At 37.8% G+C, this 128,627-nt stretch overlaps 1 protein-coding gene across 1 annotated transcript; it reads left to right on the top strand.

The window, feature by feature from the left end:
- The first annotated feature begins 17,793 nt into the window (after positions 1-17,793).
- On the top strand, positions 17,794-121,442 carry KCTD8 (potassium channel tetramerization domain containing 8). Its single transcript, XM_074866078.1, has 2 exons — positions 17,794-18,666; positions 120,120-121,442. Exons 1-2 carry the CDS (start codon positions 17,823-17,825, stop codon positions 120,578-120,580), a joined length of 1,305 nt encoding a protein of 434 aa, XP_074722179.1. The 5' UTR covers positions 17,794-17,822; the 3' UTR covers positions 120,581-121,442.
- Positions 121,443-128,627: the final 7,185 nt, after the last annotated feature.

Here is a 128,627-nt window from a genome sequence, read left to right as displayed (position 1 = left end):
AAAAATTAAAAGGATGACAAGCTTTTCTTATCTTGTCTTTCTGGCAACTGTGTGCCAACATAACACTATTTTAGGATTTAAAAAAAAAAAAATCCCCATTTTTTTCACCAATAACTTCCATTTTAAGAATTTTTTCAATTTAGATTTTTGCTATTTTCCCTGCTCATTTTCTGTGTGTCTTATTTATTTTCCTGTGCTGTTGTCATATTTCTTTCCTTATTTTCTATTTCATTATTTCCTCCTTTGTGTCTCTTCTCAGTCTCTTTCTCTCACTCCAATCTTTTTTTTTTTTTTCTGGCTGGCCTCCACAGAAAATACTGCAGTATTTTTTTTCCATACTATTCTTGCCAGTAAAACACTATCCTTGACAAAGGAAAAAAATAAGCTGCTGCTCTGGAGGTGGCTAGAAAACTGGCATAATACCAGTGAACATAATCCAAGCCTGGCATGGGACAGACTAGACAACCTAAAAACTTTTTCTTATATCAAACTTGAAGGCTTTTGTGGATGTAGTAAGGGAAAGGGACAGATTCCAAAATACTAAAATCTGTCATGATGTTTTAATTGTGCAGGGCTTAAGGGACTCTGGAGATACTCTGTCCTAAAACACACATTTCACTGTCAGTTATTTTGCATTTCATCTTGTTTTGAATAAAATTACAATGAGATTCCTACTTTAACTACTTCAGCTCAACCTTTTACTTTTGCTAAGCAGATGAGAACAGTTTTTGTGCCAGGGGCAGAGGCAGCCAGTCCTAAGCAAGCTTTTCTCTGGAAAACAGTGGTTTAAGTCCTGGATCAGCACTGTAGTGCAGTGCACATGGGTAAGCCTTCTGGCAGTACATGTAAGGTGGAAGAAGGGCAGAGTCAAAGATTAAGGCAGAGCCCAGAGAAGTTAATACCTTGGGGACTGTAGCACGTCCATATATTTCCTTTCTTTCCTTGTTTGCCTGTCAGCAAGCTTACCTGCATATGCCAAGACTGAAGACCTGTGTAGAGGGATCTGAGGGGTTTCTTCTTGCCTTTGTTTTGTGGATCCATGATTTGTCTGGCCTTCAAGAAGTACCTATGTATGTTTGGGTACGTGTATTTAATTATTTCAATTCCTGTTTCAATATTTTGAAACATACACTTCTGAAAGACTGCAGATATATGCCATATTTAATAGAAAACAAAATATCCTCTCTCATCCAAGGTCATAATGTGTCAATCCCTTGGGAGACATCAAGCTCATTTATTAGTGCAGGAGCCAGATAAATACATGATAGAAGCCATCACTGACACTGGCACATTAAACAGTCTTATGAACGGTCAACAAACCTTCAGACACAGTAATTTGACATCTTATTTTTCTTCCTCCTTGGTCGACTATCCATCTCTATGTAACTGAAGTATAAAACAACCCTTTGATTAAGAACTCTTATTAATAGAAATTCAAGACTAGAAGCTGTGCAAAAATAAAACTAACAGCACTTGAAAAAGTGAAGGATTCATCCCAGATTTGGAGCTAGTTTGCATTGCCATTTCTAACACATAGGACTGAGCCTTTTATTTTCATATCTTGCTGTAAGTCTTTGCCAGCCTGCTTATATTCCCCAAATAGCTTCTGCTTCACTACATTTCCATCTGTACAGAAAGGGCATGGACATAAACACTGATAAACAGTGAATGAAATCTTCCCTACCTCCCAGCTAAGGCAGGATACTGGCAGGCCATATTTTTCTTTTCAGAAAGTATTATGCTAGGGATTGAGTCTTTTATTGTGATTTAAGAGGGATTTTTACCAGGAAGCTGGCAGCATCAAGCGCTTTTTGCTAGATGTTGCACTGCTCTATGATATATAGGTGTGTGTTGTTTGGCTGCTGTAACAACCTTCCTCAAAACTAACAAAGTACCATTAACTATATCTTCGCCATTTAATCTCTGCAGTAGATTAAAGTAGATTTAGTCTTACATTTTTTTGTCTTCTATTTTTCCTCTGATTAAGAACAAGATAGAAAATTGTTGTATATGTGTCTCAATAAAGGAGAGAATGTAAGAACTATACTCTCTGTGGACCAGTTGCACCAGGAAGATATCGTCTGGCTGTGAGTACAAAACAGATTTCATGGGGATGTTATTTCCCATGTTAATTTATCAAGAAACACTTGGAAGGTTAGGGTTTGGTGGAATCCTGACTTCTTTTTGCCTATACCATTACTATACTGGTAACAACTGGCACAAATTTATCTGAGCCTGTTGAACAACTAACACAGTTATCCCCCCATCCATTTATGACAAAAATCAAGCTCCTAAATTAGCAAAATTTTAGGGTATAAAGGTGTGGTTAGGGATTATAACTTCAGGTAATAGCAATTTGATACAGAGTTTTAAATATCAGTAGACATAGATGAGTCACAGAAAAAACCACTTTGCATCTGTAGTTCTGTTTCCTATGAAAGGAAATTTTCAATACGAGATAGTTCCAGTGAGGTATCAGTGTATCACATCTTCAGAATCAAGCTGTTTCAAGCAATAAGACTAATAAGGAAATAAGGTCCATATTATCTGTTGAAATAAATATATTGTATTTAGCAAGTGTTAGTGTAAACCACAGGGACATTTATTCATGAAAAAGGGTATGTCTGTGTCCTAGAAAATTATGGTTAGATTAGAAAAGAAAAATGTTTTTCTATAACTAAATTAATATCACCATAACTAAGCTCACATAATTCTCATTAATATCAATAGGAAGCTGATACCTAGAAAGAAGATAACAGAACCCTTACGCACTTTTAAGAAGCAGATTTGCAGCTGATTAATTAATAAAAAAGATTAAACTTGCTTTTATCCCCTGATCCTACACAACACATTTGCAAACACATATACATTCTGTGCCCTGCATTTTCATAAGTCAGCAGCTATTCCTGAGTCCTGAACCCTCTTGTAACATAGTCTAATAGTAGAAAACTAGGAAGAAAGGCAAATAATGTTCTCCTCCATTTAACTGCTTCACTTCTAGGCTGTTCATCAGAGCTGCTCGAGTCTGCAGCTGCTTTCCCACACTTTCTTCAGAGTTGTGTTCAGAGAAGCCCTCAAAGAGTCCCCATGATGTGCAGTGGAGGCAGCTGCAGAACGTGCTGGGGGAGTCTGCAAGAGCAGGAAGACTGGGCAAAAGTGCAGTTAATACAGTCCTTGAGAAAATTATTTTCTTAGGAATGCTAATGAAAGAAAAAGATGCTATGGAGCAGACTGCAAGAAAGAATTGTATCCTTTAATGAATAGATGCATGAATTCAAATAATATCTGGACTTCAACTCTTATTTTGAATGAAAATGAAATTGCAAATGATTGGAGAGGGTATGAGTGATAGTTATGGTGAAGGGTTTAAATTGTCTGAAAGATAGACACCTGTAGTGTTGCTGTTGTTTGCCATGACCTTATGATGGAATAGGAAGGAAAAGACCATAAGTACTGTAGACATATTATCTTAGTGCTGTCCATTTTTCAAAACCATGGTGACTATAAATCCCCATACCAAAAATCAGTGTCAATCAACCTATCCATTGGATGTGATTTGTAGTTATGGGGGGTATCCGAATCACATTTAAAAAGGGCTCTGGAACGCAAACATTGCCTTAGTTTCCTCTGAACATGATGTCCTTCTGCAGCTGCACAAGAGCAGAGTGCACAAAAAGCACGTTACACCATGTCATGCAGAGGTTTGATGGTGTGGACAATGGCACTGTGTGAAGTTCTACAAGACTTCTGTCACATAGCAGTGAATCTTCAGTCTGTTGAAGCCAAAGAACTCGAGTGATCAAAATGCTTCGAGGGATAAAGAAAGTAGAAATCTCCCTACCCCCTCCATGAAATTTTGCATGCCTCACTGTTTGGTGAAATGCCAGACAAAGTAATCCCAAAGTAAGAGCATTAAAAGATTTCTGTGAAGGTTTTTGGCTTCTCAGACTTCCTGTGCGTATGTCATGAAGCAGCAGTCTGTGCTAAGAAAAGAGAAATTCCTTAATTTCTTCTGGGGTAATTGTCTGTCCTTTCTTGGTTCCTCCTGCTATGGAGGTCCGAAAGGAGATGGGGAGACAGAGAAAGGATTTGCCCTTCTTACAAACATTTCCTTCAATTCTTGAAGCAAAGAATCAAGAAAAATAGCATTTTCACTTGTTGCTCCTATAGAAGGTCTCCTGACACTTCCACAGAAAAGTGGAAGGTCCCTGAAACTTAAAGAAGAGGGCCCAGATAGTAATGGGGGAGTGACAGGAGGAGAAGGTGCAGTATGGGAGAATAGGTAAGGCAGAAACCAGAGAAAATACAGAAGGGATCTTGTGCGTTATATCATGCATCCTCCTATTGGTTACCATCTTTCACCATTCATTCATTACTTGCTAATTGACTATTTACTGATATACTAAGCATGCATGCAGGATCTGCTCATTGGACAAAACATATTCAGTTCATATTATTATCTTTAAGTGCCATATTTGGACTTTAATTGGTTTGCCCATTGTCTTTTGTAGATGTACAACACATGTACAATAATTTAACCTTTTATTTTTTAAGTGTTTATGGAAATCCATATCCTACACTAGGAAAAATTTTTTAAAAAGATAGGAAGAAATGTATAGAAAGAGGAAAGATAAAATGGAGTGATTTAATCAGCAAACCTGGAAGACAAATTCCATCCAAAATACAGATTTAACTGCCAGATAGAAAGTCCCATGGCAAAATCCTATGATAAAATATGTCTGATTGATATAATGTTCATAATACTGTGGAGTAAAGGGGCTGACAATCTGTCCATTTCTGGTAGATGAATAAAGAAATGTAGTTATTGATGCACACGAAGCAAAGGAAAACTTTTGCAGACTTCTGGAGTAGGGGTCCTTGTATTGGAACGACTGATCCATGGTTGTTGGTATCTCATTAGACACTAATTAAATTAGTTATTTTTTATAAAATCTTTTTCCTGTACTATCTTTAAATCTCTCAAAATTCAGGGAATTTTACTGCAATCACAAGAATATCTAAACATAGTGAAGGCAGTTTTGCCTCCTAATTTATCATAAAATTTGTTTTTATAACAAGAAAAAGGAAGATGGACCCATATGTAGTACTTTTCTATCTGATTTTCTAGATCTTCATTTAATGAGATCTGCTAAATAAGGTGGACTGAAAAGGGCTATTTTTCCGTGTAATTGTTAACCTTCCACTTTTAAGAAGAGACTGTGGATTGGCTCAGTGTCTTTTTTTCCCAAATGGCTTTGAAAAAGGACATCAGGCAAACTGGGTCAGTTAGTTAGAATTTTGAAGTTAAATACCCCTTGAAGTACACTACTTCAGTTTCATTTAATAGCTCTTTGGATTTATATTACTGTATAAAATATCCCCACTTCTTAGTGATATGATGTTGTTTTAGATGCCTTATGTTGATACCATTCCAGACCATGCCTAAATTAATCCTGACCCTGCATTTGTAGTTTTGAGAGCCAGTCTAGGTGTTTTTTGTAATTAGACCCTCCCAGGTAGCAGGAAGCTAGAGCTTTGGCTCCTTAGTTAGCAGCTGTGCTCCCAGCTGGGTGTGTTTATTATAAATGAAAAAGACTCCTCCAATTTCCATTCTTGGCATGACCATGCTTGGCTTCAGTCTCCGTTTCTGGACGTCACTGAAGATAAACATTAAAGGCAGTCTGAATGCTGCCTCATAAAGATTTGGTTGACATAATGCACCATAATGATATATTTCTAATCAGGCTATTTAACGCTATCAAAGGATCTTTTAAAAAATGAATCATGACTTGTCATTTGAATATAAATGTAACCTAACTCAGACAACTCTCTGTATAACGAGCCTATGCAGTATAGAAACTGAATATGAAATGAAATATTTGCCTTAAGCATGCAGGTGATAACAAAACAATAGGGCATTGTTGACCCATGGTGAGAGTATTTCACTGCTCATTTGAAGAAAAAATGACTTATATTTCAATCTCATTATAAAAACTGGAAAATGTACTCTATGGTTTTATTCACAACAGTGCACAGCATTTTATTGCCTCACACCCAATTTGGAAGGTTTAAGTGAGATTTAAGGAGTACACAGGCCCAGTACTGGTTCTTAACATGGGAGGATTTCATCATTAATAGCTGTAGATCAGATATAAACCTCTATAAAACCAAGACATGGAAAAACGGCATTTAAAATTAGTTTTCCCTAAAGTCGGTAGAGTATATTTTTGTAGAGCTGGAGGTTTTTGTTTCAGGTGATATTTTTACATGTTCAAAAAATGATTCCTTTCCACTCTTCCTTCTATTTAATTCTCTAACAGGCAATCTTTCCCTCTGCACATCCTAGCACTTTCACTGCTTTTTTGCATGATTCATTGAGCTTTTTGTCTCACATATTTCATTCAAGTGTAAGAAATCCCCTCAAGCCAGCATTGGTCTAGAAAAGGCTGAGGATGGGAAAGCAAAGTTATTTCATATCAGGGTTAAAGTCTTTAGATTATTGTTCTGCACTATAACTATGAATTTGTCTACTTAGATTTTTTTTAAAAAAAAAATCAGAGTTCTACTTGAGATACACTCTAGATTTCTCAGGCAAAATTCTATCAGGGTAAATGAGAATTTTGAAGCCAATTTCAGGGAAACTAGGTTTTCACTCAATTTCTTTGCTTTTCAGGTCTCTAAGGGATAAACCTCCGTTCTGCTGTCCTATTCTGCTGCATTTTCCTTCTCAGTCTTCACATGGTTATTCTTATAGATCAGTGGAACACAGAGGTGCCTTCTTCCAAGGTGACTTCCATGCTATCAAAAGCAATCACTTTCTTCCCTAGAACTATGCCTCTCAATGACCAGGTAGTCTCAGTCAACTATTTAGGAAGCATTATTACCCATCAGTATGAAAATGTATTTGATGCACTGCTCTATTAAGAATACATCTGGTCCACCACAGAATTTATTACCTCTCCTCAATAATAAGCTCCTCTGGACAGTGTCCGTTCTGATCTATGCCCTGAGCCCATTATCATCACTGAACTAATAGAGATAACACCAAGCATAACCATGAGTAAACTAAAATGGGAAGCTTTCAGGAAGACCAGAAGTATTTTGTCTCTACCTCTTTCCAAATAGAAGAGTTTAAAGGTGTTGATCCTTTGGTCATGACACCGTTAAGATGTAGTTATGTGCTCCTAGGTAGGACACTCTCAACCACAGATATGAATATGAATGTGACACTATCAACAAATTTTCTTTTAATGCAGTAAAAATGCATGGATGGCAGCCAGCCTCTCTACTTCATCTGAAACTAGTTCTATGATTAGCTGTGTAGTAGAAATCTAGTTATATGTTGGCGCATAATGCCTAAAGGATGAATAAACCGGTTGAGACCATATTCCTTCTACACGTGCAAAGTTTGGACACACTCATTCCTTGTTTAACATTACTGAAAAGTGTGCACTTTTGCTCCCAGAGATAAACACGATCCCGTAGGACAAATTCTCCTCTGATTTCCATGCAATGCAGTCTCTCTGGGCTAAATAATTAGAATATGTTCCTTTATCATATTGTGCCTTAGCACAATTCTCTTTTTCTATCATGCATCTTAGAAATAAGATATATTTCACTTTGGAAAGGTGAAGTTGCTCTTTGTGTGCCAGCAAAACCTGTCATCAGCTTGGCAGACAGGAATTAAACCAAGAAAAACTGTGTAAGTATTCATGTACGTCACAGCCTGAAAAATTAGTCCACAAAATTATACTGAAGATTTTTTTCTGCTTCCTTCTCCAATTCAGTTACAAAAGGTGTTTGCAGTAATTTGTTGCAGAACACTAGAACACATGAGAACTAAAGTTAGCTTTAGGTTAGTATAGGCAACTGCACAATTTTAAACAGCCTCTGGACTACTCTGAGTTATGCTACCCTGGAAGAACTGGATACAATATCCTTGCAAGAATAGATGGGAGCAGTGAAGAATTGTCCAATAGATTCTTCTGCATAGAGTTGCCACAGGGGTTGCTACAGCACCTTTCATTATCCAAGTAGTGCAAACATCCCACAATAGAACTGAGGACCTTAGTTGATAATTTTACATTATAAAAAGCTCTGAGATGATAAAAGTAGGCCATTTACACCTATTATGAGAAAGATAGATCTTCAGCTAAGGTGGTGGTTTCAACTTCTTTTGATTAGCATCCCCTGCAAAGGGGTATGACCTACTATGTAGTAAACTTAACCTCATAGCATTAATTCTGCTTACCTTAGTCACCTTTTGGTGACCCCAAGACCTGACAGAACACAGGCTGTCAACCCCAGGTCTAAGACGCATTTGCAACGTACACAAAAAATAAATAAATAAAGTATAAAAAAAGAGTCAGTTGGAAGATTTGAATATTTTGTGGGTTTTAGGAATATGATCCTTCAATTCCCAATTTCCAGCAGATGGAAAAATGAGCAACACCCGCACTTCATAAAACTGAAACCAATCTTAAGACAAGGTTTATTAGTCAAATCTAAAATTAGTTGGCCATGTTCTTAATTCTGTATTAATACTTTATGAATAGGTATTTATATAACATTTACTACCTGCTTGAGGCACTAAGTACATTTAGTATGTTCAGTAATTGTATTGTAATCTCTTTGTATTCCCTAGTACCTCAACCCATTGGATTTTATTTATTAGTTCCTGAAACGTGTTAGTTTGATGTTTAATAGGACACCCCTCTGTTTCACTTCTGTTTTTTCTTTTAATCCCAGGTTTATGCTTGACAACCTCTATACTTTCTTCTCCATATTTGTAGGTTTTGTCATTCTCAGCAGTATCTGTGCTAAAAAGTATTTTGAAACTTAGTATGTAGAAAATAGCAGCTGTGTTTCATCTCCACATATATACTAGCAGCTTCATTTCTTCCACTTGATTCTCTCAAATCTCTGACTAGGTTAAGAAAATCTCCCATTACTCCTACAGCTCTCTTGACCTTTCCATATGCCTTTTCATTTACTCATTTCACACTTGAGCTGTTGTTTCTGGAGAAGGCAAAATACAGCATATTCCTGTAAGTAGTTTATTCTCTGAGACCAATTCAAATTGAACCCTGAATGACACTGCAGCCTTAGGAATGACCAGGTCGCCACTGTTCTTCACTCAAGGAACAAGCAAATTGATGCCCATACGAACACCTGTTGTGGGAAAACATGCAGAAGGGAACGCTTTGACTCCCCTCTGCCTTTTCTCATAGCATGGAGTGGACCAGCCAGCAGGAAAACCCAAACATCTCCTCTGCATGTTGAATTTGCTGGCTCATTTAAGCTGATATTACAACATTTTTTACCATTCTCCAAGTTCTCTGCCCCAAAGTAAAATGGGATGAAGTAGTCTCATTCCTAAGGGCTGTTGCTCCAAGGAAAGTGCAGGATACCCATTTCACCGACTTCCCATTTCACATTTCTGCTGGCTTCATCTAATCTATATCTTTTATTGTTAATAGCCCAGCTAATGTAATTTTCGAGCCAGATTTAAGTTATGCCCATAATACCCTACTTTTCTTCATATGACTAGTTCTCTCATTCTCCTACCTACTTTGTTAGACTTCTTTCCATTTTTACATAGGCATTTTAACAGCTTTTTATTATTGAGCTTATATTACTGTATATTAATGTCTATAAATTCCCCATTAATCTCTTATATAGCACATTTCCACTACAAAAAAAATACATTTTCCTGTTAGCATTTACTCTATCGTTTTGTTTTTATCTTCTCTATGTACATATTTGTTAGAGAGGCCACATTCAGGAAAGATTTGGGTGTGCTTGAATAGGCTCAGCTGACTATAAGATACTACCTTATTGATCATAAGATATTCTTCTAACAGTAGAATACCAAAAAAACCTCTGAGCTACTGATGCACTCAGATAATTTCTAGATGTCTTTCTTCTCCTATTCAATATATTAAATCAGAAAGGGTCAGCAGGAATCAAAGGAGTAATTCACACTAGATAGGGCAGTTGTGTGACTTTTTAATATCTTAAATATATATAATATAATATAATATAATATAATATAATATAATATAATATAATATAATATAATATAATATAATATAATTGCCTATTTTGATATAAAAACCTTGTAACAGTGAAGTAGTTATGTACAGGTCATTAACAGCATTTTACATCCCATACTTTAATATAAAGAATATATATATTTATATATATGCCTGTTAATATGTTTGTTCCTTATAAAAAAAAAAGTCCATCAATCACAACATAGAACAGTTTTAAACTATCAACATGACAGTAAGGGAAAATAATGTGGTACAGTGTTTCAACTCAAATATGCCTTTTACGATGTTATGTGTTCATGTGTCTGGTTTTGTCTATTTTCCCTAACAGCTGTGAAAATCCTGGCTTTTTTTTCTATTGTCTTCTCAGATGTGGGAGGCAGCCATCTCTAAATCCTTTTGGGCAGCCACCACTACAAATTTTACTTTATTCTTTTTCCTTAATGGCTTTTATTAATACTATTTTGATAGTGACAACAATTCGTTGGCTGCAAAATCAAACGCACATTGTTATTAGTACTTAGTACTGACTTTTGCATTCACGTGTTAATTTACTGGGCTATTCATTGGAGCCTTGTCACTTTCAAAATTTTTCTTTTAAAGCTATCATTGATTTATCATTATAATACCTTCTGCAGCTTTCTTCTGTGAATGCAGCCCCCTGCATGACAAAAAAAATCTATCTTTATATTCTGATTTGGTTCTTAAGTGGAACAAAATATCAAGTACACAAAGAAAGAAAAAAAATATATGGAACTTACAAACAAATATTCATATTTCACTATGCTATTTTGTCTCTTGCAGAATGAAATGAGTAGACAGTAAGCTCTAAAGCATTATGAATTATTATTTTATGCTCTATATAAATATTGTTTCATACTAAAGAAACATCAGTGTAACTGACACAGAAGCAAAGATTTGGTATAATCTCTGATCCTGCATTGCATGTGAATACTTTCACATTGATCAGTACTCTCATCATAGCCAATCTTCAAAGATTGCAAAAGCATTTATATGTCCAGTGCCAAAATGGTATTGAAGCACTTACCTCCTGTTTAGGCACTTCACTCATATTAATTTCAGTGAATCGGGATAGGTTCTTGTATATTCTATTATAGATCTGGCCTTAAGTGTTTTGCAGAAACAGAGCCATGACTGACATTTCCTCTTCCTTTTTCACTTAGCCAACAGAAAAGTTGACGTACAATATGGCAAGTTAGGATATTACCAGAAACATGACATTTCTTGGTTTTGTGCATTGAAAAACTCAAACATAATCTTATACTGAGAAATACTGTGTATTACATTTTCTTTGATATTTTCTCCCTTAATGAAGAAGGAAAAGGTCATTATGATCGTCCATTCCAGTATTAGATAACCTACAGCCAACAGGAAAAATCTATACTGAGTTTAGTGGAGCCATAATTTGTACTACTGTAGGGAGTTCCTGAAATAAACACTGCGGCATTAATTTCTATGTGTTAGACTGTAGATATATACCCACTCAGACATTAAGTGCCTACTTATCAGAACTCCTGAATACCACAAAAGAAAGCTGAAGCCAAAAGGAGCTCTGATTATGTGGACTCTATCAAAATACAGGAAAATCCAAATCTTTATTGACAAAACAGTTACAGTCAGACTGTAGCTGCTCCAGCACAAGTGTGTGCCACTACACCTATGTCCTATCAGTACCTGAGGTTTCTGGATTTGATTCAACTTAGGTGCATAAAGAAGTGGTGGCGAGAGAATATGAGATTCCCTGTTCCGATGACAGCAAAAAGGTACATAATTACATAAAATCTGTTGCTATAGCAAGCGACCATATTATATGCTTTAATATTCAGGAGCCAGGTGTTAATGATATATAACCTAACTTCACTATAACGAAACAATGCAGTACCAGATACATATGTCTGTTCTGTCGAGCTGTTCATTTTAGCAGGCTCTGGGAAATTGCTGCTTGAGAAGAAGAAAGAAATGAGCAGCTGAGCAGAACGTCAATATGCAGTACTTCTATGGAGATCACTTCACATTGATCAACATTTAAAAGATGTTTTTTAAAAAGATAAATGAATGAAGACGGAAAAAACAGTACATTCAAATGCTAAATACAGCCTACACTGAGAAAAGTGAGAAGAATGTCATTGTCACACTCAGGATACACTTGCATAACTGTTCAGGCTATTAGGCCTAATTAACAACAAGCTTACAGATTCTTGCTATGGGGGTGTTTATATGCAGAATATGCTAAATGTAGAGTTTGATACATTGAAGTTAGCATTCAGTTAGATTCAGGTTAGTGTAAAATCGCATAGAAGACACATTTATGCTCTGAAAAGGAACTATGAGTCTAAGTACTTTGGGAATGCTAATTCTGAGTGCTAATCTTAATGATGAAAAAGAAATTGTGCATTCTTCATTGAACAAATCCAATAACATAAAATGTCAAATTATTCTTATGTATGTTTGTATGAAATAATATAATTGAAATATTTTAATGAAGCTAGACTGGTTTATAGTTCCTGGGGTTGTTCTTTCTTTTGTTTTTGCTTTCTTATTGTAGCATAGTGTACAGAATACTCCAAACAGCTACAGTATGAAAGAAGAGGTTTTATTTTAACTTTCATAAATGACCCTGGACCCAAAGAACTTGTCAGGTAAAGCTAATGCAGCTGTTGCTGTGAATAATTCAAACACATCACTTCAGCCCCAGTATGATGGAGTTGACTTCACAGTGGTAACCTCCATAAATACCGTCAGAAAATGGATACATTAGCTATTAGTGACTGAAACTCCCAGTCCTTGGGAGGCGAAACTGGCTAAATTCTTTCTTGATTAACCTGACTGACAAAACTTTTCACCAAACCTTTTTTTCCTGAGATGCATCAACTTTGAAACCTTAATAACTACTTGCTACGTTTCAAATGCAACTTAAATTAGAGCAATGAATTACTATGGACTGTAAAGCAGCAAGTTCCCACATTCCCAGAATCAAGCGTGAAGACTAATTTCTTCTGATTTCAGTCCCAACAGTGCAACTAAATAACCTATAATACTAATCTAAATGTATGCAATGTTGTTTAGGTCATGAATGTACAAATTCCCACAGCACTAACTCTACACGTATGAGTGCTTCCATTTAACTCTGAGGATTAATTACATAAATAAAAACATTTCGAAATTCTTGTAGGACAGAGTTCCAATCATTTTGGAATAATGAATGTTACATATAAATACCTTTCAGGTTTAAAAAAGATGAATTTTGGGACTAGAAGGAAAATACGGTATGAAGAAGATATAAGGAACAAACATAACATATATATTGAAATGACTGTTAGGTGGATGGAAAAATGACATCTCAGAGTCTTTAGAAAAGCCATTTCTTAGGAATGATACTTTGTTGTCAACAGAGAATAAAATGTAAAGGAACAAGGAAGATCTAAGAATTCAAACAGGAAAATACTAATATCTGGGAAAATGACAGAAATTACAACCAAAAGGAGGAGAGAATAATGAAAATGGCCAAGACTTTTAGGGCTTCTTGAGCCAGAGTACAGCAGTGTTAGAAATATGGTTCTGCTGGCAGTTTGTCACACTCTTGTCTACAATTTTAATGTCATTTTTGGGGCTGATGACTTTTTGAAAGACAACATAATAATCTTAAATGCTTATTAGGTGATTTCTGTAATTATTGCAGACCTGCTCATAGTAATCACCTGGAACTTTTTCTGCATGATCAACTATTCCTGACTGATCCTGCAATTCAGGACAAAGGAACAATTCCCTTTGACTTTACTGGGAGCCTGTCAGAAGAATCTTCTCCTTACTAAAAAAGTTCACCTAATTTATTCACTTGCTGGCATTATAGAATTTTCATAATTCTCTAAGAATCTCCAATTAAGTGTTCAATTTTCAGTAGAGAAATAAGATGTATTTTAGAATTTAATTTGAAAAGTGGTTAGTATCCTTTATTTCATGTTATCCAATGACATTAAAAAATAAGACTGTAATGGCAGGAATCACCTTGGATTGTATTAGTGAACAGTTTTTTGGTTTGCCTTTTTTTTAAAAATAATGCTGATGTGCATTTTTAAAACAAGTCTCTTGTGAAGTAAACTCTCACTTTCACCTCTCACCTTCTCAGAAACCCTAAATGTTTTATTTAACAGTTTTCACCAAGTACAATTTCACAAGAGATTACTGAAACATTTTTAAAATGTAAAAAAGTTACCTTTTGCCAGGTATATCAGTTCAAAACCTGACTGAGCAATAAGCCAAGTAAACGTATTAATTCCTGATATCCTAATTTCCATTTCACAGCTGGACAGTCTGAGCAGCAGTAAATGCGTACTTTTATCTACATGAATTTTTCATAAGGATGACCTGGTTGATCTACATGATGTGGTCTGGATGATCTTCCTGACCCTCCTTTCTGTCGTTTCCCCCCCTCTCAGCATGATCCTCTCAGATAAGTCTAGATTTATCATGTAGCCTGGTCAAACCAGCACACTGACTCCAGGGCAGGAAGGACTTCAGCGAAAAGGTTTTTTTCTGAGAAACATGTCCTGCCTGTGCCCCTCCAGGCTGTTTTCCAAGGGGGTGGTGGTGTTGCCTGCTGCTTGCATCAGTGTGCCTACCTAAGAGACTCTCCAAAAGAAATTCTCCCTTACATGAAGTCTTCAGCCCTATCTCAAAACACTCCCACAGATAAGGAAACAGATCATGGTAGATTTTCACATGCATTTTTTTTTCCTCTGCTTTAAGCATCAGAAACCCTCACATATCTGAAGCTTAAGGATATTTACTTATGTACTTGCAGATTGACTTGTTTCCATTGTACTGGCCTTAGACTTCACTCAGATGGCACTGCAGGATGCTGTTGTGCTACACATAATATAAGCACGTAAGAAGAAGTCTCCTACCCCACAGAGCACAAACATGTTCTCTCTGCCTGTTCTTATGAAAAACTACCTTTGGAGTTTCCATCAGCTTTTTTCATCAACTCAGACAAAGACATTGTTGGGCCTAGCATACACTCATTCGCAGAGGAAAGCATGAGCTGACCAAATAATAGGCAGCATAGAGGAGCTTAATACAGAAATGACCGCAAGCATTTGGTATAAGGATTTTTCAAGTGCTTCAGGCAATGGCTGTTGAGCCTAGAAAGAATGAAGCACTGATTCTCCCTTCTTTCCCTGATAATCCTGAGAAGAATTTTCTTCTTTCCCTGAGTAATATGTTAACATTTATTTTATGCATGACTTCTATGCAACCTGCCAAACTTGGGCAATCCTGGGTGGTAAATGATCTCACTCTTAACATTTATCAAGCTACATATCCTTAGATTGCATAAACACAAGTCACTAGAAAGAAGGTTTAAGATACAGTTCTGCTGCGGCCATGGGCTTCTGGAGTTGAGAAAGAAATGCAGTTGTCCCCTTGCTAATGACACTGCATTGGGTATGGCAGTAGCTCAGTGTTGCTCATCAGCACGATGCTGCAGTGTCACAGCCATGCAGTACTCTGGTACAAGTTGTCTTACACATGGGCAAACTGTAATTCCATATTACACAGAAGAGGGTGGACAGGAAATCTTAGAAATCAGCAGAAACATTTCAACCGAGTCTTCAGGAGAAACAATATCCCCTACAGGCAAGAACAAGACAATGAAAACTGTGTCCTCTCATGTCTTAAGGATTTGAACTTAAAGAAACATACGACAAAATGGTCAATAAACAATGATGTCCTGCTTTCTTGCTGCCCAGCAGTTTGAATGATTTTTCTGACCTTTAAGAGCATTTCAAACAAAATAACCAAGGGAAGAGAGAGAACTTTACTTAGCTTCTTACAGTCATCCCATTTTCAAAACTATAAATCGGTTTCAGTAAGTGGTCAAGAAGGGGCATCTTTCCTGCACATTTGTTCTGTTACAAGCCCTTTCACTCCTACATAATTCTTATGTTTGAAGAGTGTAATTCTTATGTTTTCTAGGAGTCTTTGCTCAGTCTTTCCAACACTCTCCACCCAATGGGTAAGTGGTGGATGTGCCTCCCCTAGCATTAGCCATGTAAAAGCTAGGCGTTCTCTCTAAACATAGATTTAGGTCTGTCTAGCAAATGGAGGGAGGAAGGTAGCAGCACAGACTGATTCACCCCACCTTGAAAGAGGTATCTAAGATAGGTGAGATGAAGTGCTCTTGAGATGTCTATGTTACTGCTTTAAAAGTGAGAAGTCTACACGAGTAGTTTAAAGAACATGACTAAGCTTTGGATGACTGGATGTCTTGATCACTGCACACTACTGAGGAGGTAACAGGCTGCAATTGCATCTGCCTGCAGACTGATGACTTTTACCCCGAGGCCTGAAGTGAGCCTTGTTTAGATGAGGAACAAGTTGTGCTTTTGCCTCTATGTGGCACAATTAAGGGTTGAAACCTTAACTTTTAAAGGATTATAAAAAATCTAAAGTATTCCCATGCATGAACCACCCAGCACAACAGTCACACTTAGATCTGGCACTGGTAGTCAGACAAATGCAGTCAGGTTTAGGCCTCAGCTTTTACTGACAAGAGCAATCATACATCTCTCATCCGACACATGGGTCCAAGTCTGTGCTGTAATACATTCCAGCATCACAGCCTGAAAGTATATGCATCAGAAATCTGGATGCAGGTGAGTTGTGGCTCCGGCTAAAAACAAATAAATAAAAATTTTAAAATCTATTGCTTAAATAGAGTACAGATTTAGTTGCTTCATGGCCAAGAATCCATATCAAAATTTGTGTCTGGCATCTGGATCCTGATGGCAGCTGACTTTGAATCACCCCAATTCCACTGTCAAGCTAGAGAGCATGTTAAGCATCTCTGAAAATCAAGATCCCCGTGTGCCGTGTCCCAGTGAAGCAGCAGGACACCAAATACAGCATTTGTGTCCCACCAGGGTCTGTTAGATCTGTACCACCAGCACAGCTGAACACCGGTTTCTTTTGTGCCCTCAATGAAATCCCTCCCTTCCCTCATGGTGAGGGCATGGCTGATGTAGGGAAGATGGTGAAAAATGCTGTCATAAGCATCCTGCTGGATGCTACTTTTGGAAAGGCGACCATCATTCTAGCACTCTGCAAGTGCCGAACGGAGCGACAGTATAAGGGAGGCAGAGGGCTTTGAGGGCAGGCTGGGAGGGTTTGTTTTTTTTTTTTTTTGGGGGGGGGGGGGGGGGGGGAATCCAAAGCGAACCATGAAAGCCACCCAGCCGAGCCGAGAAGAGGGGAGGAGCCGGGGTAGGGGCTTGGCTCTTCCCTGGGCCGAGCCTGGCAGCTCGGCAGCGCTTTGCCAAGTGGCAGTCGGCTGCTCGGCCTTGAGGCCAGCGCGGCTGCGGGCCCCGCGCCCCCGCCGCCGGGCGAGGCGGGGCAGGGCAGGGCGGGCCAGGGGCGGCAGCGCTCGGGTCCACTCGGGTCGCGCCGGCCCGGGCCACGCCGAGCCGGCCCCCAGCCCAGCCCAGCCCCGCGCGGCCCGGCCCGGCCCGCCGAGGGGGCGCCGCGGGGCAGGTGAGGGCCGGCGCCGCGCCCCGGGGCCGTGCCGCCCGCCGCCGTGCCGGGGGACGGCGGGAGCAGCGGCTCCGTCCAGGCGCTTCCGGGCGCGCCAGGCGGCGGGGGAAGGAGGAGGAGGAGGAGGAGAAGGAGGGGAGAGGTGGGGTGGGTGGAGGGGAGGGGAGGGAGGCCGCCTTTTTTAGGAGGGAGACCCTCCTTCGCGGCCGCCCGCTCGCAGCCATGGCTTTGAAGGAGGCGGGCGGCAGCATCCTGCCCATCAGCGACATGGTGTCGGGGCCGTCGGGCTCGCCGTTCCCCGAGGTGGTGGAGCTGAACGTGGGGGGCCAGGTGTACGTGACGAGGCACTCCACGCTGCTCAGCGTCCCGGACAGCACGCTGGCCACCATGTTCTCCCCGTGCCGGGGCGGCCCGGCGGCGGCCCGCCAGCTGCCCAGGGACAGCCGGGCGCGCTTCTTCATCGACCGCGACGGCTTCCTCTTCAGGTACGTTCTGGATTACCTGCGGGACAAGCAGCTGGCGCTGCCCGAGCACTTCCCCGAGAAGGAGCGGCTCCTGCGGGAGGCCGAGTACTTCCAGCTGGGCGACCTGGTGAAGCTGCTCTCGCCCAAGGTCGCCAAGCAGAGCTCGCTCAACGACGAGGGCTGCCAGAGCGACCTGGAGGACAGCAACTCGCAGGGCAGCAGCGACCGGCTGCAGCGGGCGGCGCTGGACAAGCGCTCGGGCTTCCTCACCGTGGGCTACCGCGGCTCCTACACCACGGTGCGGGACAACCAGGCGGACGCCAAGTTTCGCCGCGTCGCCCGCATCATGGTGTGCGGCAGGATCGCCCTGGCCAAGGAGGTCTTCGGCGAGACCCTCAACGAGAGCCGCGACCCCGACCGCCCCCCCGAGAAGTACACCTCCCGCTTCTACCTCAAATTCACCTACCTGGAGCAAGCCTTCGACCGGCTCTCCGAGGCGGGCTTCCACATGGTGGCTTGCAACTCCACCGGCACCGCCGCCTTCATCAACCAGTACAGGGACGACAAGATCTGGAGCAGCTACACCGAGTACATCTTCTTCAGTAAGTGCTGCCCGCGCCCCCGCCGCCCCCCCATCCCCGGGGGGTGCGCGGCGGTGTGCAGTTAAAAGTACCTCCGCACCCCCCCCACCCCCCCCCAACCCTTGCTGTCCCAAAGCAACATGTAGCTCGAGACGAATTGGGGCAGCCACCTTCACCCCCTCTTTCGGCGCTGTCACCGCCACAGTTTAAATTTTCTTTGGGGGGGGGGGGGCGGGACAGGGCTGCCTGATGCCGGCGGCCAGGGCGCAGCTCCCCCCGCTCCGTGGAGCCATCGGGGCTGCTCCCACCTTTCGGTGTCGAGTGTGCCTCGGGGAGGACCAGCCCCCCCGCCCCCCCCGCCTGCCCCGCGTCGGGGTCTCCTGGGGGAACGTCGCGCTGGTGCCGGGGCGGGGGGCTGCGGCGGCGGCGGGGGGGACCCAGCCCCGCTAGCCAGGCGGGGGATGCGGGCGAGGCGCGGGCGCAGCGCTGGCTCCGCCGCGGCGGGTTGCGGCGCTCCCCGCCAGCGAGGCGGTGCAGAGATTGCCACGGCGGAGCCCCGAGCAAGGAAGGGTTTTAATATTTTATCGCTGCGTTACCTTCCCAAGTGAGCGCACTGAGCCTGGGCACGGTCTCCGAGAGGGAAGGGGCAGCCAGGGTACGGCCAACTTCCCGAGGAGCACGAAAGGGTCTGGCTCCAAGGTGTTAAAAAAAAAAAAAAAAAAAAAAAAAAAAAAGAAAATAAACCATGCCGTAGCCACTACACAGCTCCTAAGCAACTTCGCTAGTTGGCTGTAGGTAGCCTTAAAGGTTTCAGGTCACTTGCAAATAGGAAAATCGAGCGGTGACGAATGAGTTTCAATCTGGCAAAGTGTGTAGTGCTATGTAGGGCACCGGCTGGGCAGTGGCTTCAGGTAATGAAACCGCAGCTGGATGGAGAACACCAGCTGCTGGCAGAGATTTGTCTTTGAAAGGCAGAGGCAGCCTTAAACTGTACAGATGTGTTTGAAAGTCGAGTAAGCCTGTGGAAAAGAGAGGTGGTTCTCCATTCACTTCTTTCTTCTCTGGCCTCTGCGTGGTCTCACGCTCCCTGAGCGCAGGAGAGGGATGCTTTGGTAGAGCATCTGCCTGCCTTTGTGCTGTGGTGGCAGATGCAGCCTCTAAGGAACTTCACCAGCAGGGCAGCTAAAGAGAAGCAACCTGTTTTGCGTGCAGAACTGGACCTAGACATGTCATTTAATAGAGGAGGGAAACTAATTAAATAGTTTACATTGCTGTAGGTTATTTAGGTGGTGACCACACTTTGCTGAGCAGACTGAAGCACTTAAATCTTCAAAACTATATTAAAAGAGTTTTTGAGGATTCACTGCATAACTTATCACCGGTCGTATTTCATTAGGATATGTAAAAACTGAGCTGTAGAGGAGCATTTACAGTCTTCTGGGTGGACTTTTATCAGTTATTTTACATGATTATTAAATCTCCTTTCTGAGAAAAGTGGACATACTGATTTTCTAAATAGTTGACATTTCTTATTATCAAGACTATGAAATAGTTTGTTCTTGTTTGCTCAGAAATAGATTTGTAGGGGCATAATTATTTGTGTTTGTGATGCTTATAATGCTTTGGATTTATTTTGATGAGGTTGCTGTATAGAACAGTGCTCTAATTCAGATCAGTGTTCCAAATTAGTCCCTGGTGTAATACCACTGATTTATGTAGAATAAAGCCAGGGATGAATTGGATGTTGTACATCATGATTTTTGTTTTGATTTTTAGTGTTCCGGCTTACAATGGGAAAAGTAAAACAGTTAATTGCTTAAATTGATACAGTTAACTGAAAATTTATGTTTTTGCTTAATGTTTTTGGGTGTGTTTTTTTTTTAATTCTGAGTGCAAATAATGGCTGAGATAATGTTGAAAAGATGGGGGCATATTTTAATTTTGGTTGCTGGTTATGCATTTAGCAACCTTTTTGTTTAACAATTTTATACATTTCTGTATGATTAGATATATTTTTCAGAAATATAACAACACGGAGGCAAAACTTTAAAAATCACCACAACAGGAAGAGAAACAAGCAAAACACGATGCCTGAAGTAATGCTTTAGTTTTTTGGGTTTGTTTTGGTTTTTGTTTGGTTGGTTTTTTTTAAACTGACTAAATGTCCAGTTGATGGAGACTGTTGATAAAACAATACTTTATTAAATGCCCTGGATGGATTGGGTGTTTGCCGTTGTTTTGCTGGACTGCTCCACAAGAATCCATCAAAGGGAGAGCAAACCTTGGAAGCCTTAGTGCTCTGCACCAGGGGTGAGAACAAGTGGTCAGGGTTACTGGCTGTAGACTCTCCAACAACATTAGCCAGGACCGTATTCCTTCCTTACTCACAAACAGAGCTTAATACACAAACAGAAGAGCAGTCACTTTCCAGTTTATGCCTTGCCACATGTCCCCATGAACCCCAGAAAGGAGGCAGTTTTGGTTGGGAGGTTGCTGATTTCAAAAGCTCCCATGGAGAATGTCCAACCCTGGACTGTGGCTTACAGACAAAAATATCAAGACAAAAAACTTTGGGGAGCCTATTCTGTTTTTGACCGGTGCCTGACACTTACTTCAGTTCTAGCTGAGAAGAAACCTAGTTTTATGTTCCACTGGAAAAAGCCCTAGCTGCATTTGCATTTGTTATTCACAGCATGAACATCTTGCTACCAGCAACTGTATTAGTTGTTGGTCTGTAATTCCGTAGCAGCCACACAAACATCTCTTTCATCATTTCTCCCGAGGACTTGTGGACAACTCTGTTTTCTAGTAGTGGTAGATAGGAAAGCAATTGGAAAAATATATGAGGATATATACATTCTGCCCATTTCCTTAGGTTATGAGTAGCCGCATGAGTTTCTCACTGAGAGCTACTAAGGAATGTTTGAAGGCTAACGGTTTAATCTGGGGTTTGTGGAACAGATTCCAGGTCTGTTTCTAGTATCTCTCAAACTTCAGTAGGTATTTTGAGTTGAAATGACCATCTATTACTTTTTTTTTAAAAAATGGAAATTCCTTTATATTCTTAAACATTCCAGCAGATTAAATTCACCTTGGATACTACAGATATATTAATTAATTTATGAGTTGCTTAATATCTAGGGATATTCATCTAGGGATGAATTAGCTGTTGCGGACTAATTCTGACTGAAGAACCAGAGGCTGTTTGAAACTCCTTACCAGGAAATAATGCTTCAGCCTTTAGCAACATGTCCTGACAAGTACAGAGACAGACTTTCCTTCTTAGTATGCATAATTCCTATAAAAAAACAGTAGGTTCTTTGCCCCCAGTGGTGTGCAAGCTATCATGTATGCAATGACAGCTTCATTTGTCTACACAATTACTACATGGCCAGAATTTAACTTGCACCTTGTATTGGTGGTTTTGTTCTGAAATGTGCTCACAAATCTGTTCCATGTGTCCATTACAAATCCTGTCTCTTAATAGTCAATAAAAGGAGTAAATTTTTATGTGGTAGCGAAAAGGCTCTACCAGAGTGTACCACAAACTATTCCTTTTTTTTTTTTTTTTTTCCCCTGATAGCTTGGCTCCATGCTATTGAAGCTCTCACCTTAGTACACATGAGGATGACTTGGGTCAGTTAACGTGACATGAAATGCATATGCAGTTTGGGGAAGACACTCAAACTCTTTTGCTGCTTACTTTCAAGCTGCCATACAGGACCACTGATTAATTACCTGTTGGTGTGCAGTAGGTCATGGCCTTCACAAAAGTTGCTTCTAGCTGGAGACAGGAGATGAGAAGCCAGGAGACCTTGCTTCACGTGGCTGCAGGCAACATAACATACCTTCAGTTAGCTGGTCTCTTTATGAGGAAAGGGTGTGATTTGCATTTTTAAGCTTTTGTCTTTTTTTTTTTTTCTCTGCGGTTCACTGTATCTCCCAGTACTGTTGTGTAATGCAGGATTGCCTGTGCATGCTATTACTATTTTTTTCTTCTGTAGAATCTAATTGGTCTTAATGGATTTTACATTTAACATCTGCTACACAATCTGACTTATGGGTGTTGAGAGCATTCTGCTCAGCTGGAAGCTTTCTGTGCTGAACTGACATGTTTATTGTAAGAAGAATGTAGTAATATTTCATGAAAAAACTTTGACATGTATTCTATTTTGACACTGCTGTTTCACATGTGACAATTTCTGTTTCCTCGTCTCTTGTTTCTTGTTGTAACAGGTGACATTTGCATGAATTTATGGTGCTTATTTTCCACTTGAAGTCACAGCACTCTGAGATGATACTGGTTGCTGTGGAAGTTGTCATAAACAAGTGATAATAATTTTGTAATCAGTGGGGAATAAGCGGTTGAGAGCAATGAACTTTTAGGAAACAATACGGTATTTTTAAAAAACAAAACAAAACCCAGAAACCCCCAAAACTCAAACAAAACCACACCACCAAACCCCCCAAAAAACCCACCCACAACAACAACAAAGCCCAACCAGCAATGTTTGCATCTTTGCAATAAAAAGGAGAAGAAAACAGAAGGTGACACTTGAAACATGGGGAACAAACATGTATGTAAAATACTTTGAGGTGTTAGTTGCTCTGCGAATGCCAAATCCAGTTCAACATCCCACTGGGACAGCAAGGGGATAGTGGGTTGGCAGATAACCCTAAACTGCTCTTCTGAGGGCAGAGTGGTATGAAAGTCATCCTGTGGGTGGTTTCTGTGACCATGCCAGGCTGCTCTCCATCACTGCTAATTTGGTGGAGTTTTTGCTATGTGGAATGTGTCTGTGCTATTTCTTAAATTATTTTTTATATGGAACAAATATATCTGAAATGTGCTAGGCTGAGGAGAGAAAGGAGACCAAGACAAAAGTAAAACAACAGTATTGCTTCTCTGTGGCACATTAAGGTAAAAGTTGGACAATTTACTTTGAGCCTGAACCAGAGCCTTAAAGATTAGAGTACAGATTTTTGGTGGTAGAGGCAGACATGACTGATTAAATCAGTATCACAAGCACAATGTAGAAAAGCTTCAGACTTCTGACAGTATCAAGATCTAGGAACGTTGTTTCTGGTAGGACTGTTGAGCAAAGCCCTCTAAGGAGAGATTCTGTAGGCAGTCCTGTGACTTTGGAAAACTGACATAAAACTTCAGGATATTCTGCCTTATGATTCCAGCTGAACTCTACTACAGTTTAAAAATAAATAAATAATAGACTACTCTTTATCCTGTCGTTCTGCTAAAATATATGTCCCTGAATGTAAAGGGATGAATCAAAGAGTACAGTCATAAATTACTAATATGAGAATATCTTTCTTATACCAACACTTGACACATAACGTGTGATAATCTACTGAAACTGATATGCTGATTTTAGTCATCATTTCAACCAAAGACTCTATTTACAAATGATTTTCAAAATGTGAGATTAAAAAGTTTGAACAAATTCAGCTTTTTAATAAATAAATAATGAAGACAGCCTGCGTTCCTCTACAGCTGGTGTAAAGACACTGCTGCAGTGAAAAACTATGCAAGGAACCTTTTGATTTTTCTTATGCTTCAATAAAAGTTCGCAAGACTGAATACAGTGATTTGTGAACAGATTTTAATCATTATATACAGTTTTGGGTCTTATTACAGTAAAATAACGTGTTTAAGTACTATAGAGCCACTTTAATATTTGGAGCTGAGGATTGGAACTGTTGTGCAGTATTTTAAAAGTAAAATTAGAGATTAAGTGAGAAAATCAACTATCCTGGATGTTGTATACCAGGATCAACAATAGATAAGCAATAAACACCTGGACACAAGCAGCTGTTATTTCTGGTGTTGGGAAATGGAAACACACTGGTTTTGATATTATCCCAGACTTCTATTTCTTGTGGATTACTTGGGAACAAAGTGACAGTGTTGAAGAAGCTGACTTTGCTGGATCTGTACTATTTTGCAGGAAAACTGCTTCTTGGTGTCCGATCACTTAATACATTTTCAAGGATTTATGACAGTAGTTGCAGGGAAATGTTTATTTTTCCACAGCAGGATGAGCAAATCATACTTTATTTTTTTTTATTGTCAATGTGAATTTGGTAGTTATCTGCTGTTCAAGTGTAGACTTCGTGTGCAAAAGTTTTCCATATAATATTTTCAGGCACATAATTTAAAATTTAAACAGTACTGCTAATAAAATATTTTTTTCAATATATTTGCTTTCTCAGTATGATATGGCTGGTATTTCACTGGTGGTTTTCTCCTTTGCAGCAAATACCCCATTTTTTATACTGTGATGAGAATTTGGGTGGCGAACAAAGACACCAAGAACACCAAGAGGGAGTTCATCAGTTCTCACATTATCCTCTTTCTGTCACAGTTCCACATTTACACATAGGTCTCTAGAAATGAAAAACTGCTCAGGCAGCTCTCACAGATGTCAAAAGTAAAATCATGGAATTGCTTGGGTTGGAAGGGACCTTTAAAGATCATCTAGTTCCAACCCCCCTGCCATGGGCAGGGACACCTTCCACTAGACCAGGTTGCTCAAAGCCCCGTCCAACCTGGCCTTGAACCCTTCCAGGGAGGGGGCAGCCACCACTTCTCTGGGCAACCTGTTCCAGTGTCTCACCACCCTCACAGTGAAGAATTTCTTCCTTGCATCTCATCTAAATCTACCCTCTTTCAGTTTAAAACCATTACCCCCTGTCCTGTCACTATGTGCCCTTGTAAAAAGTCCCTCCCCATCTTTCCTGTAGCCCCCTTTAAGAACTGGAAGGCCACTATAAGGTCTCCCTGGAGCCTTCTCCTATCCAGGCTGAACAACCCCAACTCTCTCAGCCTGTCCTCACATGGGAGGTGCTCCAACCCCCCGATCATCTTCATGGACCTCCTCTGGACTTGCTCCAACAGGTCCATGTCCTTCTTATACTGGGGGCCCCAGAGCTGAACTCAGTACTCCAGGTGGGGTCTCATGACAGTGGAGCAGAGGGGGAGAATCACCTCCCTCAAGCTGCTGGCTGCACTTCTCTTGGTGCAGCTCAGAATACAGCTGGTTTTCTGGGCTGCAAGCACACGTTGCTGGGTCATGTTGAACCTCTTGTCAACCAATACCCCCAAGTCCTCTGCGGGGCTGCTCTCAACCCACTCATTGCTAAGCCTGTATTGTGACACTACTTGTCACTGCTCTCCACTTGGACATCGAGCTGTTGACCGCAACTCTTTGAGTGCAACCATCAAGCCAATTCCTTCTCTGCTGAGTTGTCCATCTGACAAATCCATGTCTCTCCAATTTAGAGACAAGGATGTCGTGCAGGACAGTGTCAGATGCTTTGCACAAGTCCAGGTAGATGACATCAGTTGCTCTTCCCTTATTCACCAATGCTGTAACCCTGTGAAGCCATGTTGACTGTCACCAATCACCTCCTTATTTTCCATATCCCCTAGCATAGCTTCCAGAAGGATCTGCTTCATGATTTTGTCAGGGGAAGAGGTGAGACTGACTGGCCTGTAGTTTCCTGGGTCTTCCTTTCCTCCTTTTTAAAAATGAGGGTTATGTTTTCCCTTTTCCAGTCAGTGAGAACTTCACCGGACTGCCACAGCTTCTCAAATATGATGGATAGTGGCTTAACCACTTCATCTACCAGTTCCCTCAGGACCCACAGATGCATCTCGTCGGGTCCCATGGACTTGTGCACCTTCAGGTTCCTTAGATGGTCTCGAACCTGATCTTCTCCTACAGTGGGCAGTTCTTCGTTTTCCCATTCTCTGCCTTTGCCTTTAGCATCCTGGGCCGTGAGGCTGGAACCCTCGCCAGTGAAGACTGAGGCAAAAAAATCAGTCAGTACCTCAGCCTTCTCCATAGCCCAGGTAACCAGGTCTCCTGTGTCCTTCCAGAGAGGGCCCACATTTTCCCTAGTCTTCCTTTTATAACTGACGTACCTATAGAAGTTTTTCTTGTTGCCCTTGACATCCCTGGCCAGGCTTAATTCTATCAGGGCTTTGGCTTTTGTAACCTGACCTCTGGCTGGTTGCACAATTTCTCTGTATTCCTCCCAGGCTACCTGTCCTTGCTTTCACCCTCTGTAGGCTTCCTTTCTGTGTTTGAGCCTGTCCAGGAGCATCTTGTTCATCCATGCAGCCTTCATGGCATCTTTGCCTGACTTTCTCTTTGTCAGGATGCATCGCTCCTGAGCTTGGAGGAGGTGATCCCTGAATATTAACAAACTTTCTTGGGCCCCTCTTCCCTCCAGGTCTCTATCCCATGGTACTCTGCCAAGCAGATCCCTGAAGAGGCCAAAGTCTGCTCCCCTGAAGTCCAGGCTGCTATGTGCTCTCCTCACTGCCCTAAGGATCTTGAACTCCACCATTTCATGGTCACTGCAGCCAAGGCTGCCCTTGAGCTTCACACTCACCACCAGCCCCTCCTCATGGGTGAGAAGAGGGTCCAGCATAGCACCTCCTCTATCACTTGGAGAAGGAATTTGTCATCAGCACATTCCAGGAACCTCCTGGATTGCTTATGCCCTGATGTGTTGTCCCTCCAACAGATATTGGAGTGGTTGAAGTCCCCCATGAGGACCAGGGCTTGTGAACGTGAGGCTGCTCCTATCTGTCTCTAGAGGGCCTCATCTTCTTGGTCTTCCTGGTTGCATGGCCTGTAGCAGACCCCCACTATAATGTCACCTGTCCCTGCCTTCCCTTTAATCCTGACCCCTGAGCTCTTGGTCAGCTCCTTTTCCATCCTTAGGCTGGGCTCCATGCACTCCAGCTGGTCATTGACATAGAGGATGACCTCTCCTCCTTGTCTCCCTGCCTGTCCTTCCTAAAGAGCCTGTATCCTTCCATTCCAGCACTCCAGTCATAGGAGCCATCCCACCACATCTCCGCGATGCCAATAAGATCACAGCCCTCCGGGTGTGTGAACATCTCTAGCTCCTCTTGTTTATTCCCCATGCTGCGTGTGTTTGCATAGAGGCCTTTAAGTTGGGCCTGCAATGAAGGTGACTTACTGGCTGGAATTCCTTTGTGCTGCTCTTCAGGTGCTCTCCTGCTGACCTGTCACTCCTCTCCAGGCTCTGGGCATCTGTTGCTGGCACTGGCATCAAGCTGGTAGGAGTAGGATGAATTGATGTTCCCCTCCCTGGCAACTTTATGTGCTACTTTATGTGCTAGTAATATTCTACGGGCATGAGGAGAGAAGTACCAGAAAGTAAGGCCCTCTTCTTGGTCCAGCTGAACATCAGCATGGCCTGAACAAAGTGACCAGAAGTAATTGGTCATGTTTTGGTGGGTTACTAGTTTAAGGGCAAGATCTTTGTTGAGCCAGATACCTAGATGGGCAAAGAAGGGAAGTGTGTAAGGTCATGTGCATCCATCTCATGCCTCTGGGGTCCTGGGCTTCTCAAGACTGGTGTGGTGCCTGGTGTAGCGGCCGGTGTAGCTTAGCATTGCCCTGTGTTGTCTCAGCAGCTAGGCAGATCCTGGGTGTCACCGCAGGAGAAGTGAATAGCATGGCCATGCTCTGGACTTCCCCTGTGATTTTCTATCTCCAGTTTTGGATTACTTTACTGCCAGAGTCATGTAAGAAGTCTGTTAAGTTGACCAAGGTCATGTCTGCAGGGCTTTTTTACACCACAGACCAATTATTTGGTTGGTGGTTATTTGCCTTGGTATAATTGTTGAAAAAAGCTGCAGTCACTACACCAGCTAACACCCTAACCTGGCAAGAAGATGTTATTTTTATATCCAAGGATGATTTTGTTTCATTTCTGCTTACAAGAATTGTTTCTTAAAGCAGATGGAGTACTAATGGTACTCAAGTCATGGCTCTTTTATAAACTGAGCCACTGGAAGGCCAGTGGAAAATCCTTAAAAAATTACCAGGCAAATTTAATTTTGCTTTAGCAAATCAAATGCTTCATGATGGATTTCCTGGGGGGGTTCTTCACTCCAACTTGATAAAACTGCACATTCTTTTTGAGAAGAGATAATTCATGTTCTACTTAAAATTCATATATTGACTAAATGTTAGGAGAAAAAAGTGCTATGTCTAAAATGAAAGTATTCTCAGTAGAGCTTAAGTACTTTTCTTTAAATGTTTTGTATGATTTTTTAAAAATTATTTTTAAACCAGTAATGGCCATTGCACATTTAGGTTTTGCCTCATATAAATTCAGGATTAGTGAATTTTTTCCTTTTCTTTTTTTCTGTGACCTAAATGGGATTAACCATATAAATAGGGACTAACAGTGTGTGAAACTCACACTCAAGTCCCGTTTACAGCTGCAAGAGAGACCTTCACTGTGACTGAAGCAGCAAATAGTCTTGGGCTAGTCTTTCACATAAAAGTGAAAGTCAAACTACATGAGTGATTATTTGGTTTCATAACTGTTTCTAGTACACATAATCCTGACAGTTTAACTTCAGAATATATATTTAAATTGAAGAGAACATCTTGCTGCAAGGTGTCACTCCACTTATCGCATCTCTAAATATTTTCAGTACTTCACCACACATATGTAAAAATCACAATGGTGTTAATGAGAGCTTCATGTTTCTAGCAACAAGATGAATACAATGCTTTAAAAACACTTATGCAAATACTATTTCTTCTTATGGAATGACTTCTATCTTGATACTGTCTTTCCCAAAGTTGCTCAAATTAGGATTCAAAGACAGGGAACAGTGTGTTTACCCATTCTTTGCCCTGTGGGGTCTGCCTGGCCATCAGCAGCATTAGGACTGCTCTCAGTTACGGCTGGTGCGATGATTCCTTCATCATCATTTTGCCGCTGAGAGTAGCTGGGTCAAAATTTAGTTGTTCCCTTTCTCATTGCTCCCCATAAGCTTGAACCCTATGGCAGGAGCTCTGAGCAAAGGAGATGCAGAGACAGAGGCTGCTGCCTCTGGGGGACTGCCACTGCGTCGGGGTGGCTGCCACTGCCTCTGGGCTGTGTGCATGTCAGGTTTGCTTTGTGCTGCTTGAGTCATGTACCCTGTGCCTGACCTGTTTTCTATTCCAATGACATGCACTTAGTGAATAAAGAAACTTTTGAGGGAAAATACCACAACACTTTTTTCAAAATACTGTGAATAACTCAATTCAGAGACAGCAACACAATCACAAGTGCAAGTACACACGGCAACAATAACTACTGCGCTGAAGTAGATATGCTGCACATCTCTTTGGGGAGAGGAGTGGGTTGAGAAACTGAAGCGAGAAATCAACACCATCATTAACTTTTATTAATGAAATTAAATATTCCAGGTCTTCACTTAACATACGTTCAGTTCTATTAATACATACAGAGATGTTCTCTTTGCATTAGCAGAAAGATTATGATTCAGAAATGAAATCAGTCAGTGTATTTTATTTTTTATATAAGCAAACAACAATAACCTTCAGATGCATTTTTATCTTTTCTCTTTCATCCTTACTGGATTTTACCCTGTAGTAGTATCAACAAATATTCCCAAAGAGAGACAAGTTGGTGCTCAGGGACTCTTGTCACATTTTGTTGTAAACAGTCTCCTGCAACTTAAGTTAATAGTGAAATTGTTTTGCATTTTATTGAATGTAGATGTTTAGAGGTTCTTGTAAGGATTACAACTATGTCAGTGTATTTCATGGAAGTTATTAAAAGTGTACTATCATTCCAAAGGCTTTTTATCAGTGAATATTTTATGTATGTCTCAGGTACCTGTGAAGCTCTTTATATTTTTTTAATAATAGGAGGAAAAAGGCCCAGAATTGCATATATACATGAGTATATAAATAAATAGTGTGCAAAACAGTTACTTTCATAACCTCTTACTAACAGTTTAATTAAACCAGATTTTTTTTCTGTCTAACTCAAATCCCCATTAAAACCACCAAAAACTATGAGAGTAATGACAAATGTCTGTTTTGTATATACAGAGGTATTCTGTAACGCTTCTGGTTCTTAATCCAAGGTTCCTTCACTCTCATTGGAACTCATGAAACCAAAATAATATGAAAATCAACTACAAAAGGGTTAGAAGACAGATAAATAAGTCATTAAAATAGAGTGCCAACAGTTTAATCAGTGTAATATGTAGATAATACAGTGGAGAAAGACTAAAACTAAACAACACTTTCTGCTAGTTTTTCTTATTAAACATATTTTATTTCCCTTTCTTCTCACAGTCACCCATTTATAGCCAGTCACTTCTCAGTATTGTTCTCTTCAGACAGCTGCTACTATTTCTTTATCAATGCCTACTGTGGCTTTTGAGCTGATCTGAAACAAAGCAGTGGCATGGCTACTCTCGCCTTTCCACCTATTTTTGTCTCTTTCCAGTGTTTGGGCATATAAATATCACTCATTCTGTCCTTCTAAAAATACCAATATACAGCCTTATAAAAGAGGGATCAATATTGCTGAAGCTACATGGACTTCAGGGTAAAAAAATAAAGAACAAAATAATTCAGCTATTTATGATTCAACATAGGGACCATTGTTCGAGTAAAGTTGTGTCTGTCCTCTCTTACTTCCAAAATTTTGGCATCAAATCTTACACCTGCCTTTCCAAGTGAGTTACCCATTCAAAGTACCCCTTCTTTGGAGCAGGAACTGTCAGCATCTGTATGTGTAGATAAGCCTTATCTTATTAAAAAGAGTAAACCAAAATTATATAAGGAATATAACTAAGACCACTGTAATTCACAATCCTGCTTGGAATTTTTGCTTTCCCAGTACTTATAGACTTTAATTTTCTCTGTTAGCAATGCCTCAGAAAGATGTGCATATTTGTCTCTCAGTGTCACAGCTCACAAACATAAATATATGATCATTTTCTTTTCCTGTGAAATTTATTCACGCTGTTGGTTTGTGTCTGGGGATGTAATAAATGAATATAACATTTCTAAATGTTATAGACAGAGATAGACAAAGTCTATGAGTTTTTACTCCCCAAAAGGCATGTAGAGTAACAGATAGTGATATCCTTTGTCTTTGAAATAATCCAGTAATTATTTAGAAGGGACAAACTTTTCAGAAATGTTTCAGTTGTTTAGGATGTGATATTTTGAAGACTATTGAAATTTTTGAAGTTTTACCTCATAACTTGCTAAGTTTATATCTTCCCATGACTTTTAACTGCCTAGTAGTGTAGCCTCCAGTCATAACAATGCTCACATTTTCATTCCTGTCCTTTTACTATTTACCTTTTCCACCTGCAGCTGAAGTAGTTCGGTGTCTAAATTGGTGGAATTATGCCCCTAAATAATTGCATCTGTGATTACATTTAATTACAGGAAGAAGAATGCACTTGCAGTAGAGGAGATTAGGTTAAACGCTGTCTGTCTAATCAGGACCCTGGTGACTGACTTCTGGCAGTGCTTTCTACCTAAATCTCGTTACTGTGGATGCGATGAATAAAAGATGCATGGCCTGTGCAAGTCCACATCTTCAGAACACAGTTTTGCTTTTCTGATTTGAGGGGTATGACACAGACTTAGGAGCAAGCTTAAACATCTTTCACCCCTGCCAAAAGCACGTGTGGACCTCATGGTGCTTTTGTGTGGGCCTGGCTTGGCAGGGCCTATGGCTGGGCAGGGCAGAGCTGCGGGGAGCTGGAGACCAGTCCTTCTGTGGCCTTGGGGACTGCCAGCCCTGGGGAGGGGCTAAAATGGGGTGCTGGGCAGGGTTGGGGGAGCCCCAGGGGGTCTGCGAGTGCCAGTACAGCCTGGTGGTGTCCCCTTGGGGCCCGGCACTGTGGTGGCCAAGGACCTCTGGCCAGGTGCCATAATCACAGGTCTGCTTCAGGGCCTCAAAATACCAGAGCAATGATTCAGGGTGGCATTTTTCACAATTTCATGAACTTTTGATAACATAAAATACATGAGAAATAACTCGTTATTTTTATGCAGGAAAAGCAAGGGGTTCTTGCTCAGACACCAGTAAGGCGAGAATTACATCTAACTAATTATTCAGTGGCATGGCACACTGTGTTTCTGCAACCATGCTGCTGAAGCAGCATAAATTTAATAGTAATTGTCAATTTAATATAGTTAATCTAAATAATCTTTACATTTGGCTGCAAAATATGGAGGAAAAATAGCACCAATTGGTAACCTGGAAAAAAGCACATTGGAAAAAATGGTTTGCTTCTTAGACTAGGTACAAATGTTTTATTTATAACTAATATTAATGATGTGACTGTATGCAAGCCTTTCTGTATTGTCACGCTTATGATGCATAAAAGGTACCAAGGAACTTGGGACGTTGCATAGCTGTATTTTCTGAAAACAGTAAAAATATTCTGAAGTTTAAGAAGATGCACTGTTTTTTTAAAAAATATTTTATTACATGTTTTTCGAATCAGGGTTATCTTCTATTGTCAATAGTGAGACTACTAGCAAAAATAGTTATCCTTTTTAATGAACCATATAGTGAATTGCATTTGAGAATAGTATGAGTCTAAAATTGACCTCCAAATCAATGCTTGCAATCTTGAATATATTTTCAGAAAATCCAGCCGAGTTCAGTGAAAATTTCCATCTGCACTTTGAGTACCAGGCAAGCAGCAGGGATAGACAAATTTAAATTTAGGTTGCTGGTTTGGAAAATTTAGTTCTTCTTATCACCTCCGTGATTGGCAATAAACTGCATTTGTTTCTCTTCTTTCTTATTCTGTGCTTATATTAGAGGTTTAGAAATACAGAAATTGACATTTTACCAAAGTTCATCTTGATTTCTAGCAGCGGTTAGCTCTCAGTCATTAATTCGTTAAATCAGTTTATAACAGTGAAAGCAGTAGTGGTGAAAGCTATTCACTGTATTATCAAGCAGTCATATAGCAAGAGTATTGCAGGTTACTAGATAATTACTGCTGGTTCAGAGTGTGCTGCCATAATTTCTGTTCAAGAAGGTATGTGGTGTTAGACTGTGGATCAGTAAATTAAGACTATTAAATATTACATGTGGTAGCTGTATAATACTCTCAGCTTTCAAACTCCGTAATAGATTTTTAAGTTTCTTGATAAAAGGAAAACTACTTCTCCCATTAAGGCAGCCAGGTGTTGAAACAGGCTGTGCAGTGATGCTGTGCATGTTGTGCATCCTTGGAGGTTTTCAACACTCGTCTGGATCAAGCCCCAGTGAACTGGTCTGACCTCATAACTGACCATGCTTTTGAGCAGGAGGTTGGACTAGAGACCTCCTAAATTATCCTGTTATTCTCTTCTCTGATATGATTTAAGTTGGCATTGGCTATTTGAAATAATAAAAACTGCTAAACTGCTGCAGGTAAATTAAGTAGTTGCTAGAGAGCTATACATTCTGATTTTTCTGAAAATCATAAGCTTCAAAGCCTTAACTTTATCTTATCTTTTTACTTACTTTTGTGTCCTCCTTGTAGTCAGAATTGAAACAAATAATTCAGGACAAAGTTTCTTACAGGACTTTCTAGCCCAAAGTCAAAACCACAGAGTGTTTAATAGGCAACAGTTAAGAAAGTATCTGAAAAAATGTTCAGAATGAATGTTAGATAGCACTGTGTTGCTGATCACATGTAGCTTGAAGAAAGAAATCTCAAGAATTTAGCAAATCACCATTGTTTAAACCTCTAACTATTTTTATTGTCATTCTTTAGATAGATTCTGGTGCTGTCACAAAGGTGACAGACCACCTTGGATTTCTTTGGGTTTTTCTCCATGTTGATATTTTTCATCAGTGCTGAGTTCCTTTAATGTGAGGTATTTTTTTGCTTGAGTTTTTTAGCCTCTGTATTTTTCCCCTAGCACAGATTGAATCAATTTATGTAGCAACATGCAGAAATGCTGAACAGGATTTTTTTGGGTAGCCTGGAAAACTTAAAAAAAAAAAATCATAAAGCAAACATGAACAATGCTGAATTACTTTTTAGTAGTACGTTGCTGAATGAATGTATAGCATAATAGCAAAATAGTTAATTATTAGGATATTTAAACAATTATTTTTTTTTCCTTCTTGAAGTTTTAATGTAAGAATGGAACATGAGGCACTAGTAGCTAGGATTATAAAAAAAATGTTGGATGTTCCTCTTGCATTTCCCACATTACTGAAAAGATTGCTGAAGTGATGTGTCTGGAGACTCTTTTTGCTGTTAAAAATTCTCTTACGACAACAAACTAAAACAGAAGTATTGGTTGCATTGATTGACACCTATTAGATAAATACGCATACATAGTCATAGAAGCATAATAAAAAGATCTTGAGAGAGGTCTTATGTCAGTTGTAGGTTGTCAAAACACTGTCGATGTCAATGAAATTATGTCAGTTATGCCTGGTAATATGTTTTTTTCTCTGAAGTTATTCTCCTGGGCAGGGCATGTGTTGTTAAGGTACAGTATATTTCCACTGGCATTCATGGTGATGGAGGGATTGGGCAGATTGGTACTGATATGCTTGTTGTGAGCTCACCTACATCACCTACTTAGAGACAGTTTGGATGTCTTGATGGTGTTAACTAGTCTGTCTGTTTATGTCCACATTAAATATGATATAAAACTTATGTGATACTGTATTCAAAACCCTGTGGCTTGGCTGTATCTTGCTTCTGGGAGAGTGGTGGAGATGGGTTCCCTAGAGAGGGAAGGAAGGGATCCTGAGGAACAGCAGCCACAGGGTTTCAGCACATCCCTTCTCCTCCTGCTAAGCTGGTGTGGTGACCTAGAAGCAGTGCATCATGGAGTTTAGCCCCTCAGTGATTTGCATGGGCAGCCTTATCACTTCAGAACTTCTTTCAGGCTCTTCTCCAGACTTTAATTGGTCTCTTAACCCTGCTTATGTCTATGTCATGAGCTGCAAGCTTTTCTTCACAACCTTGAGGGCCAGATAATTGATTTATATTTTTAAAGTTAAAGCCTGAAATTCATATATGATCACGTGAATCAGGAGCCTAGTATCTACTGTGCCATGTTTTCACTATCTTTTCAGTGCTCTGTTTCCACCCTTATTTGTAGACTACCATCGGAACTACATTAGTAATTTAGCAACACAGTATTCCCAAATATTTCTTTAATATATCATAATCTTAAATCTATACATCGTATATAATGCATATCTATCTATCTAACAATCTAAATATTTAAAGAAAAGGCATTAGCTAGATTGTGACATCCTGGCTCAATACTGTAACTGAGTCATATTATGGTGGTTTGGGAGGCACAAGAAAGTTCTTTATGAGAAGTATTTTTCCCTATAATGTTATTGACAGACTTTGAATACTTGAATACTTTATTTCTTTTTTATAACATCCATGAAATAGATGGTTGTACCAAAATAATTCAGAATGGTATTAGCATATCATATATAATTGTCATTATTTTGTACATTTTAAAAAAGTTAAATACCTCAGTGATCCGTGGCAATTATTAGAATGTTTAAAATGTTGAAATTGCTTGTTTTGCAGTATGACTTGCAATACAAAAGAATTCCTAAATTATTTTACACAAACTCAGAACTGCTTGTTTCATCTTGGTTCAAAGCTTCTTGAAGTCTTTGCATTCAGTTCAGTGATTTAATATGTATACGTAAAGATCCAGGCTACATACAGTTACCAAAATATAAATATTGATTTAGTAATCATTTTATGTAGTGCTAAATCCTACATCAAATACATAAGAATTATGTTATCAAGTATAGAAGATTATACTGAGTAGCTCTGCTTTTTGTATATTCTGAGTTCTACTTTCTAAATAGGATTTTTCCTCCACATATTTCTCTTTCAAGATTGTGATGTTCTAATAGCAAAGTAGTCTCACTGCCACATAAAGCTATTTTCTCTTTACTGTCTTGTTCTTCAGATTAGCAGTGTTTCTCCAGCATTATTGGAGACAAAAACTACCATATTTTTATCAGGATGGAGAATCTTGCTATATGGACTTTCAGACTCACTGATACAGTTTGTATTCTAAACATGGTTTTATTGTGATGAGGATGATACAGAGTATCTGCACCAGCCAAATAGTATATAACACTGTCTTGCTACAGTTCTGGAAAAAATTAGTCTACAGTGTTAAACTTGAGTACTTAAAAGCCTTGATTAACACAGTGGTAACATAGAGATTACAACAAGTTGTAGAAATAATAAATAATATAAAGGTGTTTATAATCATTGAGCTTTATGACAGCTCTGCAAGTTTTGTTAAATTATATCTATGCTCCATTGGCTTGTGTCATGTGTACTTAACTTCATCTGTACAAAGTTGGTCCAAGAGAAACAGGTCAGATCCTTTGCGTGTTCATTGAACAATTGTAGGTAATTGCATAGGAACAAAAGAATGGAAACTTGGGGCTGCATGGACAGGAATGCTCTTGAAAGAGAAGATAAAACCTTCAGCTAGTACAGATGCAGAGGCAGAACTCAAAAGTTCCTGATTTTCTGGTCCTGCAGACTGTTATGTTGCAATGCTTTCTATATAATGTGAATTAGATAATAAAATCTTGAAATTGTAAATTTGCAATAAAATATGTGGTAATTAAGAAAAAGCTCTTTTCTACCAAGAGATTCTTGCCATTAAATACTGTAGAATTTTATTTTTAGCTTCACAGAGTTACTCCAAATGAGTCTACTGGGACTTAAGGGCTCTGCTGAGTCTGTCTGACACGACACAGTACAATCTAATGGAAACCATTTCAGTCTATCAAGTCGGGGAGTTTCCTATAAAAAGGAGGGCTTGTGTGTGTTTTCATAAAGTAGAATGACTAATGTTATGAATATGATCTGTAGGTGTTCAAAATGTTTGATGGAAGCCAATAGAATTTCACCTGCCATGTTGCAAATACACTTTCTTTTTTCTTTTTTTCTTCTTTCTTTGTTATATTGATTTTCCACACTAGATGGCAGTGCCTTAGCACTAGTGCATGATAGAGGAATTGATTTAATTTGTCCAGGGTGGAAGAAATCCTTCTGTTTCATGTTTCCTTTTACATACATAGCTCAAAGAATTGCAGATAGGAGACTGGTTTATGATTAGCCACATATGGATGGGCAAAGGAAGATGCAAATTATTTCCCTTCTTCCTTTGTACAAATGAAAATCTATTCAAGCTGATCAAACCAGGCTTGAATTGGCCGTAGGTGAGATGAACTGGTGCTGTTTCTCTGTGCTGTCCCCAAAGAGTTGCAGTCATAGAAACTTCACATGAAACACTGTGTTGAGTTAGAGCTGAGAGCGCATCCAGACTCTGAGCAGATTGCCTCACAGTTTTGAGCCATATGTTGTCTATACTGAGAAGTCAGTGAGAGAAAAACACAGCTTCCTTCTCTTTCCAAGAAAACCAGGTGCTGGAGAAGTGGGGATGGAGAGCTGAGAGATGATGGGGTGAACCTAGCTATTGCTGCATTAGAGCTAGAAGACAGTCAGGGCACATAGATGCACCTGTGAGCAGGGATGCACTCCTGGATTGTGTGTTAGGTGAAAGACTGGAAGTTTACTAACTTGAAGTATTTTAACTAACCAAAAAGTCTGTGAAACTCTGATGGTGAGGACTGAAGGGAGATCATGATTAGAAACAAATAGACTGTAGAAGTGTAAATGAGGCAGTAGCAGGTGAAATCTAAAAGCTGGAAGCTTGGAGTTGAAATTCAACTTTGAATTAAGATACAACATTTGAAGTTTATGGGTGAGGTCCTTAAAAACACAGGGTCATTAAAGCAAACAAACAAAAAACCCTTTGTCATTTGTTTTTTGAGTCTCTAGTGTTCATATTTTCAGTCTTGTGTTCACAAACTTGAAAGAAAACTTCCACCTAATCCCGTGAAAGGAGGAGAGAGGAGTCTGAAAAACAGAAAATAGCAATAGACACTGCAGTTAAAATAAAAGAAATAGTCACATAACATTATTAGGAGAAATTAATTACCTTAGAAGACAAGTAACAATAGGAAAAAAAAAAAAAAAAAAAAAGAGGCCTGACATAGGAATGACTGTCTGTATGAGAAACAGCTGAAAGAAAGAAGGTATAAAAGAGCCTGGAAAAAAAAAAAAAGATGTCAGAAAGTCAAGAACTGCCAAAGAAATAACTTTCTTTATGTAAAATTCCTGAAGAGTCTCTTCATGGTAGGGTTTGCTCAAAAATAAGATCATTGTTTCAAGTTTCAGTCCAATGTATACTTAACAGGAGGTAAATTTGATGCAATACCTTTATCTTGCTCACTGGAGTTAAACATTTTAAAATCAGGAAAGCTCTTGCCTGAGGCTGGGAAGAATACTGCCATGAATACATTTTCTTAAAGAAAGTTTAACTAAACTTGGTGTCTCATGAGACCTCGCTGCATGCAGCTTCTACCTTATTTATTCAGTTTTATTTTATTTTTTGCTATATCTCTACTGAATGAGATGGATAAAAACAAATTGAAATTTTGGAAAACAAATTTTCTCTCACTGTTTTTTACTGGATCTGCCATAGTAGCCGAAATTTCATTAATATTGCTGGAAGGAAAGCAGGGCAAAGGAATGTTTACCTATCTGCCACCACAACATTCACAGAAACTGAATGTTTTTGCAAAATATGCTGTTGTTATTTGCTGTCATTTTTTGCATGTCACAGAAAGTGATAGTCCTGCCTATAGTTTATTCCATAATTCTGCCAGAGCAGAAGATGCAGATGCCTTGCTATAAAAATGCAATGCAGAGTATATTTGATAGTGTCGCTTTGACAATTCCTTATTAGTTAGGGTAGACAACAAATGGGGACAAGTTGAAATTTGTCAGGATTTGGAATTTTTGGTGCTAGAGAGAGCCTTATGGCTGGGCAGTTATGTGGGAGGTAGAAGTTGCCAGTTCTTTAAATCGGACAGAACAAATGATTGAATATAGACCTCTCACCTCCCAGATGAATTTTCTAATCACCAGGTTAGGTTGTCAAGGGAAATACCTATTCACTTTGCAACATTGATTTTTTTCTTTCTGAATTTGAATATAATATCTTGCCTTGAAGGTTTTCATAAAACAGAAACTTGTTTTCCCATTAGGCTTCTTCACATCAGTAGGAAGCGTGACACAGAGTTGTTTGAGGAAAAAGGTATGAGGTATCTTGAGAAAAAATGAGTATTTATATGAACAATATTATGCAGAAATTTGAACTTGGAGAGATTTGTTGTTGCATTCAGAGCGGTTGTTTTGATGTTCTGTCTCAGTTTGGTTCTCTTCCATCTTGTGGTCAGGTGATAAACTGGGATTTTTCCCTTTGTACAGATCTTTGGGAAGTCTGAGGAAAGGAAATCATATGGAGAGCAAGTGAATTCCTTCCAGGGTTTCAGTCTTCCTGAGCATGCAGTTTCACAGACTGGATGATATACAGTATTCAGAGATATAGGGGCCCACTGGATACCCCAGTGCTAGAATCTCTTTAACATAATAGCATTTGTAGACTCTAACCAATCTGCGTAGTATGTAGATCAAATTCCAGTTAAAAAGAAGAAGTAATTTGTAAACTTTTAATGTAAGTACCAAAGGAACATGACATTTATATTTTAAAAATAATTGGAGGGTCTCATTAAAATCTGAGTATCTCAACAGTAGTTCTGTAGCTGTTTTCACTTTTTTTTAACAGCCATGCCCAGCACTTTGGGAAGGAACAGGAACTCTTTTCTTTTTCTTCATGCAAGCTAAGAGCAACTCGCTCTAATAGGAGATATCTTGCTCTCATGGCAGTTCTGATTAGATCTGAAGAACAAATGAATGACAAGATGCTTCAAACCGCCCAGATGATTTGTCTTTATCCATGATTCTTTGTCTTATCCATGATTCAATTGTAAGCAGTAGGTTTGCCTTCAAGAATCAGTCTTTGTAAGCTTAAGGACTACCCTTGTTTGTGAAATGTTAACACCCATAATTCAAACTTTATTTCCTCAAAAAGGCCATGTACTCTTCCAGACAATTTTCTTGGGTTTACAGTAGCTGTGATTTTGAAAAACAAAACCAAACAAAATGTCAACTCTGTCTAGTTTTGATAATCTGGCATTCATGAAGAAAACATTCAAGGTGAACTCTTTATACAGTGTTGCTTATAGGTTTGTACTTCTGCTTCCCCTCCCCAATGTTTTGCTTGCCTCCTCCTGATTCTGAAATGTCATCTCCACAACAGAAACAACAGAGTTGCTACTCTTGCTAAATTAATGTTAGCATTCCTCATTGCAGCTTTTATGCCATCCAATCACTTATTAGTCAAGTTTTGTGGATTGCACTTGAATTACTCCAGCCATCATCTGGAAGATCGCCTTCTGACCCACTGGGCTTGGGAAAAGCATCCTGTCATAAATTCAATTTTGAATGGCTTTTCTTGTCAAAGATACTCTTGCAAAATATGCATTCCTGTTGTCCTCCTCATTTTTGCTTTTTTCTTCCTTACTTGGACCTATACAGCTTTGTTTCTCCTTTTGTCATCATCTTCCTCTTCAGAGGCTTATAAATGAATTCATTATCCTTTCCACTGTGATGCTGTTTTCTTTTACCTTTCTTTTCTCAGTTTTGATTTTTGTGTCCATTTTAAATTTTTTTCTGCTGTTGCTAATAATGTCCACCAATGTTTTGTACTTGATCTTTTTTTTTGTTTCTTTAATTACCTCTAAGGTTGTTTGTTTTTGTTTTTGGTTTTTTTTTTTTTTAATTTAAAAGTCTGTTTCCTTATACAATTGCTTCTGAATGGAGTACATTGTTTTACCAGCAGTTGAAGACTGTGTACTCATAGATTTTTTTCACATGTAGTCCACTGTATTCATTTTATTTCATTTATAGCAAAGTTAAAACCTTCAAAAGACAGCAGCTTTCGTTGTTTCTTATTTGTCTTTGTTTTCTCATCTCTGTTCTGGAGACGTAAGGAAAACTGCTGGTTCCCTTGTTTCCCTTCCTTAACTATTATTCTATGGTCACATGCTGTTCCGAATCAATGCAAGTTCTTTGGGTGGCATAAGAGAGAATAGAGATTTATATTTTCTTTATAAAATGCCATGCTTCCTTTTTTTTTTTTTCCTTTCAATTCATGTGTTTTAAAACAGGGCCTGAAATACATAATTTCATTGTTTAACGCATTCTTATTTTACTGCATTCATGAGTAAAATTCTACCACATACTCAAAATCCTTCAGTTCCATTTACTACTTTTGGTTGCTGCTGTAAATTCAAATCCTCAGTCCAGCTGAAAAGCCAAGCTGGCTGCTAGAGAGAAGGTTCAGATGCGAGTGGAGAAGTGAGAAAGTTCTGCTATAGTCTGCAGAGCTTCTGTGAATATGTTCTGCCAAGGGATCTACAACAACAGCCAAATTAGCATTTTTCATGCTATCACTTTAACTGCCCTGGATTATTCAGAGCCAGTACACTTAGTCGGCATCACATGCAGATGCCTCACTATGTACATGAGGACAATTTCTCATGGGATGGAGCCTCTTTTCTGAAAAATTGAAGAAAGGAGCTGATGAGCAGCCTTGGGATGTCTGAGTTCCCACCAACTCAGCTCTCCAGTGAATGTTTTCCCACTATACAGGCAGATGCTTGCAGCAGGTCCAACAGGGCAAGTGTTTGGCCCTCTGATCTCCCATGCTTGCTGTGGCTACTCCTGTCATTCAGAAATCCACATTTAGGTGTCCTTTTTTTATTTAGCAAATGCATATTTCCTTCAGATGGAAAGCAGTTATGTCAGCTTTCCATATGAAGACCTAAGTACTGAGAGGACATACTCAGTAAAAGGCGGGTACAGCAGAGAAGTAGTAAAGCTTTATGCATTTTTATTTCTTAAGACAGACATACACAAAAAATAAAAAGGCAAAAAGATGAAATAACTGCTAGTAAGATTTTATAGTCTATATTTTTGTCCATTTTGTTGGTTTTTTTAGTTTTTAAACTTTCTGCCTCATTTCAGAGATTCACCACAATTTATGTAAATGTACTATATAATAATAGCAGCAAAGGTAGTGAGTTAGATTTATATCTTTTCCACTGTTAGAGGCAATAACTTATAAAACTGAAATGCAGTCATTTCTACATAGTTATGTAATGAATTTTCTTCTCTTTAAAGAAGTCTCCAGGAAATCAAAGAGAAAATGGCCAATTTTACCCATCTTGAAAATTATTTTATTAAAAAAAATCACAAAAAAGGCTATCCTAAAAATTAATGTCCATGAGCTACTTTTATTTTTGTATTCTGTATTTTTTATCCTGTATTCTGTAGACTTTATTTGCCAGTTTTAGGTGTGTAATTTTAGTATTGCCTCACTGTAATTTTAACTTTGTGAAATTTAATATTCAAGTGAGTGTTTATGGAAAATACTGTTCTCTACAAAGATGGCAAGAGAATCATGAAGCATTAAAATTCAAGAGGAATTGTTTGAGGGGGAAGGGAACATCATATTCAGGCATGCCATTTCTTAAGAAGTCAACAACAAAAGACACAGAATATTTATCTGGAATGATCACAGCACTAAATACAGACAGGAGGCAAAAGCCGAACTGGCATTTTAATTTAAATATCAAAAATTGCTGGTCCTGAGGAACCCAGTTACCACTATTGAAATGATTCTTTTTCTTACTTTGGAAGCTCGTTACTGACAGTCTTCAGTTTGGGATGCTGAGTGGTGTTGTAGGCTGTGCAGCTCACACCTCGCCATTGCTCCTTCATTTCTGACATTCGGATACAGTGTGTAGCTTTCAGTGGCACTGTTTTTCCTGGGGCTGACATGGGCAAAGCGAGCTGATGTCTGCAGGAAGGGAGCTGAGATACTTTTTAGAAACGAAAAGTCAGAGCAGACATAGGAGACTGAAAACAAGGGCAAGGCGAGATGACAGAAATTTTTTCCATTTTCCAAGTGGCTAAGGATGATTAGTTGATCAGCTGGTAGTACAAACCACAGAACACAATGTATTCACACATACATTCCCATTGAACTTGATGGACATGCCTAATATTTTATCATTTTGGATCTTAGTGGACATGGTTTCGTATTTGACATTTAGCAGTTGAATTAAATCTCACAAAGTTGAACATCAGGCCTAAAACATTCTGTTCCATTAGGTTCAATCCATACCTTGTAGTACTAATCACTATTTATTTATTGTATCAGAGAGACCAATTGAAAATCCCTCAAAACAGCCACAGATTTTTGTTTGACACGATGAAGAGACAAAATCCCAATTTCTACGTGTTCTTTCCAAATCACATCAAAATTTTTCTTCTACTAGCAAACAATGTATCGTATATTTTTCATCCTTTCTGTTTACATTTTTAAATTCATTTGGGTTGGGGGTGATGTTAATTTTTATTTGAAGTATTTGCCAAAAATCTTTAGGCAGAGGTTGCTGAATTTGTACTACTTTCCCTGGCTGGAGGGTGGAATTTGTTTCTGAGTATGACGTTTTTTGGAAAAGGTAATCAGAAATGTTGCCTCATGCCTCCTTCCAGCTTACAAGATTTTGGATCTTCCTGAAGGACTTGGTGTAGTGGTGAATTTGGCTCTGTTAGGTTAACAGTTAGACTCAATGATCTTAAAGGTCTTTTCCAACCTAAATGATTCTATGATTCTATGACTTTAAAATATGATTTTCTAGCAAATCAAAATGGACTGAAATGAAAAAAAAAGAACTGCTTATTAGGTTTCCATAGTAACATGTATAGAATCTTTGTCCGATTTTATTGCATAGTCCTGTTTGGTATGAATAGATCAGCTTGGCATCATGAATTTTGCTTCACGTTTTACTGGGTTTTGACTTGTCATGGTAATATAGACAGCAATCAGTGTGACGTACAGATGAAGGCAGTAGTGTTTGGTAGCAGACTATATAGACAATTTAACTTCTTATTGCCATAAAAGTTCTATTCATATACTATATTGAATGGAAGAGCCTAGTGTGAAGAAAGCTGCAACCTTTAGCTTCATTTTTTTACAGACCCCTTATGAAAAACATAGCATAATATATAAGGCTTGAAATCCTATTTCTCTTCTTTAACTATTGGTGTTGTGTATTATTGATGGTGTGATTATGATGTGGTCTGCAGAGATTAGAGATTCTCAGTTCATTCTCGTGCAGCTGCGTGGGAGTGGAGTGACAGTGCCTTTATTTCCTCTTGTTGCACTATCAGTCTTCCTTCCCACAGTTTAGTAGTGAACCTTAATTTTTGTACATAATCATGCATCTCCTTTTGTAGGAGAGGTAAGGTAACCCAAATATTATCTAAACATTTTATTAAAGAACAAAATATAATTAGTAATCAAACATCACAAGGAATTGGATGAGGTGGATTATTTGCTCTCTCAATCTTCATTTAGATATACATTCTGTATTTTAAGACCAAGGGTAAAGATAAAATAACAGATTTCCTCTAGTAACCCACTGAGACATCTTTAGCCTTCTGTTTTATTGCTATCTCTGTACAACTTTCAGCTGTACTGGTTGGCTTGTAGGAGAGTAGGACGTGAGCATGATAGTGATGTTCCAGAGGCTAATGATCCAGTCCTTTGCCTTAATAAGTAAATGTACATCATCCTGTTAATACATCTGTATCAATTTAAAACCTATCACTTTGTTCACTATCGCTACTTTTGTTGGTTAGAAACTAGTTTAAAACGTCCAGCCTTAGCTTTAGTCAATTTATTCTTTTTGTTATGTGCTGATACTGCTTCAGTTTAAATAGGTCTTCTTGTTCCATTACAAAGAACAATAATATTTTTTCTGTGTGTTGGTTTGCTAGGATGAATAAGATATGATTTTGTCATGTACTATTATTTGACAGTGTTGCCATTCCTCTGATCTTTCTAGTAGCTTTATTTTCTGCATCTGATCCTGTTTAACTATACATTTTCTGAAGAAAGATAGAATTGTATAGAGTACATTTGATGAGATTTTATCGTTGCTGTGGCATTTACACATTTTAGGATAACCTTAATTATTTTCACAAAGCCATATCATGCAGACATTAGTTTACCTGATTAAGATAGTCATATCCATTCTCTTCGTTTTCGCCAGTTGACAAATTTCTTGTCATTAGCCTAGCAATCAGTTCATTTGGTAGTATTACATTTCACCCCATTACATTTCACATTACTTTGATTCCTTTTTTATGATATTCTGATCTTAGCTTATTGACTTGTCCGAACGCTCTATCGTCTGGAAGGTTTTTCTTGATCTCTTTGTTTCTGTTTTTGTTTGTTTGTTTTTGTTGTTGTTGTGGGTTTTTTTTCTTTTTTGTCTTTTAAGCTGTTGTGTCCTTTTGCAATCATGTTGCAACCCTCACAACCTAGAGATCCAGGATAGTATGGCCAGAGTGAATGCAAAGGTGCTTTTTAAAAAAATATCCTTTCTATAAACTATTTCTTTGACATGTGGTTCTAGTGGTTACTTGAGTGGGGTAGTCCAGATAATTTTTCATATTGCTTTAGATCCAGTATTGTTTGTCGTACTGTGCAGATGCTTCGACAGTCAGTCTTCATTGGTTTCTTGGCATTATTTTTATAAGAGTATAAACCATGTATCGGGGAATAGAGGCCTTTAACAATAACTTTTGGACATCTTTTATTTTTTTATATATAATTTCAATGGCTGCTAAGATTACACAAAGAATTTTGGAAGGATTCTATAAAAGGCAACACAAAATCACTGACTGGGGTTTTTTGGTTGTGCAGCAAAACACCAATATGTTACAATACAGACTCTACTTTTTGTGGTGTGTTTATTCCATCAGCAGATAATACTGACAGGCAGGGCAGCTGACATTCTGATTAATCTCACTTTATTTTATGTAGAATTAAAAGCAACTGTAGATAAGAGCAGCTGACTGGGATTTCAGAAGTTTCTATTTGACTGTTCTGGTGCATAAAGTGCTAAGCACTCTGTAGCTATAAAATCTCCTCGCTCTTTGAAATTGCCAAAGCTACTTTAGAAACAATGTAAAAGATGCTTTTTTTAAAAAAAAATCTCAATACTGTAAAACAACATTCTGTACAACATGATCGTTATAAACATCAGAGACAAAATCAGCATTTTTCAAATTTTGAGTGCAATTTTGGTTTTCCTCAGGAAAAATCCTTTTCCAGTTTTGAGGTTTTTAGTACACTAAACCCCTGATCTTGTATTTCAGGTGTTAACAAAAGGGGAAGAGGAGCCATGATGAATGCCAAAATGAGCTGTGGATAAAATTAGGCTGAGAACAAAAGAACAGGAGAGCACTTAGTGGCATTTATCACAACTTGCTAATTGCAAATTATGTTATATATGGAAGTTTTGTAAGTACAGTTTATTGTTTATCCAAGAGAATTCCTTAGTTATACAATTTGGAATAATCTAGAATGGCCTAGTGTGCATCAACATTTCAGTCTGTTACCAAATAATGTACTTTGTCACAAGAAAACCTCTTATCTTGTTGTGTACTAAAAGGTGTAGAGTGGTTATGTTAGGATTGGTGATGTTCAAAAGTGGAAGAAATAGCTGTGTCAGACTTTCACCCTTTCCTATTCAAAAAAGTATTTCTTTTATTTCAAGAATCTAGAAGGTGCTTAAGATTGTCACTGATATTTTTTTATAGAGGACTTTTTAAAAAAAACCTTGGATTATCTATGAGACTATAATATATCATGCAGTTTGACGTAGAATCTCAGCATAAACTGAACACAAGCGTTTCCCCAAGTTGGTGTTTTTTTCCAATTCTTATATGTTTATTTGTGTATTACTGATAACTATCTTGCATCATACCATTACATGTGGCTTGAATAATTTGTAACATTTATGCTTTTTATGATTTAATATTTGCAGCTCTGTGGATTGTTTTTCGTTTAACTTAATATAAAATTACTTTAATTATATCTTGAACTCTACTTGTTCCTCTTACTTGAAGCTAAAGATACCCATTAGAAAGGAATGCTACGTTTCCAGCAAAAATTGAGCAAAAAATTTGATACCTGCTGTGAGTGTTCAGAGAGCTGCTTCCAACTGTGATATTAATATTGCATTGTTTATCAGGAAGGTAACTTGCTGAGTTATTTCAAGTTAAAGGCCAGGGTTATCTCCCACTGAGATAATAGCAGCATATTTCTTCGTACAAAAGTATTGATCTAATTACATTTTCAACTGTGCTACTAACTATGGTAGCCATACAGTTGCATACATTATGGTTAAAATGCCTTTACATTGTACATTTGGCCCTAAATGATCTTATTTTTAACATGTATTTTAAAATTTTTACACAGTAGCTTGTTGCCTTGTTTTTTGGATGTTATTGTTACTGAACTTCAGTGATTCAAGAAAATTGGCTGCATATAATTCTTAAACATTTGAATGTTTTAAAAGCAAAGTATATTTTCTTGTGTGTTAAAAAATGGTACTAGTTTTATGATTTATTAAATATTAGTAACTTTAAGGGGAAGTTACAAATTTAACGTGTTAGAGTGAAAAAAGCATTCTAGCTTGTAGTCTGTCAGAATTCTACATTTTTCAGGAGTAAATAAAAAGTAACATTAAACCAATATTAGTCAACTAGGCAGTAAATTCAGCAGCACTCTTCAGTCATATTGTATATTTGATAGATGTTCCCAAAGTTTGTAGTAAAAATGTTTCTAGATCCTTTAACTGAAGCTAAACAGATAGGTTGCCAGCAGAGATAATAGCAGTATAATATTATGAGGAGTATTATGAGGAGGTATAACAGCAATTAGTCTTATTTCTCTTGGTGAGCATTAGTAATATTTTAAACTTCTATAGTCCCTCACACTTGAAGATTTTAGTGCACTTTAAATATATGATTTAGTGCTCACATCATCTCTAGGACATGCGGGATTACCATTTCCTTTAGATATAATATAATGCAAACAGAGAAGAAAATGCAAATCTGCAAGGCATTTATAAGGGCTACACTAATCATGTGAGTAACTGGAAATCACAGTGCTTTGCAGAATTAAAACTAAGGTGAGGAATTACATGAATAAATTTAAGTGTTTGAAATAGGAAGAAAAGGAGAGTAGAAAGAAAATACTTCTAGTCAATTCAGTGCAAACTAGTTCTCCATGCTGAGCTTTTGTTTAATATTGATAACTAACAGTAGCAAAATGGCAGGCTAAAGCAACATCCATAATACTGGGTGAAAGTTCATTATGAGAAATGTTATTTTAGTCTTTAAATTGAATAAGCAGCTAATGCACTGAAGATCTGAACACTTGAACCGCATTCAATAAATAGCATATGGCAAGTGAAAACTTCCCTTTGCTTGTAGTAGCCACAGTTACAGGTGACATGTTTAATAAATGGACTCAGCTCATCCAGATACAGTCAACTCTTGATTATCCAAGGATGAATTATTCAGTCTCAGGGTTAAGTGTGCGGCTGATGCGGAGACACCAGAGCTGGCTCTGCATGAGGTGGTTTCATTTCAGGAGGAGTGAAGGCATGCCCAGGCTGAGCACACAGTATGTTCTTGACTACTTGCCGGGTGCCAGCTGGGGGATCTCCCTGCTCCACATTCATCAGCATCGGTGCCCTTTTCCTGCTGCACCCCTGCTGTCTGTTCTTATGGCCGAATTTTATGTGTATCTTGTATTAGATGTGGTTTCAGGTTACCCAGGTTATCCAAGCCCTTCAGAGTCTGCGAGCGTATAATGAAGAATTGATTTTTGCCTGTCGTTTCCTCTCTACATATTTTATGTACCAATTTGCTGGGAAACTATATTAAAAGTAGGGATACAATTAAAAATGCTAATTTTTAAAGTTATAACTTATATGTGACTTCAAAATTAGGCTTACTGCTGCGTTTTAGTAATAGGATTCATTATCTCATCTAGTGGCAAAAAGACATTCCTACTACTAACTTAGACATTTTGCTCGCCTTGGGCTTTTGGTGCACAGTGAATTTAAACCATTCCTGCAATGTAATTCTGCACAAAATTGATAAGACCGTCCACTTCAGAACTTTGTGTGGAGTAAATGCACTCTGCAATAAATAGGAAGTAGCATGAGATTTAAATTTCACACAGTTTTATTTCAGATCCTTTTCACAACAAGTATTAATTGAGTCTCACTTTATGATATTTTTACATCTACATTCACAATTTTAAAATTCTCAATGGATGTTTTCGATGCTTTGCTGTTACATGCCATGCGTTTTGGAGTGGTAATTATACACATATATTCACATATGTAATTTTTGGCTGTGAGATATATTTTATTCTAACAGAAGGCATCATTGGCACTGTCAGACCCATTGATTCTCAACCACAAAGTCCAATCTGTGTCTTGTGAGTTGGCTTTCTATTTATAGACTATATTAGACACAGTCATTTGGAAATAATATAATGGAAATCCACTTATGAGACGTACTCATGTTGCTTTTAAATTAAATTAAATTGTAAATTGTACTACTAATATGTAGGTTTTGAACTACTTTTTTTTTTAAATACAACATTTTAAATGCTTAGCACAGCCATTGATATTTCAGTTATATTCCAGGATGTAAGATCTAATCAAGCTTCCACTTCATGTAAAAAGCTTTACGTTTTTGTTTACTTCCATGATGGTAATAACAGTGTGTCAAAACACTCTGCCCGGTATGACTTTACCTACCAGGTTAAAGCTTTGAAATCTTTCAGATTCTCTCTATGAAATGTCTATAATCAAATTCTTGGTCAATCAATGGCATTATCTCTGTAATCATAAGATGCCTTTTGTTTCATCAACATCATTGACTGCCTCACTGAGAAATATGACAATATAATATTACACTCAGTGTAGTGAAGTAGATATCTGAAAGGTTAAAATCTACATTTTCACCACTTCTGCCAGGGAGTATCTGAGTAAGGAAAAAAAAAAAAAAAAAGATGATCATTTTGAATAGTAATCTTTTCCTCTGGCCTTTAGTTCCACATAATATGCTAAAATGATAGTTGCTTTTAAAATACCAAGCAAATTTTTCTTTGAAAGATTTCCAACTTTTTAATCTAATATCAGACTCCTGTTGAAATGGAAATAAGCTGGTATCGGTATTTTTTGCCTATTAGTCCACCTGTAATTCAACCCACCTGCATATGTCCCTCTGGACTTGGCTATAATGTGCTAGCTGGTCTTTTTGTTACAAGGCCAGGGCATTTTCTTATTAATATATGTAACTGTGCTTGTGATACATTCCCAAAGGATTTGAAGAGCTTTCCTCTGTGTCTTTGAACCAAATGGAAAATGTAAGACTGCCACAAAAATTTCAAAAGCTTTGATGTTGCTAGTAAGACCATAGGTAGCATTTGTTTTTGGAACATATGGCAATAAAGATAAGAAGGTGTTTCATATTTAAATCTTTAGTTTTCAGGATTCCTCGTTACCACACAACCACCAGTAGAGTCAGTAAAGTTTTTGCCCTTAAAATGAACTATTTGTCTTCAGTTTCCTAGACACTTTCATTGTAACCTTTAGAAAATTATTATATATAAAAGAAGAATGTAGGGAGGATGTATATACTTATTTCTGTTACGAGAGCACTTCACTGGTAATTCACCCTTATACATCTGGTCAGATTTTAGATTTCTGACTCTTTGCCTCACAGCAGAATGTGTTCTGCTCGTTTTTCACATGCTACTTCAGACTGTTGCAGTTGTAACCTATTTTCACACTTGTTTCAAGCAGCTTTTGTACAAATAGTAAGTTAATTTGGTCTATGTGCTCACAAAGATTGTCTCTTGCTGAGTAGCTCTCATCGTTCTGAGTTGAATCATCATCCTTCCCAGCTATAACTAGCTGCCTTTCATCTATGCTCCTTTGTTTAATCTGCCTTTTCTCTTCCATCCCTACTTATAGCCTGTAAGCATTAGTGACTACTCTTCCAATCTCACCCTTCCTATTCGCATGCACTGTTGGTAAAAATAATTTTCTTACTACGTTCCTGTGTCCTTCCTCCCATTAAGGTCAATCTACTATCACTGTCCTCAACAGTACCCATGCAGCATATGCATTTGCAACTTCTTGTTGACTGTGTTGTAAGACTTCCTCTGTGTTGATTTTAAGAAGGTCTAAGTTGCTTCAATCCGAAGACAGAAAGATGGGAAATAAGCTGTGCAAGATGCAATTAAACACCTCATGCAAGCTAAGTGGCTACATTTGATCAGTGTGCAGCTGCTTCAGACCAGATGGTCTAATTTCACTGTACACAAGATGTACTTGAGACCTAGGCATCCATCTTGAGTAAAACTGCATCCTTTATGCTCACCAAAATACGTAAGCAGCTACAAGCCTGTAAAGTGTGCACAAAACACACAGAAAGCAGAGATGCAGCTCTCTGTCTCAGCAGTTACTGGTAAGGATCAGACTGTGTTCTTACCTGATCTGCTTCACCATATGGACGCTGTCCCAGCAGATTGGTGAGCTCCACACCATGACGGTGTCACCAGAAGTGTACAAGGCATGGCTAAGCTGACAGGAATAGGAGAAGCAGGGTGGAGAAAGAGGAGGGAGAAGGCAGGGGTGGAATAAGAGTTCTGAAGGACCCTGGACCATGATCCTCACATTTTTCCCAGTCTTTAGAAGCAGCCCAAATAAAATTCTTAGAGATATAACTTTTATAAAGGTTTCCATCAATAACAAACCTTCCAAACAATGACTTTTATTCCTTTTTTCTTGCACTCACTTTCAATACTTGTATCTTGAACTTTAGCCGCAACTCTTCAAGCCTGGGGTTCTGCACAGGTATCTTGATTTGCTGTTAAGTCTGTTGTTTCTGTCTACTTATTCATACAATGATCCTCTGCCTGCCAGCAGCTGGAAAAGAGGCATGCATTAAACTCTACTCATCCCTCCTGGCTCTGAAACTATATGGGGCTGAAATGTGTGTATCTCTCATCAGTGCATGTTTGGCAGAGGCCCCTTACTGAAACGAAAAGTGGGTGGGAATTGGAAGAGATGGCATTCTCTCTTCACTTGCCCCAAGTATTCCCATGCTCAACACCATAAGTGCAGAAGAAGAATATAAATCATCTGGACAGTCTTTGGTTCCTCTAAACCAGGTCATGTGAAAGAACCTCACGTTTTCTGAAATTTTTTCCTGTGCTCCCAGACTGTTTGAAACCTGTGGTACACACGCTGACAGCTTTCCTGCAGTAGTGTGAATAAAAGCTCCCCATCTCTAGCCTCCCATATCTTAGCCAGGACCTTCACCATTGATGACAGGAGTGGCTCTGCAGCAGATCCACAGAGCTGCTTTACTAGAGCAACTTGGTTATTAACCTGCATGCAATGAAGCTCAAACATCTGCACAGGGTAATTCCATGCATAGCCAGCTCTACACCACCACTGAGAGTCAGCAGTTGCAGAATTGCTCACAGCATGCAAGACTACACATACTAGGTATGTATAACTTCCTATTTTCTGCCTCCACTGTCTGGTCTATCTAGGAGGTTTCTGGGACAATCTTTAAATCCAGTTTTACCTCTTCCATCTGTGTTTTTATTATCTCTACATGCTGTGTAAACTTTCATCCTATCCACCAAAATTGTAGTCTCCCTTGTACATGAATATTCCTTCTCCTTACATGAAATACCCATTTTTACAACATGGACATGTAGCTCATATCAGCAATACATCTGCCTCCCTCAACTGGCACAAGTTTCTTGGGAGACTGCAAGTCCCCATGTACCCCAAGCACAGCAGCAATGTGTCTCTCTTGAGTAACAAGAATAAGGAAAGTCGGGCTGTGAATCAGGGCCACACAGTGGTAGAATAAAACCCCATACCTTCAACAGAGACATAGGTGGAGTCTGCATTATAGCCCAGCTGTGGACATGACCTGCTGTGGGTGAGGAATCTGACAAGCCTTGTTGGCAGTCTCCCTCGGGGTTTTTTTATAAGGTGCTTTCAACTGTCTGCATCATTTATTCAGCCTGATCTTTTGATTGTGATAGCTTAAAAGAGTTTTGGCAAAGTCCTCAAGTTCATTAGAAATACAGGTCTCTTGCTGGGATGACAGGACCTGGTAACTCATTAGTCACACGTGACAAAGAGCAGAAACTGCTACAGTGGGTGTTTGTGATCTTGACTCATTTCAAGTAAGAATCTGCCATGGTCTGGGGGTTCTTTTTTGAAAAACATGGGGTCATTGATGCAGATTTGAGACAACAGCTACTTGGATGGCATCTCACACGTCACACAGAATAATCTGTATAATGATGCACTCATTTGTCACTTCCTTCTGGATATACTTTCAAACACAGAATTTTTTTGATACGTTGCAACATGGCTAAGATTGCTCAGCAGTCTTCTTCAAGAATAGCCATATGATTTTTCCCTTCTGATTCATTTTTCAAACAGTTTTTTCTTGTAATGTTGAGGGAGAACATGTTCTGGTGGTGGATCTCTGGCAATCACTTCTACAACTTGCTTGGCCAAGGAGGGAACTGAATATCCAGACTTGCTACAGGTGGAATGGCACAATCTGGCAGCATGTTGTAGTGGTGCATCACAGGGATGGTGATGAAGTACTGCTCAGATGAAGCACATACTTCACAACATGTAGCTGAAGGAATGGCCAGTGTTGCAGTGTTCAGTGATTCATCAGAGCTCAGTGGCAAGGGGCAGCAGTACCCTCATCAGTTTGATGAATCTGTGGAACTGCAGTCTCCAGTCTGCACCATGACAGATGATGTAGGCAGAAATGTAACTGGCTATAATATCATCTTATGCCTTGTTCTTCAGCACAGCAGGTGGAATAATGGCAAACATGGGCAGTTGAAAGAACAGCATGTTTTGGTTTGGGAATAATCTCTCTTGTTTCAAAATTATTCTTGAATTCAGAGAATTCTGAAACCAAATCCCATGGTGCAGATGCCCTTATATTGAGTTGCTCAATGCATCCCAGCTGTGCTGATGTAATTTTCAGGCAAGCACGCTATGTCAGTGACTGCAGCAGCCATTTATGCTCTCAGTGCTTGCTGCTTCTCCTCAGGACCACTGCTTCCTTCTCTCAGGAGCAGTGCCACACTCCTGCAGGTTGTGCTCATTCCTCCGCAGCATTGCACCCTTCCTGTCAGAGCCCCAGAGTTGTGTTTGTGGAGTGGGACACATCTTGCAGAAGTAGCCAGCAGCAAGCAAGCCTGACTTCTTGTGGTTAGCAATATGAACAAAAACCACACCAGCTGCACCTTCACAGCGAGGAACTGTGTATGACATCATTTGCTCACAGGCCAGAAACAGTATTCTGCATATACAGCAGTGGCATCTCATCTGGATTTTCATACCTCAAATAATTTAAAGTGGCCTTTTATGCATACATCACATTTTCTGCTGCCTGCCTGCATTTCCCTGTCTCTGTAGGAGTCTGCTGTCTTTTTCAGAGAGAAAATCAGCAAGTCCAACATTACCAGTATTGCTGTTGCCACTTTCTTTGCATTTATCAATATCAAGATTTCTTTTCACCTTTCCTTCTTTAGTCCTTGTGTCTCTTCAGGAACCTATCAACAGCCTGACATGGCAAACTCTGATTTTGATTGTTATAACATTGTCCTCTTTATTGTGCACTTACCCAGGTTGCCAGCTAGCAGCCTGTCTCATTTTGGCCTTATGTTGTTTCAAAGCAAACTGTTACCAATAGATGTGTTTGCTGCTTACTAATTGCCTTTTGTAATTCTATGAAACTGGAACTTTTTTTTTATAAATTCATGAAAAAAATTTGTAGTAGTGCTTTTAATATTACTGATGGTGCTTTCTTTAAATGCTTAGCTGACAACACCAGTAGATGATTACTATAGCTGGGCACATGCTCTATATTGAAAGTAACGCTATTAAATTAAACAATATACAAAATATAGCTAAGATAGTACACTACATCATCATAAGTATATTACCAACAGTGATCCATAGTGAAGTATGCAGATGTTAAGTCTTGCCATTGGTGTTTGAAAACTACACCATCTTCCAAAATAATAGTATTTTGGAAGGTATTACATGTGCTTTGTTGAATTGTTGCTACAGAAAGCTGAGTATTCCACTTGGGAATCATGTAGTCATGGCTGTTTGGAAATGCTCTGAAATACACTCAGTGGCTTATTCCATTTGGAACACTTTAAGATACTTGTGTGATTTTACTAGTTTATATACAAAATGACAGTCCTAGTTGGAATAGCTGACGGTTTCTGTTTCCAAGAGGTCTATAATAAGAGGTCTAAATACTGTCTTAAGCCACTATCCATCATATTTGAGAAGTTGTGGCAGTCTTGTGGTGAAGTTCCCACTGACTGGAAGAGGGGAAACATAATGCCCATTTTTAAAGAAGGAAAAAAGGAAGACCAGGGGAACTACAGGCCAGTCAGTCTTTGCCTGGCAAGATCATGGAGCAGATCCTCCTGGAAACTATGCTAGGGCACATGGAAAATAAGGAGGTGATTGGTGACAATCAACATGGCTTCACTAAGGGCAAATCATGCCTGACAAATTTGGTGGCCTTCTATAACAGGTTTACAGTGCTGGTGGATAAGGGAAGAGCAACTGATGTCATCTACCCGGACTTGTGCAAAGCATCTGACACTGTCCTACATGACATCCTTGTCTCTAAATTGGAGAGACATGGATTTGACGGGTGGACCACTCAGTGGATAAGGAATTGGCTGGATGGTCACACTCAAAGAGTTGTGGTCAACAGCTCAATGTCCAAGTGGAGAGCAGTGACAAGTGGTGTTCCTCAGGGGTCCGTATTGGGACCAGGGCTGTTTAACATCTTTACTGGTGACATGGACAGTGGGATTGAGTGCACCCTCAGCAAGTTTGCTGACGACACCAAGCTGTGTGGTGCAGTCGACACGCTGGAGGGAAGGGATGTCATCCAGAGGGACCTGGACAGGCTGGAGAGGTGGGCCTGTGTGAACCTCATGAATTTCCACAAGGCCAAGTGCAAAGTCCTGCACATGGGTCAGGGCAATCCCAAGCACAGATACAGGCTGGGCAATGACTGGATTGAAAGCAGCCCTGCGGAGAAGGACTGGGCAGTATTAGTGGATGGAAAACTGACTGTGACCTGGCGATGTGTACTCTCAGTCCAGAAAGCCAACCATATCCTGGGCTGCATCAAGGGAAGTGTGGCCAGCAGGGTTGAAGGAGATGATTCCCTGCCTCTGCTCTGCTCTCATGAGACCCCACCTGGAGTACTGAGTTCAGCTCTGGGGCCCCCAACGTAAGAAGGGCAGGGACCTGTTGGAGCCGGTCCGTAGGAGGACCATGAAGATGATCAGGGGGCTGGAGCACCTGCCTTAAGAGGACAGGCTGAGAGAGTTGGGGTTGTTCAGCCTGGAGAAGAGAAGGCTCCAGGGAGACCTTATAGTGGCCTTCCAGTACTTAAAGGGGGCCTATGAGAAAGATGGGGAGGGACTCTTTATCAAGGAGTGTAGTGATAGGACTAGGTGTAACGGTTTTAAATGGAAAGAGGGTATATGTAGATTAGATATATGGAAGAAATTCTTCACTGTGAGGGTGGTGAGACGCTGGAACAGGTTGCCCAGAGAAGTTGTGGCTGCCTCCTCCCTGGAAGTGTTCAAGGCCAGGTTGGACGGGACTTTGAGCAGTCTGACCTAAAGGAAGGTGTTTCTGCCCATGGCAGGGAACTAGATGATCTTAAGGTCCCTGCCAACCCAAGCCATTCTAATTCTATGATTCTATAATGAAGAAAAGGAAAGGTTCTTATATAAAAACTAAGAGATTCTTGGGGAAATTCACAAAACATCAGGGCTTAGTAGTTTAAGTCCACTTGGGAATTAATTTAACACATGGTTTAGAAAACTGGAATGCCAAGGATATTCAGTTTAGTAGCTTCAGAGATGAGATGTAAGCTTTAGCGGCAACAGTGTCACTAAAGAGCAATTTATGAAATTGCTTCAACAATAGTCTTTGTTGCTTTCATGAACTGTGTTTGTAAACATTTACATTTCATTCTGTTTACTTCAATAGTGTATTGTTTTTAGCGCTGCTAGATCTGGTTTTTTTAGTTGTGAACTTTTTGCTATATATTTCAATATGTAAGTGTGAACCAGCAGAATAGGGAAAGAAATGGAAAGTACAAAGGAAATTGAAAGTTCAAAGCTTTCGCAGAATGCCTTTAGGTTCTTGAAGTCTTTCAAGTAGAAAAGTATGATGAAAATTAATTACTTGCTGGTGCCAAAACATAATTAAGAAATAATAATGGATAATGCAATATACAAAATTTAAACAACAGTCATAATATAGTATTAATATCTAAAATATTTATCTAGAAGCAATTTTTCAACCACATTCCAATATTTTGGCTTTTAGGTACACGGATGTAATTTTAATGATCTGAAATAAAGGCTTGCAAGTAAGAATTGATGGCTTTGGTGCTATGATATTGTTGCATTTAGGTCACAGTTCAGATAAGGCCTTCTTTACTAGTAAATTCACGCCATTGAAAGTTGGCTATCCTATTTTAATTTGAGTTTAAAAATCTTTTTGTTGTATATGAGCTTGTCCATTCCTCAATTTTTGCTAAATGCAAACTGTATCTGGAGTAATGTTCAAAAGCATGCTTATGGCTTGAATGTGCTTGTGGTGAGTCTTCAGACTGCAGACTTTAGGCCACTTTTAAGTATCTAACCTAGATAAGGTTTAAATCATCTGTGTTTAGTTTTGTATAGTTGATGAAGAGAGATACCTCCAGAGGAACCTGGAAGGATTGAAGTTGCATGCCTATTTTAAGATAATGCTAGTACTTCCCTTAGTGTTAACTTGATTTCAGTTGGGGATAAGTTCATGCTCTCAAGTGTAAAACTTTGTCTGAATAGAACTGTAATTTTTTTAACAGGTCTTAAATATTTTTAAGCAGTGATATGGAACTAATCATAATGTTTAAATACATGTAGAAGAAATAGAGTTTGGAAGTATCAAAATGGAGGAGATCTGCTGGTGGAAAGTGTCATGTAGGAAAATGAAGTACACCTTGCCTTAAAGCTTATGCTACAAAAGAGCATGGTGGCTGTACTGCATCAGACCAAATGTCTGTGTAGGCCAGTATCTTGGTCCAGGACAGCAGTCAGTAGCCCCTTTTTTTGTGCATGGAGAGGATATTTAGTCAGAGACGTGTGTCGATGGCACAGGTATTTAGTTAGAGAGAGGCATGAAGAACAGGTGAGATCAATGTCAAATAGCAAATGACCAAAAAAGTGTATGAATACTGGTGATCCTATGGTGATACTTCCCCTACGTATATATGGATAGAAAAATATTTTGCTGTTAATATTTGAAATGTAAATGCTGGGACACCAAAGCATAAGGCCTGGAAATAGATGTCTGGATACACTTTGGGAAACAATTTTTCAAACTATGTATTTTCCCTAGAATTTAATACATCTTGCCCCCCCCAAAATGTCTCGCCAACAAAAGGTAGTCGATTTTGTTGGCAAATGATAAACTACTTATTTTAAAGCCAACGTTAAACTTCACCTAACTAAAATACTCTTGAAGTAACTATTGTTCACAGATCCTTTGTAATATCTTTATGACTTGTTCATTAAATTTTAAAATATGATAATGTTTTATGTTTAAAGCAGTGAAAACTTTGAGATGCCAAAGCACATCAGCTGGTGTCCTGAAAAGAGCTGAGAAAATAATTCATAATTTATTTGCAGGATTTTAGTATTTTTAGTATTTTAGTATTTTTTCTCTCCTTCACATAGAACAGTATCAAATTCTTAGGTGTTGAGAACTGGGTTAGTTTTAAGTTCATAATTTTTTGTCAGTAGTCTTTTTTGTCAGTTTTTTGTTTGAATTTACAAATGCTTGACATGTTTGGACTGATAGGATATTTTTGTCCCTTAGCTGTTCTAATAGAAATGAGAATAAATAATGGGGTTTTTTGTGGATGTTAGCATCTCAGGCTTCAGATATCTCTGTGATTTCCTGTCTGGACTTCTGAGGTCCATAACCAGTGATATTGAAATTCTTTCACTGGAGAATGTTCATTAAAAATAGACTATAATATCTTTTCCCCTAAAAATGAGTAAACTTTATGTTTGTGACAGTGAAAAAGAGTGTTAAGTGTGGATGTTTATAAACTCAGAACAAGTTTGTTATGGGAAAAATGACAACATGAAAAGCAGAAGAGAAAAAATTATAGCCAAAGCAGAGACAAGCAACAGGGAACTACAAGTGCTTTTATAGAATTCAGGAGAGATGGAATTTCTCATCCTCATGTTTTCTTCATAGTATGAAAAAGAATGCATGGTCTGAGATGTTTATTCTCACAGAGCAGTGGTGCTGATTAAAGTCTAGTTGGTTGTAGATAAGCACCTAACCTTGAGAATGATAGTCTCCTAGTTCTAAATAATATTGCTATGTGCTTTATATAGTTTTAAATGGCAATAAGATTGTAAAGGATATTAATGTAGTCTGTATAAGAAAAAAAATTACACCCCTTTCTGCATTTAATTCTAAAAATATTTGTAAGCTCTCTAGCCTTACATATATAGTTATTTAAATTGTATGTATCTTTTTTTCAGACACCTACTTATACTTAGAAAACTAGGCATATAGTGTTTGTTCATGTGCAGTGTTTCCACTAGCACTGAGTATTTCTTTCTTCACTTCACTACCAATCAGTTTTATTTCATTTATTTGTTTTGTTCTAAATGCTCAGGGACGAAGTGGGAAATAATTGTTTCTTGCTTCAGCTAGTTGAAAATCTCTGACTTCAGAGGCAGCTGTTGGAAGGATTGCTCAGACCAAGAGTATGCACTTTATACCTTAATGAGGATTACACTCTACCTCTTGCAAGGACCGTTTCTAACATAAAGTAGCTGTAGTGTTCTTGAATACGTATGATCTTATAACATGAAATATCCTGTATTACTGGTGATCTGGAATAATCAGTAACATGGATGGTACCTGTCCCTTTGTTGAAGTGCACTTACTTAAAAACTAAACCTATTTTGAAAAACCGAGCTTTTGAAATAGAAGACGCATAATGGACAAAGGACTTGTAAAGAATTAGCCATATGAAGCAAATTACACATGGCTTCCCCTCACAGTTTAGAAAACATTTGCCCAAGAAAAATGCATACCTTGGCAACTGGATTCAATTGACAGAGCAGTATAAACCCCAAGTAACATCTACTTAGTGTTGCAGTGTTTGAGAGAACCTGTTTCTGAAAGCTGTATAAATTCTTTATCAGATTAAAAACTGAGTACTATTAGAAAGGTTAAAAAATCTGGGCTTTAATAATGGGTGGCAAAATTTTTTTTAGCTAAAACTCCCTGTTAAAAGAGTGTTTCCTAGATAAATTGGACATGAAAAAAGAATTAAGCAATCTAAAATATTAAGTGCAATTCTTTTCTTTGCAGATACAGGTAAAGTTGTTAACAAGTTACTTTGGGGTAGATAGCCGAAAAAGCCGAAGCAGCTTTTTCTTCTATTAATTTTTGTCATGGTCATGCTTATGAGAGTGTGATGAAGATGGTACCAATGTTTTGTCTCAGCTTGGTGGTTACAGGCAAGTCCTTTGGGACCTTGTAATGCGCCACTGTTAGGTCTGAGCTGGTACCATGCAAACATAAGTGTGGGGGAGCTATAATCAAGTGTCAGAAACTTCTCTGTCCTCTCATTCTGTACTGAGCCCACGTAGCTTCACAGTTGGTTTAAATGAACAAAGAAATAAAAACTCATGTAATTAAAGGTTATAGGTTTGGAAATGTGTCTGTAATCACTGTTACCCAAGTTTCTGTAAGTGTGTATTTGCCTAACTGTTGAAAACTTGATGTCTCTGAGTATTTCTCTAAGGACATCATATGCAAAAGCCCCATTTATGACTCAAATTCTGTTGTGCTTTGCACCACTGCAACTTTACAATTTGTTTCTTTGTTTGCATATGCTGCTTTACTATTGACAGAACAATGCAGTTTTTTACTCAAACCTTTTTTTTTGATGTAGGTGGCAGAGATTATTCCATCATAATAAGGAAACATTCAGGTGGAAAAAAACCAATACTTTATACACCTTCCTCCTGTTTTCAGCTGCTTGTTTTTGTTATGGCTTTGCTTGCTATAGCTAAAAGCATAGTGTTAGCCTAGTTATTCCGTACACCTCTTTCCCTTTTCTGTAATTTTCAAATTAAAGTACATGAAAACTTTCCTTTTGTAGGATTTCATGACACCTCATGTTTTGCCCTTAGAGCCAAATCCACCGTTGTGAATAAGCTTATCTGCCAATGGTGAATTGTCTGCCAGAGTCTATCTCAACTATGTTTCCTAGCTTAATTGCTGTGAGTCAGCAATAGGAAATTAGAAACACGCTCCATAATGAACGGAAGCTGTCTGTGAATACTGTCTTTTTAAAGTACAGTTGAGCCTTTCCAAGTATGAGCTGATTTTTATGCTTTATTTTTTAGGGTCATGCTTCCTTTCAAATGCTTTTTTCACTTTCAAAACTTAATGGCTTGTCACACATGACAGGTCATAGCTAGGCAAGAGTTGTAACTTGTAAATAGTCAGCCATTTCAAAATCACTGAGATTTTTACAAATGCACTGTAATTCTGAAAATTCTGATTATCCTCATGTCCAGCTATTCCTATGTGGAGTGTTGTGCAGTTTTGGAAATGTTGCCTTGTCAGCCCATGTGGTCAGAGTGAGCTTCCAAGACAAAGTTCCTATTGCAAAAATAATGACAGTGATACATTATATAGTGACACATTGCTTTATATCACAAGGATTAAATGGATGACTCAGACATGATCCCAAAGATTTATGCACACTATAAACTTTAAGCATTTGAGTAATTTTAAGTTTGCACATAAGTCTTCCCAGGATTAGATCACAAAATTTAGGTGCCAATTGTCAAATATTTACACTAAATACCGACAAAGTGTTCTACTTGACAAATTCAGTTTAATGATGTGCCACCCCTTCATTTTTTCCCTTGCTTAGGGCACAACGAAATGTTGCTGAAAGGGGGATCTTGATGTATTGCATTGCTAAACTAGCAACAACTGTGCTATGGCTGGTTCTTCCAATGATTTAAAGTTTTACTCTGTCTTGATGACAAATAAATAATGAATCTAATCATTACCTTGAAATTATCCTTTCTACTTTTCCCTTCTTTTTATACTTTGCCCTTACTTAATTTGCCTGGTGTCAAAGACACAGAGTCAAAGCAATTAGAATTTGTTTGGTGTGTTTTCACTCTCATTTAAGGCCTGAAAGCTTTACATATTCAGAAAGACAATATGAACAGATATTTATATTTAGATCTGAAGCTTGCAGAAAATGTTTCTTATCAGGTTATGCTAAGCATTGAAACAAGATTTTTAGAAAAAATGTGTGAGTAATTGCAAGATACTGCACATAGTAACAAGCTGCATGTTATTTAACTTGGGGTGTATTCTCTATGAGTAAATTCTGTAAGCAAAAAAAAAGATGCTTCTTTTGGGATACTATTAGGTAAGGAATACTTCTGTGGTATTTTTGAGATATAAGGTCAATATGAGGGTGTTGCTGGATGCTCCCTTTGTCAGGTGGTTTCAGTCCTTTGTGTGCCAGTTTTTCCATCTGTAAAGTAGTTGCACCGATTCTGATTACTTTCATGAAGTGTTTTGATATTTCTTTATAAGACAATGTCTTTGAGAGCCACATACAGTTAGTACTCTATTAATGTACATTCGTGAATATATCTTTTTTTAAAAAAATCAAATAGTGTAACATTTTCCCCACTCCAAATTCTATGACAAGTCCCATGATTTACCAAGAATCCTCACTCCCCACCCCATCTTGGTCTTCTTCCCCCAAAAATCAAAACGAAGCTCCTGGATTCGTCTGATTACTCAGAACTTAAGCTTTGTTTATTATTATTATTATATTTTTATAATGATTACTGGATTTTGTAAGTTAAAAAGAAAAGATCAAATGCACCTCAGTAGGATGAAAAGAAGACAAATTCTATTTCCTTCTTCGTGTCAAGTCTTTAAAGCCAATGTTATGGTGTAGACTTATCTTTTAAATTTGGATGCTTGGAATTGATATTATTTGTTTAAAAATTCTTTGTCTGCCCAGACTAGTCATTAAATACCTGAGTCCCAGGTACAGTTCACCTCTTTGGACTTATGTCCCCCTATGTTTCTTAGACAAGACAGAACCTAAAAGTTCACCTGTTGATTAAATCTGTCTGTTAAAATATACTAGAATAGCTCTATCATGTATGGACATTGTATTGAGGATTGAAATATTCCATAATGTTTTCATAATCCAAAAAGGTCAAACCACTGTGGAAGAACAGTATTTATCAGAGAGTAGATATACCTTTAGGGAGAAAGACACTTTCAGACTACTAGAACTAATAAGGATGTACATGTTCAGCCATGTGTCTCATTCTGTAGAATTGACAAACTCTGCATTAATTTGTCAAAAAGGTCATAGAAAATCATAGATGTGTTGTTGTTGTTTCTGAAAAAGTGTCAGGGTAATAAACCTTTCTGGGTGCTACAGTTCTGTGGCTTTCAGCCCCACCCTTTATCTGGCAATGCGGTGAGACGTGAGTGGTATCGCCTACCTGTTGCCCACTGAAAACCTTGGTGAAATTGTGCTGAGTTGCTTCAGTGCGTTTGCTTGAATGCAACAAGAGGCAAAATTTAGCTGCAGGCATCTGGTTCTCCTTTATTTCTCTCCTTCTCTTTTTGCTTCTGGCTTTCACCACTGAGAGAGTGGGTGACCCTAATTGTGGTTTAGTATTTGTCCAGGAGGCCAGTATTGGAAACTTCAAGCAGCCTGTCCCAAGCTGAAACAGCGAACCCTGCTGTGAAATACTGTAATTCTTACTGAACTGAAACTTAGTTGAAAAGCAACCATATTCATATGACTTCTGAAACTCAGGGGTTTCAGGAAAACCTGTGTGCACATTGAAACAGAACTGGATACCAGGAGAGAGAAGAATGGTGTAAAGAAGAGTTCTTGAAAAGTAAATCTAAAACTGAAAAATGACATTCAAGAAACCCCACTCAAAATCAAGGCCATTACACACAATCCTGTAAGAGAGCGTAGATAAGATCAAGTCATCACAATCTCCTTTTGTGAGTGAAATTTGCAGTGAAAATAGCCAGTTCTGAAGTCAAAGAAGGGCTTTTGCAAATTTAATGAAATATTTGAATATTCCATTAATGTCACAATATTGGCTCATTTCATTCCAGAGACAGATGTGAAAATAAACCAAAATCTTGAACTGGCACAAAGATGATCCTCACATTTTTACCAAGGTGGATGGAACCCAGTCTCCTTTTCTTGGCAGTTGTTTAATGCCAGATTCAGCGCTTTGTAATGAGGTTTCATGATGTGTGCCCTCTTACTCAGGCTGGGGTTCAGATCAAAGCACTTACTCTTTAACAGTCTGTCCTTGCCTGTGTCAAAATGTGTCCATATTTGGCTTTACTCACCTTAATTGGCTCTCCTGAGCTTCAGTTGCCTGCAAGTACCACAAATATAACTTTTTATGGTGAATATGTGGAAGCCAGCATTATAAAAAAGGCTGGTTTCATTTGCTGGCAATTAAGATAAGGTTATTCATGCATGTATTAGATGGCTTTTTTTTCTTCTTCTAACTAATTATCAAAGGTCAATTTCAGCATCAAAGTCCTGAGTATCTCCATAGTCACTGACTTTCCACAAAGTCAAAGAAGTTCACATCCTCACAGGCAGTGTTCAGCAGTGCTGAATGAATGGTCCCAAGGCTTCCACTGAACCTCTCGGAAGAATAAATCTTCCCTGAAAAGGGAATATACATTCAGTTCCATTTCTGTGTAGGTTTGTTTCTAGCTTGAGAACTACTCAGAGTACATCAGAAATGAGTGATGAATACATGAAAAAGACATATATTACTTTGGGAAGTATTCCAGCCACTAAAAAAGAATAAAGGCAGCCCTGCTTATGCGTTCATCGGTTCCATCTGTTATCCACTGATAGCAGGCCTTTGGGATTTGTTTCAGAATAAAATATTAGCATAATGGACAACAAAAATACAGTTCATGTATCTGCTTTAATGTATCATAAAGAAGTATCATTCACTTCTTTAGAAAAGTTATAGCAAAAGGAAATGGCTTTATTATCATAAACCAATGTTAGTAACAGTAAATGTAATAAGATTAAATGAGATAGGAGATTTGTCATTTGTAAGTATCAACAAAATGTTTGGCTTATGTTGAGGAATTCTGCAGTAAGGTTGCTGTCAGTGGGACACGATTTGATAGGCATTACTCGTTCATACTATTACATATGTTTTTTCCATTTCTTCTTAATGTTTAAGTTTTCTATCTTTGGATGAGACCTTCTAGTTGTTGCTAAACTTTGCTCTCCATCTTACTAATTGAGCAAAAATCTGTCTTAATGGAATGATCCATGTATGGGAAAATGTATGTTCTTTCTTACAGTCTTTTTCTAATGCATACTTGTAATTTCATGATCAATAGAAATACTGCAAAGAACTCATAACAACCCTAATTGAAAAAAGTGACATTTGTGGCCATTTCAGATAGTCAAGATATCCTACATGGCAAGCTATCAATTCTCCTTAACAGAGATTACCTATCTGATGAAAAGCTGACTGTGGTACAGCTAAGAATTAAAGAATTAAATCTAGGAATTAAATCTAAGAATTAAATCTCAATAAGAGAATTAATAATCAATAATAAGAATTAGCTATAAAATAGTGTGTACTTTATTTCTTATTCTTTTTGAATGCATTGCAAATACTTGTATTCATTTACAAGAAACTGAAAACAATCCTGTGTGTGTGTGCTTTCATGTATGTGTATTTCAGCAGGTGTTTCTACATGCGTGTGGAGGCAATGCGGATGAACCAAGGAAAGGAGTTGATTTTGCAGTTTCTTATCAATATGGCCCACAATCATTTTATGTTTCTTCAGGTAGTGAGTTCATTTATCTTTTTCTGGTTCCAGTGACTGTGTAGTGTCTTGTATTCAGAATAGTTTTTCTTTACTGTACAATTTCAGCATTTCAGGGGAACAGAGCTATTGCAGAAACTCATCATGCTTGGGAAGGGAAGAAGAGGAAAGGTGGGAAAAGTCCTACAGGAATGCACAAATGCTGGGAAACAGCACATGACTGAGATACTGTTCAGTGAAGACAGCACACAGGGAGCAGATAATTATAATGGTATTTTCACAGTCTTGTGTTACAATGCCAAGTTTGGTAGGAAAGTAAATAGTTGTATCAGAAATTAATGGGAACTATGACATCTGCTTTTTACATAATATGCTATAAAAGAAGTATTTCACATCTACTTTGGAACCTTGTAGAAAAAACTACTGATTAATGAATTACAGGGAAGTTACAGTAGATTGGTACCAGTATAACTGAGGTCAGAAACTGGTCATAAGATTTTTTAAAAACATTGCATTTAATAATCTCTTAGTTTATTAGTGTATTATATTGTTGTCTCTGTAGCAGAACTATATCCACTTCTCTGTTTAGAGGATACCCAGGCCTCAACTGTGGGGTTCAGAGCCATTACTATTCAGTGCTGTAGTGGCATATTATCAATTTAAAGCTGTTTTTTAGTGGCCATACAGGCATCATGCCTTCACAGGTGACAGAATACCAGTCTAACACCATGTCTGTGCTTCTGACCTCAGGAGTGCTAAGGGCTTTCCTATACCTCATTAACTGTGAATAATTTAAAGTTGCTGACAGCTATCATAATTTAGAGGGATGAACCCAGCTCACACCAAAGCAAACACTGGGAGAGTTCAAGGAAACCTTTGCAGATGCTTTGTGAAAGCTTAACTGGATTTAATGCATAGAACGAGTGACAAAATTTTATATTTAATATTAGCTTCGTGTCTTTCTGCTGTAGTTATGCAAATGCTCTCTTGTATCAAAACATCATTAAACTTTTAATCATATGTATTATGTTATTCAACAAAAGGAATCATGCTAGGATTGCAAGATGTTTCATCCGTAAGGAAAAAAAAAAGATCTGGAGAGAAAGCTTGGTTGGGCAGGAGAAGAGCATTGTGCATAGTTACAAGTTGCTTGCATTAGTAATTTTTAAGTCGGACTCCTTTTTATTTTGTCCTGCATTTCAGTGAATAACTGTATGAGAGCTCATGGGAGGCTTTTTGTTTATAGCTTTATGCTATGGCAGATGCAGCTAAGAAGCATTTTGTACTGAGCAGTGTTGGCCTGTTGGGCAAACACACTGATCATGTTTCTGGACACAGCCTCTCCTGAGACACGGCGATTTGCTCGTATCTGCTTCCTAGCATCTGTGGGCCCAGGATGGCTGATGAGTTTATAATGATTTTGTAAGATGGGAAAGAGGAAATACAGAAATGAAGTAATAAGAAGAAATATAAATACATATGAGAACTTCCTCATTTTTTACTTCTTTGCCTTCATAGCTTCAGTCACAGCACTTGATAACCTTCTTTGACTTATACCTTAGACTGGAGAAATGTTGAGCTGCTACAAGGAAGGAGACATATGCCAAGGGACATGTAAACACTTAGGCAGAGAGGGAAGTATTCAACTGGAAACTGTTTGCTACAATGATTGCTTTTAATTGGAATGTAAAACTAGTATTGCTTTATCCTGAAAAATAATAAAATAAACCTGAATTTAGGGATAAAACACACACAAAATATTTAATTTAAATGTCATTAAAGTATGTTAATAGCAGAATTGCACATAGCATCTCATTTTTAATTCCTCAGGTACAGTTAGGGGAAATTCATATGCTTTGTAAGTATTTGAGGCCTAGACAATAAAAACAGCTTCAGTTTTAATAGTTAATTCGATATCATTAAGGAAACATTTTTCCACATGTTTTGATCTCCAATGTATAATTGTATTAGAGGATAAATATAGTAGAAATACAAATATAAAATAGCTGTTCTTAACAGGCAGAAAGGAAAAGATGAATGAGTTGGGAGTCCCAATTCACCACTGTATCACCACAGGTTTAGTCTGTGGAAGTAAGAATTTTCCTAGTTATAGCAGCAGCCACACAGCAGTTACTCAGATTTAGAGCTGCTTTACTGCAACTCTCTTTTAAGAATGCATTGGAGCTTTTCAGTTTATTATCTTCTTCAGTCAGCAATAGTACTATATATTTTTGGTGGTATAGCATCAGCCTGCGATATAACTGACAGTGAAAATCTGTCTGGCACTGTACTATGAATACACACATACCGAAACAACACGGTAGGGACTTAGCTGAAGGAAATTGCTATCTGGCTATTCTGGCAGAAGAAGTGCACAGAATATGAAAGGGCAGTATTAACCTTTCCTGTAGTTCTTAATAAATGAGAAATGATAAAAGGTGCTACATAGGGAGCTCTGGGGTGCACAGGGAATAGTTACATGGTTAGAGATATAAGTAAAGTTTAAAACACCTCTATGAATAAAAGTTAAGGCTATACTGTTGTGATATCTATGTCAAAATATTCATTATCTGTGATTACACAGAAACTTTCCAGCTGCACGTGAAAATTATTGGTACTTAAGAATATTTTTTAGATTATTAGTTGCTTAAAATTCATGCCAGAATCACATTACTTGAATATGTTATTCATCACACAAAGTCTGTAGAGGGAAAAATGCACATCGTAAACCTTAATTTCAGGATGTGTGCATTTTGGTAGGAACTTCTTGGAAAAGCAGTTATATAGTCTCATTCTCTATTTTCTGCTCCTTGATTTCATTACTGACAAATAATTCTAAGAATTATGCCAAAATAATGAACAAAAGCAGTCCAGGTAGGCCGTTCATGATTTTTCAGCAAAAATATATCCAGCTAAATTGTCTGAATGATGAAAAAATGAACACGTGTGGAAAATATACACCTATAAATTCTTCATTGTCTCAGAAGGGGCTTACCTACATTTGTAATGCATATATTCTCTAATGAATATTTAGCTCTATGCTTTCAGCCACCCAAAAATGTCAATCCACAATGCCCATGAGAATAAGGTAGCTTTTTTCCCTTGACTCAGCCAGATGTGACTGTATTAATTTCCAGCACAGTGTGTATGAACACATTTAGTTTGTTCCTCATATGATACAATCTACTATTCTGAGGGTCTACAGGAGGTAATTTTGTACTTAGGTCATTATGAACTATTTTTTTCTCTACAATACAATCTTTCATTCATTCTTCATTAATGTTTTGCCATGGCTGACAGATGCTCTGTGATTCTGAGCTTAATTAACAAAAACATTGCCCTAAAATAGCATACAAAAGTGACTTGCTCTCCCTTTGCTTGTTGTATTACATACTTCACTGTATTTTCTCATTGTCTTTAGTCTTTCCCTTCATTGTAAAAGTTCGTATCACAAAATTATTTTTGACATAAAAAGATTATATAGATGCAAGGGTCCACTCAGAAAAAAATGTATATACGTTGTTGCTTTTCTTAGAAAGGTTTGAGCTTCTGTGGGTTTTCATTGTAGTCCTATTTGAGAAAAAAGCTGCCCTACTGCCAGCTTCAGTAAATTTTTGATGGATCAAAAGTCCCAGAACCTATGTCCTAAAAATGCTGAACCTGTATTTACTGGTGACCATGGGAGGTTTTCATTGTCAATGTGAGCTGTCTCATTTGCCTTGAGGGTAAAGACTGTGCTAGTATTTGTAATTTATTTAGAAGTGATGAGTTGTCCTTTCTTTCACTTAGTCGTGGAACAAAGAATTGCCTCTTTCCTTATCTTCCCAATTTCCTTTCTCTTTTTTAGTGTAGCTGGAGATTTACTTTTCTCACAGATTCCTTTACACAGGAACATCCAAAAGGGGGAAGGTCAGGTATGTTTACACTTGACCCTTACAAGAAACAGTATTTTAGCAAACCCAGTGTGCCAGTTTACTTCCCTTTCTTCTTTTGAATCCTTCAGAAAAATCCATGTCCTTTCAATGACCTCCCAAAGGCACAGCATGCAGATATGTGTACCTCAAGTAACATCTGTTAAAAGAGACCAGAAAATTCATTTCCTTCTGCCTTCACAAGGATTGTCCAAGCAGTCCAGAAACTTCTCTTGAGGCAAAAATGCAGATTGAACATCTGTGTTATTCAGTATCAGAGCTGCTGTTCTTCCCAGATGGGTGCATAAGAGAAGACACAGCTTCTGCAGCTCTGTGTAGCTTCACAGAAGCACCGTCTGACCCATAACTGCTCTTTGAAATCTGTCATGTAAATTCCTAAGAAGCTGACACATTTTTATTTGAAATGTTCATGTGTGTCTCCTGAAGCATCTAAACACAACAGACAATGCAAGTCTGCATTAAAAGAAGAAGAAAATACTAGAGGTATTAAGATGGTTTCGTTATCAATACATCTTTCCCCACAAATTTCTGATTATTTGTAATGACTAGCAAGTCAGTCAGGCAGCCTTGGACTCAGATTGATCACAGTTCTTGAAAAAAGGAGGAATCGTTCTTATCTATGAAATTATTCATGTGATTAACAATTTCTTCATGGGGCTTTCCATTTTATCTCACTGTAGGTAATAATCATCTTTTCTGCTTCAGAGGTAGGGAAAAGGTCATAAAACTAAACAGAGAAGAATTGCCAGATTGAAAATGCAGAAGACACCCAATGGGTGCCTAAGTTTTTAAAATTAATCAAGTTTCAGATATTTAACAGATACTGTTAACAGGGTAGCATGACAAAGGTGTTTCTTGAATAGACATTAGTGTGGTAGCATCACTATAGCTGCAAATAGTTTTATTCTGTCTTTGTAACATCTTGGCATTTCACATGCCCCTAAAACCTCTCCAAATACCTATTGATTTATCCATTTAAGAACAACAGGCAAACTTTTACTATGTTCCATTACAGCATTTCAGAAGGACTGATAAAACACAAATTTATAAAAAAAATATAGATTGCTCTGAGGTGAGCTAAGAATATGATCTCTCCTAGGTGTTTCTGACAAGTCTTGGCAGGGACAAAACATGAGTATGAATAAATATATAATGCATAGGTTCCAAAATAGCTTTATATGAAGAATTAGTGTGGCTTAAAATTATTTATTGTCTCTTCTTTATATACTTCTAATAGGAATAGAGAATAATATTTTGCATAAACAGAGTAATCATAGTTACTTTTTCTACTATAACATCAACAGATTAAAAGGCCATGGACATCCAATGAAGTCTCAGTAATTATTACATTGAAATTTAACTTTCCAAACTTTTGGGTGTTACATAATTACACAGCAGCTTCTAGAAGATATTTATTGGCAGTTATATTTATGGAAGGAGAGTAGTTTCAGAGATACTTTTGAAAAGATTTCTCTTCTAAATAATTTTCTAAGCAGATAAGAGAAGAGGAAATTCATAAATTAGAATCAACTGAATTGCAAGAAAATCATCACTTGCAAAAGTCCACCATCCTGCCTAATAGTGTTCCTGAAGATCTCCTTCCAGGCTAAAGGAGCTCTGTCTGTTTTTCACTCTTCCCTTGAACAAAGATTTCTGTAAGAGCTTCAGAAGAGGTAATCCTTTGTTATTTAAATTCAAGTAGTTGTTCCTTGAATGGACTCTGAATTTTCTACATGTTCAGATCTCCAAAGTGGCATAGAATAGTCATTTTTGTAGCTCTGTCTGTTGGGTTGCTTCCTGTCCTATAAGACTCTTACTACTTGAATGTTTTGTTGTTTTTGTTTTGGGTCTTTTTTTGTTTTATCAACAGGATAATCAGAACAGTGGGTTATAATTGATGCTTATGTTCTGAAGACTTTGTTCAAATTCAGGAGTAGTATTTTCATATTTTAAAAAACAAACTGATGGATCAAAATCTTAGAACTAATGTTTATCTCCAACTACACAGAAAATATCAGTATTTTATATAAATACCTTTAAATGCCTGTCATTGTAATTTCAAAAGAGTTCAAAGTTAAAATTGAAAAGTTATATCCTTTTGGGCATATATTAATGATTTAATTTTATGTGACTTTATTATTACAATGTTGTTTTCTAACCATTATTTTTATGAAAAACTCTTTAAACCTATACATTACTGTTTAAAATTTCTAATACTTGTCCCATAATGCTATATGTATTTGAGATGAAAGAATGTTCTTTTTAATTCTCATTTATGTTGCTAGAGCTGTAATACAGTTCAGGCATGACATTTGAATCATCTGATAGAACAGAAGATTCATTTTTCATTAAAGTGTTACTCATCAGCAAATTGGCTAAATCCATTATTGACCTTTCTTTTTAATTTTTTTTGAGATTTCAGAAGCTTTAAAGAGTTGCAGTTCATCATCCTGATCTTCTAGGATCAGATTCATCTGACCTTTACTCTGTGTTTAACATTAATTCTTTGATTCAAAGGATCCCATTTTGTGAAATACTGCTTTAACTTTTTCTTCTCCTGTCAGTTAAAGGTAATATCTGCAAACTATGTTGATAAGAAAGCAGAGGTCTTTCCACAGAATTAATCTGTTCATGTTCATACTTTTATTATAAGATGCTTCAGTGCAATGGTTCTCTATTACACTTATGCACAGTGAAGTGGGGTTTCAAATAGCTGTGTCCTGAAATAACCCAAGATCCAAGAGCTGCTTGGTCTTATCTTACTTTGGTAAGACAGTCTGACATTACATTACTGATATTAATTTTTCAAATTACTACCCACAGTTAAATTCCTTGATTGTTTTATAGAGGATAATGAATTCTGTCAGACAGTATTTTGATGAATCTTCAGCTGAAAACTACAGTCTACCAGCATAAGTGAAGTCCATTCAAAGGTGTGCCATTCCCTCTGTAGCTTTTGACATAAGAATCAAGTCAGTCTAAATTTTATATAAGTATTGGCTCTTCCCCCCTCCCTTGTTACCAGTAAAAAAGTGGCTAATACAGAGTGAACTAAAGGAATTGGGGTGAACAGGTTCCTTTTGTGTTTGTGTCATGGTTTAAGCCTAGAGAGAAATTGAGCACCATGAAGACGCTTGTTCACTCCTTCCCCCCCGAGGGACAGGGAGAAGGAAATATAACAAAAGGCTGAGGAATCAAGACAAGGAGAGGGAGGGATGACTCACCCATTATTGTCACTGGCAAAAGACAGATTCCATTGGGGAAGAACAAACATCAATTTAATTTGAACATCACCACCACCACTAATTTACCTATCAGACAGAGGACAGTGAGAGATACAACCACATCTTAAAAAAACACCTTCCCTCCACCCCTCCCTTCTTCCTGGTCTCTACCTCCTCCCCCTGAGCAGTGCAGGGGGCAGGGAATGGGGGTTGCGGTCAGTTCATCACCTGTTGTTTCTGCTGCTCCTTCCTCTTCAGGGGAAGGACTCCTCACACTCTTCCCCTGCTCTGGCGTAGAGTCCCTTCCACGGGAGCCAGTCCTCCATGAACTTCTCTGACGTGAGTCCTTCCCACAGGCTGCAGCTCTTCACGAACTGCTCCAGCATGGGTCTTCCCCACAGGCTGCAGTCCTCCCAGCAACAGACTGCTCCAGTGCGGGCTTCCCACAAGTCCTGGCCTTCTTCGGGCACAGCCACCTGCTCCAGTGTGGGGTCCTCCCCAGGCTGCAGGTGGGCATCTGCTCCACCAGTGACCTCCATGGGCTGCAGGGGCACAGCCTGCCCTCTCACCACAGGCTGCAGGGGAGTCTCTGCTCTGGCACACTTCTCCCTCCTCCTCCTCCTCCTCCTTTCTTCCACTGACCTTTGTGTTTGCATAGGTATTTCTCTCACTCTTCCTCCTCCTCCCATGTTCCCCTTCTTATCACAGAGGCACAGCCACCACCACTAATTGGCTCAGCCTTGGCCAGAGGCAGGTCCAACTTGGAGCCGGGGGAGCTTCAAGCAGCTTCTCACAGGGGGCCACTGCTGTAGCCCCCTGCCCCGCTACCAAAACCCCACCACACACAAACCCAGTTTATTGTTCTCCGTCCTCATTATCGGGCGTCAGTTTCACTGCAATCACCACTTCTACTGTTACCTGTTTCAGTAACTTTGAGTGAATCCACACATAGCAGTAGGCCTGATGAGCCTTTAGTTTTAGCCAGTAGTGTCCTCGTAGTTGCGAGCATTAGTTCAGTTCTCATTCTGCATTACAGTTTTGTTCAGCACGCAGAACAAAACTTTGGTTCCGAGTCAGGAAAAAATATCTTTTCAAACTCTTCTCCTCTGACTGAGTATCTATACCCACTCTTTCAAAGAGTTCTTGCAGGACAATCATGTTGTTATTATTATTGCTCTTTTGATGAAATGCAGAAACAGTACTCTGTCCTCTGTGGCCACTTGCTCTTCCTCAGGCATCCTCAAGCTGTCACTGCCATGTGTTACTGAGCATGGGGAGGGGAAAAACAGTCTGTTTCTGTGTGTTGAGCCTGAAATCTAGTGGATGAAGTCTTTTAGGGTGCTAAAATAAAAGAATGTTCAATTCAGACTAAACAGGTACTTAGCTCAATCAGCCTGATTCAGTTTTGTGGATGACAAGAAGCAGTGGATCTGAACTCAGAACAGTGAGTTTAGGAATCTTCAGTCACTAAAGAGAATTTTTGAGATGAAGCTTTGGGTGAAAATACCTCCACTGTGCTCAGGTCCCATTCTAGATGCCCATTCTCATCGGATAGGAAAACTCCAGAAGCCAGTCCAGCTCTATCACTGTGCATCTATAAGCACACATTAAAATGTTCTACTCAAAAGTCAGAAACAAGTATGATCAGTCAACAACCCACTAGAACTGGGGAAATGGCAAACAGTGGAACAGGCTTATTAGGGATTTCTGAGAATGACTGTTGTGATTGTCCTCGTGCCCTCCACATCTGAAGCTCTCTGGAATATAGAGCAGCAGTGTCCCCAGGCTTGTTCCCAAACATCCTTAAGGTGCACCTTGGCATTGCTATTTCTGCAGGTGAGATTAGATCCCTCCTAGCTTCACTCCTCTTGCAGAAGCTAACTTTCTGTGGTAAAAAAAGTTTTATCTAGATAGTGGCTGGGTGCGATGGTAGCCCAAATTAATCTGATTATGGGCTGCCTTCTCCACATTCCCTTACCATAACTATCTGCTTCTAGATGTTGACTCTAGTATCTGTTTAGCTACACATTAAATTGGAAGTGGGAAAGCATTAACTGTAAAAGGCCATTTCAGTTCACTTGTAAGCTTAATGCAACAGCAGTGCTTTTCGAATGTAATGACTGCAGACACAGGTTTAAAAATTACTCAAGGGAAAGCCTGGGAATTGTTTAAAAAACAACTACAAATCATCTGCTTTGTTTTAAAAGCAGAGTTGCTGATTTTTTTAATTCTTTGAAATTCAACCTGATGGTTCTCAGAATTACTTGCAAATGAATTCCACTGTGGTTTAATATCATCAGTGGGAAGAGGAGTGTGAAGCTGAGCAAATCTCTTGCCATCTGGAATGTAACCCAAGCACCTGATAGTTCCATTCTGAGTCCCCTCAGGAAGCTTACAATTATATAAAATGTTTAATCAAAGCTGTTATGCCAAGTATAACTGCAAAGCTGACATCAACATAGGAAAAGAAAAGTTAAATGGCTCCACATGAGCTGTTCTTTTCACTAGAATTTTTAAAAGACGGGAAGAAGAGATAATCCAAATTTTGCTTCCTTTATTTGTGAGTTATTAAAATCACTCTTTCAGTAAATAGTGTCCTTCAGTTACTCTACATTGTTATTGTCACTTATGTTAATTACAGAATTAATGCCCATAGTTATATGGCTCTGTTTCATGAAGACTGAATATTTATTCAGTTGCTTACAAGCGTACTAATTTCTCTATTCTAACAGTTAATCATGCAAAGTTGACTTAAACCCAACTGCCTTAAAGTGCATATTTTTATTTTTTCATTTCAGTTCTTAAACAGAAAAGACTGAAACATTGGAAGCAGTGATTAAAAACAAACACATCTATTGAACAATCTTCATGTAATTTGTATTTTTAATAGAAATTTGATACTTGGGTATTACAAGATTTTGGGGGGTAAGATAAAAATCCTACTTCTTGAAAAAGTAAAACCTACTTTAAAAGTATTTCTTAAAATATTTTGTTGGAATTTATGTCCACTTAGGGTGAATTTGCATTTATAAAACTGTTGGAACGTAGGCTTGTCATATTTGGGGATAGCATTTTTTTCATAACAGCCTGGAAAAGTGTGCAAAATCAAGTGATACTTTGAATAGATTTAGTTGAAAAATTGCTTGCATAAACAATCTTTCACAAAGAGTCAGTTTAAAATTTGTTTACTAGAAAGAATCAACTTCAAAATATTTTTTAAACATCGCTTATTTTCAAAAATAATATAATTCTAGATTTCCAAAGCAAAATATAAATTACTGAAGAAAAATATTGGCATAAGAGAAGTGATCTGGATGATTGTTCTTTTTGGAATGGAATTCTATGAAGCTTGTAACTTCACAACATATTAGACATACTTCAGGATTTTTAAAAATTCCTACTACTTAACTGAAAATGCTTCAAGAAAAGTGTGAATCCTTTAAATACTTGCTAAAATAATTGTAAAATATAATATATATATCCTCTGTGTTTTCCTTATTCTTACGTTTGCAATGTGTGCCACAAAATCTTGCAGTGCTACTGTACGCTTGATCCTCCAAAGCAAGAGACTGAAAATCCAGAAAATCATATATGTTCAGTAGTATAGATAAATTTCATCTAGGCTATTCAATGAACCTATTATTTATATAGCTGTATAAATGTCTTTATACAAATTTAAAATAGTGCTAAATCTTAAATGAGATACATATCATCAGCTGAGGCTTTAACTGCAATATTGTATCTAGTATTTGTTAAAATATGGGTATAAAAAATTCCAATTCAGAAAAAAAATTTGTCTGTTACCCTTTTGCATTGTAACACACTCTGGCATTGACATTGTTTTTAAAAACATGAGAAAGGAATGCAGATCTCATATTCTCAAACTCACTAAGGGAGCTACAGATTCCTTAAAGCTAAAGCTTTATTATGCTAACAAACATAATAGTCCATTTTGACTGTTTGATGAATATCAGGGCATACATAAAGGACCTAGTTAGAAATAAATCCATACTCCCAGAGGTCCCACAGGTAAGGAGCAGATTCAAATACCTCTGTACTTTCTGACAGTTCTACAAATATGGTTCCACTTGTGGCCTTCAGGCATCCAACTTGGCCTCTCTAAGTGTATAATGCTCACAGAATGTTAGAAGTATTGGTTGGAAGGAACCTCCCAAGGTCATCTAGCTCAACCTGCTGCCTGAAGGCGGACTGTCGTCAACCTCATATAAGGTCAGCCTACCTTTGTCTACCTGAGTCTTGAAAACTGCAAAGGGGTTTCACAGCTTCTTTGAGCAATGTGTGCCAGTGTTGCATGGCCTTCCTGGTGCAAAAGTTTCTCCCAACATGCAACCTGAACCTCCGAAACTGCAACATGTTGCTGCAAGATTACATCATTTTATTACATGTATATTATATAGACATATATATATACATAGTATATAATGTATATATTACATTACTCTCTATTAGGAGGAGTTTTGTCCCATCAGTCTCTTCTTTACGGGTGTTGGAGGAGATAACAAGCATTGCTAAAATCCTTTCTCTCCTCAAACTATCAGTGGAGACATAGCACCATGACTTACTTTTATAGTTCTTGTAGGAAGGCAGGGGAGGATTCCATTCAGAATTAGGAGAAGATGCAGTAGTTATGCTGGGTTTTGGGGATGTCCTTTTTTTCCATCAGGAAAAATTCAGTTGTGCCAGGCAGCAAGGAAATCTTCACCTTCATCCAGAGACACTTTGGTTCAGAGGGAAAGGAGCATGGTAAGACCCCACCATGTGGTGGATGGAGTGTACCATCTGTGCTTATTTTGAACAGGAGATTGACTTGAAATTTTCTCAGCCCCTACAGCTCCCTGGGAAATTACATTGGCCTAATTAGAGCTGTACCAGAACTTCACCTACAACTATTTCATTCTACCTACCATCATTTCTTTTTTAATAAGCAGGTTGAAATTTCCGTTAAGCTAGTCTAATAGCAGGTTTATCCTGCTGCTTTAAGGATTGCTTTCATTTCAGTCAGCATGAACTCTGAAGAGAAACAAACAGCTTTCAGATTAGCTGGAGAAAGTACATTAGATACATCTGTACTACAAAGGAGTGGGCTGCTTTAATGGGCTTTCGAAGAAACCTATACATACTGAGGGTATTTTGGTTACCACTTACCTGTCATGAAGCTATATTTGAGAGTTACCAATATTAATAGAAACTTTATATAATTGTCTTGTTGCTACTGCCTAGAATTTAAAACATTAAACTCGTTAATTAGAAGAAACAACAAAACAAAACAAAAAAAACCCCTCAGTAGTGGCTTGTGAAAGTTTGGGCAATAAAAGTGAAAAATCTCAAAGAACTTGAGTGGTTCTCTCTGTTGGTGTTTTTTTTTTTTTTTTAATGTAAAGCACCTGATTCCCATGCCAGTAAATATCCATTAAATGGTGCAGAAGGTAAATGCTGTCATTTCTCTCTTTCATGTCTCTGTGCCTTTCAGAAACTCTCCAAAGACTTGTGAAGTGGCCCATTCATCTTAATGAGATACTGCCAGGCAAATAAGAATATCTCAGGGACATGGGTACAAATAGAAACCATCCCTGGGATGTCTCATGACTTCATTCATTTCAGTGGGTCTTCTCATTTTCCCTGATCTAGTTTCATCTCTTGTGAGCTTGCTGGTAATTAGAGCATAAAGCTTTACATTTAGATAAACAATTTTGCAGCATTTTGATATTTCTTCTGCTGTTCCAGTGTTTTATAAGACTCCTGTGTGCATCTGCATGCATTGGAGAGAGGAAAAAGAACTCAATTTATTTACTGTTAACAAATCAAATAAAGCATGTGAGACAATGTTCCATAGTATTGCACAAAAAAGACTGAAGAAATTAGTGGAAAAATCAGAATTTAAGGTACTCCGTTTTCACTTCCGTGATATCTTCATACAGCATCTTTTTGCTGACACTTATATAAGACCACGTGAGCTGTGTAAGACCCCCTGCATGTTTTCATCAGTAAGAGAACTTTAACCACTGAAAGAACCTCAGCTTATAACTGAAATATTGTTTGCAGGCTGCCCCATCTTATTTTCTAAGTCTTTTGGTTCTTTGAGTTTCTATCTTTCAATTATCTTTTTTATTATGCTGTTAATAACTGTTTTTCCTAGTTGGCAATTATTTTTTATTTGTAAAATACAAATACATTTGTAAAATGTGCTAGGCAACCACTAAAGTGATTGTACATCTATCTCTAACTACTTTTCTTTCTGTTGCCCTTTCTTTTACCTAGGATTTTAATCCTCATTTAGCTTTACCAACTGCATTAGATTCCTTGAATTCTATTCAGTTTACTTCATAGCCTTGTCATATTCCTTGACAGTCCTTTGTATAAAGCATGCTGTCATTTAAATTATGAATGCTTCTGTTGCTCCTTTGTAGCACTTACTCTTTTGGGCTTTACAGGGTACACCTTCAGGTAGAATAATTCAACCTTGTTTGGTGTGATCAAACAACGAGCAAGGCTTTAACTGGAATTAAGATTAGCTACATCTCTAATGATGCCAACAGCAATGTTAGACCATCTGGATTGTTCCCTACAAAATAAGGGTGAAGAAGTCAACTACTGAGCCCAATAATGAAACCTCCTATCTGCTAAAGAGATGAGGTGATCATGGCAATTAGAAAGAATTGTTTATTTCATATATATATATATATATGAAATACATATTCAGGAAATAACATCAAACAAACTAAACATCTGTGCCAGGCATTCATTTCCACCTAATCCTATCAATCAGTGGTAGAGCTGGATCGGTCTTTTCTAAACATGGTAGGTTCAGTCCTGCATAGACATATAACTAAGGTCATAGGATCAATTCCGTTTTTTAGGCACTTAAACCCTCTGATCATCTGAAATGATCATCTACTTATCTGAATTGTAATTAGCACACCATGGCCATTTGTTTTAAGAGATTGTACGGACTTTATAGAGCAGTTCCTAGCTGAGGAAGCAGTTGTTAATTACTACTGTCTTTATTTGGCTAGTATAAAAGGACTTGAAATTTTGAATTTATTTATGAGGATTTTGCTATCATTAACTTCAGACTCTGGTAAGAACTGGAATTCACCTAAAATTTTATTGGAAGTTTATGGAAATCCATAGCGAAATGGTAGTGAATGAAAAGCTCAAAAATCTTTAGGCCATGATTTTCAATAAGGATATATTTTTTTAAAAAAAATACTACACAGTTGTATTCCATTGTGTTAAGGATCAGTTATGTCTCAGGTTTACAGGTGGACACAGAAAACTGCTGCCCTGTTTTATCTTTGCCTCCATCAGCTAATGTGTAGATTTCCCAGGGAAAATCCTGAATTTTCAAGGATGCATCTTGTCTTCGTGAAATATTTCATGATTTTAATAGGACATTACCAAATGGAAGAGGTTGAAAAGAATTTTATAGGAAATCCTACCAAAAAGGAAATGCAATTCTAAAAAAGGCTATCAGAGGTGGTTTTTTCCTAATACAATGAAGTATTGTTAATCCTCATTCTGTGGAAATGTTTTAAGTAACATATTCTCTCACTTTAACATGGAGATACTTGAAAATGCATTACAGCCTACACTGAACACTGTGTAAAGAAAAACATCAGAAGTAGTTATCACATTAAAAATATAACTCTTTAGGCCAAATACTTTTAGAAACTGTCTGATTTTTTTTTCTGTTTTAAGGATTAAGAGATTTTGCACTGCATGAAAGAATTCTTATTTCAAGCCATCTGCCCCTATTGCTTTTTTGGTTTTGATTGAATGTCTAGACTTGTATCTCTCCTCTTGTAATTAGGATTCTAAAATTGATTTGTCTTCTGGTTCCAGTACATAAAGATAGAATTTATCTGAAAATGATATTGTTTCTTCAAGGGTGCTCATAAATTTTCTTATAAAATAAAATGAAACATATTAAGACTTCAGTGAAATAAAACATATGAAGAGTTAGCCTCTTGGGCTGCTTCTGTAGCTTTTACTACTGTTCAGTTGGACTTTTCTCAATCCTCTATGAAGAAATACTTGCATAACTGCTCTGACAGAATCTTTACCAGTATATATTTGGTACTGAAAATTGCACAGGTAGAGTTACTGGTTTTCAGAAGTTGTTTAAAGGCAGGTGGTGGTGACTCAGGTACTTTGAGATGAGTAAGCTTAAGGTCCCTGGGAGATGCATTAAAGAGCCCCTACTCTGTACATCCTTCTTGCCCGTGATCTCTGTACCCTCTCAGACCAGAGGTGGTATATTTCAGGCTGATGCAGATGAAACCTGCCCAAGTTCTGAACAAGCTCCAATCCAAACGTTGTTCAGCATTTGACATTGCAACATGTATTGTGTGGTTTAACAGAAACACAGGCTCTCTCAGCAAAGCTAATTATCTTGGACGTGTGTTCCTCTCACGCCACAGTTTCCCATCTGGTTTTGGCTCAAAACACAGGTGACAAGTGCGTTGTGTGTGTGCACCTGTGTGTATCAGTAGGAAATCTGCCAGTCTACCATCAGTGGTTCTTGAGCTTTTACAGGAAGGCTTCACATGAGAAAACTGACAAAGTCATAAAGGGCATTGGAAATCAATAGCTAATATTGTATTTCTATATCTAGCAATTTATATTGCTTTGATTTTGCTGGAGGCCTACTTACTATGTTGTTAAAGTTTAGCCAACACTTGGGAAATAAATACCAATAGATTTTTGCCTCCTTTACAGGCAGTAAATTCCAGAATCATCCATTTAAGAGATATGAATATAATCCTGTCCAAGTTTCACTTTGATGCTTGTTTTATGTTTTTGGTTTGGGTTGATTTTTTTTGAGTTTTTGGTCCTTCTCTCCAGTGAATTTTTTCCTTGTGTATATATTGTTCCTTTAAAATGTTTTTGCATCTCATGCTACAGCAGAGGATGTGAAATATTTCTCATTCCACTTGAAGTACGGTTTTAACAAAATCTTACTATGTTAATCTTCCTCTTTACAACAAAGCAGCCAGAAAACTAACAAAATATTATTTGGTGACAGATCCAAAAGGGTTGTTATTAAGCTTTATTATTACAGTACCTGTAACCATGGGGGTTTTTAACTGCATAAATAAAAAAATTGAAACCCTTTACTGAAGTTTGCCACTTAATTTCTGTTTCTATACTTTTTTTAAAGAAACATAATAATAATAAAATGAGTTATAAAAAGATATAAGTTAAGATACATTTCTTGTGCTGGTAAAATGACATCATTTCATGGTTATGTCAATATTGGCTTGGAATTAATATTTTTTTTAATAATTTGAATATGTATTGACTGTTTTCTTAAAGTGGATGTGACAGCAGTAAGCATTCATGAAGCCTCTGGTTTAGGGGAGAAACATGTTGTGACTCATTGCTGAAAGACTGTCCTGTGTTTAGGGCTGAGGTACAGTGGGGAACGGGAAGAAGAAGTTGAGAGAGAAACCCTGGAAACACTGTTTCAGAACTGTCTACCAGGTACTTGATAATTTTGGGTTATAAATTATACTTAGTAATTCTTTTATTTAGCATATTAAATAGAAAAGAAAAAATCAATCTATCATCTGCTCTTCAAGATCTGCCAGTCTAAAGTAAAACTACTCAAATATATTTCTTTCATAAGATGGCTGATTATACCACCTGATCTGAGAGGATGCTTCCTTATTTCTTGAATAGCAAGAGCCAATTTCAGTAGTACTGGGATGGAGTGGACAAATAACTACTCTTTCTGAATCAGTTGTCAAGAGAAGGACAGCCTGAAGCATTAATGAAAGTGAATTATTCCTCTTTTATGGTTTTTTATTTACTTACAATAATTTAAACATTCTTGATCTATCAGTTTTCATTCCTAAACTGTAAATCTGTTTTGAATTACTGTGTTTTGATAAGAATATAAAACTTAACATATCCTCCTGCCAAACACTGCTCCTTTAGAGTTAAATCTCTCTGACAGCTATTTTGCTTCTGACTGCAACACAAGTTGGAATTTACTTCAGAAAGTGCTATTTCATAGACCTCAACCAAACTACTCATTCATTTATCAGCACTATTAAGTCAATAGTTGTCTCTTATGCACCAGAAAGGAGAATAGGAGCAATTTCAGGGTGAATTAATATTTTTTCCTGCCTCTCAAACTGAAGATGTTGAGATGATGCTGCAAGATTTTTATACCTCTTCATTACTCTAGTAAACTTCAAACCTTCAGTGCCTTCTTCCAGGAATAGCATTTATTTCTTTTGCAGTCCTTGCTGTTCTTTGCCCTGACTGCAGTTTATAGCTGTGAGGTTCAAAGCATCACTCAAGGTACAGAGTAAATTCTTTGGTGTGAGGCTGAGCTGAGCTCTGTGCTAATGTAATTAGATGTCTAACGGAATATGATCTCGGTAGCTTAAAGTTAACTGAAGCTAAACTATGAGCTTCTGTACTACAGCACAGTCACCACTGACTTTCGTATTGATCTCTAATGGCAGCTTTTCTATACCCTTGCAATGTTTAGCATCAGTTGTACATTATTCGCAGCGTTGCTTGGGTCAGCCTGATAGCTGTCTGGGTCACATGTTTGCTATTGGGTTACACCAAGTAAAACACTATTTATATTTTTGATCTGATAGATGTATAGTTACAAATATAGTTAAGGAAGTGTGTTTTCTCCTATTCTGGAGAGAATGGTCCAGACTGGAGTTCATGGGATTCACAAAACGGGGAACTGAGAATTTGAAGCTACGTGCAGAAAACTAAAACTCTCTCTCAGGGACTGCATTTATAACCTGATTTTGAAAAAGGCAAAGTACCTTTTCGTCTCACTTGTAACCACTGTTCAGGAAGAGATTCAGTACTCAAACAATCCATTTCAGCTGTTTTTTTCCATTTGTCTTCTTGTCTCATGACATCTTAGCTTACCTGCTGCAGATGAGTGAACTGTGGCAACTGGTGGGATAGTGGAGAGAAATGGGGTATCTAGGATTAAGCATTTTGGTGACTGTGAAAAGCACAAGATTATTGTGCTTCAGTTCCCCATCACTGCTCTGGTCTAGAAGGTGACTGATATTCTCTGACTCTCCATTAATAAAGACTTTTGTGTTCATGTGCTTTCAAGGACAAATTCTTTTTCTTGAGAGGGCGGAAAAGCTTCACCTCTGGATGACATGGTTGTTAGGTGAGTAAAGGGTTGTATTTCAAGCAGTCTCATTATACAGGCTGAAGATACTTCTGCATCTAAATGGAAGCAGAAAAGTATCATTGCCACTACTTATTACTGGCGCAATATAGCGTCAGGCATGAAGTAGATAAGTGTGTATAGCTGAGATTACTTGAAGAGGATTTCTAATTGCTCTGTTTTATATAAAAGTGAAATAATTCTTTCCACAATATGTCTTTAGGATATGCTGGTGCTTCTCATGCTACTGAGTTCAGGTGTTATAATGAAGGACTTAGCATTCTTGACTTTCAGTCCAATTGTATCATATTATTTTGCTATTTTCAGCATCCAGCATCCACAATAACTGTAAAATTCCTGAGGAGGATAACAGGTTATTATTACTAGACACTAAATTTTTTCATAGTTAGTATTCACTGTAGAATTTAGTAATTTAAGTTAACTAGAATTCTTTCTTTAAGTTTCTATTATCAGTCAATTATCAACCCCTTAGAGGAGATTTAGTTATTGGTATTATTAAGTATTGTTTGAAATTTAAAAAAAAATAAAGTTTAACATGTCTTTTTGCAGTATCACTTTTTCTTGGTCTCCACTGTGGGTATGGAGATTTCTTACTTCTTCAGTTCAGCAGTTTTTTAAGCAAACAGACTGCAGCGGAGATCTAAGGACTGCCTGTGCAGTATAGCCCTACCTATTACAATTGGGAAAGGTGGTGTCTGACTCAATAAACAATTATAATTAATTTTCTGTAAATATCTTTAAGCATTCTTTGTGTATTACATTTTCACTTTTCAAAGGTTAGGATGTTTAGACAGAATATAGCCTGTACAGTTTTGTTGATATAGCAAAACGTGTAGCTGTTTGAATAGCAAAGGAGTTTATCCACAACAGAGAAATTCCAGCTCACATTTTTCCACACAATTGAGTTACTAATGAGCCAGTCAGCCTGTCTATGGATGATTAGTAAGGAGGAAATAAACACCCATTTCACCAAAAACCAGTGCTCATTTTGGGGGGTTATTCTGCACTAGTTGTTGATAAAATTTGGATTGAGGTCCTGAAAGTCAGTGTTGGTACCCTAGTCCTGTGACTCCTTCAGTCAATAGTTACTGGGTTAAGTTCTGTAAACTGGAAGGCGTTTGGTAAGTAGCCTTCTTCCTTCAAGAAGGGGCTTTCTAAATATTTAGAAATATTTAGAAATATAAACATTTTGTGTGTCCAAAGAAGAGCAACAAAGTTGATGCAGGGTCTAGAGCACAAGTCTACAAGGAGTGGCTGAGAGAAATGGGTTTGTTTAGCCTGGAGAAAAGGAGGCTGAGGGGAGACCTTGTCTTCTCTACAACTACCTGAAATGAAGTTGTAGCGAGGTGGGTGTCAGGCTCTTCTCCCAAGTAACAAGTGATGGGATGAGAGGAAACAGCTTCAAGTTGCACCAAGGGAGGTTTAGATTGGATATTAGGAAAAATTTCTTCACTGAAAGGATTGTCAAGCACTGGAACAGTCTGCCCAGGGAAGTGGTGAAGTCACCATCCCTGGAGGTATTTAAAAGACATGTAAATGTGACACTTAGGGACATGGTTTAGTGGTGGACTTGGCATTGCTAGGTTTGCAGTTGGACTTGATGATCTTAATGTTTTTTTCTAACCTAAATGATTCTGTGATTCTATAAAACTATTTTTTCATTTACCTTGTTCCCCCCTTTTTACTTGTAATTTTCTCTATAGAATTCAGCCTATTACATCTAGGAAAATATACCTATATCTGTATCTTGAGTTTGTGAACTTGATTACATACTTATTCTTAATGTTTTCTCATTTATGTAAAAGACATGACAAATTGAACAGATTACATGAAAATATTGCCAAACTATAATCATTTATCATCAAAAGATATAGCTATTTTACTCATACATGATTGTGTGACTCAAAATGTTTAAAAAATTGAAAGTATAAAAAGCAAACCTCAAAGATTTCAAAATATTACTCTGTAGCTTGTACATATAATTTTGAAGTCATGGTCTGCAGCCTACATGTCATCCAGCCTAAAAATCCTTCAGGCTTCCTGCACCCTACAATTTTTTATTAAAGATTTCTTTAAGCTTTAAAACCTTCAGAACTTCAGAAAGTACTAACCTTCAGAATTCTTCAGCTTCTTATAGAAGGATCACCACTGGGAAATTGATGCCTCATATCTACAAAAAACAGTATTCAGTCACAAATTACAAAGTTTACACCACGCATGGATAATATCAGTTTCTCATCATGGAATTTGTCTGGATGCTGATACTAGTTAGGTAGAACAAATGAATGAATATGTGCCCCAAAGGAAAAGCATTTTCCTTCTGAATATTTATAGGTGTTAAATTTAGTTTTATTAGAACATATTCATATTACTTGGATGAATAAAAGAAATGAACTGTTATGTGTAATGTTCAAAATACTTCCAACAACACTGAATTCAGAATCACTTATTTTCCATTTTCTAAATAGATGTTTATTGCCCATGTTCTTCTATTAATAAATAAAACACTTCTGCTTACAGTACAGTAGTGATGCCATATAAGCAGTGATATAGTGACACATGGGTACCATAGATAGCAAAAAAAAAGATACCTAAAGCAAGGATACTTTGAACTCTTTTCTGAACTTGACATTTCTGATGAACACATGTAGGGTGAGAGAAATACATAATGTTTTGAAAGAAATAATACTAGGTTTGAAGGCTGCCCTCATGCACAGTGTTCCTCATATTTGTGTTTATCAGGTATGGCTGTTAAAAATGTTTTAATATTTTGACAGAAATGACAATTTGACAGAAGTTTTCCTTCCTTACAACTATTAGATTTTAGAAATATCAAAGCATTTTCCTTCTTTATCTGAAAGAAAGGTTAAGGAAAACATAGGTGATGGGGAGAAGAATAGAAAGCTTTTAAGCAAACACAGTGACTGTGACAGTATATTAAGTTGTAAAGTTTCTTGAGATAAATAATGTAATAACTTATTAGGACACTCCTGTGTCTCCTGCCCTTTCCTGTGTTCTATACTAGAAACAGAGACAAGAATAATCTGCTCCTCCCTGCTCTCCCCAAAGCTAACATGCATGGTTTGTAAATGATGAATTGCCAGCAGCCTGACAGATGGTAAGCAGCTGCTTTGGTGGCCACTTCTGTCATGAATCTCCATGAGAAAGTTGTCAAGAAAGCTCTAGCTTCTCTCCCCCATCCCAGCTCTTACATTAATGCCAGCTTTGGGTGCAGCTTCTGTGCTGGAAATAAAAAGGCTCTGTATCTGTGTACATGCTGTCTTTTAAGGATGACCCTGATGCTGACTGGAAACCAGTGTATGCCACTGATTTTTACTACAAGCCTGTAGAAACCACTACAAGCCTGTAAGCCTTGCCTGAGTGCATTGGCTTGTTGGCACGTGTGCTTGTTCATCTTCTGAGGCAACCTCTGAACAGAGGGTGAGCAGGCTGTGGAGATCAGGTTGTTTAGAACTACTCCAGAGGACAACCACGAAGTGTAATAGGCATTCAATCTAGTGCTGTTGTTGATGTAACCTACAGAAAAGCAATGGAGAAAAGCTAAGGCAATAATCCTCACTACCCGATTCAAAAGATCAGGCGAGACACAGGGAAGTGTGCACCCTCCTCTCACAGCAAAGCAGCTCCTTTTTTTTAAGAATTTCAGTAAGTCACATTCTGACCCAGGAAGTGATGGGGAAGTATTAACTGGAATTGAATATTCCAGGTGGTACCTGGGTGGCTTTGACAGCTCTTCCTTGAGTCCCTTCTAGTTTCCACATGGTTCTCTCCATAAGGATCCTGTGAAAAACTCTTGATAGAGAAAATGTAATTGGAAGTTATTATCAATTATGAGAAGTTGTTTTCATGATACTTTTAGATGATTCCCATTCTGAGTAAGAAAAGTAGTTCCCCCTTGTGCCTTTACTGCTTAGTTTAGAGAATCTGAAGTTTCCTGCCAGTGTGATACAGAATTAACTGGTAACACAAGTAAAAACAGTATCATATGCTTTTCAACCATTTAGTTTGAAATTAATTAAATCAAACTGCATTAAACTAATGAAAAAGCAGGAATTAATAATAAAATTTATTGTTTGCATCTTCATACTTCCATGTTAAGCATAGTTTCACAGTCTCCCATTGTCACCTCTGATCTGATATCAAGAGATTCAAGAATATCCCAAGTAGCAAACTTCTTTCAGGCATAAATGCCTAGGATACATACTGAACACTGCTCAGCCCTGGTGAGACACATCTAGAGTGCCGTCTCCTGTGGTAGGCTCCCCAGTACAAGAAGGACATGGACATACTGGAGAGAGTCCAGCCACAAAAGTGATTAAAGGCTTATAGCATCTGTCACATAGGAGGAGGCAGAGAGAACTGGGACTGTTTAGCCTGGGAAAGAAAATGCTCAGGAGGGTCTTATGAATGTGTATAAATACCTGGTGGGACAAAGTAAAGAAGATGGAGCCAGACCCTTCCAAGTGGTGCCCAGGGATGGGATAAGGGCAATGAGCACAATTGGGAATACAGGGAATTCCATTTAAATATACAAAAAACCCCTTTTACTGTGTGAATGGTTGAACACTGGTACGGGTTGCCCAGAGAGGTTGTGGAGTCTCAGTCCTGGTTGATTTTCAAAACCTGACTGGACGTGGCCCTGGGCAACCCACTGTAGTTGACCTTGCTTTGAGCAGGAGTTTGAACTAGATAATCCCCAGAGGTCCCTTCCAAGCTCAGCAATCCTGTAAATTTACTTCCATCTTGCTGAGGATTATGAAGGTAGCCTCCAAGGGTTAGCTAAACAGTGCTGGATCATACAGGCATACTTTACAGACAGCCTCTAGTTTTTGTAGCCTTAATAGTTTTTCTTCCATTACCAGCAAATGCTTCAGAGGTACCACCAGAGGTGATTTGGGTGGTATATGCTATTCATTGTCGGAATACAGACTCAGCTTCAGAAAACAAATAAGCTTTCTTTTGGGGTAGTTTCTATGGTTATTAAAAGACTCAATATATGCATCAACAGAAATGTATGAGCAATTTTCAGTAACCATCACCAAAGTGCTTCCTCAGCTGGGTTACTCTGTCATGTATTGATCAGGTCTAATGGTGCTGTTTTCATTTTTTTCTTCTACGTAAACAGCTTGAAACAGAATTTAAATGCCAAATTCTCCCTTAAATAGTCAATTCCCACTAGGCAAATAATTTGTAATGACTAATGTAATTAATGTACAGGATGGTTTGCAAGCATCAAATTATGCTTAATTCTTCTTCAGTAACTTTGTCAAGAAAAGTTCAGTACAAGGTTTTTGCAAGAAAAAGACTGATTTAGGTGAGATTTTAATGTTCTTTTATCCCTCAAAAGTTAGAAACCAAATTTATTTCACAAAATGTGACAGCGTTAGTAGGATTTAATAAAATACTCCTGAAAACACAGTGCCAAACCTAGGCTACTGTACATAATTTTAAACTGAGCAAATATAAAGCACTCTATCACAGCAAGGTCAAATTAGCAAATTATTCTCTACTGAACTGGAATTAGATAATCAAACTAATTAAATCCTGAAGTTAATGCCAAAAATATCCTATCTTTGTATGTATTCTAAGTGAGTCTAAGGAAGTGGCTACATGTGTGGGTTGCAGATCCTAACTAAAGAATTTTCCCAGAGTTGTTTCACTGAGTAATTTGAATAGGTAAGTGCTTTAATACTGCTGGAAGGCTATGCTCTAACATCTAAATTACATTTTTAAAGGTAATAACAAAAAAATTCAACAAGTAAACTTATGTGGAGATTTAAACCTTTCCCATATATTTATTCAACAGGAAAAACCACCAACTTTACCAGGAAAATTACTGAGAAATAGAAGTTTAGCAGACCTTATTTATTAGACAGTGTCAGGTGACAAGCTCCAGTATTCTAAAAACTACACAATACCAAAGTAATCATTGAGCAAATTTTCCCCCCTCTATGTGGGCTCACTGATTGGTGACATAATAATAATGCATACAAAACATAGTAACCATGCAGAGGTTGCATGGACAGACTTCCATTTCTATAAGTTGCAAATATAAAGGACATCTCCAAATTAATAAAAACAAAATGAAGAAGAATGAGCTGCTTAAGGCGTAGTGGAGCTTGGACACTCTTTCCCTCCCATAGGACAGGTCTGCACAGTGCAGTGGAGTACATCTCCAGGCAAGTGCTGATGAAGCTTGTCTGATGCCAGAAGCAATACACTTGATGCATGTTAGCACTGCCCTGGTGCTCAGGTGTAGCTCTGAAAATATGCCATAGATAATTCTCAGTGTGATGTGTTAGCTGTCAGTAACTTTGATAGTCTCAAACTGGAGTGTAGTGCAGAACCAGTAGTTGTTATAATGGTGAGTTTTGTATATAAGCTAAGAAAATAAATCCCTATTCCTAGCTGGAGCACATTACATTAAGCACTACTTTTGTTGTTAAAGTAGTGTTGTAGACTTAGTGATCCATGTGTTTTTGGCTTCTGGGGTTGAGGTATGGCACTCACTGTGTGGAGGAATGAAGCACATCTGGAAAACAAGCATCCACAGGAACCTGTTCTTCTAAGCAGACAGAGAATATACTTTGTAAAGCATGGAGTTAAGAGTCCAGACCTCTCCTCAGTGTGCAGGATACCCAATCCATATCTATACTGAACTCTCCAGGACCACTTTTCCCTTAGTAAATACGGCTTCACTTGAGAGGTCAAAGTTTCACAGAGGAAATCACACTGGTGTCCAACAGAGAGAGACATATGTTTGCAGGAAACAGATGAAGATCAGTTAATTATTTTAGAAACAGAATAAAAGATTTCTTCTTTATGCAGACCTCAAGTACAAGTATTAAAAAGTCAAATATTCAACTTATTTTTACAGCAGCTAAAGAAAGTTAATGGAAATGGGTTATTAACCTTCAATTTTGAATATTTTTGATGACATTAAGGCAGTCTCATACAGAGAGACACAAATTGGGAGCACACAAGATTACAAATGAGAAGCTTATTTGCTGCTGCTATTCACCATTATTCACTGCTAATCACTGTTCCAGTTAACATTTTTACCACTGAGTTAATTTCATAGAATATTAATCTATAGTTAAAAAAAAGCAAACACAGAGTAATAGTTAAAACCACAAACACTTGCAGAACTTTGCCTCTCACTTCCTCTCCTCCCTGTAATTTCACAGAGGGCAGATTAGGACCAGAAATTTAAAAGAATATAGAATTTTTCCTGAAAGCCAAAATGCCTAGAAACTTCTTTTCAGTCTCCCTCTCTCACCAGTCTGCTTCTATTTGTAACATGCAGACTAAACGCTTGTCTCAGGGCTTAATGCAAACTGTCATAGCATCACTTCTGAATAAATGAAGACTATTTATTGTGCTTTGCACATGAGTAGAGCAGGTCGAGCTTGTGGAAAATGGCAGTTCTATCCCAGTTTCATCCAATCAATTTTAAATACAGTAGAAATGGTGACTAATGTGATTAGTTTACAAAAAAAAATTAAAAAATCAGTTGTTATTTTCAGATTTGATCAGAAAGTGTACTTTCTTGTATCCTCTTATCCTATCATGCCTTGGCCTCCACCAAACAATAACACAAAACCTCCCCATTTGTTTCCATGTGCTGTGTTTCATTTGCTTTTAAAGCTTTTTAAAACGTCGCGTGCTGCTTTTCAGACATCTTTTTAGTGAAGACCTAAGAAGAGCCATGGAAGTATAAAATCCCATAATTAATCTCAACCTAAAAGCATAATTTTAATTCAGATGGATGTATTAAACTCGTTTGCCTTTTCAGTCTTCAGTGTTGCAGTAGTCCAAGAAATACTGCTTTTATTTTCTCATAGTCATATCCGCTCTACTTGGTTTGGTGTGTTCAGTCAATGTGTGTTGCACTTGCTGTTCTTCTGCCCTGATTCTGCAAATGCGGCCCCCAATTCATTTGCGTTTCATTTGCTGTTCATGCCATGTGAACTATAGCTTTTCATCCAGTTGATAGTGTGTACAGATGCAGCTACATGAAGCCCTGCTGAACACAGGGTGAAGCTTCAGCATCTGTGTGCTGCACGCTAATTACCAGTTTCCAGAATGGGGCTGTGTGTAAGCAGCCTAGTTTGCCAGTCTAGTGCTTCCCTTCATTTGAATCTTTCTTAATACTTTTTAATGATATCAATAAATGAGATCATAATTAAAACCTGAGCAGATCAACAGTGCCTTTAGATTTTCATGTGTAATCTCTTAATCCTGTACTAATATTAGACATTGGTCTTTTTTTCAAATCCTCTGTTTAACATGTCCATGCTAGTTCTTAATTTACCCAAAGATTAGCTTTGGTAAACCAACCCATGAGTGTTTCACAGCAGTCAGCTGATTTCCTTTTCAATTCATCTTTTACATGATTTATTGCTTGCTGAGAGAGCCTAATTAAATCTAATGGACTGCTGGTATACATCTATTGGAATATTGACATTTTATCACGAATTAGACTGTGTTCCTTATCTTATTATGCTGTTAGCTGGCTTTATATCACTTTACCTTATAGGATTGGGAAATGCTTCTTCCTCTGTTTTTCAACATATTTGTTTTCAGTTAAGGTGTTAAGGTTTTTTATGTGAAAAATAGAAACTTTACATGTCAGAAGATAAGTATACAGAGCGTGAAGATGTATGTAATTGGAAGGCATAATCATCTTAAATATCCTTCTCCTTTTCTCCACCTGTATTCATTCTTTCCAAAATGCATCCCACAGTTTGATATATTAAGCTCCTGTATGCAAATCTGCTTTCAAGCTAGAATTGCTTTCTTTTTTCCAAACCATTTTGCAACAAGAAACTTCTAATGATTTCAACTGTAGTATCTTCCTAAACTGTAATGCACACTTCTTTCATTTGGAGATAGTGCTGCAGAAAAGACTGTCCCCTCACTTCTTGTACTGAGTGTCTCATACCATTAGGTATATTTAGACTTCAGAAGAGTGACCATGTGGCCTGCTGCAGCATTAAAGGCGTGGGGGGCTGCTGTGGGAAGCTTAACCAAAAGCAGTCATTGTGAGTGTCAGAGCTGCTGTAGGGTTACTTAATACCTATTAACTATCTGTCTCTGCAGCTGGTCATTAAAGAAAAACAGCAGCAAAGCAGATACAGGCAGATGTGCTTGTGCAACACCATTTAGATTGTATGTTTTTGATCCCTCATGAAGTATTTCTTACAGTTCTCAGCAAAGGAATGGAAGCAAGCTAAGCAAAAGCAAGTGCTAAATCAATTTTGGACATCTAGACTGTGTTCGTCATACCAACTAAAAAGAAAAGAACTCTGCCTGAGACGAAATAGTGCCATTTATACACCAAAAGTCTCTTCACCCAACCACTGTGGCCATGTGCAACCAACCTAGTGGGAACAGACCCTGACCCATGCTCTTTCCAGAGCCATCTCCAAACATTGTCTGGAAAAGAGCATGTTGGCATAGGATATAACTGTTCAAAGAAGACTGCTAGCAGTTATACACTCTGGCCAATCTTTGACAAGTAGATGAATTTTCTTACATTTGCTATTATGTATTTATCTGTAGGAGTTTTCTTTGCATAATTAATTCTTATGCTACAATCCAAAGATTTCATTGTATTTCACTGATTTAGGTTATGGGTTGAAGAAAGTCAACATTGAAATGTCTGTGAAGAGTAGTAAAAGGGGGACTGGACTACATAAAAATTTGAAAAAGAAAAATAAGGCCAAATGGATTTCTGCAACAAACTGTTATAAGAGCACTGATATCAGAAAAATTTAACTACTTTACGTAGGCGCTGTCCAATATTTAGCATCCTGATACAAGTCATAATAGATAATCTTCACAATATCCTTTCATAATATAGAATATCTTGCATTTCTGTGGGGCTTTTTGCACACACTGTGATGCTAATTAATGAGGTGCTATACCTATCTACATTTTCTCTTAATTTTTGGTGTTAATGATGAAATTATAGAGAATATGAAGCCATTATATTAAATATATTCTGTTATGAGTAAAGTATTGCTACATATCAGGAGACTTGTTCACCAAGATATTATCTGTGGACTACAGGATTATTGAACAAAACAGCCTGTAAAAAAAATATATAAATTAACATGCTGCACTGTTGTTTACATTAGAAATACATAGTATCTCAGTGATACAAGGAACATTTCTGATGGATGATGACTCAACCAAATAAGAATGATATTTATTAGTGTAACACTGACATTGTTTATATTAGTAGATTTAGTTAGTGCACTGTGATCTGAGGCAGCTGAGGTGCCAGCATATTATTCACCTTAGTGTCTCAGGGGGCAATAACCTCTTCCAGGGGTGTATGGAGAACAAAAGAGAGTTTAACCTTTAGATCTTCTGTCCCCCTTCATCAAGATCTACCAGAGTATGTCTGTCCTTGCTACTTTTATATGGCCCTTGAATTCTGCCCCTGCTGGTGACCACTCATGTTGATGTATGCTGGTATCTGCCCTACAAATACACTGCAAAGAGATATATTTCTTTGGCTTCCAGAGGGATTGGTAAGTCTAAGTTTCCTCCCTGGAATCATGGCACTGGTGGATAAATTTAGGGTTTTCATGATGAACATGGAAGAAACTTTGAAGGTTCCTCTCCCATGAACAGATATTTAGGATCCAGTGGCAGTGAATATTGTATTCTACTCAGTTGCTGCTGAGACCTTCAAAGCAGCAAAGTACGTTACATTTTGCCCCAGAAGTGGACACAGTATGCTATTTCTTCTAAACAGAGTAACTGATACCTAATGCAGATAAACTAGGGAAATGTACAGGTTATTAACATAACCACAAAAGAGTTACCTTACTGAATTTCAAGAAAGCTTTTCATATGTGTTTATGAATTTACTTCATAACCTGTTGCACTAATGAGACTGGAATACAGTTATTTGGTTTTCTTCTAGACTTATAGGTGGCTCTATGCAGATTGTAGTGATCATGGGAAATTAACTGTACATTAAAAATACCATTACTGAATAGTTCTTATGTAATAAAGTAGCCTGCTTCATAATGTATTATTATTCTCCCAATGATTTAACAACTTGTATCACAGATGCATTAGATGAAGTAGCAACAGCAGCAGAGATAGCAGCATAAACATCATGCTCCACTGCCTGCTTTGTGCTAAAGAAATTAGAGTGTAGGAGGAAGGAACATAACATTGCGAGTGCTGAGACTGACAGCCATGGAAGTGATGGAATCTCATGAAATCAACAGCATGTAGGATACATACTCACCAATTGTGATGGCAGGGCTTCACTAAAAGGTGGACCCACGACCATTACACCCAGAGCTGTTAAGACAGTTTCCAAAAGATCAAGAGCAGCATATATAGTTTTAAATAGATAATAAAAGTTGTTTGAATCCAGCAGCTCTTCTAACACAGTCTCATCCTTCTCCTATCTGTATGAAGTTCGAACTGTGAAATGTTTTTTCCATTCTGGGTTTGGATTATTATTCTCATCTGGCTTCAGAATATTTTGTAGTCCCTTCTTGTCAGGGATAACACAGTGTCTCGGTCCAACACACTGTAGTGAGAGCTTGGTTGATCTCACCATGTTTGTAGCACATGCGTGTAATATGTGTGCTACTGCCAAATGCAGAGCAAATTCTCAGGAAGACCTATTGGGTAAATTTTTGTTTGTTTTCTGAGCAGAATGCAGGATTTATAACAATTATTTTGTGTATAACTTACCAGCTTCATTGTGAGGTGCAACAGAATGCATGTTGCATTTATTTGTCCTTAAGCTGGTACGCTGTGCTCTTTTACGTAGGCTGGGCGAAGGGAGGAAAGATTGCTTCTGCCTGGTGCCCTCACTGTACTGAGGATGTACTGAGGGTGGAAAAGGTCTGCAAAGCTCCTAAGTGTGGAATTCCCAGGAAAAAAAAAAAAATTGGTAGCCCACAGCACAAGCAATTCAAGGAAAACCTGGTTTTTGGTCTTAGGTTTTTTTTCCCTCCCCTCATTTATCAAAAGCTTTTGAGAAGTACCTATAAGGAAATTATCTAGGCAGATCCACCCCAGAGGTGTAGCTGATTTGGGGGTCTCATCATAGATGTGGCTAGAAAACAATTCCCAGTTCACTGAATTTGTACTATCACAAGCAACCACACATAATCCTGTTTATAAACTTACCAAACTGCAAAACCTTGTTGTTTTGCTTGTTAAAAAGCATCTGAATTCATAATAGGTTAAAATGAACTTATTTTTGTACCAGCATTGTCATTTCTGTTTGCATTGCTTTTTCTTCTTTTGGGCTTCTAAATTAAAAAAAAAAAAATATGAAAAAGGAGAAGCCCTTCCTTTAGTTTGAAATTGTCTTTCATAAGCATGGGAAGCCATAAATAAACACAGTACTCTAGGTCAGGTCTTACCTTTACCTTGTAGAGCAGTACAGCATTCTCCTTCTGGGTGTGCCTCCCTTGTCATGTTCTGGAATCACATGCAACTTTTTCCTTAATGACTGTATGTCCTGGTTTAACCAGGATAGGGTTAAGTTTCCCCAGCAGTGGGGGGGAGCTCTAGCCGGGTTATTCAGATACCATGCGGACGTCACATCCTGGCAGGTCACATTTTTCCTGGCGCGGGAGCGCGGTGCACTCGTGGTTTTGTACATCGTGTTTCAAACTGCTGTATTTGGTAGCTATTTTGCTCTGTTCATTGCTATCACTATTACTGTTATTGTTATTGTTGTTGTTGGTTGTGTTGCTATTGCACTGTTGTATTAAACCTTTCCTTATTTCAGTCTTGGGGCTTTGTATTTCACTCCCTTTGTGGGGAAGGGGTAGCGGCCGTGTGGTCTCAGACCCCGACAGGGGCTAAACCACCACACTGTATTACTTTGTTCAGAGGAACTGTGATCAATTAGCACAACCAATTCTTTCCTTTTGTTTCTACTCAGATGCTTAAAGAAGAAATTCTTGTTAATAATGTCCAAGATGCATTTTGTACCATTACACTTCATGCTGTTTCTATCATTTAGGTCTTCAGCATTACTTCATTTCTCCAGTATGTTATCCTGATCTTCCCTCTTAACTGTAATATCTTACAGCTTTGTGTCAACACTACGTTTTAGCAGCATGTTTCTGTGCAGAGGTCATTACTACTGATATTAAATGAGACTTATCTCAAGAATGATTGCTAACAAAAAACACTTGTCACTTTTCTCTATCTCAATAATTCAATTTTCAGTGCATCTTCACTTCCCATTTACTCAAGTCTGTAGCTACTTTTGTATTCCTATATCAGTCCTCTTCTTGTCTGGCTTTTTGCAGATCATTGCTGCACAAGTTTCACAATACTCCTCAAATGAGTAAGAAGTTTTACTGATGTCTTAGCAAAATATTTATTGCTCAGAATTCATCTTTTCATGCAGCTGCAGATTCTATTCCTATCAAAGTATTTATAGCACACCCATCACCAAAGTCCAAGAAACCCACGACAAGCAGAAAAAAATACATATTTACACAAAGCCCACTCAGAGGTCTGCTGCATTTAAACACTGAAAGTTTTTCCTTCACATATGTAATATTGCAAAGCACTTAAGGATTCTTCATACTTAAATGCCCAAGAAAAGTAAGGGATTATTTATATTAATTCTTGTGTAAAACAGTAAGACAATTCAATTATATTGAAGTATTTCGTTTAGCTTTGTTTAATGCTTGCTTATACCAAGTCACACCTGTGGTCATTTTGACATGACACGTGGTCATTTTACGATCGCAGTTAAAATAAGTTCATTTGGAGAACACTTTAATAATAATGCGAAGGGAAAATTAAGTTTAAATCTTTAGGTCTATCTTGTATTTTTAAGCTCCATGACAAAACTGGTTAGTACCATTTTACAGCACAGAGAATAATGCTGCCACCGTTTTATGTACAGTCCCAACTGAGAAGCAGCTTTTTTCCCCTTTACTTGGTGACATTTTCTTTTTGGTTATTAAAAATAGAAAAGGACAGCTGCATACTTAGATGTGCATTAACTTCATAAATTGTTAATCCTGCTCACAGAGGGGGTTAGTTTAATGCTGTGGACTGCCATTCAGTGACTATCATTGTTTCTTACGTCTGAAATCATGCACATTAGGCAATGTTTGCTTCTCTATGAATTGAGCCCATTCTCAGGGTGTCCCTTGATGCAAGCAAGAGTTTCATTTATTTTTTAAAAAAAGCTCAAGTAAAAACAATAGACATAACTGAAATGGCTGTCTAGCTTGTGTCCCTGAGCAGAAATGAGTGGGAAGCAGGTTTGCAGCTTGAAGGTCAGCACTGGTGCTCCTCCTTAGAGACCATTAGCTCCCAGCTCTCCCCTGAGAGGGCTCTTGCTTTGAATGACCCTGTTCTGACACCCCGGCTAGACAAGTGTTAGGGCATCCAGCCCCATGTTGAATGCGCCAAGCAGGATGCTATGCTCTGCCACCAGCACGGTCAGCGCTGCAGTGGACCTCTTTGCAGGAGGCTGGTGCCCATTTTCTTACACGGATGCTTCAAAGCAGGGAGGGACAGGCACCCAGGCACCACCAAGTGACCTTAGGAACCTGCAGCGGGAGGCAGGGCAAGAAAGGAGCATGGCACATTCCTGTGGATACTTATGTCCCAGTAAAAGCAGGATTTGCAGTGGATTTCATCCTATGTTACTTTTGTTAGCTTTGTCTCTGATCAGCTACTGCATATACTACTATTTCCAAACCTCTTTCACTCATTCACTTCCCAGCCATAAGCTCTTGCTTGTATTTTTGTTAAACTAAAATGCCCAATGTACTTAGCAAAGTCTTTATCAAAGAAACGTGAGTGATGGGAACCTTGAAATTTGTCATTGCTTATATGAAAAGGAGAGCAGCAAATATCTCTAAACTGTGTTTCAGCTTAGGGGAAAACTGAAAGCCACATCAAAAAAAGATTTAGGTATATATGCTGGAACTCAGCTAAGTCCAAAATGTCATCCTAAGAAACCTGACTCAGCTATTGCTTCACTCTGGAAACACTTACAATCTCTAGCAGAGTTTCCCACTTTCCAGGCTTTTAGCTTTCTTGTGTGCGTGTGCCTGGACCACCTACTGAGGTTGTTCCACAAGGCAGAAAGTAATTCATCATCTAAAAATGTTGAATCCTTTCCTAGCAGCTATGTTTTAAAAAACATGTCTAAATACACAAACTATAAAGAATGAACTGCAAGAGCAACACAATGGTTCCAATACAGAATATAATCCTAACGGTGTTGTTTGATGATGACCATAAAAACATTTCCAAGTTTTTGGAAACCAAGAAGTCTTAGAAGGTGATAAAAAGAAAAGGAGCTGAGAACCTGCAGGTCCACCTGTAACAGTGCTGAATATAGGAGCATGTCTCTCCTGCACATATTCAGATTAATGTATAAGAATAAAAGAGATGAGCTCACTGATTCTAATTTGTGTTCTGTTGTGAGCATAGTGAATGACCAGAGCATCTTCATCAGCACTGCTAACGTGAAACCAGGTTCACAGCGGTGTAACTCTCTTCAGAATCTGAGCCACGCTTTCAGAAATGTATCCATATGGATGTGCCAGAATTGAAATTCTCATTACTGAGGACAACAATAGCAGTAGGAAGCAAAGGAGACAATGATTGTAAAATAATTGCCTGCCTCCACCTGCTGAGGATAAAAGTGGCATTTTTTTGTGTTATATGGATATGTCATATAATGTCTTACCATTATGGGAATGTATTTCTATATATATTTTTAGTACTGTATCTGCATTATCCATAGATACCGTGTAATCCAGAGATACTCTTATTCTGATTACTTTACCATACATGTTAAAATTATTCCTATTCTTTCCCCTTTTCTCCCTTTTATTCTTTCGTATAAAGACATTAAATAGCTCACACAAATATCATAAAAGTGATATGTGGAGCTAGTGGTTCAGTTGTGTCACAGACATAGGGTGATGTAAGATGTCGAGGATATATTTATAGCACTGGTTGTGTTCAGAAAAATCTACTGAAATATTTTTTCAGTGAAAGATAGGGGTTTCATCAAAAGCTAAAATATTTTAAGCACATTGATCTACATTTTTTTTCCTAGAAAAAATAATTTTAAGAAGAAAACCAGGTGATTTCCAGAAGAATTGGAAGTTAATGTAATAACTTTGAATTCTTTTTTTTATTTATGTGGATTTCCCCACTCTCTTTACATTATTGTATAAAAATACATCAAACATCCTACTTGCTGAAGCTGAAAAACTTATATCTTAAAACAAGACACAAAAATTAAAACTCACCCTAAGCAAGAGAAGAAACAATTCTGTTCTAGATCCTTATATATCTTTTTAAATGTAATGCCTATGCTATGATTATATATTACAAATACCCGTGTTTTCTGTTTTCTTATTATTCTTATTCTCTGCTGAGGAGGATAAATTATAAACAAACAATATCAATGACAGAAGGTTGAAAAGTAAAGCCAAAGAAGCTATTAAGTTTAGTGTGAAGGATGGTCTTTTTTTTTTTTTTTTTTTTTTAAATACAATGAACTGTTGGTGGCATTTTTATTTAGTTTTTTGTACAATGAACCGTTTGGTGCTGTTTGTGTTGGAAGGCATTTCATGACTGGTTTAAAGAACCTGATTTAAAGTCTTTCTCTAAAGAAATAGCACATATAGACAAGATTGTGCCTCTTGCTTTGTGTTAGTATAATGTTAATATAATTCTTAAATAATTAAGAACACACCCAGCTAAAATAATGAAATAGCACCATATTGCAGTCACCATTCCCAGTTTGTGAAGCCCCTAAGTTTGGTTGTGGGGAAATGGAAGCATATATCAGGAAAGGGAGTTCTCTCTACACGTTTCCTTTCTTGTTTTGTTTTGTTTTAAATGCAGACAGTCTCTTTCAAAGGAAATCTCAAAAGTTTTTCTTCTGTCAACAGAAATCCCTGCCACTGTTCATCTCCTGTCTGTGACCTTGCCTGGAATACAGGCAGCTCTAATGCTCTGCCATTCGTGCATACTAAGGCTAACATGAAAGCTAGATCTGAAGTGTGTAAGTTACAGTATCTTGTATGAAGAGTGTAGGACTCCATATCAGCACAGTTTTCTTCCTCTTTTCCACATTTGTTTACACTCTTTAAGTCTAATAAAAAACAAATAGGAAGGGATAATTTCATAAACTTTTGACTGCAGAGTGAAAATCAAAGTCAACCAGAAACATCCAGAAGAACCAACACTGTGATCACTGGATTTTCCTTCATCTTTTCCACTAAGGACTTTGACTTCTTTTGCTTTCCTAAATTTGTCAAGCCACAGTAATACTGTGGCATACCATGCGTTAGCAGACCAGAAATACTAGTAAGAATGTACAAGAGGGACCTCTTTTACAGTCTTATGAGATAAACCTGTTACCTCGTTTGTGATCTTGGTTTTTCTTTCTCTTGCCCCAGCTGTATTTTATTTTGTAATTGCAAAATAAATTTGGAATTTATTTTGTAAGAAATCGGTGGGATATATTCTAGTATATTATTAGTATCCAGTTGTCATATATTTTCAGCAGTAGATCTTGAAGCATTATATAGGAGGGACGACTCACATTTTACAGATGAAGAAACTCAGGCACTGAGACAGAAGCACCCTGACATTCATATTGACATTGAAAATCAGAAGAAAATTACATTTTTAGACACAAAACCAATTTGTTCAGGGTATCTGCCTTGTTGTATTTGAAAGCTCAATGTAGTGCTGAATAGGAAAGATGTACTATCATTGGTAAAGCTTCCTCAAATTAAGCTAGCATATAAGGGAATCAAAATAGTAATAGTAGGAGAAACAAGTATGTAGGAGGCAAAATATTTCACTATAAGAAGCCTTAGAGCAATGAATGTAAGAACAGAGGAGTATTTTGATCCTGGGTTTCTTTTTGGGGAATACAAAAAGTGAGAAGAAAGGGCACACATAGCCCTTTCCCTGACTAATAACTTGCACTTGGAAATCTGAGTCACTGAAGCTACATCATTCGCCCCTGAGAGTCCCTATGTACATAGACTAGTCTTTTTTGTCAGCTCCGGATGGTGACAGAAAAGAAGCACCATCTCAGCTGTCATCAGAAGCAGGTTTCAGTTTGGGTCGCTGTTGGAAACTTCCAAATGCAGAACAGCAACTGTTATTGCAGACTCATGTTGACATCTGTGAGGCAACAAATGAGTCTTGTATTCTGAAGGAGTAAATATTCCCAAGCCTTAAGGCTATTAGAAGAAAGATGCGTTTTCATGTCAACTGCCATTTATCTTTTTATTAATTTTCATGTTTTATGCATTTTATTTTTTTGTACAACTAAGATATGATAGTTCTTACATGAATGAAATGAAAATGACAATTCATACAAAATAAGATTATATTCATTATAAATGATCACTTACTAAAATGCACCAAATGCTGATTTTCTAACTTAGTGACTTTTTTTTCATGTGATAATATTCCAAAGTAGTTATTCCATCTGCTGGTCAATCCTCTGTTGAGCCAATCAAAGATGGGAAAAAAAATAAAGCAAAGTAAATTAGTTTAGCTTTAATGAAACTCTAGTAAAACGATTATTGACTGTGCCTTTAGTCAAACTGAGGTAGAACTATTAGTGATAATCAGAATGAGGTTATTATTTTCTGTATAATGTTTTTACTATAAGGTAGGTTACTATGATAAAATGAAAATTGCTCAGGTTTGTTTGGCAAATGAAATTTGATGTAAAAATTTTCAATAGTACTGTCTGTTCACTCTCCCAAGATGATTTTTAATGTATTTTTTCTTCCTGCGTTCATTCTTTTTGTTGCTATGCAAAGCTACAAAAGCCACTCAGCTCCTAATTGAAACATTCTTCAGATAATTTACTGGAATGCAGGATTGTGGTGAAATGTGTAAATAAATGTATATTTCTCCTCTGAAATTCTCATACTTTTTCTTGTAGGGCTTTTTTTGTTGTTTTCTTCACCTCCATTAGGGCTAAATTAGATATCAACTATTAGTATCTGTATTTCAGTACTGCAAAGATATGTTTGTGAATCTCTCAAGATTTGGTAGATTTTATTTAAAATAAATTCTAAGAATAATGTAAGAAATGAAATTTTCACTAAATAACACTGTCACCCTCTTTAGATAGCCTTCTGTACTCATTTGGTATTCAATTTGCAGGATAGTAGAAAATCAGTCCCTGTTTTATTATTTAACATTTTTATTATTTAAAAACTTTGCAGATGTAGTTAATATTTCAATAAAGAATGAGGTTAAACAAACACATTTCAGTCTGAGCTGGCCATAATTTATTCATTGCAAACTGTAGTAAGTGATTAAATATCTCAGTTATGTATATTGATTGTGTTTCCTGATAAATACCTGAAACATTTGGAATAAGTGGAGGATGAAGTCTTCCTACTCTTTCTAATGCTGGTTCCACCTAGGCTAGTAATCAGAGTCTTTGTGACTTGGTCAAGGGTGAAAATGTCACATGTAAATGCAACTATTGGATGCAACTAGCAGTCACCTTACAGAAAATATTTCTGTAAGGGAGGAGGGATTTAACGAATGAGTAAGCATTGCAGGCAAGGTCTCTCCACTAAAAAATTGCACATCGTGTTGAGCAGGAAAGCAAATTTGAATCAAAAGAGTATATGGTTTCTGTAGGACCAATTTTACAAGCCTAAAGTTGCTCAAAACAGTCTGGTGCTGTTTATCCCTTGAGTTCTGCTGCAAGAAGATGGGAGGAGTTCCTTGGGAAGAGCTAGGGTGAGGCAAGAAAGTGTTGTAGAAGGTCCTGAGGAAAGCATGGAAAAGTCAACCAGGACCTGGCTGCTCCATAGACCTACGTAGCTGCTTAACCTAGGACAGAGGAAAATCTTCTGGCAAATGATACTTTCAATTATATCCAAATTAAATTCAGACACACTGAAGAAACAGGGTCTTGTGCTTGGATGGAAATTGCTTATGGGTGCTTTTGTTTATATTAAAAGCAGCGTGGATTTTAAGCTTTAAATGGGCTTGCTTACACTTAGGAAGAATTAAATTATATTTCTAAGAAAGGGTCTTTGTTTTCCACCTCTTCCATCCAGACTTTAAGTATCTAGCTGTGGAAAATACTACTTTGTCTGCTTTCAGATCATCTGCTTTGTGTTGTTTAAAAAAAAAAAAAAAAAAATCATTTTTGTAGTTTATTGCTTTGACCCTTGTTTCTTAGTCCCTACATTAAATCTCTCATTATTATGTCAGATTTGGGTTGCTTGTCCTCACACTTAAGGCCTTTGGTTGCCTATTCTCAGCTAGCCCCTATCATTTGATGTTGCAATGGTAACTTTTAGCCCCAAACAGACCATGGTGACTTTCTCTATTGCTCACGTTCATGTCACCTCTGTTGCTGCTTCTTACTTGATGGAGAAGATACCACTAATATCTGCAAAGCTATTGTGTTATTATCCTTCAAAATCCTCCTTAAAACTCTCTGATTTTGTGCTGCTCATACAAATTTTGACAAAAGATTAGACAGCTGGAGGTCTGAGACAACCAGCCTATCATGCTGACCAATACTGAATTTTTTTGGTACTTTCACATTTGTCTGTCTCTTACCATCTGTTATTTCTTGTCTTGTTCTTAGATTTTAACCTGTTCAGGGCAACGGTCATCTATTAATTAATGATAATGCAGCCCAACTATATTATGCACAATGTAGCCTATTACTAGACCATATAGTCTGCAAGGGAAATAAAATTAATATTAATAACAACAACACCTCAGTAATGGCAGTAAATCCTTTTTAGACTTGCCTTTTTATTACTTTTATAGGAATAAGTGATGAGAAAATGTTTAGGTTAGTTCAAGATATATAACATCACTTTTATCTTAAAGTATTATCTAAGAAGTGTCAGAAGAAATTTTGCAATGTTTCAAATATTGCCATTAGAAATCCCTGTATGTTTTGAATTTCTAAATGTGACTAGAATAGTCCTGTCCCTTAAATGTTGGCTGTTGGTTCTGTCTTGTCAAAAATGTAGTTTGCTCTGCAAATACTCAGTATTTCCATTAAGAACTTCATTGTCTTTACTATACTGTAGTTGTAATCTGTCTGGTTTCACTATTTCCCAAGGAGAATTCATTTAATAAATTCAACTGTCAGGTTTTTTTATGTTTGTGGGATTATGTCATATAGTCATAATATTTTGTTTATATGGCTATATAATATTTTTAGATGCAAATGATTTGCAATCTATTTTAGTTTTGCAGAGGACAAGATGTTGTGTGCAGAGTGAATTAATTGTCCTTTACATATTCAGCAATTTTTATTTTACTTAAATATATACCATATCAATAAGATTGGTTTTCTGCATAATAAGATGTTTTCATATTTTATGTAGCTATTTACTTGGAGTGAATGCTTTGAATGTTCCATAAGGCTGATCTAGGAATTAGAATCTAAAGTTAGTGTGTTATTATCAGCATGTGTTTTACATGGTTTAGGATGCAATGCACTATTAATTTCATATTATTTTACTTTATTTTTCATGTACCTCACCTTAATGATAAAACAGATGAATGGCACTGCTATAGTTGAAACATTAGTCTGAAATGTGCTTCATGCTATGTACACAGAAGTGAGAAAGACCTCACTGGTGGCCATCACTGTTACTTATGGAAAGCTTTCAGCAAACATTTCTGGCCTTTTCACAGAAATTTTGCAGATTGAGATGTTTCTATTATCCCAGGGACCAGCAAGGAAAGGAATAAAACTGTACAAATATAATCTGAGTATATGCTGAATTACTTCCCTCTTAGTGCTTGAACCCTTAGGATAATTCACAGTGGACTCTTACCCAGATCATATAATTCACTGCTAGTTCTCAATAATCAAAAGTAAAATGCAGTCTTGATTCAAGTGTGCATTTCCCATTGTTTTGCACTTGCTTATTGCCTGAAGTGCTATCATAAGTATCATATAAGCCTGCCAAGATTGCTGGTATCTGAAATATTTCTTTAATGTGAGACTTTTTCTAATGCCAAAGCCAGTGCATGGTGTTTTCACAAATTTCTGCTAGCATGTTTTATACACGTTCTGTAAATTCACTTCGACATTTAATTTTTTTTGCATGCCAGTAGGAAAGAAACCTGTAAAATTGAAAGAGCTGGAGGGAATAAATTAAGATTACACATTTTAACTAAAGCTATTGACAAAGTAATTGACAAAGGATGTCAATGTGAGATGATAGTGGACAACCAGAAATAAAAATTACCAAGGAAAAATTTTGGTTTAGTATCTGAAATTGAATGGGAAAGCAAGCCACAAAGGTGATGGTTGGTTCTGTCCCTTCTTTATTGTTTGTTTTTTTTCCTGTTGCTCATACTGTTAGAACAAAGTAACCATGACTGAGACCACTGACAATCCCTAAAGAGGAGACAGTTCTTACCAATGAGTTGTGAATGAACTTTTTGTAAAAGAAAATATCGCGTCCAAGAATCCTGAAATTGATGCTTTAATCACACTCCCTCTGCTTTAACTCACGTTGGAGCTTCTGAGAGAGAGACAGTGATTTTGGAAGTGACTGAATCCCTGAAGTCCCACTGACTCATAGACCTTATTTGAGATGGCATTTTTTACATTCTGTGTATAATTTTATTGAAAGTAAACTATATATGATGAGAATATTATTAAGTCAATATATTTAATGCATGTGCGTGTCACAAGAAGGCAAGTGATTGCTTCATGTATGTTTCAAATTGCCATAAGCCATCACTGAGAAGTGCAGTTTCTTCCCTTGAATATTCTTTCCCATCCCTCTGGTGCCTTTTGTTCTAGCACAAGCATTTATGTGGCCACATTGGGAGCCACATCTGACAGCTGAAAAGTTAAAACTAATTTAGGAAAAACGAAATGTGAATGGTTCAAAGAAGAGAGTTGCTTATCTGGGTGGAAAGAGATTCAGCTTCACATTGCCTAAAACTCTGATTAGGGCTTTGCCAAACAGAGAGTTGGTGGCTAAAAGACTATTTCACACTTGAGCAGATGCCCAACCAATATTAATATTTACAAAGCAGAAGGCAGCAGCCAGCAACATGGTTGACAACAAAATGAATTTCCTGATTGACTTACAAATAAATATTTCCTCAGAAGAAAAGTGAAGGGAGTGAGAAGGGGAAATGATGATATCTGGCAATCTCAGGGGGACCCCCAAGGATCTATATCAGGGATAAACAGGGATATAGAATCAGTATCCTTCCCCAGACCAACAGCTGTTTTCTCTGAATGTGGTCTGAGCACACAGAATAGGAAATAGAACTGAGCCTCTAAACCCACATGTTAAGCAGTTGTTTGTAGTTTGTCCTATGAATCCTGGGAGGGAGACATATCTGGGATGTGTTTCTGCAATGCAAAGATGGAGTGATTGTCTTTTTTGTTACTTTTGCCCTTATAGAGCCTTTCTGAGTGTGTTCTTGGCTTTTTTTTTTTTTTTCTTCTTGTAACTTAAGCCTGTGTTAGAGGTGATTTCAAGAAAATGGTTAAGAACAGCTTAAAGATATTTACATCCTCGACACTGAGATTCTCTGGTAGTGCCCAGTATCCTGGAGTTGAAAGAAATGGAAGGTACCATTGCTTTTAGCTACGAGGGCTAAAGTAGGAGCTTGAAGACTGGGGTCTGTGTCAAGGAACTCTCTTCCAGTGATCAGCATTAATGAAGTGAACTTTCTGCCAGCACCAGGTAGGGGAAAGAAGCACTGAAGTCTTGAGGGAGTTTATAAGAGCGACATGATCAAATGTCCTGCTTTTGATTATTCTCCTGATTTCTTTTTGTAGTAAGTTGAGAACATCACTCTAGATCTATCTTATTAACTTTCAGATGCCAAATTTATAATTTGAAGATAATATGGAGTTTAATATCAATTAACTATTTAAGGGAAAATATTGCATCTCATAAGCAACTGATTAGCATTTTTCATGGACAGAACAAAAGATTTTAGCTCTTAACTGATAGCCACTGAGAAATAACCAGTCCAAAAAAGCAAATAATGTTAGCATACAGAGCTGAGCATGAACCTACTTTACAGTTTGGAAATGAATGACAAGCACATCTACCAGATGGTGCCGAGATGTTACTGAAATATGACCAATTGGGGCTGTTCACTATAGCAAGCGAAGAAGCAAGCAAGCAAGAATGGAAGAAACATGCTTTTCATAAAAGTTATTCTCATTTGTCATGTGTACCAATGCATTCATTTCTGAGATTTCCTTCAAATATCAAAATTATTTTAAGTACCTACATTTTCAGATTTTGGGCAAGGGAAAAATATTTCTTCAGGTGGAGAGAGAACAAATCAACCATTCTACATGTAAAATACATTTGTGTCAAATTGCTTTAATTCTACAATAACCAAAACTCTCCAATCTTAAGATCAAGTTCAATCTTACTGCTACTAGTATAATATTTGTATTTTATTGCTATTACTCTGTTGTTAGTGGAGATTAATATAGCATATGACCATCACTGAAAAATGTAATGACTTAACGGATCTTGCTTAAGGAAGAAAATTCTGTACTGCTTCAGTGAGTCCTATTTCTCCAAATAACTTACATACAGAATGTGAAGCATCTGGTTGACTCCGGAAGTTTATGTTGTCTTCTAGGAACTTGTCAGATAACTTTACAATATTCCGTTAGCTTGGTTAGACTTTCTAAATTTTGCTTCTGGGATTTTTGCAGAAGATCTTGCAATCTGTTTGCTAAACAGTGCTCTTTTCAAGGGTCAACAGGAGGGTTGACATCTTTGCAAAGTATTGACCTAGCAATATAGTTCTGTAATGGATAAAATCTGTCATGCATCATACACAGTGAGTGAATATTGGCAGTATTAGTGATTTCCTGACTTTCAGTCTTTTGATGTTGATTCAGCTTGTATCTTATCTGTTCCAAGCATTTCATCTTCTTCTTGTATCTCCATCAGTGCATTAATGCAGTAGCCATGTCTAACTCCACAAAATAAAAATATCATCTTCAATATTTGACTCTGTAGTTGGATGTGAAAATTATTGGTCTTTCCTGTTATCTTTAGCTTATCTGCTAAGAAAAGATGCTTCTCAGAATAACTTAAAAAATTTCAGATTAATATATTTAATAAAAAGCTGTGGACTCTTCATTGGTTTTACAGGAATGCAAAAAATTGTCTATGTTGGAATTTCACTGGCTCTCTTCTATTTAAGTACTGTTTTGTCTACCACGAAACCCAGTTGAAAAAGTAACAAATGAAAGGAATGTGGTTTTGTTATTTGTTCAAAACATGATTAGGGTGAAATATCTAATGAATTCAGGTACGACTGTTCATTGTATATCTTCTGTCATTCCAAGTAGCAAAAATACTTCCCTCTCTATATATTAATTGGTCATTTTATGTTGTGAATAATACTAATATTTAAAATACAGCCTGACTAGAAATAAGCAAAGAAATTTTCCTTATTGATTTATTTAAATCATTCTACTGTACCCTTTCTAGAAGTCAGTTTAACATCAGGTGGTAGTAAATGTGACAAAAATATTTTTATATTGTGGGTTTTGGTTTTTTTTTTTTTTTGAGACAAAGCACTTATCATTTACAGGCATGTGGTCCTAATCTGAAAGATGAATTGGTTCATTCACTTCAAGTACCACATAACCATTCACACACCATCGAGCTTAACACTATTAAAGGGTAATTTCCCCTGTGGGAGCTATGCCCAATACAGCCGCAATCTCTACACAGTGTCTTTTCATCTTTCCATGGCAGGTAAAGAGATTTAAATAAAAGGCTCCATCAAGAGTGCAATCACAGACATATTCTTCCTATTGAAATACCCATGAAACAGCAAATAAACACCCCTAAAAATCTTAATGCTCCTAAACATTACCAAGAAGACTTCAGTGTACAGGTCGCACGTCAAAATTTTGTGTTGGAATCAAAGCATGTGAGATGCCTCATGGGCTTATCAGTAGAGGACAGGAAATAGTATGGGAAGATTTGCATTTCCTATTAAATTCTGAATGTAGTAAAACATTTCAGAATAATCAAGGAGTATATTTTGCCTTCATCTCTCATAATCACCATGATTTTTTCTTAAATTTCTCATAATTTCTTTAGTTTGTCTACAATGATTCACTGAACAACCTATTATTATAGGTTCTATATTCTAGCAAAGATGATAATTAAGTCTACGGTGAGTTTTTCTTTAGAACATAGTATTTTCACATGTTCTTGCCCAAATATTTGGGGGATAAAGTGTTATCTGCAATAATTTTGCTTGGTTTCTCATAAAGATTAATTTTCCAGGGATGCCAATAAAAATATGCTTTCTGAGTAAAGTACTGAAAAGTTACAGAAATCATTTTAACTTCAATTTTTTTGTGTGTCTAAGAAGAGACAGTATTTTTTCACCCTTTCTGCTTTCATGATTAAATTGCTTTCCTTCCAAGATCTTTTCTGCGTTCACACTAGAATGATCAGGCTTTATTTTTGAATTAATTTTTTGTAACTTAAGGTCACAGAGTGTGTTGTCTTTGACTTGAATGGGGTCAACATTTAAGTCTAAAACTTTCTTTAACTGAATGCAGTTTTGGACCCAGACTCACAACTCAGAATCAGCTTGTTAGTGAAGCCAAACCAATTTACATGCCCTGTAGATATGAATTTGAAGCTCTGCCAGAGCATAGGGCATATTTATAAAACTGTTTTGATAAAATATGAGTAACCTAAGTGCTGCTCTTTATGTCAGGGAAGCCCTGCTCAGATTCACAAGACCTCTCTGTGGCAGTCTCATCTGCAAGCCAACTTGCTTGGCTTTCTTAAATTACATAAAAATTGGGTTCTGCTCAAAGTACTGAAGTTGATATGTCAACAGTGCTGGCCTTTTACCCAAGAGTTCAGGGCTTAGCACATTAATAAATCAAAGCTTCCCAGATACTAATTCTCTCATGTGCCTGAGGGGAGTTAACTCACTTCTTCCAAATGAATATGTTACCCTGAAGTAGCTGAAGGCAAAAGGAACATTCTCTTCATTTTATTGAAGTTATTCTACTTTGCATTGACTAAAGCCAAGCCTCAGTTTGGTCAAAGAACATGAAAGTGTGAGCATTTGACTATCCATAGCAATTCGTCACTCATCTGAAAGGAGGAAGAAAATCAGAAATGCTGAGTTTCAATCCTCCTTTCCAAAAAATACTTCACTATTATATACTAAGTGTTCTTTGGACCAGGCCTTTAATCCAAAAAGTAGTTTGAAATTTTGTACCAGATGAGACCCAAATTGGAAACTGAATCTATTTTTTTTTACTTGAATCAATTTGAAACCACACAGCATAAAGACTCCCACACAAAGTTTTGTTCCACTGAAATCTCTACACTGAACTCTTCAATTTTTTCCTGTAAGTGCAAGCTGTCAAGAGCAGAGCTTGTCAAGACCACTTAGATATTTCTCACATTATCTACTTAATATTGTTTGCTTGGGATGTTCATAATGGATAAAATTCATCCATAGTCAGAGGGGCAGCTAAGGAATGCATGCCACTTAATTCATGAGTAGGCCTGCATATTAGCCTAAAAGTTAAGTGGGACATGGCCTTCCCTCTCCCTGCCTCCCAACAGGACTAAGTTAGAAGTAAAATACCTAAAACAAGTAGAAAAGTTTCCTTGACAAATTGTATGGAGTTAAAAAAACCCACATAAACTCCCACTGCTAAAGCCAAGCAGTGGATTTAGCTTGATTTTGTAGTGCATTAAAGAGGACAGAGTGCAGTGGTCGGGAAGTCCCTTGTAAATTTTTCCTGCCATAAAGCTAGTTTTAACCTACAGCTCTGGTGGTAAGCAACAAGCTGAATCCCTTGCTGGTCTTGGAGTGAATTCATGAGCTGGGCTCTAAGAACAGGATTTTCTTCTAAAACTGGAAACATCATTAATATGCCACAGAAAATGTCAGGGGTTTAGAGCTATCTTTTTATAGCTCTTAAAAATAATCTTTTTTAAAAATAAAATCAAAGTTAAATTAGACATAAAAGATAATAATTTACCATTGAAGTGTGATATTAAGTACTCAAAAGTCTGGTAATGAAAATGTTCCCACAGTAGCCATAACCTGTCATCAGATTTCACAGATGACTTCTCTCTAAGATTTAATTTAGTGTAATACTTTGAATGTTGGTGAAAGGTAATAAAAAACCCTAGATATGTAAGATGGCTAAGTCCATCATAGTGTGAGGTTTGATGAGTATTTTTTCTATGACTGTATATTAATTATAGTTAATTTTACTTAGAATCTTAAGATTAAATCATCAAACGCAATAGGATTCATCTTATATTCATTCTGAATATAATGTAATTTTGAGATAGTAGGTAGAGGAAAAGTTCATTCAGGGATTTAACATAACTGTGTACCAGACTGAAGGTCCTGTGTAGCCTATAAAAATAAGGATTTTTCCCTATGAAAAAGTGTGAAAAAAATTGCTTTTCATGCAAAATCATGTGCAAATTATGTACTGCCAGTATTCTCAAGCATTCAAAAATTATGAAGCAAACTGCAAATAGTATTGTTGGATTAGATATCATTTCTCCTACAGATACAAATAAAAATAACTTTTGTTCTCTTTGCTGTTGTTTCTGAGCCACCCAATATAATCAGTCAGTTTAAAACCCTGTTGCCCTCCTGTTTTCATTTTTTATGAAATCAGTTAGAAGCATGTCATATTTTACTGCATCAGTACTTTTTAAATCATAATTTTATTAACAATTTTGCTGCAATTTTTTTAAGGTGCATTCTCAATAAAGTATTTGCTAAAAAAATTTTTGCTTATGCAAGACATAGTTTCGTTTATAGCTATATCAGTTCAAAGGAACCCTTAATTGGATTACTTAATTCAACAGACTATATCTAGTAGAACTGGGGTTTTATTAGCAAAAGTACATTTGTAGAAACATAAAATTATGAAGAGAAAATACCCCCAAGAACTTTGTTTTCACTAAAATTACATCATAGAAAAACTCAAAAATTTGGGTTTGTTGCTTTGGGTTTTTTTTTAACTGGTTTAGTTTTTTACTTAAATCAACAAACAAGCTTAATTTTATAGTGCTGGCAAGGGGATTGATAAATCATAGAACTTCTTTCATGTGTATTTTCTGGAACAGTAGATAGCATCTCTTTAACAGATTCCATTCTTCTTGATTGAGGTACTGCATATCGAACACATTTGAAGTGTTGGTTATGTTTTGTTTTATATCAGCTTCAACTCTTATCTGTGTGTCTTACATACAGCTGTAAGTGTTGTACTCCAGAGCTAAGACTTTCCATTCTTCATGTCAATACAGTAGTTATTAAAATAGCTAAACGCAGCAATCCATGCATATGTTCACAACTTCTTTTGCATTCTGCAGTAAAACTGATTTATAAACAAACAAATTATCTTTGAGACACTGTAGGACTAAAGTAGCTGAGTGAGGAAGAAGTTAATTCTTGCATCTGCCACTGCACATACAATAAACTGGGCATTTGACCTACAGAGAGAGAGAGGAGAATCATAGAATCAGTGAATGGTTTGGGTTGGAAGACACCTTTAAAGGTCATCTATTCCAACGCCCCTGCAATAAGCAGAGACATCTTCAATGTGATCAGGTTGTTCAAAGCCCTGTCCAACCTGACCTTGAATGTTTCCAGGAATAGGGCATCTACCACCTCTCCAGGCACTGTTCCAGTGTTTCACCACCCTCACTGTAAAAAATTTCTTCTTTATATCTAGTCCAAATCTACCTTCTTTTAGTTTAAAACCATTACCCCTTGTCCTATCACTACAGGCCCTACTAAAAAGCCTATCTAACTTATAAGGCCCCTTTAAGTACTGAAAGGCTGCAATAAAGTCTCCCTTGAGCCTTCTCTTCTCCAGGCTGAACAACCCCAACTCTCTCAACCTGTCCTCATAGGAGAGGTGTTCCATCCCTCTGATTATTTTTGTGTCCCTCCTCTGGACCGGCTCCAACAGGTCCATAATTGTCCTGTGCTGAGGACTCCAGAGCTGGATGCAGTACTCCAGGTGGGGTCTCACCAGAGCAGAGCGGAGGGGCAGAATCACCTCCCATGACCTGCTGGCCACGCTTCTTTTGATGCAGCCCAGGATACAGTTGGCTTTCTGGGCTGCAAGCGCACATTACTGGCTCATGTTCAGTTTTGCATCTGCTAATACCCCCAAGTCCTTCTTCACAGGGCTGCTCTCAATCCACTCATTTCCCAGCCTGTATCTGTGCATGGGCTTGCCTCAATCCATGTGCAGGACCTTACACTTGACCATGTTGAACCTCATGAGGTTCACACGGACCCATTTCTTGAGCTTGTCCAAGTGCCTCTGGATGGTATCCCATCCCTCTGGCATGTCAGTCACACCACTCAGCTTGGTGTCATCTGCAAATTTGCTGTGGGTGCACTCAATCCCACTGTTGATGTCGTTGATGAAGATATTAAACAGTACTGGTCCCAGTACAGACCCATGAGGGACACCACTTATCACTGCTCTCCACTTGGATATCAAGCCATTGATCACTACCCTCCGGATGTGACCATCCAACCAATTCCTTATCCATAGAACAGTCCATCTATCAAAACCGTATCTCTTCAATTTAGAGAGGAAGATGTTGTGGAGGACCATGTCGAAGGCCTTACAGAAGTCCAGATAGACAACATCCGTAGCTCTTGCCTTGTCTACTGTTGTAGTCACTCCATCATAGAAGGCCACTAGGTTGGACAGGCAAGACTTGCCGTTGGTGAAGCCAGGTTATGGAGCAGTCAGGTTATTTGGATTTGTATACAATTTCTTTTGGTTTAAGCCTGTTGCATTAATATTTAAGAAAATAAGTGTACACAAAAACTGAAATACAGATAAGCAGAGTATCATTATTTTATGCTTTTAATGTTTCCAGTGTGGTATTTTTCTCTGTTGCAGGAGAAATCTTCAAATAGTTATTCAGACTGCACTTTAGGAGTATCCACAAGCAATTTAGACCTACCCAAGCTTTATTTATCTTCCAGAAGTATGTGGTTACAATTTTCAACCAATAGTTATTGGCCAATGGATGGTTTGCTGTGGTATTTGTCAAGTTCTGTTCCTGACTGGAGATCTGTTGTTCAGTTACTGTTTGACGGAGAGGACTTCTGGTTTCTGTTTTGATTGTTGTAACTAGTAGAAGTGGATTTTCACTGCAAAGAATTAGGTTTATAAGTTTCTAGTTCATTTTTCCATTAATATTTTGTAGTAATTGCTTGAAAGTGATTCTTTTATCAGTCAGCTCTGACAGGAAATGTTGGCTAGAATGTGCGCAGAGAGCAACATAGATGAGGAATAAATACAGCCAAAGTAAATGTAATCTTTCTTCCTGATCAGAGAAACATGTTTGAGATATTCTCTCAAGTTTACTAGACTTGGGAGTCTAGTAGCCACTGTAGTAGAGGTCATGAGTAAGCCCAGGTAAAGGGCGAGCTCACTTTCTAACTTTCTAAGAGAGGCGCAGCCATTTAAGAGCAATAAAGGATAAAGAAGGGGAAAGTTCAGTGTCTACTGGAACTGCCTGAAGGAGAATCACAGAATCATCTAGGTTGGAAAAGACCTTGAAGATCATCCAGTCCAACCATTAGCTTAACATTGACAGTTCTCAACTATACCATATCCCTAAGCGATATGGCAACCCAACTCTTAAATACCTCCAGGGATGGGGACTCCACCACCTCCCTGGGCAGCCCATTCCAATGCCTAACAACCCATTCTGTAAAGAAATGCTTCCTAATATCCAGTCTAAACCTTCCCTGGCACAACTTGAGGCCATTACCTCTTATCATATCTCCTATTACTTTGTTAAAGAGACTCATCCCCAGTTCTCTGCAACCTCCTTTCAGGTAGTTGTAGAGGGCGATGAGGTCTCCCCTCAGCCTCCTCTTCTCCAGACTAAACAACCCCAGTTCCCTCAGCTGCTCCTCGTACGACATGTGCTCCAGACCCTTCACCAGCTTCGTTGCCCTTCTCTGGACACGCTCGAGTAATTCAATGTCCTTTTTGTAGTGAGGGGCCCAAAAGTGTTACCTGGGAGCTGTTTGGAGAACTGGGCAGTGGAGAGGGCAACTGGACATATCTGGGCAGAGGAGAATGATCTGGAGAGGACCGAGAATCAGTGACTCACTTCCAGCTTCTCTAAGCTGGGGAACCAGCAGCAGGTGGGAGATCCTAGAAAGGAGGGTGGGAGCAGGAGGGACAGTTTGTAACTCAGTGAAGTTTTTTAGTGTTATGTGTGGACTTGGCAGTGTTAGGTTTACAGTTAGATCTTAGTCTTTTCCAACCTAAATGATTCTATGTGCACAGTGGAACAAATTTCTCTGAGTTTTTAAGAACTATTCTGCACTCCTGGAAAATAAGTAGTTTCAGGTAGACTGAGCTATTTGAAGGTCTTTGGTGTTATTCTGGAAGGGCTGAGAAGGTACAGTGGAGACAGCATCCCATCACACAATCCCAGCCACAAATGAGTGTGCCAGCATACAGGGCAATAAGGAGATGTTTTCTGAATTAGAGATATACTAAATTTCAAATAATCCCTGATGTTGAAAATTAAACAAATATCTTTTGAGGATTCTTTTTTATGTATTTATAAATTCTTTGGAGTTTCAGCAGGTGGAAAATATTGTGAGAAAAACCTTCCCTCTAGCAGAACTGTTGCTTCTGTTAATAACACACTACTGATAAAGAAGTGCAGGAGCACTGAAAGAATTCTGTGTGAGGGAGGATTTGTTAATTTTTAAAGGGAGAGGTGTGGGAGAAACCTGTGTTTGGATTAAAGTCATTGTGAATTTAGGCGATTCAGTGAAGCATAGAGAGCTCAGTGCTGTAAGGTACTGAACCCCAGGGTTGTGATCCAAAAAAAACATTTAAATACCTGACTATTGTCAGGCTCATGAATAATCTCATAGAAGGGAATGGAATATTTTATATTCTTGAAGGTGTATTTCAGTGCTTTTTTGAAATAGATCCTTAGTACATTGCAGGTTTGAGCCCTTGAGAAGCAAGGAGTACCAATAAAGAAATAAGTATAAATAGACCAGCTAGAAATAATACCTTGATTTATGAAATTACAACAAAAAAAAATGGTCAGGAAAGACAGTGTTGAAGACTACAGGGTGTTGCTAACAGGAAACTAGTTTCTTAGTCATAGAGTGTGTTGTTACATTTGAAGAAGCTAAGACTGTAAACTAGATTAGATATTGATGTTACTCATGTTATTGAAAATCAGAGTAACAATACTGAAATCACTATCTGATTAACTAATCATGTTTATAATTACATGCTGCAAAGCCAGGATAATTCCATAATGCCAGCTGACTCTTGATTTAGCATATTCATATAATGGTTTGAGGTATGAAATGAAATGCCAGATAACAACAATAGAAACAAGGCATGGAAATCTATTTAAGAAGGTGAACATATTTCTGGAAGAGAAAGAGTAGTGAAATCGCTGCAGCCATGTGCTAAATATTTGGGTTGAATATAATGAAGTAGAAAATTGCTTGTATTTGTCACTCTGACTAATGTAAGTACAGGCCCTGATGGATTGTTGTGTCTCCTCTTTAGATCTTGGTTATTCATGGATTTCTCTAGATGGCCCACAGAAATGTGACATAGCATCCTGGGATGATAGCTAAAACAAAAGTAAAGCAGGTTGTTGAATGCTGCTGTTGTTAGCTTATTATTTATTTGCTTTTGTGTTTTGCTTTGTGTTGTTTTCCCCCGTGTCTCATATAAAATACTGCAATCTTCTTAGATTCATTTGAATCATAGAATGGCACTGTCAAAAAGACACTGGAGTGTTCATATTGCTCCTGCATTCTTTATAATTGTAATTATATTTCTAATTTGTAATTCTGAAAAACAGAATACTGAGTGACTCAAAAACCTCCATGCAACTCTGCCCCAGTAAACTCAGGGTTGAGCTGTCATACCCTGAATTTTGATACTGGCAAAGGCAATTAACCGATGCTGATGGTGTTTGGGTAAACTGTAAGGATAACCTATTTTTGTAAGATATTTAGATACCCAAGCTCTTTGGACATTTTCAGGATTTGTAGCAGACACACAACTGCCACTGAAGCCCCAGTCTACATTTTCATTTAGAAGTTTAAACATCTTTGAAATTTTTCCCTTTGGTCTGACGCAACACCTCTTGAACTCTAGATAATTCTGTGAGCTTTAGGTAGTGTCCTAAGTTAAGATTGTGACATTTATATGATGTCAGCACAGCATCATTTCACTTTACAGCTAGAGTTTTGAAAAAAGGCTTCAGAAATGAAAATGCATGTACAGATTTAGTGGCTACCACTTAATTTTCACATTTATATTCTGTTTAAGACTTCAAAGCAGAAGTGATATCTGTAGAGAATAACAGCCTAGATCTGATTTTCAGGCATGTGAAGTGCTGAGCAGTGCCTGCTGATAGGCCATCAGACCTCTCTCCCTGACATTGCAAAGTGCCTCTTTACCAATAACTTCATAACCCTTTTCCCTCCCAGCTTGTGCATTAAGAGGTGTACGACTGAATTCTGAGCTTGTACTGAGGCAAGTCTGGCATAATAACTGACAGTAAGAAGTGCGGTGAAATCACTATAGGATAAAAAAAAAAGCCTGAAGACTTTGTCAGTAGTGAGAGATCTCTGTTATTCTAGGATTAATACTTCTTTTTCTGTCCAGAGCTTCTGCAGAGTTGACATCTGCAGAGCATATGTTCTGGGAAGGTGAGTTAAGAGCTTCCAAAAAAAAAAAAAAAAATCGAAGCCCTTGGAGTATTTTTGTTTAAGCAAAGAGTTTGCAAATTTTATGGTATTTATTTTCCTAATACTACAAAATCTAATTTCTCATAATAAACTTCTTGAGGTGTAATAGCAAACTAGCTCATTTAAACTTGCCTGCAGGGATTTCCGGTGCAGATAATCTGTGAGCATTATGCATGTTTCATTTCCTGGATTCTTAGGCAAGCAGTGAAGTTATTCTCACTGTAAACATTTTTAGGAGTGAGAATTTTGAGGACCAGACCTTCAACTTGTGTACCAATCTGGTATTGTCCTTTTGACTACAAGGAAATGCCACCAATTTATGCAAGCCAAGACTCTGGGTCACATTTTTCTAAATGGTATCTGATCAGTTCTCTGTATAAACCAGTGCTTGCTTAATACTTTTTCTCTCCTGCCTTGTATTAGGACCCCCACAACGAACCGTTTCCCCCAAACAAGACCATGAAGAAAGGAAGCACGACAAAGTCTTGGACAAGGGCAGTGAAAGTGGGACTTCCTGTAATGAGTTGTCCACCTCAAGCTGTGACAGCCACTCAGAAGCGAGCACCCCTCAAGAAAATGCCACCAGCACTCAGCCATCTGCAGCCAACCAGCCAAATACTCTGACTTTGGATCGTCCATCTAAGAAGGCCCCGGTGCAGTGGATGCCACCACCAGACAAACGCAGGAACAGTGAACTCTTTCAAACTCTCATTAGCAAGTCCAGAGAAACAAATCTTTCCAAAAAGAAGGTATGTGAGAAGCTGAGTGTTGAAGAAGAAATGAGAAAATGTATCCAAGATTTTAAAAAAATCCACATTCCAGATTACTTTCCAGAGCGCAAACGTCCCTGGCAGTCTGAACTCTTACAGAAATATGGGTTATAGTAATCAACTCTTTCATGACCTATCTCTGGGGTGTTTGATGTTTATTAAGTTGCCACTAATTTACTGATGTCCTCCTCCTGGCCAACTCTGCCACCAGAGCTATTCCTACTGCTTATTTCTTTCTGTGAACAGTGGATGTTGGATAGTACATGGTTTCTTTAAAAATATATATAAAAAGATAGAAACTTAAAAAATACAAAAGGCATCTCATCTAAACCACCTCATAATAGCAAAGAAAAAAGTGCATGGTCAAGAAAGATGGTTTTCGAACTGTAGTCAGTTGAGCTTCATTATCGTTTTGGAACTTACCGAGTAAAAATATCAATCATCAGTTAACGCCTCGTTTTATGTCACCAATAACAATGACTCAGACTCACTATGGATGAAGAGATACAGGGTTTAAAATTCGATTGAACTGGTTTCAGAACTAATTCCCAATGTTCTTTCACTGTTAATGCAATAAAACAAATACCTATTTTGCATGAGCACAATGTTACAAATAAATCACACAAGAACAAGAGGTCATCTGTTGCTTGGAGAATTATTTGTTTGATACCAAGCCTATAAACATAAAATGTCTAAGGGATTGAATTTACTTTGTTCTGGATCTGTGATTTTTTTGTGTGTACAGTGTTCTGTATGTAAGGATGGTGTAAATATGCCTTATACTGTTTTATTATTGCACCAACATTCATCTATTAGTGCTTGTCAGGGTTATTTCTGTGAAATGCAAACTTATGGCAGATTGTGAAAACTGGTTTGATGGTCTGAAAGTTTCTGTTATGTTAGTCACTAAAATTGGAGAAAAATAAAAAAGACTTTAATGTATTTATTAAAAGAACCATCTGGTAGATTTTCTTGACTATCGTTATCTCCTCTCTTTTTTAAAAATAGAATCAAGCAAATTGTTACTTTTTGTTTTATGTTTTCATAACTACTCTGCTGAAAAAAACCCAACCAAACAGAAAACATGTTTCAAGAGTGGGTGAAAAATATTTAGGGTAGTACCATTTAATTGCAACCACCACACAGACTCCCCAAGAGGAAGAGTTACACTAAGAAGCAGTGGGGAATGAACTAAAAAACCTAGTGATTTTACTAAAAAAGCAGAAAGCAGTTCCAATTTGACAAGTTCACAAAAATCAGCTTAGAAATAGAAGATTTAAAATATCACAGCAGAATGTGCTACATTTACAAATGAAAAGTTTTCTATGAATACTCAACTGTAAATGACAGACCTATTTTCTCAGATCAGATACAGGAAAATCAGTACCTTTCTCATTACAACACCACTAAGAAGATGACTGTGGTTCAGACAGCCATAGCTGGAATGGGTAAGGACTGCTGGAGTTTGCAAGAGAGCTGTTGTGTTCTTACAGACTTGAAATTATTACTGTGTGCACACACAGAAACATACACATACACATTTAGAAAGGCTCATCCCCATAGTGTATTCTATAGCAGGAACTGTACAATTGTGTCAGAAGAGATGTTTTATATCTGATGGTAATTTTAACTGATTAGCAAAGAGGCCTTCTTGTGTTGTAATTTCCAGGGTTATTACTAACGCTTGTATTACTTTTCAGTCTTCTAATAGGCTGCTTTAAAAAAAGACTGCATACTTTTCATAGCAGCTCAGCAACTTCTTTCACTTTTTTGTTTTTAACCTATCTAGAGCCAGTTACTATCCTACTCAGTTAATCAGTTGGCTCCAACATTTCATCTTTTGACATTTTTGTAACTGGAAAGACTATATCTGGGATAATTCTAGTCTGAACCAATGCAGTCCAGTGTGAAATCATTTGGCTTCTCAGCTCTACCCTTATGTTCCTTGCTTGCCTCTTTGTCTGGGGTCCAGAAGACCCATTCCTTCTTTGGAAAGTTTCTTGCTTTTTAGACACATTTAGCATTTGCATTCTCTCTCTTTTTTGATCCGTGGCTTCCTAGTCTTTACCTGATGAAATTTCCAACTATTTAACCATGACTTACTAACCTCCAGTGGATACAATTCTGGTTTTATTTAATCTAAAGTTAGTCTATTATTGAGAGCTTTTGAAAATCTCACACTGAATTTTCTTCTAGCCTTTTGAATCTGTCTTCATTGCACTTCTCCCACTTTATTCTGTTTTCTGTCACCTTTGTTTAGGCTAAGTTTCCATCTGGGATGATACCTTTTAGGTTCAGACAGCATCTTGAACCTTCCCATTAAACCTTGCCATTGAGTTTGGGGATTTGTTTTGCCTTAGTTATTCTCAGTACTCCAGGCAGGACCTAGCTGTGGTATGCTTAGGTGTTTATTTGACGTGTCCATCCATTTTAATTTGTCCATATAGAGATGTTTTTATACGCTTTTTAATTTTTTTCTTTTAACATACTACCTAAAATTTCTCAGACCATTTTTAATTCATTCTTGAGGAGAACAGAATATTATCTTAATACATACCTTAATATACGGGCAGCATAAAATTTATGATAACTGCTTTCTGTGTTTTCACAAGGCATGTGAGTGACGTGGCAGATAAACTACATTGCTGTTACCTAGCAACCACACAGCATCCTAAAATGAAGTGTTTTGGTTTTGGAGTTGCACAGTGTACACTGTCCTCCTTCCTTCAGAGTGAAAAATTGGGATGTGTTATAGTTGGAGAGAGTGGGAGAAGACAATGGCTTCTGTGAATCCTTTGGTCATATTCTCTAATTCTCACCACACTTTTTATCCAGTTTACCCAGTTACAGCTCCAACCCTATCTATATGGTTATTAATCTACAGTTTTCAGATTCCAGCCTGTAATTAGGGAGAAAGCAGGCTGAGGCATTTGGTGGAATGGAGGAGTTTATGGGCAGTTAGATGGCTAAGGTTGGTAGGAAATTCCCAGGCGTTAAAAGAGAATTATGTATTAGGTCATTGGGGGTTGATTGCTTCCCTTTGTCTTCTGTTTTTCTTACTTCTCTATGATAGCTGCTTTTTCTTTTTCCATTTCAGTCTTCTTTTTCTCTTCTTTCCAGGTATTCACTTTGTTACACACAGGAATAGTCTACCATGGGAATCTGTGCCTTTTATTGGACTTCAGTGGAGGTGGTCATTACATTAAAATTCCACTCCATATGAAGTTTATAATTTTAAAACAACATTTTTCTGGAAAGGAAAGAAAGATCAAAATACTGACATTTGTCAATCTTAAATTTTAAAAGGAATGTAAATAGTAAATAGTTTGTATTTTTCTTTCAATATTTCAATTACTATTTTTATATTAATTTCAAGTTTTATAGAGTTACGTTTTAAAGTTATTACATCTTTAGTTTAGTGTCATTAAAGACCAAGTAGTTTTTAGTCAGCAGATGCTATTATAAATCATAATCGATAATTGCTTTGACAAAATATATAAAAAATTTAAAACAAAGAAGATAAAATACAAAGAAGTAGTATAACATGTAAATGAAGCATATGTCTGGAAGGAAAGTAATTCTTATAAAAAATTGAAATATTTCTTTTTCAGAATTTTTTTCTAAATCAACACAAGCCCTTAAATCATGGTTGTATTGGGAATTCAACATGGAATACATATCCCTTTATATTTTTCAGCTGAGTTTAATTCTTAATTTTTTACATGGTCAGCAATATAAAATGCGATATTCTAGATTATGTTTAAAGATTTGGAGCTGATAAAACAAATCTTCCTTCACAAGTAGTCTCTCAGTAAAGCTGATATTTCACAAGAGTAGAGTATCAGAATCTGCTGCAAAAATAGTTATCATTGCCCATGTTTACTCACTATAAAAGTTAATTTTAAGATCTCATAATGGATGTTATGTGTGCCAATTTTTATATACTTTATTGTTCTAACTGAACAGATGGGGAATAGAGATACAATTTTGCCATACAATGATGTTTACACCTTTAAAATGTGTGAACAAAAATCAGAATTACATGGTGGACTAATTAGTCTATTGCTAAAGAAATATTTCTGAACCCTTCTTCACTAACAAAAATTTACAAGTCTTAGAATAACTGAAATTAATTCTGAAATAGAGTTTTAGAATTCACTTTGATTCACTTTGAATTAAATGCTAAATTGTATAAAAAGCATCATTTTGTGGCTTTCTTTTAAAAAAGTGCTTATGCAAAATCATTTGACTTGCTAATGCTGTCTTTGTTCAAGTAATGATATTCAAAAACATACTTCCTACTGGAGGTGGAAAACCCAATTTAGTATACTTGGTAATGAGAGGGCAGCGATGGGTTCCCTCTATGAATGACTCATGTACTGAACCAAGCTCTTCAGGATGCTCAGAAATTCTCAAGAAACCTTTAGCTTTTTGCAGGATCACACCACTGGTATGGCTCACCATAAAAATAGCATTCACACATTACTTCAACTTATATATTGCAGGCCGCCAAGTAGTTTCTTCCTTTCCAGGATCTGTTATCTAGAAGTAATTTTCAAGCTGTTTCTTATTTTCCACTCTACCCCTGTCTTTTCCATTGTTACTATGGACATTCATTCAATCACTTTTATTTAAGAGCTTATCTGTTCCTTGCTTGAAGACACATACCCAAATTCAGAAGGGACTCCTATAGTCTTCACACTGGAAAATGATGGGGGAAGCTGGGCACACTGGGAATGTTGCTGGTTTGAATAACCTTCAGCACTGCTGGCAAGAAGACGCCATAAAGCACAAGCTGGAAGGCAAAGTCACATCATCCCTACAGCTCATGCTCTCTTTCAGACTGTGAGGCATCCAATAATTTTAGCAGTGTCCAGTCATCCAATGAAGTGAACCATGAAGACATTATTCACCAATAAATGAGCCACTGATGCTGTCGGCATCCAGTTTGCGATCCAGCTACTGTGTGTTGGTACTGCAGCTAAATTGGTCATCCCGGTTCAGATATGGTGATGCTGGGCTGCATGAGGCTGGTGCAGGTAAGAGATACTACTCACACAGTATGTCTGTTCATGGAGATGTACTACTTATTGCAGTCTTCTGTAGTGGATACCTGCCTTCACAGAGGTGTACGCTGCATCGCTGTATCTGAACAGGGACCGTTGTTTTATTCTGCTGTATCATCACTGTTTGCACAGAAAACAGCTGTCCTGTGGGACCAACTCCTGGTGTCCTTACATGTAGATCTCCAGCTGAAGACGGAGATCTCTGCTGCTGCATCATACTGTTCCTTCTTTGAAACTGGTCTTGTGACAGTGTGCAATGGGGTGCTGAGAAAACAGAGTACAAATGGTGCCCAGAAGAGAAACTCAGCACTGACTGTGCTCCCATCTGTTTGAAGCCTGGCACCCTGGCCATCCTCAGTTGCAGGCATTAGGTTGTGTAAGACACTTTGGGGAAATGCACAAATGGAGTGAGTGCACTTAATGACGAATATAAGAGAATACATATTTGGGAATTTCTCCTCCCCTAAGGGCTCCTCCTCTTCTTGCTGGGCCATCTCTTCTCAGATAATAAGAAAGGAAAAGGGACGGTGAAAAACAATAATAGACCAGATGGAGATAGTGAGAATTTCGGTGTCCCTGTGTTGCACTGACTTTTAAAAGTCCTATATTCTTCACAATGTTACTTTATGTACTTATTTATACAGAAAAGGGGAATGTAGAAATAGCTTGATGGGATTGGTTCTGAGATCCTAGATCATATAATCTTTCATACTCAGATGAAGTTATAGTATTGAGCATGTTGAGTGTTTCAATTACAGTGCAGTACAATTTTTTTAGCAAGAAGTCACCCCAGAACAGATGAGCACCAGTAACAAGTAAATTAAATTAACATAAAAGGAAGGGAGATAACAAATAAGCAATAAATAATCTTTCCAGATTCTGAAGCAGCATTTAATGCTGAAGTACTGTCTTATCTACTATCTGCTTAACATCCATGCAATTCATTAATTTAATATTGATCAATTCATAATGTGTGCAAAGCTTAGCTTTCTCACGGTAAATTTCTTAAAGACTGTTTTCTTCATAAATATATAATGTACATCTTAAATGTAAATTTTGACAGTGGGCAACACCTGATGAAATATTTCTCATCCCTACTAGATTGCTAGTTTGGCCTAGGATGAAGTGTAGAAACCATCAATCAATGACCCTAAAAAGTTTTTTTTTCTGTTTCTGTTCCTGTTTAGTTGAATTGTATGTTTCATGTGGTGTCATTTTTCTGTTGAAGGTAGCATTAGATTCAATGCAGCACAAAGCAGTCACTGACACTTTGACCCTGAATTGTTCTGATTTATACCTACCCTTGATTTAAATTACATTAGTAAGCTTCTGACATCAGCAGTTGAGATGACTGCTGAGTGATTGAACACCTGCCATACAGTAAAGAAATGATCTTAAAGGGTTAAAAATAGTCCTTGCCACTGTGGATTTGGAGCCATCCCAAAGGGTTAAGAAGCCGGCTGAACATGAGCCAGCAGTGTGCCCAGGTGGCCATGAAGGCCAATGGCATCCTGGCTTGTATCAGAAATAGCATGGCCAGCAGGGACAGGGAAGTGATCTTGCCCCTGTACTTGGCACTGGTGAGGCCGCACCTCGATTACTGTGTTCAGTTTTGGGCCCCTCACTACAAGAAGGACATTGAATTACTTGAGCGTGTCCAGAGAAGGGCAACGAAGCTGGTGCAGGGTCTGGAGCACATGTCGTACGAGGAGCGGCTGAGGGAACTGGGGTTGTTTAGTCTGGAGAAGAGGAGGCTGAGGGGAGACCTGAAAGGAGGTTGCAGAGAACTGGGGATGAGTCTCTTTAACCAAGTAACAAGCGATAGGACAAGAGGTAATGGCCTCAAGTCGCATCAGGGAAGGTTTAGACTGGATATTAGGAAGCATTTCTTTACAGAATGGGTTGTTAGGCATTGGAATGGGCTGCCCAGGGAGGTGGTGGCGTCCCCATCCCTGGAGGTGTTTAAGAGTCGGGTCGACATAGCGCTGAGGGATATGGTGTAGTTGGGAACTGTCAGTGCTAGGTTAACAGTTGGACTAGATGATCTTCAAGGTCCTTTCCAACCTAGATGATTCTGTGATTCTGTGAAGCCCCAGCCCCTCCAGGACATGGCATGTGGTGGTTCCATCTCTGGACAGGGAGGGACCGGGAGCCCTTGCGTACCCTTCCCCAAGGGAAAGCTTAGTTTCACCATCTTGCAGAACTAAGCCTAGTCTTTGGGAATAAGCAGCTGCTCTTTCACAGGTTTTATGATGCTAGTCCTGAACATCCTCATGGAAAAATTAAGCAGCACCCTTTTGGCCCCTGAAGAGAAAATATGCTTGGCTTCTATTTTTGTGACTACAATCACTAAATTTATGTGAATAATTGCCTGGAACTTCCCTGGCAGGTGTAGGTATGTCTTTTCAAACATGTCTTCTTACTCTCCTTGAACTTCTTCCAACTGTTCAATACTCTTTTGAGAAAGAGATACCCACAAATGCACGTACTGTAGCTTTAGTCAGTAATGGAAGGACAGAAGTAGAGAAAAAAAAAAGGTTATTCCCTTCCTGCACTGTGATGGGATGTTTCTATATATAGAATTCATTATTGCATGTTCTTTTTTACTGTCTCCTTATATTGCAAACTTATGTCACTTTACTTTTTTTTTTTTTTTTTTAAACCTCTTTCTTGTGGTTACTTCAGCCCTCTGGAAATTCACAGCATAGATTTTCAATTATTTCTAACCAGACCACTTTCTTCAAAAGTTCAGTCACTTTTTACCTTTTTCTATGTTTCTAATTACTCATGAGTCTTCCTTTTCTTTTTTTTTTTAAACTGAATTTCCCACTTACTACTCCCACTTACTTTATCTTAGATAATTAAAGATGGCAAATAAAACATGAGAGACATTTTCAAAGGCATACAGGTGAGAGATCCCTAATTCCCTGTGTCATTTACTGAGACTTGGGCACATAACTCTTTTTTTTTCTGTCTCTGAAAAACTCATGTTATCTCTGCAGTGATCCCTATGCCCTTCCCCTCATCTCAATAGGACCTGTCAATCATCTTTAACTGCAGCTTCCCACTTCCACTCCAAGTCCATTTGAATTAAT

This window comes from Strix uralensis, chromosome 4 (assembly GCF_047716275.1).
Source record: "Strix uralensis isolate ZFMK-TIS-50842 chromosome 4, bStrUra1, whole genome shotgun sequence".
Lineage (NCBI taxonomy): Eukaryota > Metazoa > Chordata > Aves > Strigiformes > Strigidae > Strix > Strix uralensis.
The sequence above is the reverse complement of the archived record's forward strand: the minus strand, read 5'-3'. Positions and strand labels throughout refer to the sequence as shown.

What these genes read in the sequence shown, in the direction of transcription:
- KCTD8 (XM_074866078.1), top strand. Translation starts at nt 17,823, where the DNA reads ATGGCTTTGAAGGAGGCGGGCGGCAGCATCCTGCCCATCAGCGACATG. An exon ending in CACCGAGTACATCTTCTTCA is followed by an intron (nt 18,667 to 120,119) that starts GTAAGTGCTGCC and finishes GCCTTGTATTAG; the next exon opens with GACCCCCACAACGAACCGTT.